This window comes from Dipteris shenzhenensis, chromosome 3 (assembly GCF_047967505.1).
Source record: "Dipteris shenzhenensis isolate YYH24624 ecotype China chromosome 3, Dip_SZ_1.0, whole genome shotgun sequence".
NCBI classification, from domain to species: domain Eukaryota; kingdom Viridiplantae; phylum Streptophyta; class Polypodiopsida; order Gleicheniales; family Dipteridaceae; genus Dipteris; species Dipteris shenzhenensis.
In genome coordinates this window covers 55259425-55397384 of record NC_141598.1, presented here as the reverse complement: position 1 = coordinate 55397384, position 137960 = coordinate 55259425, and the positions used below count along the sequence as shown (strand labels likewise).

Genomic DNA, 137960 nt, shown 5'->3' with positions numbered 1-137960 from the left:
TTCCTTTTGAACCCTGGAACTTCCTTCTAACCCTGGAACTCTTTCTAAACCCTGGAACCTCCTTCTGAACCCTTAAACTCCTCCTAAACCCTACAACCCCCAATGAAGGCAAAAGCCTTCATTAAATCAACAAAGATGGTTTACGTTCCTTTTACACATGCTTGCACTTTGTTTGCTCACCACACTTAAGCCTACGTCTCTCATCGAAACATGGGAGTATGTTGACTCTGTGGGAGACGAGTGACACGAGTGAGACGAGTGAGACCAGATCCATTACCAGATCTACGAGGGAGACGAGTTCTCCACCATGTACTCTACCCTAACCTTGGAAGCTTCTTCTAAACCTTGGAACCTCCTTCTGAACCTTGGAACCTCCTTCTAAATCCTGGAACTATTTCTAAACCTTGGAAGCTTCTTCTAAACCCTGGAACCTCTTTCTGAACCCTGGAACCTTCTTCTAAACCTTGGAACTCTTTTTGAACCCTGGAACCTCCTTCTGAACCCTGCAATTGGTTTAATAGCTCTTGTCCCCACATTCACCCTGACTGCAGTGTCTCGATTCTGGATTGTCAGTCTATCAGTTCCCCAGTCATGGAGGACTGATGCTTCCCGTAACCACGGACATCCCAGTAAGATTTGATAGGATTTTTTGGGGAGATCCAAGATTGTGAATTGAAGGGAAAAGCGGACTCCTGCGATCTTTGTGGACATGCCATTCACTATTCCCAAGGGTTTATATAGCCCGTGAATCATCAGCAAGCTGTATGTTGAAATTAGCCTTTTGCATTGGTGGGAGACCCCATTCTTCGTAGAGCTCCTTTGATAGGACATTTGACACCTGCTCCACCATCCACTATGGCTTGGACTTCATTATATGCCTTGTGGATCAACGGCACAGTAATGTTGCATATGTCATCTCTCTCACCCATCCACACAGGGATATCTTCAATGTCATTCATAGGTGGAGGGGGATTTGCGAGTTCAATCCATCCTTTGAAACTTTCCTAGAGATTGGGACAATTCCGTAAGAGGATTCCGATGGGAATTGACACAGGGCAACTCAGGATGCTAGAGAGTGCAGCTCCTTCAAGTTGATGTGGCAGTACATTCTGTTGTGGAGTCTGTTGTTGGAACAAAGGCTCGAGTACAGTATCAATACTTTGTGGGGCCAAGTCATGGATTGGGTCTTGAGCTTGTTTCTCATCCTCAAATTGAACTTGTTCATTTTGGACCCATTGCTGAAGTACTTGAAAACGAGCCTTCTCCACCTCTGCATTCGGGTATGGAGCTTCTTTTATTTGAGGCTCGGGAGTTGATGTGGATGAGCTCGACTGCTCATTGCTTGGCGGAGGTGGAGGCACTTGTGCTTTCTTTTTTAGAAGTCGCTTTGGTTGGATTGGAATGTTATTTTCCTTAGTGGCCTCTTTCTGTTGGCATGTAATTACATTGATAGGCTGTGACTTTACTGTTGGGATATCTCAAGGTGTATGCCTCAGGCACACCTTATGTTTCTATGTGTGAGTGCTAGAGGCACAATTAGGTGCCCACAAGCACAGTTAGGTGGTGGAGAGCCACATAGGATGATTGAGAGAATCTAGGAGCAGATTGAGGAGATGATTGTGGAGCTCTGAGGTCATCAGTGATGTCAGTGAGCATGTATGAGGTGCCTACTTAAGGACCTCACTCTTCTTCATTCTACAACCAAGTAATGCAAGTATTCTGAGTTTGTGTCCACTCTTTGCTTTCCTTTCAGTTTCCCCAACATGGTATCAGAGCCATTTGATCCCCCTTGAGCCCATTTCTGCCACATCATCATCTTCTTCTTCATCTTCTTCTTCTCCATTTTCCTCTTTCTTCCCAAAATCTTTGAGAGCTTGGTTCTCCACCTACAAAGGACCATTGCCCAAACCCTCTGAGCTGGAAACTCCTCTAGTATGGGCAAACTTCCACCTGCAAGCAATTGAAGAAAAAACGTCTGTGGTGGCTGCCATTCTCCAAAGAGCGAATTTCTTCTGTTGCTCAATACTCCTTGCCTACTCCGCCATTGCCTGAGCCCTCTTAGGAGTAGATGGGTGACCTCAAGACGAAGATTTTGAGCCATTTTTCAGGTCATTTGGTTCAGTAACGAGGGAGAAATCGTCAAAACTCAGTTTCAGCCTGTAGCAACTCTCCCGGGCAAAAGTGCGCACCATTTCGTCCAACCTCTGTGCTGGACCCTCTCTAGTATATGAGCTTTCTTTTGCTTTAGAAAGCCTCTTTTCCTTGCTTTGAAGAGTGAGCTACAAGCCCTCCCAGTTCAGCTTTTCAGTTTTGACAGTTTTGGACAAGTTTTTGAAGATGATGCTACATAAAATGCTACTCTAGCATTTCTGGTTTTTGAAGCTTTCAATAACTTCAGTATAAGTGTGGCTTCAGTTTTGTTTTGAATTACTAAACCTGGTTTTGATTGGAAAGTATTCATTTTAGCCACTTCTATGAAGCATGTAAGTGAAAGCATCATTGTTTGAAATTTGGTCACAAGACTTTGCTACATTAAATGCTTATATTTTGAAGCATTTCAGTTGTTATTCTAAGCCCTGTAAGAGAGAAGACACTACCCAATACCTGGGTTAGAGCCTCTCATGGCTTGCTTATGCAAAATATATGAAAAGCCAAAACATAAAGCAATGTCTTGTTATGCTACAAAGGATGAAAATGCCAACCTGACTTCCTTGTTGAAGATTGCCAAAACAATGGTTGCCAAAAAGGAAGCAACTACAGAGATCTACCCTCTCATGGCACTTTTATTTGACTCCAAGTACAAGAAAAAGATAAAGGTCAGATACCTAAGATATGCTTCTCTACACAACTATGGAGATGACAAGATAATTGTTCTCTTGAAGGATATGACTTTCAGATCCACTTGTTCTATCATAGTACCATCTTATAAGGCACTAGACACTGCCCATGTGGTAAGACCTTGCCTTGACATGGATATTTTGCCTCCACAAGATGAGGCATCCTTTGAAGATTATGCATTTTAAATCATCTCTATGTATGCTCCAGATCTCTCTTTTTATGTCAAGGTACTCAGCCTGGATAGTCCTCCAAAATGAATGAAAATAAACTATTGTGTTTTGTGTGTTTTGTAAACACCTCTGGTCACCTTATGATGTAGGCCATGTGTATGTTTGTTCCATGGTACCTCCTACAGACATTGTGTGCATGTACATGTAGGGGAGATAACCATTGGAAGGTCTGTTTGTATCCCTTTCTGTTTACCTTACACCCAAGGAAACCCTTGCTAGCATGAGAACCTAGCCATAGATTTATCCTTGACCACCATGAGATGGCATGAGAAACTATGAGACTAGATGTATCCTTGACATAGCTTGAGGCATTCCCTTGAGGGGGGGTTTGTTGGGATATCTCAAGGTGTATGCCTCAGGCACACCTTATGTTTCTATGTGTGAGTGCTAGAGGCACAGTTAGGTGCCCACAAGCACAGTTAGGTGGTGGAGAGCCACATAGGATGATTGAGAGAATCTAGGAGCAGATTGAGGAGATGATTGTGGAGCTCTGAGGTCATCAGTGATGTCAGTGAGCATGTATGAGGTGCCTACTTAAGGACCTCACTCTTCTTCATTCTACAACCAAGTAATGCAAGTATTCTGAGTTTGTGTCCACTCTTTGCTTTCCTTTCAGTTTCCCCAACATTTACACTTGCCGGACCCAGACTTTGATGGTCTACCCCAATGATGCCGATGGGGACGTCCGGCTTAACCTCTGTTCATTCTAGGATCTTATTTTTCATGGGACAATCCATACAGGCATGTCCTATGCCACAATCTCTGCAGAGTGGTTGGAAAGTAGCTAGGCTTCCACGATGAGGGCACTCTGCAATCCATGATTTTCTGCACAACCGTAACACTTGATTGGTGCTCGATATGTGTTGGGTCGTACTTGATTTGTATAAACTGGTATGAGACCCTTTGCACCTTCTACATAGTACACTGGGTACTTTGTTTCATACTCAAATAGCGAGTCTACTTCCTCGGCTTGTAATTGTTGTATTGGAACTACCTGAGGAGCTGGATTTGGTGCTCTTGGATATGGTCATGGATTCGGATTCCTGAGTAGTTATGGGACTTGTGTCCGAATGGAACAAGATTTAGCCTCGGAGCTAGGGGCGCTTGTGCAAGTGCCGGTTGCCTGTATACTGGCATGGGTGCCGCTTGGTATTGTGGAGGTCGAGGCAGATTGTTGTGCATGTTGAAGATGCAACTGTTCTCATCATGGCCACCAATGATACAGATATGGCACCACAACCGTGGCGGTGGATTTGCTTGTGCAGTGATCCTTGCTCTTAGGACTCGGCATTCATTTGCTGTATGATTTGCCAAGCAGTGTGGGCACCAGACATTTTCTCGCCATGGATATGTTTGAGTTGGCGGCTGAGACAAGTGGAGTTTTTGATCCATGGCTTGCATCATATCTTCTTTCAGATTCAAGGTCATGGCCTCTAGGAGATCTTCATTGGATGTTTCGGCACTGTTCTTTGATTTACCTTTTTTGGAGTGTTTATCTCATGTATTTGATCTGGCGTCATCATTGCTAGTGTCTGAGTCTATCATGCCATCTTCGATGTCAATGGCTGCCACATGAGCAGCACTGAATGTTTCATAGCTACTTATCTTTTTCATATCCTTGTGGATTTTCTTTCTTAGACCTGCTATGAACCATGCTGTGAGGTACTTGGCATCTGGGCGTGGGTCACATTTGGCCATCAATCTCTTCATCTTTCCCAGGTATGTGCGTACATCTTCTCTCCGGCCTTGTTTGATCTTGCTGAGTTGGAGAGCGGGATCATCTTGTAGCCTCTCCGTTTGAAAGCAACGTTTGAATTCGGTTTGAAGTAGGTCCCATGTGGCTCGTTCTTCCACGAGAAGGTCGAGGTACCATTCTGACGCCTCATCAGTTAATGCCATTGGAAACCAAGCCACCTTGGTTTCATGGGATTGATCACCACCTGCTCGACATGCGGCATCAAAATGCTGGAGAAAGCGAGCTGGGTCTCCCCTACCATTATATTTGGGAAGTTCCAGTTTTCCCAAGGGGTGTCGGTCGTGATTGTTGTTATTTCTTTGATGGAAGAAGTTGTCAGCCTCGGCATCGAGCTCGATATCACCATCATGGTCATGATGGCATCCAGCCATGTTGGGGCGTGGAGGAGTTAAAGGGAGTTGTTGAATTTCAGGGGGGGATTCGGGGTAGAGGATTGGCAGGGGCGGTGGTTGCAGCGGAGTTAGATGCGGATGTGGTGAGCATTGGAGTCGAAGGCGTTGGCCAGAATGTAACTGCATGCAGATTGTGCGTGATTTGTGAAGGGTGTCGCTACCCCAAGTGCGGGTGTGGAGGTGGTGGTGTTGGGAGAGTTAGAGTGGTATTAGTTTGTGTAGGGACCGTCGTGTTAATAATGTGCCTAAAATTGTCCTACGTGTGTAGGGAAATGTGCCGGTGCAGACGAAGCATTAATCGGAGGTCACGGCGTGAAAATACGAGGGAATTAGTGCAAAATGAGGCTCACATGGGGGCACGAATGAACGAGTGCTAGGGGTGCCGAAATGGAGTGCAATGGGTTGGTAAAATACCCCGTAGCGTGATGTTTCCGTGTGTGAAATCTGGGTTTAAACGGGGTTCAGTTTGGGTCCCAGACGGATGAGTTTCGCGGGGTTAAAGTAGGGGTAAATTTTGCGTTGTGGGGGGGTCCTCATGGTGGTGTGAATGGACTTTAAGCCCAACCGAGGCGTTGAAACCAAGTTGATCTAGTTAGATGAACTAACCTATTGGTATAATTAGATGCCTAATTAGTTAGGGTTAAACTGACCATAATTAGTTCAACTAACCAAGTTAGGGTAACTAACTAACAGTTATACTAACTGTGTTAAGGTTAAAACTAACCTAACGTAGTTCAATACTAACCGAGGTGAAAAATAACTGAACCTAGCCTAGTTTAACTAACTTGAACAAACTACAGTTACCACTAACCGTAGGTTAATACTAACCTAACCTAGGTATGCTAACCTAACTAACCTGCAGTTAATACTAACCTAACTAAGATTAATTTAACCCTAGGGTAGCATTAGGTTAGTTTTTTTTTTTTTTTTGGTTTGTGCTGGGGGGGGGCGTCCCGACGGCGGCACCCAAGAGGGGGGGGTTTGCAAGGGGGGGTTGCGCAGGGGGGGTTGTTCGCAGGGGTGGTTGCACAGGGGGGGTTTGTTCACAAGGGGGTTTGTTCGCAGGGGGGGTTGCGCAAGGGGGGTGGCACAAGGGGTGAGGCAGGGCGGGAGGGGGAGGCAGGGGGTGAGGGGGCGGGGGGCGGGGGTGAGGGGCGGGGAGCGGGGGGCGACCGGCGGGGCAGGACGGGGGCAGGGGGTGAGGTGTAGGGGGCGGGGGGTTCTGTGCAGGGCGGGGGAGGTGGGGGGCAGGGCAGGGGAGGTGGGTGGAGAGCGGGCGGTGGCGGGGGTGAGAGGGGAGGGTGAGAGGGTGGTGCGGGGGATGGGGTTCAGGGCGGGTGGTGGCACCGCGCCGCAGGCAGGCGGTCGGTGGTGTCACATCACGGGCGGAGGCGTGCGAGCGTCGAGGCGAAGGGCGCCGCTTAGGCGGGCGTTGGGTGGGCGGTGGCGCCTCTGCGGAGCGCCACCGTGGGGTGGCCAGCGGGGGGGGATGGGTTTAGAGAGGGGGGGTTTACACAGAGAGAGAGAGAGAGAGAGAGAGAGAGAGAGAGAGAGAGAGAGAGAGAGAGAGAGAGAGAGAGAGAGAGAGAGAGAGAGGGTGAAATAGAGAGAGGGGGGGTAAGGAGGAGGGGAGAGAGAGAGGGGGGGAAATAAAGAGAGGGGGGGTAAGGGGGAGAGAGAGAGAGAGAGAGGGGGGCTGGGTGGTAGAGAGAGAGGGGGGATGGGGAAGAGAGAGAAAGAGAGAGGGGAGGGTGGTAGAGAGAGAGGGGGGTATGGGGAAGAGAGAGAGAGAGGGGGAGGGAGAGAAAATGAGAGAGAGAGAGTAAGAGAGAGAGAGAGAAAGAGAGAGAGGGAGAGAGAGTAAGAGAGAGAGAGAAAGTAAGAGAGGGGGAGGGAAAGAGAAGAAAAGAGAGAGAAAGGGGGAGGAATAGAGAGAGAGTGAAAGGGGGAGGTGGTGGGGGTGGTGGAGGGGGGAGGGGGTGGTGGAGAGGGAGGGTTAGGGGGGAGAGGGAGGGGGAGGGGGAGGGGAGAGGGGGGAGGGGGGTGGTGGAGAGGGAGGGGGAAGGGGGGAGGGGGAGGTGGAGATGGAGGGGGAGGGGGAAGGGGGAGGTAGAGATGGAGGGGGAGGGGGAAGGGTGGTGGAAATGGAGGGGGAGGGGGAGGGGGAGGGGGAAATGGAGGGGGAGGGGGGAGGGGAAGGTGGAAATGGAGGGGGGGGGAGGGGTGGTGGAGATGGGAGGGGGGAAAAAAGAGAGCAAAAAAAACTTGACAGACGAAAATCGAAAAGGAGGGAGCAGTGGTCACCTGAACGCGCTCCAAGTCTTTCTCGATGTAACGGGATTGTTGTGGAACAATGGACGGTGGGTGGAAGGCTGGGTTATCGCTGCGAGAAGGGCTCGAAGTCACTTACAATGCAAGGATGGGAGTAAGGTGGTGGTCGATGGACAGGGAGGAGTGTCTTGCGTGGGGCTCGGAATGAAGAAGAGAATGGAGGGGAAAAGTGAAAGATGAAGAATGAGGGGGGTGGAGTAGGTTTTTATAGGATTTGATTTTAGGTTTAGGGTTTAACCCTAAACTCTTCCCGAGCCATAACTCTTTATGGAGAGCTCGGTTTGCCTTTCTGAAAAAAGTTAAAATGATCAAAATTGCAAGCTCTACACATTCATGTCTACTACCTAGCCTGATTGTATATCATGTGGCTTCTATTTAAGAAATAAAGAAAATTTCTTAAGGTAGTAACCCAAGGTTGATGCTTGGGGTTGATATGTTTGGCTAGAAATGGGAAAAAATTTTTACTCTCCTTGCACTTGAGTGTTATGTTCGTGAAAGTTCGAAGTAGTTTGTTGTTTTACACATACCTACGTATGTTTACTCACTACTTGAGATGCTAGTCTCCTTGGCAGCGGTGCCAAATGTTGGCTCTTTCCTATTGCTTTCGTAGGAAGAGCTGGGTATTCTATGTTTGCAGGGTTCCGAGGCTTTTTGTCACCTACAGATATATTGGGATTGTCGGTTGTAGTATATGTGTAGCTTAGGACCTCGAGTCGTGTTCCGATGAGAGACATAGGCTTAAGTGTTGTAAGAAAACAAAGTGCATGCATGTGTAAAAGGAACATAAATCATCTTTGTTGAGGTAATGAAGGCTTTCGCCTTCATTGGGGGTTGTAGGGTTTAGGAGGAGTTTAAGGTTTAGAAGGAGGTTCCAGGGTTCAGAAGGAGGTTCCAGGGTTCAGAAGGAGGTTCCAGGGTTCAGAAAGAGTTCCAGGGTTTAGAAGGAGGTTCCAAGGTTCAGAAGGAGGTTCGAGGGTTTAGAAAGAGTTCCAGGGTTTTAGAAGGGGTTCCAGGGGTTTAGAATGAGGTTCTAGGGTTTAGAAGAAGGTTCCAAGGTTAGGGTAGAGTACATGGTGAAGAACTCGTCTCCCTCGTAGATCATGGAGTTCTAAGGGGTTGAGGAACAAAGGGTTTAGGGGAGCATAGGAGTGGGAGAGGAAGAAGGTGTAAGAGCATGGGGGGAAGAAGAGAGAGGAGGGAGGAGGAGGAGAGAGGAGGAGGAGGAGGAGGAGGAGGGAGGAGGAGGAGGAGGAGGAGGGAGGAGGAGGAGGAGGAGGGAGGAGGAGAAGGAAGGAGGAGGAGGGAGGAGGAGACGGAGAGGAGGGGTTGCAAGGTTGGAGGAGAGGGGAGGAGGAGTTGCAAGGTTAGGACATGCTTTTGGACGTGCAGTGCAAGGAAGCATGGACACTTGAGACAAATGCTTGGAATACCAAAGTAGCATCAACACAATGCCCCAAAGAGTGTGGGCTTCATTCCATTATGGGGTATTTATACCAATCAAGTGTTACGGTTGTGGAGAAAATCATAGGATCGAAGAGTGCCCTCATCGTGGTAGCCCAGCTACTTTCCAACCACTCTGCAGAGATTGTGGCATAGGACATGCCTGCATGGATTGTCCCATGAAAAATAAGGTCCCAGAACAAACAGAGGTTAAGCCTGACATCCCCATCGGCATCATTGGGTGGACCATCAAAGTCTGGGTCCGGCAAGTGTAAGGTCACAACCTATCAATGTAATTACACGCCAACAGAAAGAGGCCACAAAGGACCCTATCATTCCAATCCAACCAAAGCGACTTCTGAAAAAGAAAGCACAAGTTCCTTCACCTCTGCCAAGCAATGGGCAGCCGAGCTCATCCACATCAACTCCCGAGCTCATACCCGAATGTAGAGGTGGAGAAGGCTCGTTTTCAGGTACTTCAGTAATGGGTCCAAAATGAACAAGCTCAATTTGAGGCTCAGAAACAAGCTCAAGACCCAACCCATGACTTGGCCCCACAAAGTATTGATACTGTACTCGAGCCTTTGTTCCAACAATAGACTCCACAACAGAATGTACCGCCACATCAACTTGAAGGAGCCGCACTCTCTAGCATCCTGAGTTGCCCTGTGTCAATTCCTATCGGAATCCTCTTACGGAATTGTCCCAATCTCTGGGAGAGTTTCAAAGGATGGATTGAACTTACAAATCCTCCTCCACCTATGAACGACATTGAAGATATCCCTGTGCGTATGGGTGAGAGAGATGACATACGCAACATTACTATGCCTTTGATCCACAAGGCATATAATGAAGTCAAGCCATAGTGGATGGTGGAGCAGGTGTCAATGTCCTATCAAAGGAGCTCTACAAAGAATGGGGTCTCCCACCAATGCAAAAGGCTAATTTCAACATACACCTTGCCGATGATTTACGGGCTAAACCCTTGGGAATAGTGAATGGCGTGTCCACAAAGATCACAGGAGTCTGCTTTTCCCTTCAATTCACAATCTTGGATCTCCCCAAAAAATCCTATCAAATCTTATTGGGACATTCTTCGTTACAGGAAGCATCAGTCCTCCATAACTGGGGAACTGATAGACTGACAATCCAGAATCGAGACACTGCAATCAGGGTGAATGTGGGGACAGGAGCTATTAAACCAATTGTGCCTAGAGCATTGGATGACACATCTTCCATGACAATCTTGAGCAAATCAGCTCCCTTGCAACAGCATGCCATAGCAGGTGACTCACAAAGCAATGTCAATAACCGCATACAAACATGGCAACCATCGACAACTGCCACTCATTAGACCCCATCTTCTCATAGATAGATGCTAACACACTACAGGTCGATCCTCCACCGACACATGAAGAACCAATCAATCTAGAGATGCCATTCTTTATGGCTGACCTCGTGTGGGATAATGAACCTGAAGAAGGTACCCATACCAATGATGACTCAGATTTTCCTTGGGGCCTTGAAACAGAGGCTACGAATGCTGAAATTGAAGATCAAATCTTTGATAATGACCTAGCCATTTTGCATGCCCTAATGGCAGTCGAGCTCCCAAAAGTTGAACCTCCATAGTTGAATAACAGTAGAAGATCTCGCAAGAAAGCTGCAAGAGGAAATCGCAGAAAAGCCAAGGCCGAGCACTTCAATGAATTCAAACGAGTCCAAACAAGGATTGTCCAATTGTACCTTGCAAAGTCAGCTCCCTCAAAATCAGAACCACCACCTCTTAAATGGCCCCCTGAGGGACTTGAAGGAGTATGTGCAGCACATGAACCCTTACTTGGAAACACCTTACCAGCGGAAAAGTTACCCCACAGTTCCCAACGTAAGAAGTTTTGGAAATATAAGCCACATGTGCGGATGAAGCTCGATCAAGCGACTTCAGAAAAAGAAAGAAAAGAAGAGCCTAACAAATATATAAATGCAACTATGCCACCTAGTACACATGACATATGTCAGGCTAGTTCAACCCCATCAGAGGCTGATCTTCGAGAAGTGCCAGAATACTTCAAGAATTATACAAGTGGCAGTGCGGCAAAAGCAATGCCAAGACCACTCAGAGAATCTAAAGTTCAAGAAACCGATAGCATTGGCGAAACTCCAATCTATGAGGGACCGGCAAAAACATGCACAATAAACCTCGCCCTTGAAGGGAAGGAAGAAAAATTAGTTTTCATTGGGAAACCGCTCCATCAAGAAGATGAAACCAAACTTAAAGACCTCCTAATGGAATACTGTGACTGCCTAGCATGGTCATACAAAGAGATGAAAGGAATTTCACCAGAAGTGGTAGTACACACGATACCTATAAGGGAAGGTGCTCACCCTAAGGTATGTGGACCTTATCGCACAAATCCTAAATATGGCACCATGGTTTATGACGAGCTAGAAAAACTCCTAGATGCCAGATTCATCTACGAGATAGAGCACACTGATTGGGTTTCACCCATTGCCATTGTACCTAAATGCAACAAGAAGCTCAGAATATGCATAAACTTAAAATTACTAGAATGTCAAAATTTACAAAAGTCCTCTCTCAAGCCACCACCTCGCTTGAAAGCAGAACACTTGAATTTTGGTAATCCTCATAAGCTGTGACATAAGAGAGGAGCTCAAGAGATAATAGAGGAGTTCAATAAATTATGTGTGTGCATGCCTTCCAAGTTTGCAAGATGCACATGAGTCTAGTGGTTTCCAATTCCGATCTCTTACCTCAAATTGCTGAGGGCTTATCATCCTTCTCCCAACTCGAGAGATTGCTGAGTTTTCCTCATCCAAATTGGAGGCTAGAAGTTTGTTGCATTTGATCTATTTGATTCCATTAAAAAAATTAGTAGAGAGGGCTTCACAAAGCACACAATATCACGGCCTCCATGAGGTCCTCTCTAGGCTTTTTTTTTCCCCTTAAAAAGCTACCTAAAGAGAGGAAAATCCCATTACCCATCATGAGCATCAATCGTATTGTGGTGCTGCGAGTGCCTATACATTGATTTTCTTCATGCACACTTGCATTCCCTTCGTAGGGAAAAAATAAATGAAGGGCCATACCAATGCCACTTTAGCCCCATTTAAATGATTTTTGAAGGGGCAAAAAAATGAGCAAAGGGGGCTCCTTGGATATTGCAATATTGTGGCATCTAAGAAGTCCCCTTTGTTCATTGCCCCCCCTTTTATAGGGATGTGTAACAGCAGCTTGCACCTAATACTAGGTCTAGTGTGAGGTCATTAGTGATGTAGACCTTTACTATCTACTAAAAGATACACTCTCGGTGTTGGACCATGTATGCCTTGAAGTGTGGGGGAGCTTGCAACTCTGTCTTCCTCATCATCTTCCAAGTCCTCTTTGGATAGGTGCTTATTATGGGTGGGAGCCTCTTTGTTTTTAGCCCTAGTGGTCTTGGCTTTTGGAGGTTGTTCTTTATTTGCATCCTACTGGTACCTTAACTCAATTTATTCTGGAGCCCCAATTCAATGAAAACTCATGATGAGTGGTGGTGGCCTTGACATACCTAAGTCAATGTAGGTTTCACTTTACCTTGACTTCACCTTTCCTTTCCTTTCCTTAGATGCCTTTAGCATACTGATCATATTGAGTGGTGCTATTACTCTTGGCACCTTTGGCTTAGGGGTTGCAATTTGTATTTCCCTTTTCTCAAAAACATCTATGGTTGCAAGTATATGCATCCAATTATGAGAGAACTCGGGTTTTGGTAATGGAGCATACCAATGTTCATCCCCATTCTCACCCATGGCTTTCTCTTTACAAGCTTGGAACAAATTAAGCGTTATGTTGACCTTTGAATGGTATCTAACTCCACTATGAACAAGTTTCTCAACATAAGGTGAGCCTTCCACGTTCGAAGATAAACCCTCATGACATGCTCATCCTTGTACAAGTATATTTTGTTAGAGCTCCAGTCAAGGACTAGTCCTCCAATGCACATGAAAGGTCTACTCAATATGATGTCATATGAATCGGATTGGTTGTGAAAGTCCATTACAATGAACCACACACTATACATAAAGCCAAAGCTCTTTATCTTAATGTCCTTAGTACTCCTATTGGGCTTTCCCCACTTTCTTAGCACTATTCAGTGACAATTCTATCACTTACTCTTGCATCCAAGATTATTGTAGCATTCTTCTCACGATACGAGATGGGTAAAATGGCATTTGTATCATCACTCTTGAAGCACTAGTCCAAGTTATTAGTTGGCACCTTTTGAATATTTAGAGCTTCCACCTGGGATTCGACCATTCATCCAATCGCAGAGGTCCCTCTAAAGAGTAGGCTTACCTCATAATAATATAGTAATGTGCATGTTTACTTCGGTTGACAGAAGTGCAACCAATCAAGCACATTGTGGGATTGTGTGACCAGTTCGAAGCCAATCGATTGTGTCTCTTCAAATCCATAAAAGGACATGCTATCCTCTTCTCCTAATTTGTGCGATGTAGGGTCTTCTCAAACATCTTGTGTCTTAGCAAGGACCTTCCTACTGAAGCACACTTAAGTTTTATCAGGCTCAATTGGATACTTAGTGCATGGAGTGGATAGTATCAACTTTCTTACTTGCCTTGAGCCATTGTTTGAACTTCTCTTGGCACTCACATACCGATTGCTTTTCCTTGATAAGGCATTTTTTTTCCATGAGGGGATTGGAATTCTCACTGTGTCCCTTTAATGTTGTGGCCCGATTTTGACCTATGGTTCTTCTTGTATCTTTGAGTTCCACATGTAGGTGATTTGTCATCCCATGATTTTGAGGACATTGTGCCAAAGGAGGTGGATGTCGACATAGTGGTTGTGTTCTCATATGAATTGCTCTAGATGGTCACTTTGTCATGACCTTTTCCTAGTTTTGTAAGCTATGACATTATTGCCTTGTCTTTTCTCAAGTGCTTATGGAGTTCCCTACTTTACAGCCAAACCACAATGGTACAATTATGGTAGATGAAGTTGCAACAGCCGGTATGGGTTGTTTCTCCTTGTAGAGGCAATCCTTCAAGAAATCAGGTCCTTGGCAGTTGATTAATTTTCCCCTTGTATGGATACTCATTAGCCCTATGAGGGCCCTGACATTTAAAGCACTAAATGGGTGGCCTTCTCGTCAAGGTGTTCATATCTTTAGCCTTTTGAGACATAGGGGCTGTTTGGTATACTAGTTGATGTTCTACATAACATAATGACTTATAAACTAGAATGGTTTGCACTATTATCATATTCGCAATAGTCACAGATTTGTAGCCAACTCTTCCATGTTAGAGGTTGGGATTGCCTCTTGAGCCTCATCTAATCTTATGGCCTTTAGAGTCTATGACACATTGGATGAAGCGGGTGAAGACATTTCCCCTTAAGTTTTCTCCTTCATATTATCACTGAGGCATCTTGCAGTTTTCCTACGCAGCTCAAACAATGTGGGATTCATGGCGAATAAATGGTCATGAATCTTAGAATCCCATAAACCTATGAGGAAGCATGGCAACAACTGTGCATCACTCATTTGCTCATGAGGTTTGCATCGCAAATTTAGATGCTTCACCCTAGTGATGTAGTGATGTAGTCACCTAAAAATGATGATTCTGGGTTGGGTCTCCGTTAACCAACTAAGATTCTTATCCGAAATGTGCCACTAGGTGGACTGTGAGTCCTCAACCTACATAAACACACATATTTGATTCAAGAAAGAAAAAATGAAATAATTAAAAAATAATAATAATTTCTCACTTTAAAAAAATGATATCTTATTGTTTTGATCCATGACAATTCAAAAGATAAGACCTAAGTGAGTATAGGAAGGTGAGCGATGGGATTGGGGTTTGGGTGGGTGAGATCCTTGTATACAACTTCTTATCTTAATGAACATACAATTTTATGATGTTTCAAGGAGTATATTCTTTTAAATGTAAAATATATACTCATTAATGCTTCAATATCGTTAAGTGCCTTTGCCTCATGACAGGGACGACCATTTTTCGAGCAAAATCTTGTGAGCATCCGAGCAAAGGAAAAAAAAAGCTTCCAACTATGTAAAAGTATTTAAAAAATGGATCAGAAGAAAACATAGTTTCACTTAGAAATATGCAAAGTATTATAGAAATGCCTATTTCATACACAAATCTTTATATGAATCTTGGGAATTGTAAATAACATAATGGAATGGCATCTGAAGAAACCCACATGTAAAGTAGATTTCTCTATGAAAACTCCCTTATGATCCTTCTTACTACTTTTACTTACTAGGGGGGTGACATTGAAAACCCTCTCTCAACCTATCTTCACGAAAGGGTTTGTCCAAAGAAACCTCATTGAATCAAGCCATTCAAGATAGTTTTGCCACGAGACCCTCTTTGAAGTAGGTCTCAACACTGTAAAAGTGACATAACTTTCACATTCAATGTCCAAATATAGTCATTCAACCACTTAAATTGATTAGAAAATTCCATTTGAGCACGTATAAGAGGTTATATTTTACAAAATCTTGCATATACCATCTTGAATCTTGCACATATTTTATGAGAGTAGTTACATAAGCTCTTGTCATATTGACATAAATGTGTTTAATAAGTAATTATATACGTATAATATTATTACATTGAGAGTGATTGTGAGGGATGTTTCTTAAATAAATTATTTTTCAACACTCTTTTTATGTAATAAAATGGGTACAAATGATGTCTATGAACAAGAAAATTTATGTTATGTGAAAGTGAATGAGTGACTATTTTGTATATATGTATAATAAAGCAATCTAGTTCTTGTGAAAATAAAAGTGCAAAAACCATGTTTCCTAAAGAAATACGCTTTTTTAAATCTCTTGAAAAACACCCTCCGATAAAGCTGCTCATAGGTTTCTGCTCGTACAAATGACACACCTTGCCTTCACTAGAGAGAGAGAGAGAGAGAGAGAGAGAGCTTTCATTAGTCATTGAAATATATAGAGATCATATAGAAGGTGTGAGTGGAAAGTGGAGTGAATGGGAGTTTTGGTATATTTCTCTATGTGGATTCCATTGACCTAGGGCATGGAAAGAAGATGGATGACAGAGAGGTAGATATTGTTATCAAAACAATAACATCGAATCCTCTATCTTCTAAATACTGGGATGGTTGCAAGTCAGCTTAAGAAACCAACGTATAGTAAAAGTAAGTAATTAAAGAAGAAATTTGAGGTACTTCAGATTCATTACAAATTTGGCTGTGAAAAAGTGCAGCTAGTTCTGCCAGTCTTAAAGAAAACCATGGTATACTAACAAAAACTCCAAATGGAAGATATATGATAACTTCAAAATACATTGGAAATGAGAAAATCATTTATTCAGCTTGTCTTGTCTTTCAACAGTATGAGAGTAACAACAGTGTAATTTGTATAGAAGAGAAAAAAGCATGGAATTCTTGCAAAAGAAAGAGTTCACTGAGACTCAACAAACAGGGGCAGTATGTGGCTTATGAATTTCAACTGCTTGTATGATTTCTGCTTAACCCCATAAATGAAAGGACGAGGAAATGTTGAAGCTACAACACCAGTTATTCACTGCATTCAAGATAAAAAATACAGCTTTAACCTTGGATTGATCTGTCCAATCTTTGAAGATTCTCTAGAGCTGCGAGTTCAATAGCATTGAACAAAGAGGCCATTGAATATCGATTTATATTACTCAATTGGTACCAAGTTGTCAAAAGCTGGCTATACATGTCAGTGCCTGAAAATGTAATTATGATCTGCAAGGGCGACAAGCAATTTATCAGTTCTTCACAAATTATCATATATCTATAAGCATGCGGTATGAAAGGTATCATGTGGCCATACATGGTGTAGGTATGTGTCAAACAGGAATATTTACAGGTGTGGTTATTCAGAAAAATTGATCACATATATATGAGCTTATAGAGATGCAATATTGAAAGCACTTATGCAAACACATACATGCATGCACATGTGCACATCTTTGCATACATGCATGCACATGTGCACATCGTATTGATCTCCCAAGTACTGAAAAATATTCATGTGAGCATATACATGCACATATAGGCACATATTGAAAGCATTCATGCATGCACGTGTGCACATCATATAAATCTCCCCAACTACTGGCCAGATGCGAGGATGCAGTACAAACTACCACACATACCCACACACAATGCTATGGGAAAGAGGCAAATATTTACTCACACATCAAAAGGATAAAATAGGTACATTGATATAGCCCGTAGGCGAGAGAGAAAGTGAAATTTTATAATGTGAATACAATGTCATGAAAGACTACGCATTAGTTTTCAACTAATATAGGCCAGCCAAGTACTGGTTACTAAAAGGTAGATCTCTTCCTCAAGAAGAGTCCACTTGGGGAAGCTTATTTAGTATTTGAAATTTGGTTGTCTAGCTCAAAAGAAATTGATATGATAGGCAAGAGAGGTTTAGTAGTTCACGCCTAGGAAGTCCAACTTAGAACTATTGGTTTCCGTTTCAAAGAATAGGGTCCATTCATGGAGCCTACAGAGGCACACATGGTCTCTTTTGGAGTAGAAAGCCAAGCCTCAGATGGTCTAGTAGGGCATAGTCATACAAAAGATGGAATGTGTGCCCACAATTCTCTTACATATTTTCAAACCAGCAGCTTGATCTGTCCCCAATTTCTTTGGAGCCCACAAACTTGGAATTGTTTTTCCAAGAAAATTGTACTGCTTAAACACGACAATTGGCTCCCTTGGAAGCTGTGCCTGTCCTTTCGTGGAACATGCAATAGAGTGTCCACTTTTTCTGCCCGCTGCATTCATTGACAGCTGCAGCAAGCTCTGTAATGAATGTACTCACTAAAAGTATGACAGTGTTGAGCTCTTGAAGCCACATTTGGACCTGCAACATAGCCAATTGAAATTGAGCTTTTGAAGTGTCTTGCAGCAGACAGCAAATTGAATCCAGTAACAACACTAGCAGCAGAGTCCAGACAAAAGCTGATCTCACTATTCTTGAGCAGTGGGAGGATTGGAGCTGACTGATCGATCAAATTTCGTATTTCTCTTCACTAGGTTCACCTGAGAACTTCGTAAGGCATGGTTTAAAAAAAAGGAGATGAACTCAGTAGTTAGTGAGTTTTTGCAGGTCATTCATGTTGCCATCAATCTTGCTCTTCAAAATCCAAACACCAACAAAGTTTTAAACACTCACCCAAATTGTATTAGTATTTCCCTAAAGGCTCCAATCGGATTTGTCAGGATTTTCTCTTTTACCAAAGGGGGCGCTATATTGACGTCGAAGGCCAGGAAGACATCATTTGTGTATGCATTAGTACATTCATCCATTGGTATACCCGTACATGTCTGAGCTACTCAACCTACTAGCCAACCCCCTGCACATCAGTCCACCTCCCTTACTCCGGCCAGCTCCCTTCCACTTTCTTCCTGCTCCCTTCCACTTTCTTCCTCCTTTGCCCCTCTTCCATGTCAGCCCCCCTTTCCCCATGCTTATTTTCCCTCCTTTACTGATCTCTCTTCAGCCAGCCTCTCCTGCCCCCTGTTTGCCCGCCTATAGGCTGGCTTTGCACCCCCTCTAGCAACCGTGGCTGTCCTCAGGGTGTGGTGCAGTGCCCCGCTGCTGTGAGCCTATTTGGGATGTTTGCATCCCCTTTTACAAGCCTCTGTGCCTTGCCCTGCTTGTAGCCCTTTCTGGGCTTTTTGGCTTCTCTAGTCCACAGACTGGCTGTTAGCCCCTACTTCTTCCTTGAAGCCGCCCTGAAGTATTCATTTTGCTCCCACGGCTCCAAAAGGTCTAGCTAGAGGAGTTATATGGCAACATCCTTGACACCCACCACCATCCGGATCTCCCTTTCGCCCAAGGACAAGCAACAGGTGGAGCATGAAGTACATGATCCCCAAGATCATGCAGTGTGATGGGATGCATGGTTGATCTCGTGCCCATACAATGGCAAGTTCGAGATTGGTTCCAAACGAGCCAGACCACTCAGATGCCATCAGAGGGGAGCCTTGTGTATTGGGCCCACCTCTAGTTCCGTTTCATCCTAGTGTAGAGCCATCCTTCCTTCTATTTGGGCATGTTTCGCACAGCCTTGGAGGCCGCCTCATAACAACAGCTTTGGTACTTTTGGATGATGGGGTATCAAAGGTATGATTGATTGTTAAAGACCCAAATTCCCTTGCAATAGAGGTGACGTTGGAGATCTTGAGTCATAGAATTGACTCTCGTCGCCCTCCCATAGGTTGGAAGGGAGATAGAGCCAACTCACTTGTTTCATGTTGATGTCGTGCTCCTCAGTTGCAATGCTCAACAATGTTACTACTTCATGCACTATCCCCTTTGGGGGTAGACCTCACCTGTCAGGTCATCTATAACCTTAGGCTCAATCACAAAAGCTTTAGAGCAAAGGATCTGGACATTGTTGTTTCTCTTACCTCAGTCATTAAAGCACTCTCTAATACAGTGAAACTCATATATACATAATACATGACAATGCATCAGCTACTTTTTATCCTTCCCTCTTCGGTACCGACAAATATGGAATTCCTTATGGATTCTCTCCACCTAGCCTTGCGGCCACTCAAATCAAATTGTTCACAGAAATATTTCAGAGTACATTGACATCGACATAAAACTCTGCACCATATGAGTAATGTATCAAAGCATGAATCATGGCATGAGTTCATGAGTAGGCCAATTCCTCTAAGAGGGAGAAAGCTTCTTGCTTTCAAAAGCAACTGGCCTTTCCTCTTTACCACATAATCACTTGCACTGGTTTCTAGGAAGAACGGTTTTCGGGGATCAACAAAATTTAACACAGGTCCAACAACAACTGCCTGGTGAGACAATATCAAAACATACTCTGATATGTCTTCCATAAAACTGGACAAGTCCTAAGAATGACTGTAAAGCTGTCACATTCATAGGTACTAGCCACACTAAAATATCAGCCACTCTCTGGATCCATCTCAACCTCCTCAAGAGTTATAATGAACCATAACACATTTCTTAAACATTTACATAAAGACTTGGCTATCTCAGCGTATTGAACACTATTTTTAAATGTTGTAAACCAATATATCATCAATAAAATGCTCTAGGTACTGGCCACACTAAAATATCAGCCACCTGCTTGGGATCCACCTCAACTTCCTCAAGAGTTATAATGAACCATAACACATTTCTTAAAAATTTATATACATACTGGGCTATATCAGCGTATTGAACAATTTTCTTAAATGTTCTCTATGCTCAGCAATACTTTTGTTGTAAACCAATATATCATCAATAAAATGCACTATGAACTTCCCAACATATGGGCGTAGTAGATCGATCATTCGTCATCATGTTAAATGTAGCTAGAGCCTTGGTAATCCCAAATGACATTACCGAAAACTCAAAATGACCAAATTTGCTTATCGAGAGTTTTATGTACATCCTGTTCTGTTTAGCTATGGTTGGCGTTCTCTCCATTTCTATTGAGACCAATTCCCATCTTCTCATCTAGCAACGATGGTTCTTGACCTCCATTTCAACTTGTTTGGCTACTGGTCGACCAGTTGCATACTCAGCAATGACTGGCCTCCCCTTTGATCAATGGATGTACTACCCCCAGCTATTGTTGGCTGTTTTCATCATTATCTTTCTGAGTTTTATTGAGGAGTGCTGCTCATGACGGCTTTCTATTGCATCGTCTCTCCTCATGAATACTTTGGAGAAGTTCTCAGGGAGGGGATTTCCAACTTGGTAGATACAGCTTCCTAATCAAGAAGGACTACAAGAGAGAGTCTTTAGCGATGAGGACGTTCCTTCACTAGAAGCCACAAAAAGTCAAAGCATGGAAGCAGCACAATCAATGGATGATTGCTATTATCGGCTTTGGGCCTGCTGATTCTCTCATGCATCATATTGATTTCAAGTCATTGGCCAACCAAGTATTCCACCAAGCTGGAAGGTATTTTTAGAAACAAAATTACCAATTCGAGGGTGTTTGTAAAGCTTAAATTTCATGATCTCAAAATGTCTGATAGTGATGCGCTTAGTGATCATTTAGCTGCAATGTACTCCATTATCAGTCAGCTCACATGCCTTAAAAGAGAGTCTGATGATGAGGACAAGATGGGTGTCCTAATCAGAAGTATGCAGAACATAGTCTTTCCTGAAAGTACTTTGAATTGCACCACAGCATTCGAAGATATGGCGGCCTTATTGCTAGAGAAAGATCACAGACACAAGAATGGATACTGCCATTTCATCTTCTTCAAAATGGATGGATGGAAAGACGATCAAATGTCAATATTGCAACACTTTGGTCATAAGCAAGCATTTTGCTTCAAAAATAAAAAAAAGGAGCAACAAGAGCATCACACTAATCTGGTTGCACAAGATGGAGAAGAAACCAATATTCAGACGTTCGAAATAAATGCATGTATTGTTCAGGAGCTCAATCTTCAAGATGAAGATTATGTTTTCTCAGTTCTCTATTTATGTAAGTGTCAATAAAGGTTCTCTGCCTTGGGTAGTCCCCCTAAAATACAACTCTATTTTTGGTGTGTTTCCATTTGTCTAGTTTTACATTAGTTAGGAGGGGGTGACTAATTGATGATCTCAGCTATTGGTCGCAAGCTGATTGAGGAAATAATTGTGACATGAAAGGTGCACACGGCCAGGCCGGCTCTTTGCAATATTGTGGTGGAGTTGGATATGGGTTATCTTTATAGAGGTCTCACCACCTTTGCTCCGAGGGTGGCTTGCTGGAATATCAGAGCCTGCAGTGTGAACAAAGTTATGGCTTGGTCTGTGTCAGTGTGAATAGGTTCTAGTGGTTTGAGACATTTAATAGACATAATGTACTTGCCATTGCCATCATCAATGATGTCAAGTTTGTGTTAACTGAGTCATAAGAGGCACGTACCTGTCGTTTCACATGAATTAGAATCCACTGATCTTGCCTAGATTTGCATTCTATCATGTAGCCTTCATGGATTCTAATAGACACCAAGTCAAACAACTCAACAACATTCTGTGTGGCCAATTTCCCTCATCATCAAGTGTATTAGCGTATTCTCTCTTACTTCAAATCCCCAAATTTGTCAATGTATTTAGTTACTGATAAATTTCTTTGCCTGAGACATCGATACTTGTCCCACGCTCTACAAGCCTCATCTAGTGCCATGAAATGTATTTGGAACTCCGTTTAAATTTTCCCATGTGACTAGAGCTAATCTAGCCTTTTGTTGTTTTATACTGTTAAAACATGGTGTCTGTTGGGAGTGGAGAGGGGAAAAAATAATAGAGGATGAAAGTGGAGCAACTAATCTAGCCTCTTGTTGTTTTATCCTGTTAAAACACGGTGTCTGCTGAGAGTGGAGAGGGGAAGAATCACAGAGGTGGAGCAACATCATTAGGAAGAATATAGAACACATTCAACTCAATGTGGAGATGTTATTCATGCTGAATTACCTCCTTAATTAGCACCTTATGCATCACGTATCACCATACACAAACATACACATAAACTATAGCAAGCACATAAACACACTTGGACAAGCACACACCTATTTGCATTTATCCCTTTTGTACTCAAATAAGGCTTGTACTCCAACAGCCCTCTCAAGTGCTATCCTAGTATACATGCTTTAGGACATAGTTTCACTGGAGTGTAGTGATTGGTATAGTCCTTGGAATAGGGTTGGTTTACACATAGAAACACACATACAAACAAGTAAGAACTTGATCCCCCCCGCCCTGCACACATAGTTTCATAAGTGTTGCAGCTACACTTTATGACCACCGTGCCATTACAAGAAACAACATTGGAGATGCCACCATAATTTTAGCCCCTGTCAATGTTGGGACAAATTGATGTAATGGGGTTGTACCAAGGGGTACAAGGTCAGTGTGAGTTTGTGTGTGTCACCACATGGTGGTTAGTGTGACCAAGTTAGGTGGTAGAAGGTTCTAGTAGGTGTGATTGAGAGAATCATGGACCTGATTGAGAGATCAGTGGATTTGGAGATGCTCTCTTGGGCACATGCATTGCATCAGTTGCCCACATAAGGCCACTTCTACTCATGAACAAACAAGTCTTTCTCTCCATTGTTAGTACTCTTCATGCTTCCATTGCTGTTCCATCATGTGATATCACAGCCACCACGCCCTCCTTAAGCCACAACATCACCTTCTTTACCATTTCCTTCATCCTCCATCTTCTTTCCTATTCTCCCCTCTTTTGGCCTAAACTTAGAGCCTCGAATTCTCCTTTTCAAAGCAACCATTGCCCTAGCCCTTTTTGCTGTAGATCCACCTTAGTAGGACGCATGTCCACCTCGGAGATCTTCCCGACATTTTGTTGCTGTAGCTCGTGCCGACACGATCTTTGATCTGCGAACTTTCGACAAATTCTACTGTTGTGATGCACCATTCCGAAACTGCTTCTATTTGTGCTTGGCCAATGACTTGAGCTGCTCACAGTCCAAAGATGAGCTCATTTGGTCCATAATCAAGGGACAAATGGCATTTCTTCGATGGTTTTTCAAGCTTCTACCCCAGACGAATCTGCGCAACATTCCGCCTATGCTTCCTGGTGGATGATCTCTAGTAATAGAGCTTCATTTTTCTGCTAAAAGCCCTCTGAAAGCCGACTCCATCCGTGCGAATTTTGGCCTCCAAGTTCTGTTTGTCTCTGGTTGCAGATTTTGACAGTTTGGTGGTCTTAATGGTTGACCAAGTCAACTAAAAATTGGGGCTTTTGACCTTGACTAAAAGTTTCCAGTATATTTGACTCTTCTTGAGCATTAGAACTCAATTATAGAACTCATGGGTGTCATTGTAATTTGCATTTATGGAGATGACTATGACTAAGTGGTGCTCACTTGATTGTGATCAATGAAATGCTTGTCCAATGGCTACTCCTTGTGAGTCATCTAATCTTCAGTACATCAAAGTAAAGAAACCTCTTAAAAAGAAGCCAAAGTTTGTCAATAAAAAGGTCACAAAGCTTCCAACTAAATCTCAAGTTCCCTACTACTATCAGTGTGCAAAGAACCTTTTAGGTTTTCTTGCTTGCAATATGCATTTGTATGGTGATGGTTCTTTCTAAAGAGCTGTAAAGGAATTAGACATTGCCATTATTGGTAAGAGCTTCCCTATAGCTACTAAAGCAAATATAGAAAAGTTTGAGGGTGAGGGATTTCACACATGGCAGACCAAACTCAAGTGTGTTCTCATGAAAAAAGGAATTTGAAATATTGCTAATGGGAAAGAGAAGAAACCTACTACTAGGGAAGGAGAAGCATTATGGTTACTCAGAAAGATGAAAAGGCATTGGCTATTATTACACTAGGGTTGAGTGATTTCTTTTTTCGTCACATTGATGGTTGTGAAACTGCACATGCTGCATGGAGGCACCTTGAGACTCTGTCTTTGGAGCACAAGGCAAATGTTCCAAGTATAGTCTGCTTATTAATTTTTTTAATCTGAAGCTTGACAAAGGAGAATTAATATTCTCACATCTAAACTTCATAGAAAGATGAGGAACCAAAGGAGATCAATGCTCTCATTGCTTTCACCACCCAAGTCAATCTTGATGAGGGTGATGACCCATTTATCTTCTAAGTTGTTTAGTGTATGATCAATAAGGATTCTCTACCCTGGGATGTCCCCCTTAAATGATTGTTAGTCTATGTGAGAGTTTTTTACGTGTTCATACCTATGGGACCTTCCCATGCATAGTCATTGTCCATTCTTCTAGTTGTAGTCCAAAAGCCATATAACTGAGTCACAGGTTGGGGTCATGAGTGTCGTTACTAGGTGTAAATAAGTCATGAAGCTTTCCATGTACTACTGCTGGGGTGAGGTCATCAATTTGTGGGGGGGTATGCTGTGACAAACTGATGTAACGGGGTTGTACTGTGACGCCAAAAAATGATATTTTTTATTCGGCATTGGTATTGTTTTCTTCTATGTTTGATAAGAGTTTGAGTATCAAGTGATAGCCTACGGCTCTCACTTATTTCTATTTTCTAAGATAATGTATGAGATTGAGAAAATGAGTAGAATGGACCATTGAAAATACCATAGGTATGAATTCTAAATACCTTGGTATGAGGTGAGAGTTATTTGTGTATGAGATATTATAGGGTTTTTAGAATATAGGAAGAGTGAGTCATATAAAGAGGTGGGCTCATGTCCATGTGTTCGATATCATGTCTCTACTGAAAGTTATAGGCCTCTGTGTTCATGTCATGTTGAGCCGCAAGATCTTCTTTCAACAACGTATCGCTCTTCTCTTTGGCGCAGACCGGCTTGCTTCTCCATATGCTTGAGTACAACATCACTTGGGATGTTACCATCTTCATTCTCATCTAAGGGAGTAAAGTATGGTGTGGTATCTTGGCATTAAAGCTTCTTTTTAATGTCCCTTTCTCAATAATAAATATCTTTGTCACTCAGTTTAAAAGCAGTAGAAAGTAAAGAGGTGCGTGAAGTTTATTACCCCCAACTTTATGTCACATCTTTTTGATGGAGACGCCAGGTACGTTTGGTATTAAATTCATCTCAGCTTACTATTTTTAGCGGAGACGCCAGATACGTTTCGTATTGGATTCATCCCAGCTTACTAAATGGTCTCGGGTATACTTGATTGCATGTTATGCCTAGTATAGGCATGTGTTTTCTGATGTGATAAAGAAGATGCCTGGAAGAACTCCGTTAGAAGAGATTGCAGCTCGTTTAAGAGAACTAGAAGATCGTGAAAGTGATGCTCAAGCTATTCGCACGGTCATTATGATTATATCCTTTATGTTTGCACTCTTGAATATGTTAGTGAATCGACAACACCGTCAGCAGGCACAATGATAGATTGGGATTGTTTCATGTACTTACAGCTTGGTGTGAAGAAGACTTGAGTCTTTGGGTAGTTTTTGACTATGACAGTGGAGTGGTGATTCTCAATGCTTTCAACTTCTTTTGCTATGCAAATGATGAAGAGTACAATATCTTGAAGCTATTATGTGCACTTCCAATTGTGAGAATTGTGATTCTTGAATGCATGTATACACAATGTTTTCATGGTGCTGGTTGGTCACTTATTTTTGAAGCTTTTATTGAGGATCACACTATGGAGGGTTTTCAACAAGTGGTTATGCATAATAAGTTGGTCTTGGTATACTAAGGCTCTGCGGGATCTTATTTGGATCTTGCTTGGGATATTATTTGGATCTTGGTGTTTTCTTTTGTGTTTCATCATGGTGAAGATTCCAGTGTTTCGAGGGACCTAAGGAGAAGACTCGGAGTCTTATCTTTGGGATTTTGTTCGAGGATGCCGGTTTCTGTGGTCCATGAAGGATCGGGCAAAGATTTTGCTTGATTTTCTTGACGGTGTAGCCTTGAGTTGGCATGAGGCCTTACCAGACTCTACCAAGGAGGACTAGGACCAAGTGATAGCTGCAATGAAGCAAAGATTTGAGGCAGTGGAGTCGCCAAATGCTTTGATGTTGCAGTTGGACCAGTTCTATCAAGGAGAGGGTGGGATGGTCTCTGCGTTGGTAATCCGATATGAAAGTTTATGGACAAAGTATGAAAGGGCAACTTGTCTGCATCATCGGCCCCTCAAAGTCTCGTAGGGATGAAGCACTTAAAGATGATCAAATTTGTTATGGCTTTGGAGCCTCGTCTTCGCTTAAAAGTAATGAGTAAAGATCCAACAACATACGTGGAGGCACTTCGCATTGCGACCAAGAAAGAAGCTTCTCTAAAGATCGAATCCTCTTTTATGTCTTCAACAGCTTCAACTTCTAAGGTGGAGGTAATGGGTACTCCTCAGGTACCAAAGTCCTCTGAGTTAGATCATAATATCTCCCAATTGATGGCAGAGTTTGCTGATTTGAAATTGCATTCGGTTAATGCACGATAACCTAGAGCACCAAAGAGTGAAGATAGGCCTAGAGATAAGAGTGGGGTCACTTGCTATGAATTTAATGAAAAAGGTCACTATTGCCCCGAGTGTCCTAGATTGAGAAAGAAAAAAGAAAAATAAGTATCCTTGTTAGACCAAGTAGCAGGGCATGAGATGTATTCTGTATGTGATGGGTATTTTGGGTACTTTCAAATTCGTATTCGGGAGGAAGATATCATTTGTCACACCTTGGGAAGTTTTTGCTTACAGAGTGATCCCTTTTGGCTTGACCAATGCACCAGCTACATTTCAAAGATTCATGAGTCAAGTGCTCGAGCCTTACTTGGGAAAGTTTATTAGGGTGTTTTTGGATTTTTTGCATTTATTCTCAGCGCATAGATCACATGGAGAAGTTAAAGATGGCCTTAGCTAGGATTGATGAAGCAAAAAGGTATCTAAATCCTAGCAAGTGTCATTTGGCTCAAACAAAAGTAGTCTTCTTGGGGCATATTATGTCTGAAGAAGGCCTGCAAATGGATCCTGACAAGGTTCAAATAATCATGTCCTGAGAATGTCACTGGTGTTCACAGAATTCTAAGAAAGAGCAAGTATTATCAACGCTTTTGTGATGATTTCACAGAGATAGTGCATCCCATGAACTTGTTGATAAGAAAAGGAGTTTCTTTCCAATGGACTGTGGAGCAACAAGAGTCTTTTCAGCAACTTAAGGAGGCCATGAGTAAGGGCCCAATATTGAAGCCCCCTGATTGGTCTCAAGACTTTTATGTAAATCCAAGTGTATCTTTACATTCAGTTGGTACTGTATTTACAAAAAGGAGAGGCAGGTAGAATGCAACCCATCTATTATGACAGCCGATAGCTTACAGAGGTGGAAACAAGGTATGAAGATATGGAGCAGCAAGCCCTCTCTTTGGTGTTTTCAGTCAGAAAGTTTCGCTCCTATTTATTACCTCAGCCATTTTTCTTCCTTACCTCTCAGTCTGTATTAGCATATCTAGTTCGCAAGCCTAGGGAGAGATTTGCAAAATGGTTGTCAGAGCTTCAAGAATTCTCTCTCTCTTTTATCACTGAAAATACCACTAGGTCCACTATGGCAGATTTGTTCACAGAACGACAGGATCTAAGAGAAGAAAAGAAATATCAGGAGGACATTAATTATAAAAGGGAGACACCACCAATAGCTTTTGTCTTGTATTTTGATGGGGCTTTTAGTCCTTCACACCAACAAGGAGCCGGGGAGATGGTCTTGATGAATTCAGAAGGTCAAGAAGTATGTGTTGGGGTAAAGGCACATTGCCACCCTTTTATTAAAGATATGACACCTATGACTGTCTTAAGACAGTCATAGGGTGAAAAACCTAATCCTAATAAAACCTATGAGTTTGTGGTGTGGCTCAACACTTCACACCCACATCTTTTGTGTCTACCCTTCTCTCTCTCTGCCTCTTCGTTCCACTCCCTCATTCTTTCCCTCTCAACTGGGTATCAGAGCCTTCACCTCTCCCTCTCCACTCCGCTCTACCCCTCCCTCTACCCCTCCCTCTCCCCTCGGGCCTCGTGCCCTCAGCAGCGGCAGCAACGAGCTCGACAGCTGGGCAGCGCGCAGGCAGAGCACGCGGGTGAGCAGGGCAGCGCGCAGGTAGCGCGCGTGGGCAGCAGCAGGGCAGCGCGCAAGCGACGCGCGCAGGGCAGCGCGCAGGCATAGCGGGGCAGCGCGGGGCAGCCTCAGGGCAGCGCGCAGACATAGCGGGGCAGCGCGGGACAGCTGTATAAGTCTTAATTCCAGCTTAATTGCAATCTCTTAAGTTCAAGTATATGTGTTTGGCAACTCGCAATCATTTCATTCAAACGCCTCTGCAAAAATCCGTTGTCTGAATTGATAGAAAGCACCGAGTAGTTTACATCAAACGATGACATCATTGACCTCGACCTCCCACTTATGTTGGCCATCTCCCATCAGATCTATGCTTCTGATCACTATGTGCATCAACATTACATAACTCGAGAGTTCTCTAATCACAATTGACTCACTAAAAATCTACCAGATTAATATTTGACGTGAATACATAGCACGACCTCCCTTTGCACGATAATACAACCCATGTTTCCCCTTGATCTTAAGATTGCATCATAACTCTCTCTGATACCCTCCAATCTGAATTCTCCAATCTGACCTACCAATTACAAAGTTGCAGGTATGCAAGGATTGATCACCTCCTAGCCAACTTCACCGTATGAACTCGTATCTTTTTCATGCATAGCTATGTGGATTGCCCGTAGACGCTATAGCCAATTATTATCCAAGCATGAAGAAACCATAGGAGTCTCTAGTCTCCTTGTGCCACTCACTACCATCTCGATAGACTATGTCCTCAACCATGTAGTCTAATCTCATACCCCGTAAACAACCATAAATCATACCACAATCACATATGCACAAACAAAACATTGTGTACAACCCCACACACATTTGGTTACATGAAAGTACAATATGGTCTCTCTAAAAATTCTATCAACCAATTCATATGAGGTCATGCCGCATCCAATTGGAATGTAACATGGCCTGGCTTTCACGTACTCAAGTTTTTAATGAGAATTAGGACTCCTCTCAGGCTGTCATGGTTCAGCACCTTGATGTACAGTTTTATCAAATTCATGCTATCCCTTTCTCTACTATACACATTTGCACATGCATCAACTAGATGCGCGCAGACTGTAGGAGCTCAGACTACCTCTACTACTCAGACCCTAGCAGATATCTGGAGCACGATCATTCACACGCTCAAGGGTCAGTGGGATCAGATACAAGGAGAGTCCCGAGCAGGGAAGGAAAAGAGACGACGTTTTCTTCGCGACTGGGATCACCGGGAGTTATTCTTCCAGCTACGCCCCTCCACCGTGGCTGTTTGTCCACTCCCCGATGATTATGCCCTAGGAGGCTTGTATTTAGCTTTTTGACTTCTCGGGCTGAATCTGTTTTGTGATTACAGCCCGCTGGCCTTCAGGCCTTCTTGTACTCTCGCTTTCAAGTAATATAACTAGCACTACTTTTTGCGCAAAAAAAAAAAAAATTACTCTTGATGCAAAAAAAAATTTGCACATGCATCAATAGACACGAGCTCGGAGATTGCAATGAGCATCACTGCCTAGCAACATTTGGAGATTTAGATGCCTAGAGGCTATTGATGGGACCCGAGTCCAGCCAGGTCATACCATGGCCGCTGTGCCGACAGCTATTGTACACACTCTGCTGACTATTTGGTCGAGGATGCAGGATCTTGTCAGCCTACTTCGGCTAGGAGGACAATTTTCCTCAAAGAGTGGAGAGGCTGTCCTTTCTTTTCTAAGACCATCATAGGCATGGTGAGACATGGCATTTCCACCCATAGTCGTAGTTCTCAGGTTTTTCATTTGCTCAAACTTTTTGAGCGGTATTTTATCATGGGTTTTTCATGCTCTGCATGATGTATTTTTGCAGCCACAGTACTAGTTTTTATTAGGTTTTCCATTTGCTCAGACTTTTTTGATCATGGATTTTTCATGCGCCACAAGATGTATTTTTACCTTGAGTTTCTTATCTCAAATTTTTCATACTTAATAGAAATATATTTCAAGAATTTAAAAAATAAATACTAATAAAATTTGTACAAACTATGAGAACATAAATAAGAAACACTTAGGATATGACAATTCTCATGCATCCGCGCACATTCCAATGTCTACTTGCATGTGCATGTGCTTGGGCACATTTCAATGTGTATCTGCATGTGCACACATGAGTGCACAAAAATATGTATGTATGTGTTGTTTGTGTGTGAGTGCACATTCACGCATGTGCATGTGTCAGTGTGCACGCGTGCATGTGTGCGTCTCTGAGAGTTTCATCAGCCTATCCTAGATTTTTGTGACGGAAGCTAAAAAGAATATATACCACAAGTGTGCAATTATAGTTTGTTATTGTTGTATTTGCTGAGTTTGCTCCCTGACAATCTGTCTCTTTAGTCACGCAGCTTCCATCTCTACAATATTGATTTCTGGAGAAGCAAAGAGCACAACTGTCTTCCTTCCTAGTTTTGAGTCAGTAACACAAATATGTTATCATTATGAAGTACTTCTAAGACACCATCTTTAAGGCTTTAGCTCTCTCATGGACACACAGTTCTAATTGAGTATGAGATGCCTCAAAACTTAAGATGATGCCCCCTTTTATCATGACGAAAAACTCATCAGAACACATACAAATTGCTGTGGATCTTTTTCCCTGGACAGATATAAACAATGATTCCATGTATTTGTTCTTAAGAATACCTTCAAAGTTTATTTGAATCAATAACTTTACCTGGAAGCCAATAGCTTCTATAGAACATAATGGAATTCCCCAAACTAAGTATTATGTCAGCCGGTCAAGAGTGCCTATGCATATCATATTGACAACTCTGATTTCCTAATCTAGTCCTTTCTGCCATCCAATTATGATTCCACACCACAAAATCACTGAGCTCCTGTACTTAAATCTGCCATCTTTAAAGCCTTGAAATAACCATCAAGTCATTTACAAGATGCTGACCCAGTATTCCTGCATCTAGGATAAGACACAACATGCACCTACAACTTAGAAAGACACTGCTTACTGGTAAAGCTGAAGGTACCAACCCCAACATGCACAAAAAACTTTGAAGTTTACAACCTTGCCAGGTCTATTCCACTAGATGCAAATAGGTCCAGTTCTACCCTATCTTCTCAAAATCTTATGAGAGAAAACAGAATGCCCCTTTATAACATTATGGAGATTTTTTTTTGGGTGTAATAGACTTATAATATGTATGAAGAAATGGCCATGAGCAAAACACTCAAGGCACAAGTGCGTCATGCAGAGTGTAGTGCCTCCACAGATCAAACGGAAACACTACAGTGGTTGCAATAGATATTGCCGTGAGCATAGAGAATAGATAGTGTAATCATAGAAAATGATAAGGAAATAACAGAGAAAAGGTGCAGACAGACATCGAAGAACAGTATGAAGAATCTGTCTCTGTTACATATGATCTCTATTGCATTGTAAAAGACTCCGGGAGAGATGAATACATAGCGACTGTAATAAAACCGTCTCAACCACTCTACTGAAAGGTTACACCCCTTGAAATTGCCGCTGGAGTAAAATAAACAGCATTGTTTATGCGGTAAAACATGGCACTCACAATTGTGAACATCGGAATGAAAAGAAAAATTGATGTGCGCAAACGATTTGGATACACCAAGCCAGAGAACCACAAAAGGTTTTTAAAAAAACTCCAAGAGATTCTTGCATCAAAACCAGACTTGCAATGATCTGCGGGAAAACCATGCCTCATCTATGTCCACACCACTTGAACCAGCACCACCCCTTGAACCTACAGCATCTCTGTGACTAACCTCAAAGCCTGTGTCTACGAGCTTCGACATCTCTCGCATGAGTACCCGCAATCTGGTCCAGGCTAGTTTCTGCTCTAAATCTTGCAACCACTGTATTGGGTGCGGCTTCTAAGTTGCCTGATTGGGACCCAGATTCATTTGAAGGCGCTCTAAGGGAGTTGGTTGCCACTCATAGACTTGAGGGAACGGGCTTGGTGGATCGAGTAACCTCGGAAATGGTGTATGTAGGTAATAGTGCTCTGTCAAAAAATGATTGGCCTCCCTCCACCAAGGTGGGCGAGGCCGTAAATGTAAGGCGTAAGAATGAGCACACATCTCTAAACAGAGCTTACCGATACGGGACTGCAGCCTCCTATTATGTGCTGTTGTATTGATATTATTACAATTGCCATAGCATAATCCTGAGACAATAAACCATATTTATGCAGCCAGTCCTCCACAGGTACCGCGTCTGCATCCACTACTTTCCCCTTGTTTGCAGCCGGAACACTGACTCTAGCTGATCTGGTGGTCTGCTGCGTAGCAGGTCTCACTGTAGTAATCCATGCAGCACTGCCGGAGTCTGCACTGGATCCTCCTCATTCACCCGCATCATCAAGCTCTGGTCGCCATGGAGGCAAGGGCCCTTGGCACACAGAACTATTGTGCATCGCCATCCCTCCACCTAAGTGGTTCACTCGTGCTGCACATCTCCTTGCATGTTGATCGGCGCATCTCCAAGAGCCGTAGTCAGGTATGTGGCTAACACATCAGAAGTTCGGTGCCACAGTAACTCTGCATTGATAGATCACACATACTCTTCATGCATCTGCCTTGCCGCCTCTGCAGAAGCCTCCGCATCCCAAAGCCAATTCTCCAAGAGATTGAGCCGTCCTTCCATCTGTTGCATGTGCACCACCTGCACCCGCATTGCTGCATTCTCCACCTGTAGGGAGTCCACTCGACCTTATTCTTCGAAGGAGCTTGCAGGCAAGAACTCAGCAAACCGTGTCCTGAGTAAGCTGGGCTAGTGTTCCGACTGCACTAAGCAATTGTGCCTTGAACAATGCATCGGCTTCCTCTGCATCATCATCCTCCTTAGACCATTCGGACTGAGAAACATTCACATCAAAAGTATTTGCATCTTGTTGTGCATCTGCATTCTGTTCATCACGAGAAGCTCCCTCATTCATAGATTGTCCATCTTAAGAGGAATGCTCTTTCATATCCCAATCTTCTTCAGAGTGTGCCATACTTGCAGAATTCTCCTTCGAGCAATACTTGCACCAAAGACAACCACATGCTCACCTCCTTCAAGAAGATGGTCAGGTCTCCCAGAGCTAATTCGCACGTGCAAACAACGTCAAGGCATCCCCGGAGACCAGCCCACACTTCATAGTAGACAATTGCGATGCATTTATGACCAGCCACATACCTTTGGCAAAGAGTGTCGTCAAATGGTGCTCAATGAGCATTTAACCTCATCTAATAAGCTCGCAACAGTAGAGGTCCAACCAGCCCCTCACGAAACACTTTGCAGCACTAGCGTAGCTTTTATGGGCAACCTCGCTCCACAACCCATTCGTGACCAACCTGTGAGCTCCACTCCACAAATGGAATTCCAACCAGCCCACGAACAGCCTTGTATGGAAAAAATTCCCACCACCAGCCCACAAACCTTTTCCGAGACGAAAATCCAACCGGACCAAAGCTGTGTGCTCAGCCCGTGCTCTAGAGAGGCAACGACCCCCGACAGCCTATGAGCCTTCTAGACAGCGTACGAACGCGCCGTGGCCTTTAGTCCCTTGCAAAACATCCCATATGGAATCCGTCTTCTCCCCGTTAATGCTCATGCGACGTGATCCCCATCCTTCTAGCAGCCCCTACCATTTCCATATGCATGCACGCAGAACATGCCCAACTATTTTTTTTTTTTTTTTTTTGGCAAAAAGAGACTTCTATTAAGTATTAAAGAAAATTCGTTAGAGCAAGCTCCATACGGGATACATCATGCAATGCACGAAAAGCTCAAGAGCCAAAAAGAAAGGATTGAGGCTAATAGTGCCATCTCAATTCGGTAGAAACCTCCGAGAAAAAAGGAGAACCCCTCCAAACTCGAAGAAATATAGTCCTTCTAGAAGAGGCTGCCCGTGAAGGGCCCTGCATGCTAGCCCATATGGCTATCAAAGTGTGAACCGTGTCAGTCCAAATACCCGTGAGCACCTGTGATGGGTGTATCTGGGTGCCATCCAAGGCCTCAGTACATCTGGCTCTCCAAATGTGCCAAGAGGAAATGCTAGCCAAAATCTCCCAAGAGGTGTCCATAGAAACATGAGAAGCTTTGAAGGGAGTAAAAGGTACATCCTGAAGAGAGCAGGGCTCTATCACCTGCCGGCGGACCGAGAGTGCCCAAGAAGAAGGCTCACCCTCATAAAACACTTGGGGCCCGGTAAGGGATAACCATGCGACCGAGCCCCAAGTCATGAAGAAAGGGGAAGTGTGAAAGATGCTGAGTATCCGAGCAACCCCTTTCCAAACAGTCCTCGACTGACTGCAATCCCAAAGGCAATGTCGCACTGACTCCTCTGCAGAATGACATCGAGGACAAGTGGGATCAGCCCCAAATCGTGATCTCCACAGGTTCACTGCAATCCCTCCATGAATAGAAAGCCAAAAGAAAAGAGTGATCTTTCTATTTCTGAGGGATTTCCAGAGCCTCCTCCAGAAATTTCTACGCAAATCTGCGGTGATGAAGAAGCTTTCCCAATGGGGGGCTCTGGAGGGAATCCAACCCCTATTGTTCAGCTGAAATCTCCTGGCATTACCAACCGTGAAACGAAAGAAGGGAATCCCCCTCTCTCGGTGCCCATAATCTATCCACTCCCACTCTCCTGGGTCCCACTGCAAGCACCTGATAGGTGCACCTCCATATAACCACAACCTCCAGGATCCCAAGGCCAAGAGCAGAGGGTCAGGGTCTAAGTACCACTGCAAGCCTGCTCCATGGTCCACAAAACCAGCAATCCTGACAAGCTGAAAGGCAACCTCAAGAAGAATGCCATCCTTGGATGTAGAGAGAGAACCTCCATCCCCAACGTCAAAGACCAATGCGTCTTCCCCGAGACCTCGGAGAGCGATCACCTATAAAGGAACTGATGTCCTCGAAAAAGCCCCCATCCAAGTGGTGGAAGATATAGGCAACTCAACTGTCCATTCCACCGGGATGGCTGCACCTATCTGTTGAATCCTGCATGCTACCCCTCTGAGGTGACTCACGGACTACAGTCTCTGATCCTCAGGTAGCCTGATAAAAGCTTTCCAAGTGCCTACTGTGTAGGCGGGGCCTCTCTCCCATTTAGACCACTGCATGTAATGGGAAGTGCCCAGTGGTCTTGCATGCTCGTCAAGAATACTATCATTCCAAATGATCGGCTGCCTATCAATCTCTTCGACGGTAGAGGGTGGAATCCTTCAAAGAGTGTTCTTGAAGCTCCCCCAAGCTTTCAGGATGGCAGTCATGAGAGGAGAGGAAGGAGATTTGAGAGGGACGGAAGTGAAAATCCAGCGAGGGCTGTCCACCCAATATCTCCCAAGGTTGGTGTGCAAGCCTGAATGCGTCCAAAAAAGAAATCCTTCCAAGGTTCCTGCCCAGGCATGAGTCCCCTCACCACCACCTTACAAAGCAATGCCCTGCACTACAAGTCCGGGTCAATGACATTAAGGCCCCCTTCACATGTAGGGAGAATAAGTGTCTCCCAGGCCACCCTTGCTGCAACATCTGCTGTGCCATCAAGTCCACTCCATAAAAAATTCCTGACTGGTCTTATGAGCTGAGTGATGCAATCCCTAGACCGGCACCAGCAAGAACACACAAACCAAGAGGTGGCCAAGAGAACCTGGTTCACTACCACAACTGTAGATGCAAGGTCGAGTTTGGCAGAGCTCCAGAAAAGGAGCTTTTTCCTTATACTTTCTAGTACTGGGGCAAACTGCTGTGCTGGAGAGATGTCCAATCCTACCTGGCATCCCAAATACCTGATAGGAACACCCCTCTGAATCCAGGAAAAGCCAATGTCAACTCCCCAGCCTGGAGTGTCCTCATCACTGATCCAAAAGCCAAAGGATTTATGCCAGTTAATGTGTGCCCCTGCAGCTGAGCAAAAAATATCCAAGGCTGTCTGGAAAGAATCAAGTGACTGCGAAGAGGCCTCAATAAAAATAGCAGTGTCATCAGCCAACTCACAGTCAAGAAGCTCATGCTCCTATCTCAAGGGCAATCTCAGCCCAAAAAGCTCAGCCTGAGATCTAAGGAAGATACTCATAGCTTCTGCCACAAAAAGAAAGAGGAAGGGGGCTAAAGGATGTGTACAATGGTCATAGTAGAGTGCTACCTAGCCCTAAGGCAAGGGTACGTTTTAGTGGGATGGTTGCCCATGTAGATGCCACACTACATCATGTCTCACCTTGGAAATAGATCTGAGGATTACTAGAAGAAGTTGCTTTAAGTGCAGCTATTCCATTCTAGATGGCAAATCAATTGACAAACCTTTCTCTTAGAATCCTAGCTATAGACGATATTAGTGCCCCCCAAATCGATGGTAATTTTATCCAAACATCTCCTCAAATTAAAATATATTCCATGCATTGGAATATTTCACAAAGCTTGGTTAATCATTCTAAAATTATGGGCAATTACTAAATATAGGCCATACTACAAAATATGTTGAGGGAATATGTTTGGAGCTATAAAAACCAGGCCGTGAATATGTACTTACCTTGACCTGTGTGATTTAGTAGACATAAACATCTACATAGAAATTCATCAGGTTATGTATTTTGAACTAGGATACTAATGCTAGTTTTGCACACTTTGTTCTATGTGGAATTACCTTGATTGTGAAAATATAAAGCTACATGCTCATAATCACCATCCACACATGTCGGTTTGGATCACAAGCCTTGATTCCTACATCATAGTGGAAACCACACCCCACCTGAGTACCCAAACATGTGACCAATCAAATGCACAGATTGCATACTGACCTAGGAACCATTCAAGAGAATGTTCCCTGAGCTTTGGGTGTGGGCCTGGCAGCATGCCAAGAGTAATGGAGATACAAGATAAGACGACAAACAAATGAGCTCAGTATGGCTCAATTATGACCTTAGAACCCTCTAATCCAAGCATCTGAAAATCCAAACCGTAGAAGAGTGCCCTCAAGAAAACCCCAATCTACTCTGTCATAGGCTTTCTCGAAGTCCAAAAGTATAACTGCTAGCCTCTGCCCACTCTGCATAGCCCACTCTATGGCTTCCCAAAAGGAAAAGATATTATCAAAAATGCTCCTGCCATGCACAAAGTGTTATGCTCTAGCCGAGATAGCATGACCTCGGATAGATCGGTGGGCATTTTCTCTTAGATGACCAACTTTTGTAATAATTAATGTGCGTAATTAAATGGTCAAGAGAAGCAACTGCCAAGGTCCTAGGTGAGGGCGTAATGGCATTGACTAGATAGTTCTAATAGGGCTAGGGCCTAGGTGCATCTAATGTGTAAATTGCCAAGGGGCAATTGTTTTAAAAGGGAACTCCAAGAGAGGGGTGAAAAAGGATACATCTAAGTAAGGGCCTAAAATGTGACATGTGGCCAGGAACTATCTAGGGAGATTGGGGTCTCAAGGATAAGGATGAGAAAAAATCATGAAGAAACATACGTAATGAGACGAATCCTATCCTTAGAGTTTGGCTGGGTGGATAAGCAAGTTGCCATCGCCCGTGACTGCACTAGCGTAGGAATGGATGATCTAAATGTATAACACTTGGTATCAGAGCCAGAAAGGCAGAGCGATTTGGGGAAGTCACATAACGAACAGGCGGTGAATAGTTTTTTTGTTCGTGACAGTGGGCTGATCGAGACGCGTCGATTGAGATATACGGGCTGGGAATTAGTCGCGAAAGGCGATTATCAGTTGAAGAATAATAAATCTGTTTGACGGTCGGTATGGGAAGGAAGTTACAGCCTGTTCAACGAATGAACCAGTTATTCGTTGGAGATTTGTAGATTCATGCGGAACGGTTCGAAGATCATTTGACGTAAACCTTAGCAGCAAGGGTGGTCGACGGGCAGCGGTAGACGAAGTGACGGAGGGGCGCCTTATCGCAGGGCTGCTGACCAGGATTCGTATACGCACCAGCCACTATTCGTCGTCACTCAACCAGTCACCACGAGCTTTGTCTGCGTATCGTCATCTGCGTGGAGATGACGACGAGCAGGGAAACGTAGCGCCCTCACCTAAAACATTCAGAGAACTCCTCTATTATAAGATTAGCCAGCTTGGCCATCTCACCACTTTGCGTAACATCAGTGCTAGCCGAAGAATCATCCACCGGCTCTACCGACACTGTGCAAAGGAATGAAAACTCTACTTGAGCCTTCCTGATTTCCATCACGGAAACCAACGGTCCCTGAGGTATATCTTTTTCACCTCGCAAGACATAAAGCACATCATTCATCTTGAATTGATATACGTGCTTTTTCCAATCTATGGCTGGATTCTTCCTAGAATGCCACGCCATTCCCAGGGCTATATCCGCATGAGCAAGCTTGGTCATTTCAAAATCAAGCTTCTCAGTATAGTCCTGAATCCGAAGCTCCAACTGGGTAACCCTTTGGTCCCATACTTCAGTTGAACTTCCGTCTGCCATCCTGACTGTGTACGCATAGTCAGATGGACTTGTCTTTAATTTCAGCCTCTTCACGAGCTTGGAGTTAATCACATTGTGAGTTGACGCTGAGTCAAACAACACAATGACATCATGACTGGCCACTTGCCCTTTCATTTTGATTAGCTCCGTATCATTGAAGGCTGTATACCCCGTTGCTGCGGGCTTAGATAGGATGTTATCAGGTGCACTCGTCACTAACTTAGCAACAGATACACATAACAAACAAGGTACTAACCTCTGAGAAGGTCCCGCCAGTTGCATCTGCATATGTTCCGCACTGGGACTCTCCTGCATTTCTATGTCGCATTCAGATATTATCATATTAGCCGTGCGACGATCTTTGTTCAGTGGACAATCTTTCCACTGATGTCGCTGAAGCAAAATGGAACCAGAAGGGCAGAGTTCAAGGGTGAATCCTAGTGAGTCTAGAGCTCAATCTACACAACAGATGTCACATCACGCAGCACCTACATTGATTGGTAGGATTTCAATATTAGAGGATGCTTTACAGCAGATTATGAACCAGCAGCTTCAGGTGAATGCTGGTCAAAATGAGATTAGGGAGATGGTGCAAGCCTTGTCGGCTAGACCGTCTAAAATTGACAAGGGCAAAGCTCCAGCAGAGCCAAAGCCCAGTGTACATTCCTTAGAGCGCGCAAGGGTCAAAGTACCTAATATCGCTAATTATAGACCGGAGAAGTACGCTGGTCGGATGACCGAGCGCAACTCTGATGTGATCGAGGTTTGGTTGCACAAGTCAGAAGAAGCCTTCGCCATTTGTGAGATTAGATCTGATCTAAAGAAGATCCGCGAGGCCACACACCTGTTTATTGAGGCAGCGGACAGATGGTGGATAAAGCAACAGAAGGATCAAGTTGCTCCAACCACCTGGGAAGGGTTTAAAGCTGAGTTCAAGAAACACTTTCTCCCACCTGATGAAGAATCCCGAGCTTGGGATGCTTATAGAAATCTTCGTCAGAGGAGCTTGTCAGTAGCAGAGTACACTGACAAATTCAGGGAATGTGTTATGAAAATAACAGACCCTCTCCCTATGTCGGTTCAGTTAAAAGACTATATCTATGGACTGAACGACAAGATCAAGATGGAAGTTCGGGCTAAATATGTGACTACATTAGATGAATCTATAGCAGTAGCCCTGAACTATGAGGATGCCAGAGGCAGATCTGGTGGATTTGTGCAGGCAGGGACTCAGTATGAGCACCCGAGGAAAGGGGGATTTCAGAGGAAATGGGTTTCAAAGACAAGTGTCTCGCAGCCAAGTGGCCAAACCAAGCAGGTGAAGCCGGTTGAGGGACCAACAAAAACAAGTACCACCGTTGGGGTGAAAAGGAAAATAACTCCAATGGCAGCCCGGGCTTGGTCAAAGTCCTCGTTGACCCCTGAACAAAGAGAGAAAGCTAGAAAAGAAGGATTGTGCTTCGGCTGCCTTCAGCGACATCAGTGGAAAGATTGTCCACTGAACAAAGATCGTCGCACGGCTAATATGATAATATCTGAATGCGACATAGAAATGCAGGAGAGTCCCAGTGCGGAACATATGCAGATGCAACTGGCGGGACCTTCTCAGAGGTTAGTACCTTGTTTGTTATGTGTATCTGTTGCTAAGTTAGTGACGAGTGCACCTGATAACATCCTATCTAAGCCCGCAGCAACGGGGTATACAGCCTTCAATGATACGGAGCTAATCAAAATGAAAGGGCAAGTGGCCAGTCATGATGTCATTGTGTTGTTTGACTCAGCGTCAACTCACAATGTGATTAACTCCAAGCTCGTGAAGAGGCTGAAATTAAAGACAAGTCCATCTGACTATGCGTACACAGTCAGGATGGCAGACAGAAGTTCAACTGAAGTATGGGACCAAAGGGTTACCCAGTTGGAGCTTCGGATTCAGGACTATACTGAGAAGCTTGATTTTGAAATGACCAAGCTTGCTCATGCGGATATAGCCCTGGGAATGGCGTGGCATTCTAGGAAGAATCCAGCCATTGATTGGAAAAAGCACGTATATCAATTCAAGATGAATGATGTGCTTTATGTCTTGCGAGGTGAAAAAGATATACCTCAGGGACCGTTGGTTTCCGTGATGGAAATCAGGAAGGCTCAAGTAGAGTTTTTATTCCTTTGCACAGCGTCGGTAGAGCCGGTGGATGATTCTTCGGCTAGCACTGATGTTACGCAAAGTGGTGAGATGGCCAAGCTGGCTAATCTTATAACAGAGGAGTTCTCTGAATGTTTTAGGGATGAACTACCTTATGGGTTACCTCCAGAGCGGAAAGTTCAGCATAAGATTGAACTGATCCCGGGGGCAGAGCCTGTAAATAGACCTCCCTATAGAATGAGTTTTACTGAAGAAGCGGAGGTGCGTAGGCAACTGGAAGAATACCTCAAGTTGGGGCAGATTCAACCAAGTTTCTCACCTTTTGCTTCACCAGTGATATTAAAGAGGAAAAAGGATGATACGTTTCGCCTCTGTATAGATTACAGAGCATTGAATAATATCACTGTTAAGCACAGGTATCCGATGGCTCGGATTGATGATTTGCTAGATGCATTACATGGAGCCGTGATTTTCAGCAAGATAGATCTTAAGTGTGGCTACCATCAGATCCGGATTAGAGCCGAGGATGTGCATAAAACCGCTTTTAGAAGCAGGTTTGGTCATTATGAGTTTTTGGTAATGCCCTTCGGACTTACCAATGCTCCAGCGACCTTCGTCATGCTTATGAACGATTTACTACGTCCGTATATTGGAAAGTTCGTAGTACATTTTATTGACGATATCTTGATATTCAGTAAGAGTGTTACTGAGCATTGTGAACACTTAAGGATAGTGTTCAGTACTTTGAGGAAAGCCAGTCTTTACGTGAATAAAAAGAAAACTATACTGTGTATGGTTAGGCTTGAGTACTTAGGGTTCATAATTACTCCACAGGGGGTAGAAATGGATCCGAAGAAAGTGGCTGCGATACTAACTTGGCCAATCCCTCAGAGTCTGACCGCGTTGCGATCATTCTTGGGATTTGTCCAGTTTTATAGAAGGCATATCAAAGGATATTCCGGAATAGTATCGCCATTGACTGATCTGACCTCAGATAAAGTACCTTTTATTTGGGGACAGAATCAACAAGAAAGTTTTAACACCATAAAACAAGCTGTGGTCTCAGGACCGGTGTTAAAAATAGTTAATCCCCAGAAACCGTTGTTCCTAGAAACCGATGCAAGTGGCATTGCGGTAGGAGCAGTCCTCCTTCAAGAGGGAAGGCCAGTAGCCTTTGAAAGCAAGAAGCTTTCTCCCTCTCAAAGGAATTGGCCAACTCATGAATTGGAGTTGTATGCAGTTATCCATGCTTTGAAAACATGGAGGCATTATCTGTATGGTTCAGAGTTTTATGTGGATGTAGATCATGATACTCTGAAACATTTTTGTAAACAACCTGACTTGAGGGGCCGCCAAGCTAGGTGGGCAGAGCTCATGCAGGAGTTTAATTTAACGATTCGGTACCGAAGAGGAAAAGACAATAAGGTAGCTGATGCGTTGTCTCGCATTATGCACAATCTGAGTTTCACGGTATTAGAGAGTGCTCTAATGACCGAGATCAGAGAAACTCAGAAGGTGGACGAGTTTGTCCAGAGCTTATGGCCTAAGGCTCATGTGTTAAAACCCGGGGAAAATGAAAAGGATGACCTGGCATCCAGAAAAGGCCAAACTTATGCAAGATATACCATAAAGGATGGTATGCTAGTTAGAAATGGCAAGGTTGTAGTACCTGGTCAGAATGATCTCAGGCAGAGAGTCATTCGACAATGCCATGATAGCCCGTGTGCGGGACATCCAGGTGTCGAGAAGACATATGATCTCGTGAAGCGAGATTTCTTTTGGCCAAAGATGAAAAAGCATATTCATGAATATGTGACACGGTGTTTCTCGTGTCAAGTAAGTAAGGCCGAGCGGGTGAAGCCACCCGGACTTTTACAGCCCTTGGAAATACCACTAAGTAAGTGGGAGAGCATTTCCATGGACTTTATTGTAGGACTACCTGCAACGCAAGGAGGGTATAATTCTATCCTTGTGGTGGTTGATCGTCTAACCAAGATGGCTCACTTCATTCCGACTAGAGAGTCTATTAGTGCCCCGCAAGTAGCGGAGTTATTTATTAGACATATATTTCGTCTGCATGGATTGCCTAGATCCATAGTGTCAGACAGAGATGTCAGGTTTACCGGTCATTTTTGGACAGCGGTATTTGAGACACTAAGGACTGAGTTGGGAATGAGTAGTGGGAATCATCCTGAGACGGATGGTCAGACGGAGAGAGTCAACCAAACTTTGGAGGATATGCTGAGAGCATATGTGTCATTGAGGCAACATACATGGGACAAGTGGTTGCCATTGTTGGAGTTTGCCTACAATGATAGGAAACATTCATCTACTGGGTTCAGTCCGTTTGAGCTGAACTATGGTTATAGACCAGCCAATCCGACTATAGTTGGAGTACCTCAGAAAGTGCCTAGTGCCACGAACTTTGTAGTTCAGATGCGGGAGATGCTAGCACTTGCGAGAGCTAATATCCGCCAGGCTATGGATAGAGCCAAGGTGTATGCGGATGAAAATCGGTCTATAAGAGTATTTGAAGAAGGAGAAAAAGTTTTTCTCAAAATTCCTTCGCACTCGAAGTCGTTGACTTCAGGAGAGTGTGCTAAGTTATCACCTCGATACTGTGGGCCGTGGTTAATTCTAAAGAGAATAGGCAGTGTAGCCTATAAATTAGAATTGCCACAGGGGTGTAAGGTGCACCCGGTTTTTCATGTTTCGCGCTTAAAGAAATTTTTGCATACAGGTGACTCACTAATCGAAGGTGTGGTTTTGTTTCAGGAGATAGAGGATATTGCAAGGCGCAAACCAACAAGAATCCTGGACCGAGGAACAATGCAAATACGAAATCGGAAGATACCCACGGTGTTGGTTGCATGGCATGGTCAGCCTCTATCGGAAGCTACCTGGGAATCCGTGTACCAGTTGCGGCATTCCCAGATTTCATCATCGAGGACGCTGATGCTTGAAGAGGGAAGGAATGTTATGCTCTAGCCGAGATAGCATGACCTCGAATAGATCGGTGGGCATTTTCTCTTAGATGACCAACTTTTGTAATAATTAATGTGCGTAATTAAATGGTCAAGAGAAGTAACTGCCAAGGTCCTAGGTGAGGGCGTAATGGCATTGACTAGATAGTTCTAATAGGGCTAGGGCCTAGGTGCATCTAATGTGTAAATTGCCAAGGGGCAATTGTTTTAAAAGGGAACTCCAAGAGAGGGGTGAAAAAGGATGCATCTAAGTAAGGGCCTAAAATGTGACATGTGGCCAGGAACTATCTAGGGAGATTGGGGTCTCAAGGATAAGGATGAGGAAAAATCATGAAGAAACATACGTAATGAGACGAATCCTATCCTTAGAGTTTGGCTGGGTGGATAAGCAAGTTGCCATCGCCCGTGACTGCACTAGCGTAGGAATGGATGATCTAAATGTATAACACAAAGCCTGTCTGAGTATCATGAATGAGATCTGGAAGAAGGGGCTGTAATCGGATGCTGATCACCTTGGCAAGGATTTTGTAAAGAGTGCCCAAAAGAGTGATGGGTCTCCAATGGGATACAAAATTCCTGTTGCCACCTTTCGGGATAAGGTGAATGAGTCCCTCGGTCAGTGAGTCAGGCATCTCACCCGAGTCCCAAATGCCCTGCAGGGCTGAAGTAATATGATCACCTATCATATCCCAAAAGACTATAAAAAAAGGAGTAAGACCATCGGAACCAGGGCATTTGCCCTTATGAAGGGCAGATAGAGCAGTCTTGAATTCTGTTTTGGTAAAGCGTGCATCAAGTGAGCATAACATCTCTGGGGTGACCAACACAGGTAAACTCTGTCAAACTTCATCTCTAGCCACCTCTCTGGCCTGTGAGTTCGGATTTGCAGAAAGTAGGGAGGCAAAGAAAGCTGTCGCTAAGTGCATGACGGTTTCCGGATGGGACTGCAAAACGCCGTCAGAGTCAATAAGCTGCCTGACACTCTCTCTACTATGTCTGGGACCAAGTGTAGAGAAAAAGTGTTTATTGACTCTCCCTCCCATCTGTATCCAAAAAGACTCCCGTGCATGGAAGGCATACTCTGCTCTCTGTTCAAGCAAGGTCTGCAAGTGAGCCCTTGCCGCAACAAGGCGCTCTTGTATCCAAGCATCTGATGGTCGTTTCTCCTCCTCCCTCTGCAGGGCTGCCAATTGCCGGCAGATACCGATCTCTCGCCTGAGTACCTCACCTCGCCGAGCACTAGCAACGGAGTGATAAAAGTCGTTGATACTGGCAAGTGCTGTGGCCACATGTGAAGGACCGGCCACCCCCCCTGCATATGAGAAACCCAGATCTCCAACACTGCCCCTGTGAGTGTCTCATCCGTGTATAAGGCGTCGGGGATGCTGATACTGTGGGACCGTCCTCTCAGATAAGGCTCTGAGATGGACAAAATTACCGGAAAATGGTCTGAAGTGGAAACACCGGATGCAATGCAAACTGTCCCCCCTCTATCAAGAGCCCAGTCACCCACATAGAATCTGTCAATCCGAGCATGAATAGGCATCTGCACCCTATGGTTCGACCAAGAAAACAAAAGTGACTGAGACTGAACAAGAAATGCATCATCTGACCAAACATCTCTGCCACTGAACCTGAACAAGAAGGCATCCCAGGCTGCTCTCTCAAGGGAGTGGATACCACCTTCTCTGCCCCCTTTCTTATCAGAAGGTACCTCAACCATGTTGAAGTCACCTCCAATAATCCACAAATCCGCAATGTCAGCCCACGAGAGCAACTCTTTCCAAAACAAAACACAGTCCCCTCTGTTGTTCGGAGCATAGAGGTTGAGGAAACCAACCTTACGTCCGTCGATCAAGAGTAAAACCCACTAGGCCCTGGAGGGGGTTATGGTACCGTGTCCAATGACCAGAGGGATACTAAAATGCATGTACCTCCTCTAGTTCCCAAGGCAGGAAGCCAAAAAGTCCAGCCTGAGAGCAGCTTACCTGACTTGGAGCAATCTCTGACATCCAGTTTGTGTTCCTGAAGAAAAAGAATGTCTAGGGAACCACCTGAAACACTTGGATGGAGCTGATTCCTGATCAGCTGTCTCCGACGGCGATAAGGGATGCCGCCCAATCCTTGTATATTCCAACTGGCTATCCTCATCGGCAAGAGGAAGTGGGTTGGAATACCTTACCCAACCTGGTGGCGGAATGAGAAACCTCTACCGGAGCAGACCTCCTGCCATACACACGAGGTCCAAGGGGAGGAAAGTCCACAGGTGAGAGAGAGAAGGATCTCTTAAGAGGGATGCCGATAACTAGCTCTCCAAAAGTAGAGGGTACAAAATCATCATCTGGGAGGCTAGAGAGGTCCTCCAAAGCGGAAAATGAGTTCCGCTGAGCCAGTCCTGGGGAGGGGGTACGAAGGATTCCTACCGAAGCAGGAAGAGAATGTAAACCCCCTTCCCTCTGTCCAACGAGGGAGGCACCTATACAGGATCCTGATCGAAAAGTGGTGCGGACGAGGTGCCAATAACCTGGGCTGCTGAGGAAGGTGCAGCCTGATCCAAGGGTGGAGTCGAACAAGGCTCCTGAACACTAGTCTCCTCCCGAGGCTCCAAGGGGGTAGCCTCCGAAGAGATGGAGGTGTGAACTAAAGTAGAGGGCCTAACCTCGACCGGAACCCACCATGGACTAGAGGTGGTGCGAGGTGCCGAAGGGACTCGAGTAGCCCTAGGAGGGAGGGGAGCCCGTGTCTGAGGCCGTGTCTGCGGAGCGGTAGGTCCTGCTCCTGCTCTCTGTCGTAAGCTAGTACGAGCTGGTTGCTTTCTGGGCCTCTTTTTCTTCTTTGGGCAATCTCTGGCGAAGTGCCCCGAGGATCTACAAATCCTGCACTGGTCCTGCCGACCTGCAACCTCAAATCTCTGGCGGAAGAAAGACCCATCGGGTCGCTGTAGCATGATGTGGTCATCTGAAATATTGGGGTCCTGGACAAAGACTCTAACTCTGGGTACCCCGTCCATCTTGACCGCCTCAGCAGCCGAAGAGGGCTCGCTAGGGAGAGGGGGGAACTCTGCTACCACACCAAACCTCTCGCCAATAACTGAAAGAAGCCGATGATAAACTGAGGGAAGACCAGGGAACCTGATGAAAACAGAAACTCCCTGCTTGTCCTCTTCAACTAGGTCAAATCCCAGTTGAAAAGGAAACAAAAAATCCTCCTGTAGCCTAGAAGTAGAAACCCGGCCTGTAGCAGGTCTCTCGTGACGTCCGGGGAATCTAGGCACACCTGAAAGAAACCTCGTCCCAACAAACGAACATCCTTGAGGCGGGCGGCAAGTCTGAAGAAGCACCGCCAGCATCCAATCTCTAGCTTGTGACCTGGAGGGGTGTGAGCCATGAATGCGTGCGAAGAGAGTCGTGGAACACTCATGCTCCAAATCCTTTTGCAACTGCTGCAGCTCGTCTTTTGAAAAAGTGACAGTTCTCGCGGCTGGTGTGAGCAGAGACAGATTGACTGAATGGGAACCCATTCGTCAATCGAGGTGTGTTGGCCAATTCAAACATAAAAAATAAAAAACTGCGTCCGCTTTCCTGAAACCCAGGAGACCCCTATAAGAGAATAGGGGTACTCCAGATGAAGGAGTGGGTGAAGGAAGAAGGGAGAGAGAAGAAGAAGCCAAGGAGGAGTCAGCAAGGGGGCAGCAAGGAGGAGGAGGGGAGAAGAGGGGAGGATAGAGGAGAGGAGGAGTGGAGGAGAGGGGGAGGAGAGGAGTAGAGGAGAGGGGAAGGAGGAGAGGAGGAGAGGAGAGGAGAGGGGAGGAGCGGGGAGGAGCAAGGAAGAACAGGGGGGGAGAGGAGGGGATAGGCTGTAGCGGGGGGGGGGGACGCAGGGGAGAGGGCAGCGCGGGGGAAGGAGGCAGCACAGGGGAGAGGGCAGCGCAGGTAGGAGGGGGCAGCGAGGAGGGAAGGGAGGGGGCAGCGAGGAGGAAACAGGAGGTGCAGCAGGAGGAGCGGGGAGAGAAGCAGCAGGAGGAGCGGGGAGAGGAGCAGCAGCAGGGAGGAGGAGCAGCAGGAGGGAAGGGAGGGGGCAGCGAGGAGGGGAGCAGGAGGAGCAGCAGGAGGAGCGGGGAGAGGAGAGCAGCAGTCGAGCAGGGAGAGGAGGGGAGCAGGAGGAGCGGGGAGCAGCAGCAGTTCAAACTCCTAATTGGATTGATTAACTACCCATCTTGGGTTGGTACAGATGTGCCCAACTATATAGACTATACAAGCCTGATTAAATGATGTTCCATCCAAGGTTATTCTTTGTAAATATACATGTCTCTAATGAACAACGAATGTGATTGAACACAATTTCAGAGCAGCACTGCTATGCACTTGCCAGCTGATACAGCATTTTCTCAAGGAGCTTATCATTCGAGCTGCCTTGAGGAGAGTAGAGTTGATCCTGGGTTGGAGAACAGAGTTGATCCTAGGTTCTGTGGCAAGAAAGGTGGAAGTGAAGTGGAACCTATAAAACTTCTCCCAAGTTTTTTTCTTTCGACCCTTTGTGTGAGATGGGCACTAACTGCTTCCAAGTGTTGCTAGACCATGAGATTCGGAGGCATAATGGAATACCTTATAAGGTCTATGTGACAGATTATGGCCCAACATTTAATATAAGGACCCTTTGCCCCCTCTTTGGAACAAACGATTAATTTACCCCCAAGGCATTAAATCCTAAGGGACCCTTGCACACCTAGCAACCCATGGCCTTACCTACATGCAGGCTAAAGGTATTCACTAGTAGATCTCCCAATTAAAATTCACGCCCTCGTGACATGGAAAGTATCAAAGTATCCCACAACACCTTGGCTCCAGTGTTTACTGAACAATCTAATCCAATCCAAAGAAAAGTCCTTTTTTGCTAATTGCTACAATCCCTAGAATGGCACTGACAATAGCAAACAAACCATGCTGTGGCTAGAACCACCTGATTGACCACCACTACCCTGGAAGCAAGGTAAAGTTTGCAGAGTTCACATCATTCAAAGATATTGGCATTATATTAGTGGATAGATTGCACCTTGTGCATTTTGCACTTCACGTGCTTGCATTGTAAAGCGTTTATGCACACCTTTCGGCCTTGTAAAGCCTTTTAGGATATTCTCGGCATCTATGGCCATATCAAGCCTTGTAACAGACATTGTAGTTTCTATCTCCATCAGCAAAACAGATTGCAGTTAACATAGACAACATTGTCGGAAACACTTTGAGTACTATTTTGCATCATGTTTCTATCTAGCAACCTCAATCTGGAGGCATATGCTAAGCTAGACAATGGTACTTCGAAGTATCGTATGGAGACCATACTTGTTCTACAAGATAAGTAGGAGTATGTAGATGGATCTACACTGAGACAAGTTGGCCACCTCGCAACACCAAACCTTGCCATTGCTTAAGCACAGGTAAATGTAAAAAGAAAGACAATTGTGTATGCCTATTACTTGATCAAGCAGAATGTTCAAGATGTCATGTTTGGACAATTGAACACGATCAAGACATCATAGGCATCATGGCATATGTTCTCAACTCTTTATGAGTCCAATAACAGTTCCAGAATTTTGACACCCAGAAACCAAATCAATCAGAATTTCTATAGCATCAATGAATTTGGTCATGCCTATGTACTTAGAATCAAAGACATCAGCAATCAATTTACAGTCGTAGAAGAGACTATGAAGCTCGCAGAGATGATTCAAGTTATTCTCAATGGACTAGGTGGACAAACAGTGTTACATGGTGAGGAACTCACAACTCAAGCCATTCAATCAAGGAAAGGCCAATCCAATGAACAAGCATTTAGAGCCTCAAATAGAGATAGAGGAGAGATAGAACATCTCAAAGAAGCAGACATCAACATCAAAATCAGCATCAATGACAACAACAATATCCACAACAGCATTAGCATCAGCATCAAAGAGGAAATCATTCCAATAGGAAAAAAATCCAAGAAAGAGAAAATGCATCCACCCAATATGTTAAACATACGGTGCAACTACTATCACAAGTTTGGACATTATGAAACAAATTGCATGCAATTATCAAGTTGACCATGTAGAACAGGATCCGTGGTACATCAATAGTGGTGCATCATCTCACATGACATGACATCAGAAAACATTTACAGAAATCAAACAATCTACACTACAAATTACGCACCGAATCCAATTAAAGGAAAACGCGTAGTCCCTATGAATAATTTTTCTTGTACAAAGGATTGGTGGCAGATGAACGTTACATTTCTAAACTCAACAAGAATCTTTTTCAGTTCGACAAATGAAGGAAAAAGGTCACCTCTTTATGAATATGAATGTATAATCAAAGATAAATCTAGAGGATATCAACTAGGTGCAAAAGTACTGAAAGAAGGACGTTTATTCAGAATGCTAGCTTCAATACCAAACTTGGATGCCTATCAGTTCAACATCAACCAATGCCACTTTCCGCAATATGGCAAAACAAATTTGGTCATGTCAACTTTAGAAGCTTGATGCGATTGAGAAATCAAAATATGGCAATTGGCATTGCTAACTCCAATTTCATGAAGGAGTTTGCAAAGCATGTTGCTTTGGTAAACAACCAAGAGCCAGCTTTGGGAGAAGCAATCTCTAGAGCAAGAGGTATCTTGATTTTATACAGACAGATATGTGGGATTATGCACAAACGCAAGCATTAATGGTTTAGTGTATTACTTGACTTCCATCGACGAACCGCAATACATAATTTTGGGTCTATTTTCGAGAAATTTGAAGTTTTTTCTAGATTTCAAGAATTCAAAGTCATGGTAGAGAACTAGAGAGGCAAAAAGATCAAAGTCCTCACATCAGATAGAGAAGATGAATATGTATCTTCAAGCATTCAATAATTTTTCCAAGACGTCTACAATCCATATGGCAAAATTGAAAGATGCCAAGACAAAAGGTTTCACATGCACTCAAGCGTGCTCCATGTGGAACTGCTGATGCTCCCCGCTCCTCCTGCTCCCCTCCTCACTGCTGCTCTCCTCGCTGCTGCTCCCCCCGCTCTCTGCTGCTCCCCCGCTCTTTGCTGCTCCTCCTGCTCCCCTCCTCGCTGTCCCCTCCCTTCCCTCCTGCTGCTCCTCCTCCCTGCTGCTGCTCCTCTCCCCGCTCCCTGCTGCCTCTCTCCCCGCTCCCTGCTGCTTCTCCTCGCTACCCCCTCCCCTCCTTCCTCGCTGCCCCTTCCTACCTGCCCTCTCCCCTACACTGCCCCTTCCGCGCTGCAGCCTCCCCCCCTGCGCTGCAGCCTTCCCCCCCCCCCCCTTCGCGCCTGCTGCTGCACCCCCTGCGCAGCAGCCTCCCCCTGCGCCTGCTGCTGCTCTCCTTGCGCAGCAGCCTGCTGCTCCTCCCCCCCCGCGCCTGCTGCTGCTACCCCTGCGCAGCAGCCTGCTGCTCCCCCCCCGCGCCTGCTGCTGCTCCCCCTGCGCAGCAGCCTCCTGCTGCTCCCCCCCCGCACCTGCTGCTGCTCCCCCCCCGCTGCAGGCTGCTGCTCCCCCCCCGCTCCTGCTGCTGCTTCCCCCCGGCTGCAGCCTGCTGCTGCTTCTCCTCCCTTCTCCCTCCCTTCTCCTTCATCCTCTCCTTCTTCTGGATTACCCCTATTTTCTTATAGGGGTCTCCTGGGATTCAGGAAAGCGGACGGAGTTTTTATTTTTGTGTTTGAATCGGCCAACACACCTCGATTGACGAATGGGTTCCCATTCAGTCAATCCGTCTCCGCTCACACCGGCCGCGAGAACTGTAATTTTTTCAAAAGACGAGCTACAGCAGTTGCAAAAGGATTTCGAACATGAGTGTTCCACGACTTTCTTCGCACGCATTCATGGCTCACACCCCTCCAGGTCACAAGCTAGAGATTGGATGCTGTCAGCGCTTCCTCAGGACCTCGCCCCCCACCTCAAGGATGTTCGTTTGTTGGGACGGGGTTTCTTTCAGGTGTGCCTAGATTCCCCGGACGTCACGAGAGACCTGCTACAGGGCGGGTTTTTACTTCTAGGCTACAGGAGGATCTTTTTGTTTCCTTTTCAACTGGGATTTGACCCGGTTGAAGAGGACAAGCAGGGAGTTTCTGTTTTCATCAGGTTCCCTGGTCTTCCCTCAGTCTATCACCGGCTTCTTTCAGTTATTGGCGAGAGGTTTGGTGTGGTGGCAGAGATCCCCCCTCTCCCTGGCGAGCCCTCTTCGGCTGCTGAGGCGGTCAGGATGGACGGGGTACCCAGGGTTAGGGTCCTTGTCCAGGACCCCAGTATTTCAGATGATCATATCATGCTACAGCGACCTGATGGGTCTTTTTTCCGCCAGAGATTTGAGGTTGCAGGTCGGCAGGACCAGTGCAGGATTTGCAGATCCTCGGGGCACTTCGCCAAAGATTGCCCAAAGAAGAAAAAGAGGCCCACAAAGCAACCAGCTCGTACTCGCTTACGACAGAGAGCTGGAGCAGGACCGACCGCTCCACAGATACGGCCTCAGACTCGGGCTCCCCCCTCTCCTAGGGCTACTCGAGTCCCTTCAGCACCCCACCCCACCTCTGGCCCACGGTGGGTTCCGGTCGCGGCTAGGCCCTCTACTCTAGTTCACTCCTCCACCTCTTCGGAGGCTACCCCCTTGGAGCCTCAGGAGGAGACTACTGTTCAGGAGCCTTGTTCGACTCCACCCTTGGATCAGGCTGTACCTTCCTCAGCAGCGCAGGTAGTTGGCACCTCGTCTGCACCACTTGTTGATCAGGATCCAGTACAGGTGCCTCCCTCTTTCGACAGAGGGAAGGGGGTTTTACATTCTCTTCCTGCTTCGGTAGGAATCCTTCGTACCCCCTCCCCAGGACTGGCTCAGCGGAACTCTTTTTCCGCTTTGGAGGACCTCTCTTGCCTCCCAGATGATGATTTTGTACCCTCTACTTTTGGAGAGCCAGTTATCGGCATCCCTGTTGAGAGATCCTTCTCTCTCTCACCTGTGGATTTTCCTCCCCTCGGACCTCGTGTGTATGGCAGGAGGTCTGCTCCGGTAGAGGCTTCCGTTTCCGCCACCAGGTCGGGTAAGATATTCCAACCCACTTCCTCCCGCCGATGAGGATAGCCAGTTGGAATATACAGGGATTGGGCGGCATCCCTCATCGCCGTCGCAGACAGCTGATCAGGAATCAGCTCCATCCAGGTGTTTCAGGTGGTTCCCTAGACATTCTTTTTCTTCAGGAACACAAACTGGATTTCAGAGATTGCTCCAAGTCAGGTAAGCTGCTTTCAGGCCGGACTTTTTGGCTTCCTGCCTTGGGAACCAGAGGAGGTACATGCATTTCAGTTTCAGACTCTATTCTCCCTCTGGTCATTGGACACGGTACCATAACCCCCTCCAGGGCACAGTGGGTTTTACTTCTGATTGACGGATGTAAGGTTGGTTTCCTCAACCTTTATGCTCCAAACAACAGAGGGGACCGTGTTTTGTTTTGGAAAGAGTTGCTCTCGTGGGCTGACATTGCGGATTCATGGATTATTGGAGGTGACTTCAACATGGTTGAGGCACCTTCTGATAAGAAAGGGGGCAGAGAAGGTGGTATCCACTCCCTTGAGAGAGCAGCCTGGGATGCCTTCTTGTTCAGGTTTAGTGGCAGAGATGTTTGGTCAGATGATGCATTTCTTGTTCAGTCTCAGTCACTTTTGTTTTCATGGTCGAACCATAGGGTGCAGATGCCTATCCATGCTCGGATTGACAGATTCTATGTGGATGACTGGGCTCTTGATAGAGGGGGGACAGTTTGCATTGCACCCGGTGTTTCCACTTCAGACCATTTTCCGGTAATTTTGTCCATTTCAGAGCCTCATCTGAGAGGACGGTCTCACAGTATCAGGATCCCAGACGCCTTATACATGGATGAGACTCTCACAGAGGTAGTGTTGGAGATCTGGGTTTCTCATATGCAGGGGGGGGTGGCCGGTCCTTCACATGTGGCCACAGCACTTGACAGTATCAGCGACTTCTATCACTCAGTTGCTAGTGCTCGACGAGATGAGGTACTCAGGCGAGAGATCGGTATCCGCCGGCAGTTGGCAGCCCTTCAGAGGGAGGAGCAGAAACGACCATCAGATGCTTGGGTACAGGAGCGCCTTGCTGCCGCAAGGGCTCACTTGCAGACCTTGCTTGATCAGAGAGCAGAGTATGCCTTCCATGCTCGGGAGTCCTTTTGGATACAAATGGGAGGGAGAGTCAATAAACATTTTTTCTCTACACTTGGCCCCAGACATAGTAGAGAGAGTGTCAGGCAGCTTATTGACTCTGACGGAGTTTTGCAGTCCCATCCGGAAACCGTCATGCATTTAGCGACAGATTTTTATACCTCCCTTCTTTCCGCAGATCCGAACTCACAGGCTAGAGAGGCGGCTAGAGGTGAAGTTTGGCAGAGTTTACCTGTGTTGGTCACCCCAGAGATGTTATGCTCACTTGATGCACGCTTTACCAACACAGAATTCAAGGCTGCTCTTTCTGCCCTTCATAAGGGCAAATGCCCTGGTTCTGATGGTCTTACTCCTCCTTTTTTTATAGCCTTTTGGGATATGATAGGTGATCATATTACTTCAGCCCTGCAGGGCATTTGGGACTCGGGTGAGATGCCTGACTCATTGACCGAGGGACTCATTCACCTTATCCCGAAAGGTGGCAACAGGAATTTTGTATCCCATTGGAGACCCATCACTCTTTTGGGCACACTTTACAAAATCCTTGCCAAGGCGATCAGCATCCGACTACAGCCCCTTCTTCCAGACCTGATCCATGATACTCAGACAGGCTTTGTGCATGGCAGGAGCATTTTTGATAATATCTTTTCCTTTTGGGAAGCCACAGAGTGGGCTATGCAGAGTGGGCAGAGGCTAGCAGTTTTACTCTTGGACTTCGAGAAAGCCTATGACAGAGTAGATTGGGGTTTTCTTGAGGGCACTCTTCTACGGTTTGGATTTTCAGATGCTTGGATCAGAGGTGTGGCCTCCCTTTACAGATCAGCCCACAGCCAGGTTTTGATTGGTGGGGTAAGGGGTGACAGGTTTCAGATTTCCAGATCAGTTCGTCAGGGATGCCCTTTAGCCCCCTTCCTCTTTCTTTTTGTGGCAGAAGCTATGAGTATCTTCCTTAGATCTCAGGCTGAGCTTTTTGGGCTGAGACTGCCCTTGAGACAGGAGCAGGAGCTTTTTGACTGTGAGTTGGCTGATGACACTGCTATTTTTATTCAGGCCTCCTTGCAGTCACTTGTTTCTTTCCGGACAGCCTTGGATATTTTTTGCTCAGCTGCAGGGGCACACATTAACTGGCATAAATCCTTTGGCTTTTGGATCAGTGATGAGGACACTCCAGGCTGGGGTGTTGACATTGGTTTTTCCTGGATTCAGAGGGGTGTTCCTATCAGGTATTTGGGATGCCAGGTAGGATTGGACATCTCTCCAGCACAGCAGTTTGCCCCAGTACTAGAAAGTATAAGGAAAAAGCTCCTATTCTGGAGCTCTGCCAAACTCGACCTTGCATCTAGAGTTGTGGTAGTGAATCAGGTTCTCTTGGCCACCTCCTGGTTCGTGTGTTCTTGCTGGTGCCGGTCTAGGGATTGCATCACTCAGCTCATCAGACCAGTCAGGAATTTTTTATGGAGTGGACTTGATGGCACAGCAGATGTTGCAGCAAGGGTGGCCTGGGAGACCATTATTCTCCCTACATGTGAGGGGGGCCTTAATGTCATTGACCCGGACTTGCAGTGCAGGGCATTGCTTTGTAAGGTGGTGGTGAGGGGACTCATGCCTGGGCAGGAACCTTGGAAGGATTTCTTTTTTGGACGCATTCAGGCTTGCACACCAACCTTGGGAGATGATTGGGTAGACAGCCCTCGCTGGATTTTCACATCAGCCCCTCTCAGATCTCCTGCCTCTCCTCTCATGACTGCCATCCTGAAAGCTTGGGGGAGCTTCAGGAACACTCTTCGAAGGATTCCTCCTTCTACCGTCGAAGAGATTGATAGGCAGCCGATCATTTGGAATGATAGTATTCTTGACGAGCATGCCAGACCATTGGGCACTTCCCATTACATGCAGTGGTCTAAATGGGAGAGAGGCCCCGCCTACACAGTAGGCACTTGGAAATCTTTTATCAGGCTACCTGTGGATCAGAGACTGCAGTCCGTGAGTCACCTCAGAGGGGTAGCACGCAGGATTCAGCAGATAGATGCAGCCATCCCGGTGGAATGGACAGTTGAGCTGCCTATTACTTCCACCACTTGGATGGGAGCTTTTTCGCGGACATCAGTTCCTTTACAGGTGATCGCTCTCCGAGGTCTCGGGGAAGACGCTCTGGTATTTGATGTTGGGGATGGAGGTTTACTTTCTACATCCAGGGATGGCATTCTTCTTGAGGTTGCCTTTCAGCCTGTCAGGATTGCTGGTTTTGTGGACCTTGGAGCGGGCCTGCAGTGGTACTTAGACCCCGACCCTCTGCTCTTGGCCTTGGGATCCTGGAGGTTGTGGTTATATGGAGGTGCACCTATCAGGTGCTTGCAGTGGGACCCAGGAGAGTGGGAATGGATAGATCATGGGCACCGAGAGAGGGGGATTCCCTTCTTTCGTTTCACGGTTGGTAATGCCAGGAGGTTTCAGCTGAACAGTAGGGGTTGGATTCCCTCCAGAACCCCCCATTGGGAAAGCTTCTTCATCACCGCAGACTTGCGTAGAAATTTCTGGAGGAGGCTCTGGAAATCCCTCAGAAATAGAAAGATCACTCTTTTCTTTTGGCTTTCTATTCATGGAGGGATTGCAGTGAACCTGTGGAGATCACGTTTTGGGGCTGATCCCACTTGTCCTCGTTGTCACTCTGCAGAGGAGTCAGTGCGACATTGCCTTTGGGACTGCAGTCAGGCGAGGACTGTTTGGAAAGGGGTTGCTCGGATACTCAGCATCTTTCACACATCCCCTTTCTTCATGACTTGGGGCTCGGTCGCATGGTTATCTCTTACCGGGCCCCAGGTGTTTTATGAGGGTGAGCCTTCTTCTTGGGCACTCTCGGTCCGCCGGCAGATGATAGAGCCCTGCTCTCTACAGGATGTACCACTTACTCCTTTCAGAGCTTCTCATGTTTCAGTGGACACCTCTTGGGAGATTTTGGCTAGCATTTCCTCTTGGCACATTTGGAGAGCCAGATGTACTGAGGCCTTGGATGGCACCCAGATACACCCATTACAGGTGTTCACGGGTATTTGGACTGACACGGTTCACACCTTGATAGCCATATGGGCTAGCATGCAGGGTTCTTCACGGGCAGCCTCTTCTAGAAGGACTATTTTTCTTCGAGTTTGGAGGGGTTCTCCCTTTTTCTCGGAGGCTTCTACCGGATTGAGATGGCACTTTCAGCCTCAATCCTTTCTTTTTGGCTCTTGAGCTTTTCGTGCATTGCATGATGTATCCCGTATGGAGCTTGCTCTAACGGTTTTTCTTTAATACTTAATAGAAGTCTCTTTTTGCAAAAAAAAAAAAGGTTTCACATAGCAATATGGTCAAGGTTATGATGAGACTTATGCACCATTAGCAAAGACTGATTCCATAACATTTTTGATATCTCTAGCTACGCTCAACACATGGAAAGTGTACCAACTAGATGTCGAGAATGCTTTTCTTAATGGCTACTTGGATGAGGAAGTCTACATGCAACAACCATCAGGATATGTTGAACAAGGATAAGAGAATCAGGTTGCCCATCTCAAGAAAGCCTCTATGGCTTAAAGCAAGCACGCAAAAGTTGGTACATCAGAATTGACAAGTATTTTACTGATCTGAGATACATCAAGTCAAATGCAAATAATATAGTATACTATGAAGTACATTACAATTGCACTTATGTAGATGACTGATTGTGACCAGAAGCAATAAAAGCTTCATCATCAAGCTGAAACAAGACTTATTTGTAGAGTTTGACTTCAAAGACCTTGAACTTATGCATTATTGTCTTGATCTTGAGTTTTGAAGAGACTTAGATAGCAGCTTTATGATCCAATCGAAATACATGAATAGTCTCCTAAAGAAGTTTCTATGGCAAATTGCAAGATGCATCGACTTCCATGGAGCAGAACTTGAAACATACAAAAGACTCAGAAATTCCTACAATCAATGATAAGTACTATATCAGCCACTCATTAAATCTCTTATGTATTTGACAATCACAAGGCTAACTATTTGTCATGCAATAAGTTCACTAGCATCCTTCATTGCAAATCTAAAACAATCTCATTGGAATGCAGCCAAGAGAGTCTTCAGGTCCATCAAAGGTACGAGACAGTTTGGAATAGAATACAAAGGAAGTCGTCCAAGATTGCGTGGATACCATGACAGTGATTATGCAAGAGATCATGAGACCAAGAGATCCACACAAGGATATGCATTTTTCCTTGGTCAAGGTGTTGTATCATGGTTGTCAAACAAAAACAATCTATTTCTTTGTCTTCAATAGAAGTAGAATATAAGACAGTCACAAAAAGGTGCCTGTTAGGCTATATGGTTCATAAGACTATTGTCGAAAAATCATTACTTTTATGAGTCAAACAACAACAGTATACTGTGATAATCAATGGGCTAAGGCATTAGCCAAGAATCTAAATATCACTCCAGGACAAAGCAACATTGATGTCAAAGACTTGGTGACATCACATTGCAACATTGTGATAGCAAAGAGAACATTGCAGACATCTTTACCAAACCGCTTGGGAAAGAGCTTTCCGAAAAGACATTGGATTTATTCCAATTAATATGTGCACCTGCTATAATGCAGAATAAATCCAAGGCTATCTTAAAGGAAGAGTCTGTAGAGTGGCATCCAAAAAAAAAAAAAACATTGCCAAAAAAGCAACAGTCTCATGCCAATAATATCTACTTGAGATCTAAAGAAGATGCTCATGGCTTCAGCCACAAACGGGGGAGAGGGCATCCCTAACAAACCGATCTGCAAATCTGAAATAACACCTAGTTGTGGCCTGAGAAACCCTCGTGACCCAAGCATATGAGAAACAAACTGCAGCAAAGTACCCTCCAAGAAGTCCCAGTCCGCTCATTCATAACCTTACTCAAAATCCAATAGTAGAATGGCTAAACCCTAGCCGCCGCTAGACATAGCTTACTCTGTTGCTTTCCAAAAAGAAAAAATAGTATAAAAAATTCTATGTCCATGCATAAAGCGAGTCCGTGTGGCATTAGAAAGAGCAGCTAGCCCATTTAGACTAGGACATTTACCCTTATGAAGGGCAAAAAGGTGCAATCCGAAATTCTAGACTAGTGAAAGGTGCATCAAGTAAAGTCCTCCTATCTAGCTTCATCAATCTAGGAATAAACGACCCAACCCTTTGCCTGGCCACTTCCTTGGTAAGAGTACCCAAATCCGAAACAAGAAGGGAGGCATAAAAACATGTAGCAATATCCACGACGATATCCAGATCAGACTATAACACCTTGTCAGATTAAATCAACTAAAAACACTCTCTCTACCCTATCTAGGGCCAAGAGTGGAGAAAAAGTATCTATCGACTCTACCTCAAAACTGGATCCAAAAGGATTCCCACAAATGAAAGTCACACTCAATTCTCTACCCCAAAAGTACCTATAGCTGAGTCCTTGCTGCAACAAGGCGGTCCTGAATCCAATCATCTACAGGACGCTTTTGCTCTTCCCTCTAAAGGGTTGACAACTACTTATGCACACCAATTTTCCATCTCAAAATCTTATGTCTCTTAGTGCCGGTCGTGGTGTAATAAAAGTCATTGATTGTAAATAGGGAAGTCGACATATCTGAGGGTGTAGACATACCACCCTGCATGTGGGACACTCAAATTTGTAAAATTGTTTGTGAAAGGCCCTCCTCTACATACAAAGCATCTAGAATCCTGATATTGGAAGAACGGGCACACTTACAAGGCTCGAAGACTGTCAAGACCACTAAAAATCGATCAAACCCTATGGCAATACAAGTAGTGCCACCTCTATTCATCGCCCAATCATCAACATAGAATCTGTCAATCCACACATGAATGGGTATCTCACATCGCCTATTTGACTAAGTAAACAACAACGAGGAAGGAAAAGCATGAAAAGCTTCAACCTTCCAAGAGTCTCTGCCTAACTGAGTTGCAAGAGAAAAGCATCCTAGCATTTTTCTCAAGGGAGTGTAGACCCCCTTCTCTTTCTCGTCTTTTATTTGAGGAGAGCTCCACCATATTGAAATCATCCCCAATGATCCAAGGTTATGCAATGGAGGCCTAGGATAATAGTTCCTTCCAAAACAAGACACCCTCCCCTTTGTTATTGGGGTCATAAAGTTTGAGAAGGCCAACCTTATGCCCACCAATCAAAAGAAGAGTCCTATGAGCTCTAGAGATAAAAATGACATTGTGTCCAACCCCTAGGGAAAGAGCATAATTTGAAACTGAAATGTGTGTTCCTCCACTGATAATATGTTACTTGATTTTCTACAGCCTCCCTCATCCATCTTATGTTCTTGGATGAAAAGAATGTCGATATGACTCCCAGGAACACCTAGGTGAATTGATTGGTAGAAGCTTACGGCACGGCAATGAGGAATACTACCAAGGCCCTTTTCATATTTTTGGGTTTTACCTAGGTATGCCAAACCCAGTTCTTTTGTATTGCATTTGAGTTGTGGTTCACTTTTGGAATAAAACATTATCTTCTTTCTTGCTCTCTTTCTTTCCAAACACTCCACGCATGCCCCCTCCCCCATACACTCATACACAACGTGACTCCCCTACCTTGGCCTTACCTAGCCGTTACACAACTCGGTTGTTTGGTCACAATCAATGCCCTCAATGTCTTGAAGTCTTGCTATCCTTCACTGATGCCCTGACTCTTTAGTGGCATCACAATTCCCCAATGTGCTCCTCCTCCTCCATGTGCACTGTACCTCCTTGTAACTTCAGATGGGTACTATGAGCCGGTGGTTCTAACTTAATGCTTGGATTGAGCCAAGTGGTTGTAACAATTGGCCTCCAATGCCAAATTGCCTCAAATGTCATCAAACTTGTCCGTCATCATGACTTCTATGGCCATCCTTGTCACCACTGTTATACCATGGTTACTTGGTCAAGTCATAGTTATTGGAAGTTGCTTAGTCAATTCGATGTACAATTCCACAGACGATATCTTGTTGGAGGTACCGTTTCAGCCAGTCAGGATAGTGGGCTTCATGGAGCATGGCTCTCTTTCACAGTGGTACTTGGATCCTGACCCGCTTCTCCTCGCCCTTGGCTCATGGAGGCTGTGGCTCTATGGAGGTGTCCCAATTAAGTTTTTGCAGTGGGACCCTGGGGAATGGGAATGGATAGATGAAGGGCACCGAGAGAAGGGCATCCCCTTCTTTCGTTACACGGTCAGTAATGCCAGGAAATTCCAGCTCAGCTCTAGGGGTTGGAAGCCTACCAGAGCTCCTCATTGGGAGAACTTTCAGATTTCTGCTGACTTGCAGAGAATTTTTTGGCAGAGGCTCTGGAAATCCCACCGAAATAGAAAAATCATTCTCTTCTTTTGGCTTTTTATTCATGGTGGGATAGCAGTGAACCATTGGAGATCCAAGTTCGGAGCTCACCCTTCTTGCCCTCGCTGCCTTTCTGCTTTGGAGACAATACAGCACTGCCTATGGGATTGCAGACAGGTGAGAATCATATGGAAGGGGTTTGCAAGACTTTTCAGCACTTTTGTTCGCCTACCTTTCTATATGACCTGGGGATCAGTGGCTTGGCTTACTCTTTCAAGGCCCCAGGTATTTTTTGAGAGACTTGACTCCTCTTGGGCTCTTCACATCCGACGACACATTGTGGAGTCGTGCTCTTTAGAGGATGTTCCGGCCACTCTTTTCAGGGCTGCTCACTCCTCGGTCGGAGCTCACCCTTCTTGCCCTCGCTGCCTTTCTGCTTTGGAGACAATACAGCACTGCCTATGGGATTGCAGACAGGTGAGAATCATATGGAAGGGGTTTGCAAGACTTTTCAGCACTTTTGTTCGCCTACCTTTCTATATGACCTGGGGATCAGTGGCTTGGCTTACTCTTTCAAGGCCCCAGGTATTTTTTGAGAGACTTGACTCCTCTTGGGCTCTTCACATCCGACGACACATTGTGGAGTCGTGCTCTTTAGAGGATGTTCCGGGCACTCTTTTCAGGGCTGCTCACTCCTCGGTCGACTCTCCATGGGAGATCCTAGCTAGCATTGCAGCATGGCATATTTGGAGAGCCAGGTGCACTGAGGCTTTGGAGGGTTCTCAGGTTCACCCTTCTCAGATCTTGGCCAGTACTTGGACAGATACGATACACACTTTGATGACCATTTGGGCGACCATGCAAGGATCATCTCGAGCAGCCTCCTCCAAGAGAGTTACTTTTCTCAGAGATAGGAGAGACTCTCCCTTCTTTCCTGAGACTTCTACAGGGTTAAATGGCATTTTCAGCCTCAACCTTGGTTTCTTTCTACCTCATTCCTCTTAGGTGTTTTTATTACATGCTTAGCATGGTGTATTTCCGCACAGAGCTTGCTCTAGCGGGTTTCTTTCTTACTTAATAGAAGTCTCTTTTTTGAAAAAAAAAAAAAAATTTTCGATGTACAAGATGCCACCCAATCACTTTCCATTTTTCCTGGTCACTAGACATGTACCAGAAGCTCTTTGGCCACTCCATATACAACAGGCCATCTCGTCACCCTGTTCAAGAGGCCATCTCATCACCCTTATACAAGAAGCCATCTTGTCACCCCTTATACAATAGGCCATCCGGTCACACAACATGTACTATGGTTTTATGGCCTTCAAGATTCCCTATAACATAGTAGGAGAGGCATTATGGGGATTGAGGAGGAGAATGCATGTAGGATAGGAGAAGTTAACCTGCATATGATGATGGGTTTGCAGGAGCCTTGGAGGAGTGGCCTTTCAGATTGATGGGTTGTGGAGGAGCCTTGGAGGACTGGCCTTGTATTATATTCAAGGGGATGTTTCATTTTGGAGTAGACATGTTCAATTAAATCTTCTCTTCCATCGAGTCTTCTTTCATTTGAAGTCAGGGGGGGGATTTTGGTAGCAAATGAGAGAGCAGAATTATTGCAAGCAAATGAAGGTGGAGATGGATGAAAACAAGCAAAGGAGATGAGGGAAGGATCATTCGTAAAGAAGAAAGAGAAAGGGAGAGTGGCAGAGGAGGAAAAACTAGAGTCACAGCTCATCTAAGAGTAAAGAAGCAGGAGGAGAGGAGAAAAAACTAGAGCATAGCTCACCTAAGAGAACTTTTTAAGGGATTTGGGGGAAATATCTCTACATGAGACTTGTGAGGGCTGATGCCAAACAAACAGTAACATGATGGATGGCCATTTGCAATTCATGTCTCTCATCTATTTTGCTTGTGTTCAAAAAGATGTGTGTCAACTTCCATTTGCATTCCATATCTCTGTTTTCCATTCCGCTCGTGCTTGAGATGATGAGCACCAACCTTTCATAAACAATATCATACATTTTCTCTTCCTTTCACATGATCACACTGATCTGCACACCGTACTTAAACGAAGCAGGGAGCTCCTCATCAGTGGCCTTTTCCTTGTGTAATACTCCCGGAAGGTAATGAATACCCCTCCTTAGACAGTGCTTAATCTATAGATGAGTTGATGATCTCATTCACCTATAGATGGAAAATGACAGTTTTGTCAATGTAAATTATGAAAATTTACAGTACAACTGCCTCTTTTGTCAGATTTCATGTCAAGTTTGTTCATTTTGCATGCAGTCTTGTACATTGGTGCCTGTATGTGGTTTTTGCAGGATGCTCAATGTTGAACATTTTGTCATTTAGGCTTGCTTTCGCAGGCTTTGAGTTCTAAGTTTTGATGGGATTTTTGAAAGGTTGGTCCACTGGGCACGTTTTTTATGCAACCAGGTGGCACACAAGTGGTTCAATAATTTGTATTTTTTGACAGTATTTAAAAAGAGGTGCCTGCCTGCACTCTTACCTAGTTTGCAAAAGGGTTTGGAAGCATGTTCTGCATTAGTCATCACAGATTGCTCTCTGTCCATGATGGACTTTCAGCACAGGGTTTCTTCACTGGCCTTGTGGGGAGCTGTTCCACTCAATATAGTTGTTATTTTTTTATAAATTGTAGCAAGTTGGTCTGTTTCAGACCTTTCTTCTTCACAGAAGTTTCTAATTCAAAAAAAGAAACGCGTCGATTTCACAGCAATCAGTGGGGATTTCTCAAAGGCAAGATGCCCCATATCTTTGGAGCACTTGTAGGAGATTCTATGCCCAAGGTTGGGGGAAGGGGTGTTGCTGGAGAAAAGGTTTTCGTTTGTGTAGGGGGAGGGAGTGGAGGGATCTCAAGATGTTCCAAGGTTCCATGGGGATGGAAGGGCTGATGGGAGACTTCTGGGTGCACCGAGGGTTGGAGAGCCCCATGTGACAGGCAGCAGGGCCACCTTATAGAAGCTCTTTGCTTCCTGGTCTGACTAAGGGCTAAAGGATGATATGAGCAGCCTTGGCGATGGCAGGGCAGGGGAAACGGACCAAGAAAGGCCCATGACCAAGCGGTAGGGTAAAGATAGGCCCGCAGCATACTAGCAACCAGGCAGGGCAGGGCAGGAAGCCTTCTGGCAGGCTGAATGGGGAAAGGTCCTGAGGGCATAGGAAGGAGGGTATAGAAGGAAGAGAGAGAGAGAGAGAGAGAGAGAGAGAGAGAGAGAGAGAGAGAGAGAGAGGTTGCAGTCTTTTGGGATATATTTAAGGAAGGAGAGTTGTTGACACATATGCCCAGAATGTTTATGACATTTAAAAACCTTGTTTCTGCTGGCTGTAAATATCAAAGACCATACCAGAGCAGACCAGTTAGAGTGCCGCTCTCAAAATAAATATCTAGTGTAAGTGCCGGAACTCTTCCCTGTAAAGGAAAATTCAGGAATAAAATAAGTATGAGTCTAATAGGAGTCTTCCAAATTTAAGGATGCTAGCTTAGATAGTTAACCTACATCAGCATATAGGAAGTAGCGTGGTTCTGAAATTACAGTTGGATTTTTTCCAGCATACACAATGAGGCTTGCATTTCCTGGAAACTACACTCCAAAATCCCTCCGTTAGACACTTTGCTCCATGCAAGCTTGAAGGTTGAAAAGCCTCACATACCTAAAGCTCTGATGTTTGAAGAAGCTGTCTTACATTTCCTCTTAGGTTGACATAGCTTGTATTGTCCAACTCAAATTGGCCAATTTGCTCAATGACAGGTCGAAAAACTGTCACAACAGAATTTTGGGGAAGTTGCTGATCAGAGAAACCAAATAAATATTAGATCTCTCTATCTCTCTCTCTCTCTCTCTCTCTCTCTCTCTCTCTCTCTCTCTCTTCCTTCTATACCCTCAGGAATGGTTTCCCTCAGGAATGGCAAGAAAATTGGGTCCAGTCACAAATTACAGAACTATAATGGTCAGCTCTACATTGGCCAAGCTCTTCAGTACAGTGCTTGAAATGAAAATCAGCTCATGGGCAGAAGAGGCACAGAAAAGAGCCACCGGACAGGCAGGCTTTCGCAAGGAGCACAGGACAGCCAACCACCTTATTACCTTAAGGGTCCTCATGGATGAATGCAGACTGAGAGGACGCACTCTGTTTTGTTGTTTTGTGGATTTCAAGAAAGCATTTGACACAGTTCCAAGAGGAGGATTATGGAAGAGAATGCAAGAAATAGGAGTCCTTCTGGCCTTAAGGGTAGGTATCTCTCGCATCTATGAAAAGGTATTATGCTGACTCAAACTAACACAAGGTATGTCTGATGTATTTGAGAGCAATATGGGAGTGAAGCAAGGCTGCCCTCTATCGCCTACCTTGTTCGGAATATGCATTGACCAACTGGAGGAACTCATCAATGAATTTGCAGTAGAGAAAGGGTTGCAAGGACCGCAATTGGGGCTTTGGACAGTCTATTGTTGTTATACGCAGATGATGTCGTTCTTTTTGCATACGATCCGGAATCTATGCACAAACTTTTACAAGTGCTTAAAACTTTTTGTAGGGAAAGCGGGCTGCAAGTAAATGTCGTAAAAACAAAGATGATGGAAGTCTATACCAATCAGCCAGAACATCCCCCTGAGATCACCTTTGATGGACAGATCATTGAGTATGTCAGCACCTTCAAATACTTAGGGGTTGATATCCCGGCAGATCACAGATGGTGGCAATGTATACATAGAAGGATGGACACTGGTTGGGGGAAGTACTACCAGCTTGAGAATGATTGCAGGCACACCGACACTAGGAACTGGAAAATTCGAAATGTATTGTTTGATGCATATGTAGTGCAGACAGTATTATATGGAGTGGAAGCATGGGGAGGCAGCATTTCAGCCTCTACATGGAATGATATTGAGGAAATGCAAAAAGCTTTCTTAAGGAGACACCTTGGTGTCAAACCCACTACTCCATACTCAATACTTCTATTGGAAACGGGAAGGAGACCGATTGAATTTCATGCATTGATCAGAGTTATGCAATACCTAATAGAGGTGCAGCAAATGCAACCTGATAGGCTGCCTCATAAAGTATGGAGTGCCAGCACAAAGCTTCAAAAGAACTACAAAAGTAAGGTCATCTGCACAGGATGGGCAACCAACATAAGAAAATGGTTCAGCAGATGGAAAGTGGAAGCATATTTGACCATGCCGCCTGAAAAGGTCAACATGCAAGAGTTTCAACTGTCTTTACTGAGCACTTTGCGGAATCACTGGTTGACAAGTGAAAAGAGGGTAAAGCAGGAATATTACCAAGACAACATAAATCCCACATGTTGGTCTACACACATGTCCATAGAGACTCATGCTCATTCTTATATTAGCACACCTATCCCCCTTCTATATCGCAGAAACATCGCCAGGTTCCGTACCAGATCTCATACATTTGCCATTGAGTAGGGAGCTTGGATACACCAGCCTAGACATGCTAGAGTCTGTACCCTTTGTGACATGCAGACAATTGAGACGGAGGCACATGTAGCTCTACAGTGCCCCCGATATGCACATATCAGGGAGGACTACCAGCAAATACTGGGGGACTCCGCTCAGTTGACATCAGCTCTCTTCACTGCCTCTCCGGCAGCATTGGGATCTTTTGTCACTCGTCTTCTTACATGTCGTCAAGAACTCAGACTCTCCTGACCCCTCTCCTTGAGGAGACTCTGGTCCCATGGGTCATTTTTGGCCCCCCGAGGACGCTAATGTATGGCCGATACTTTTTTCAGATTATTACGTAGGTACTCTAAAACAACTTGAGTTCCTTTGGGAGCTGCCATGTGCCCTCCTTAAGCAGATGTACCAGATGTTCTTTTGCTATCCCATAGACCTGTTGGTCTCCCGTGGACACTAATAGACTTCTTTCTTTCTTTCTTTCAGCCCGTCTAGCTCAGTCTGTCTAGCCTCTCCCGCTCATCTCGTCCATCTCTCCCCCGCTCAGCCCATCTAGCCCATTGCCCCAATTGCCTTGTAGTCACGCCTTCCACCTCAGTACCCCAGCACCTTAGCGCCTCACCAAGGAGCAGGTCACACCGCCCAGCAGTCGCCTCAGCTGCCCCCTTCAACTTTGTTCAGTTTGTCACACAGCATCTCAACTCGGGGGAGCGTCACGTGTTCTTTGGAAATAAAGGTAAAAAGGGGCAACATGAAAAAATACAGGAACTATTGTAGATACACAATGAAGCAGCTCCTACACTACAGTTGGTGACCAAAGTCCAGGCGACATGTTGACCACATGTTGACCATGTGTAAACACAAGTCAGCCACACGACAGGAGGAGTTGATCACATGGGTTCATCCAGGAGTACTATCCAAGGCAACCAGGTATCGACACATGTCAACCGCAGGTCGACACATGTCAACCACAGGTCCACCTGGAGTATCATGTCCAAGGCGATCTCATCGAGAGTTGCGCACATGGAGAGTGAGCTTAGCACATGGAGCAGTCAGGAGCATTTACATTTACACAGTGGTTCAGTGATTCAGTGGTGCGGTGATCCAGCTCACCTGCACATGGAGACTTCACACCATCCTCACTAGAAGAGGCTGGTGAGTCAGGGAGTCAGGAAGTCGCCGTAGCCATCAAGAGAGCGAGCGGTGCAACAGCTATCCTCAACAGCTAAAAAGATAAGAGGATGAGCAATGGGAAGAAAGGGGGAGATTCTCAGCGAAGAAGGGACCCTCCAAGGCGGGGGATGAGGATGAAGGTGAAGGTGGAGAAGGGGGGGGGAGATGGAGTATTGGGCATTCAGCAAGCATACGGCACTGGAGCAGGAGAAAGGAGAGTGTGAGGAGAGATAGAGGCTGGAGCTACGAGCTCGCCAAGGAGAGAGTGTGGAGAGACTTGTGTGTACCCTCTGTCTACTATGGGGATAGACTTGTGTGTTCTTGTGACTTGCGACTTGGGACCTGGAGACACTGGTCTAGTGATATGTACTTTGGCCATCTTGGTCACTTTCTCATTTTTCTTGTCTCTTCCCGATATGGGGATCGTTCACTAGTGTATGACGAGATTTTCTTATTCTGCTTATGTTGTGGAGTTCTCAGGTGATTGTAGTGCACTCGTGTACATCGTTGTTCACTGCAGTTGGACATAAAAACAGCATTTTTAAATGGAGACTTGTTGGAAGAGGTGTATGTGAAACCACCTCTAGGCTTTGCGGTATCAGATGATGCACGTAAGGTATGTAAGCTGAATAAAGCTTTATATGGGCTGAAACGGGCTCCCCATGCTTGGTATGCAAAGATAGATGCCTTTCTGTCTAGCATAGCAAGGGTTTCAGCAATAGTCCAACTGAAAGCACCCTCTACATCAAGAAGGATGGGGGGGAAATCTTGGTCATCATTCTTTATGTAGATGACCTACTACTCACAGGGCCAAATGGTGATATAATTGCAAATTTCAAGGCTGAATGGAGAGCCACTTTTGACATCCAGATTCATCAACCCATCCTTTGAGCCTATCTCACACTACGATACCTTCCTTGTATAAAGTTTTGCTGCCCCCACCTTGGGGTTCTGATAAGGCAAATCGCCTTTGGCGTATGAATCGCTTGGCAAAGTGATGGAGGAAGAGATTGAGGCAGTTTTGGAGATTCAAAGTTCCTCTTCGCTAGTAGGTTTTTTTGTGGTAGGTGATGTTGGGAGTTTTCAAGTTTGGGCAGCTCTTGGCACATAGACATATTGCTCCGGTTGTTTGTCACAGATGTTTGGCTCCACAGGAATCTGTGCCTCTCCTTTGGCGTTGCCCACACACCCGTGACTTCTTGGGTCTTCTTCGGCAGCGTTTGAGAGCTAGATTTCCTACTACTCCATTTGGGAAGCATTTCTAGTGTTTTGGGATTCACAAGGGTTTGAGTTGTTTTTCATTTGGGTTCGTTACTGGGCACTTTGGACTCTATGGAAATCAAGATAGAAATCAGTCTTTGGTGATCCTACTTTTTCCAGTTTCCCTTTCTTCTGACGCTCTCTGCAGCAATCTTTTTTTGATTGTTTGTAGACTCGTTACATAGATTACAATGTATACTTGTCATATAGTGCAATCTTCTGCTGATATACTTTTAAGCTTTCCATTCAGGGGAAGCTACTGTGTAATATAAAGCATCAAAATTTTCACTCCAAAAAAAAAAAGTGTGTGTAAAGCAATTTATAGTGACGTGCTAAGGTCTTGTATTCACGAGATTTTCATTACGTAGGCTAACTCGATACAAGGGTTTTAAGGAAGGGCACAAGAGAATTCTCGTTGCTACGGACCTTGTTGGCAGAGGCATCAACATAGAGCGAGTCAATATTGTGATAAATTATGACATGCCAGAGTCAGCTGACACATATTTACACAGGGTAGGATAAGCATCTAAAAATATTTTTAGTAGCCACAAATGCCGTAAAATTCTATCTGAGAAAGCATGTTTTTAAACAAGCATATTGAGATGAAAATTGAGTCTTTGGTGTAGGTTGGCAGAGCTGGGCGTTTTGGCACCAAGGGTCTTGCAATAACTTTTGTTTCCTCCTCATCAGATTCCAATGTTTTAAATTAGGTATAATTGTATGCATGCTAGCTCTCCATTTTCCTATTTTTGCATTAAAACAAGTAATGAAACTCACTTTTTACTGCTTTTAGGTTCAGGAGCGTTTTGAAGTTGACATAAAGGAGTTGCCTGAACAGATTGATACTTCTTTGCAATAGTACTGTGACCCATACGTGGAAGGTGGATAATTCCATTCAAGGTGTTCCTGGAAACTCTCTAGGTGTGTGGAAGGTTGCATGTGGGACATCAATGCGTGAGAAGCATGAGTGTTGCAATGCTCTAATGCAGTGGATCGCACAGAATGCATCGTGCAGTGGTGTGCGAGTGTCCTATGGTAAAGCAAAAAGCCCCAAATTTTTGCAAGAAATTGCAACTCTAAAGGGGCAAATTGACTGAAAGCCCCAATTTGCAATTTATCTGCAAAAGAACCAATTCTACTGCCAATGTGTGCAAATAAGCACACCCACAATCCCAAAATGCACCTGCTTGAATCCACAGCCAATCAATGGCTCCCTGCCAAATGTACCTACAAATAAAATAACCTGCACATAGAGTCTTCTACACCACAACACCTGCAAACGAAGCAGTCACATACTAGTTGTATGGACTGTTGCAGGGAGATGTGTACGTACACCGTATGGTTGTACGGTCACACGTGTGCATGTAAGATGTAAGTACATCGTACGTTGTATGGACGCATAAGGTGAGCTGCACAGATGGCAATTGTACGGTCACCATACAACAAAGTTATACAGTCGCCGTACGTTGTACGATGTACAAGCACTGCTTGTAGGTACGGAAGTCTGTGCTATACAGACTGTCTGCAGGTACGACAGATATGCAACTGACATAGATACAACAGATATGCACAATATGATTAGCAACGTGTACGGATAGGTGACGTAGCTGTATAGCAAATAGCTGTTGTACGACAGATACAGACGTCAGCTCTGGTACGGATGGCGCTGGTACGAAAGCTGTACGGAACAGCCAACTAAGGCTGTATGGAAAGATGCGCTAGTAGGGAGCTTCACCCTTGGGCTAAAGCTTGTGGGCGAGAGCAGGTCCAGGAGCTCTAGCTACTCTGATACCAAATGATGAAAATGGAGAGAGAGAGCAGGAAGCAAGAGAGTGTGAGAGTTGAACATCAAATATGCAATCGAAGAGTGAACCAAAATACAAAGGGGGGATAAGGTTTTGTCTAAGTGACAAACCTTATCCTTCACTAATCATAGTTAGTGAACTAACTGTGGTTAGGGAAAAAAACCTCTAAATTAGGGAAAAGTGCCCCTAACCCACTTATTGTCATTACATTGGTCACTGCCTAGAATATATCAATAATTCTAACACAGCTGCCTCCAACTGAAGATACCATCCTATACGTGTCGTGTAGAAGAAAAAGGCTACCCTCTCCACCCGCTTTGAGTGACCTACTATGAATGGCCAAAACTACTTTCTCGGAACCCACTAGACCTACCTCGCGAAGGGGAAGGGGACTACCCTCCAAAAGCCAAAGACGCCAAGGAGGTGCCTCTTGGTCCGAAAGGCATGATGGTCAACACACCACTCCTTGCCTAACCGACCTACTACTCTGATCATCTGGCCACTGAAGCAAATCCAAGGTCCTATCCATCTCTAGGTGTCTTATCCATCTCTAGGTCTCCCGCATACACCAGCTATAGAAGCCCTCCGGACCCCACTCTAAAGAAACGGACTCGGTCACTGCGCCTAAACATCAAGGGTACCCTTGTCCTGGAGAACTGAACCGCCCAATGATTGATTGCCAGCATATGGAGTCCTGCTTGCCACGACTCGGGAATGGCTGCGTCAATCTCGCTCATCCATGGGCCTACCCCTCCAAGATGAGAAATGGTACCGAGCCGCGCTTCTGAAAGCCTACTCCAAGTCCCAAAAGAGCTGGCAGGGTCATTGACCCACTGTGCCCATCCGATGTTTGTTGTCCGAGCATGAGACCATCTGATCTCCAATCTCCGAGTGCTAAATAAGAGGCTGTCGCTCAAACTCCTCCCTATAGCAAGGGCGAGTCCGAATGGGTCATCCTGCAAGATGTCCGAGTGGGGCCATGGGCTGCTATGGTGGGTAAGCGTACAACATGGATGTGGTGGGCGTAGTATGAGCTGGAGAGAAACCTTTCGAGGGGGGGTGCGTAGGAGGAGAGTAGGAGAGGAGACAGGTCTGGAGACTACGGTGAGTAAGAGGGGCTATCTGTGTGGCCTTAGGGCTTGAGGAGTTGCAAGTATGTGGGTGGGCACAGCTGGAGCCATCACAGTATGTGGTGGTGCTATCTGCGTTGTTCCAGCTGCAAGTGTGCCTTGTATTGATTTGGTCCTTTGTGTTGTCGAGAACCACACCTTTTCCCTTTTCCTTTTCTTTCTTGTCTTTGTCTTTGGGCTTCTCCACTTTAATGTTGTCCTTATACATATCCCGAGCCATGAGAGAGTTTCAGGAGTCCTAATCGAGAATAAAGTGGGGTGGGAGAAGTCCCCTTATCTGGACTGCTAGGCTCTCAAGTCACCATCAAGAACATTTGGAAGGATGTGGGAGACCGTGGCGCGTAGGAGGAGAGTAGGAGAGGAGACAGGTCTGGAGACTACGGTGAGTAAGAGGGGCTATCTGTGTGGCCTTAGGGCTTGAGGAGTTGCCAGTATGTGGGTGGGCACAACTGGAGCCATCACAATATGTGGTGGTGCTACCTGCGTTGTTCCAGCTGCAAGTGTGCCTTGTATTGATTTGGTCCTTTGTGTTGTCGAGAACCACACCTTTTCCCTTTTCCTTTTCTTTCTTGTCTTTGTCTTTGGGCTTCTCCACTTTAACGTTGTCCTTATACATATCCCGAGCCATGAGAGAGTTTCAAGAGTCCTAATCGAGAATAAAGTGGGGTGGGAGAAGTCCCCTTATCTGGACTGCTAGGCTCTCAAGTCACCATCAAGAACATTTGGAAGAATGTGGGAGACCGTGGCTGGACGGAGCAGGACTGTGGGGCAATGGCAGAGGTATGAAGAAGCTGTAGTTGAGGCAGGTTTTGTTGAAACGCAGAATCACAACAAAGTGGCTCGATGGAGAGCCTGGAGCAGAGGCAGGGAGCCATAGGAGATGCGAGGGTCTGGTGACAGCGATGGGAGGTCGGCAGCTACGTCGGAGGCGAAGAGGGGGGGGGTGTTGTAGCAGTGCGGGGGCTGGGAGAGATGTGATGCAGGAAGAAGCAGAGCAGGAGGCCAGTGAGAGCTGTTAGAGGAGGCACCGGGATGCGCAGGGTGGGCTTTGGGAGTGTGAGGCGAGGAGCTACAGGAAGAATTCACAGGGGAGGGCAGAGTGGTAGGAGGGGAGTGCAGCAGAGAGGCTGGGAGTGCAGAGGGGAGGTGGGGCGTGCAGCAGGAGGTGGGCGGAGCAGAAGGGGAGGCACAGCGGGAGTAGAGGGGGAGGCGCTGCGATGGAGGAGCAGAGGGTGAGGTACAATGATGCAGGGAGAGTGCAGCAGCAGGGGAGCGGCAGGAGCAGAGATGGACGAGCAGATTGCAGGCGACGGAAATAGATACCCAGATTGCTATAGTTGTTGTAATAAGATATCACTATCACTTGAATTCCCCAAAGAATGACTTCATGTTCTCACTCACTTATACAATGTTCATGTATGTGCCCTTCATTTAATAAGGAAAATATTAGTTTTCTCATTTGAGAATTTAATACAAGAGACAATATTCAGCACGAATCACTAATTAAAACAAGAAAATAGACATTTGGCATTTTTCTGTTGGGCTTCACAATTGAGTCTAAATAAAAGGCACTTACAGCTGCTAATTGGCTGCTACAAGGTGACAAGATGTTAAGATTCATGTTTGAATTGTTGTACCATGAAGAGATTCCACCTGCCATCCCTACACCTAGGCTGATTCCATCCTTTTCTTTTAACTTTATAGTATTGGTACAAGGATCAAAAACCATGTTTTCATCTGTCGCTTCACTCTCACTCCCACCATATACTAAAATCATAACAGCAACATAAAGTAGCATCTTGTAAAGAGAAATATAGGCTGTTATAGCTCAATTGACATTTCCTGTAAAAGTTTGGAGTGAGCCATGAAAATTGTATGAGAAAGAAGAAAGCATGATACTCTCTCTCTCTCTCTCTCTCTGAATGTGCATCTGGATGCACATGAAGGGTGGGCGAGAAACCAAATCACTGATTACACATGTATATTATAACTATATGAAAATGATGTGGCCCTCTTTGTGACAATGAAAAAAGATTGTAAACACACAGGAATCCATTCAGCATTTTGTCAGTCTATAAGCACGCAAGTAAACATCACAAAAACAAAAGTCATTCGGCGTGACACATACAACACAGATTTGCTTTAAATTTGAAGGAAAGGAGTTGGAAGTACTCACAAATACAGATGTCTAAACTTGGATTTTGGAATGCATGTGCAAAGCAATGAATTTTGGATAGAATAAAGGCATTCTTCAGCCTCCTAATAAAATGCAATAAGGAATTGTAGAGACATTTACAATGGTATGGTAATGTAGGCTAGTCAATTATAGGTTTGACTTTTTATAGAACACCAGGTGGTGCAAGTTCATTTTATGAGGAAGAGCAGTTTATCCCATGGGAAGTCACCAACAACCCCCCAACTATTAGAGTAGAGCTCTTTTTTGGGTCGTGAGTTACTAGGTATTGTACAAATTGTGCAAGTGTCAAACATCAATTTTACACACTTTTAGGCACATTTGCAATCTGTTTTTACTTTATCATGACTAATTTCTACAACAAAAATGATATTCCAGGGTTTCATCTGTTTTACCCAATTCAGTAAATCACTCTAATAACCAAAAGCTTTCTCATGAACAAAGCTCTCTTAGCCACGGTAGCAACCTAGATCCCTGAATCCTGCCCTCTGGCAGATTACCGAGTGACTAAGAGGCATAAGTTTGAGTCACCCCTAGAGCCTCTGCTTCATATGGATATCCAAACTGCTATGCAGTGAGATTGGCAATGAGCTCCTAGTCCGAGTCTACAGTCCTTGGAGTGAGGAACATAGGTAAGCATGAATGGGGGCTGACCCAATAGAGTGCTATAAAGGAAAGGGTTAGATGCCCTAACCCTAACCCTAAAAGGGTTTGTATATATTTAGCTGATTGATGGGGGAGTAGACACAGTGGCATGAGTTGAGAGTAGTGAGGAGACATTTGGAAAGTGGATGAGGCAAGTCCGGTGGCAAAGGGGAAAGGGCTGACTGAGAAGGGGGAAAGGGGAGGGCAGAGAGAGAGAGAGAGAGAGAAAGAAAGAAAGAAAGAAAGTGTATTATTGTCCACTAGAGGCCAAAATGGGCCCATGGGACATCAAGAACTCTGCATACAAGATAGCACAAAATCAACGTGCCCCAAATAAGAGGCATCGTCGAATATCATCTAAGTGCTACGCAATAAAATGCAAGTGGAAGTACATAATGTCAAATCTGAGCCTAAATACAGAGTAGACTAGATGCAAGGAAACCGCCCCCGGGTGCAAAATGGGGGGATGAGCACAATATGCCAATGCAAAGATACAAGTCCAGGTGTCAAGAACCAAAATAATACTGGAAATCCTGTCCATCGACTCTGCCTCCTGCTATGAGAGTACAAATCTGGGCAAAGGTGAGGTGAGCGGCTGGTGGGGCGAGATCTCCATGAGTAAGTCTCCTCCGAAATGCTGCCATCATCCTGGATCGTCTGGAGATGAAGCGGCGAGTACGTCCCCTATGTAACAAGATCCTGCGGCGTCTACAAACCATCTCATATGTACATCCACATGGTGGAGGCATGTGTCCTGTGTGAGCTCTGCCGTCCTCGTGCTCCTCCTGGTCTCTGTCCTCTGGTATGGCGTGTGCCTGAGCTCTATGAGGCTGGGCTCTATCACGCTCCGGTCTGTGCTCTCTGAGGTAGTCTCGCCGAAGCATAGTGGCCTCCCTGACATAAAGGGCTAGGCAATGCTGATCCTCGTAGTCCATCACTCGTGAGAGAGGTCCAAAGCCATCCGTGAAGAGACAGTGGAATCTACCTCTGATCTCATAGTATAGCGGGCATCTGCAAATGAAGTGCTCCTCTGACTCCACCTCTCCCATGGTGCAACAAGGGCAGATCCTGGTCTCTCGTCCTGGTCGCCGTCCATCCTCCATGCGTCGCATCCTACCAGCCTCTATCTCGAGCTGATGCGAAGAGACTCTAAGCTGGCCGAGGGCAATCCTCAGTGAGTGGGACATGTGGATACCTGTATAGCCTGGTGGGATGACAAATCCATCCTCTGAGGTCCGAAGGAAGTGGTCACGATATGTGGCCATCTTCACCGGAAGCTGCGTGGGATAAATCCAAGTGCGATACGTATGAAGCTGCAGCAAGTCTGCTCTCGTGACCTGGCTAAGCTCGTGGCGAGTCAACTCGAGATGAGGGGCATCTATGCTGTATCGGAACGGAGGTAGTCTATCCATGTCTAGTCCAAGGGATGTGAGCCACCTAGTGAGTCTGAAGTACCAGCAGTATCGGGTCCCTGATCGTGCCAACTCCATAGAAGATGCAAGTGCTAACCATGGCAACCGAGCTCTGCCTGCTGCTGAGTCTCCAAACTCCCTGACCCTGTGCAGATACATGACCGACTGAAATGCTGCATCCAATGCAAGGGGAGTAGCTCCAAACTCTGCTAGCATGATCTCGTGCGGAACTGTAGCCTTGGCCCTAATGAGCCGAGAGAACATGATGATCTGTAACCTCTCTACTCGTCTCCAATCTGCAGCGCCGAGGTCTCCTGCCCAGAAAGGAGCTGCATACATCGCAGCTGGTCTCACCAGTGTATCAAAAAGCAAGGATTTCGTATCGGGATGCTGAAAGTGGGACTGAAAACACTGACGCTCAAGATGAGCCAACGAAGCATACCCTTTACTAATCCTATCTCGTGCTGCATATGTCATGGTGAAGACCGGTCCCCTGAAAACTGCCCCCAAATAAGTGTACTCTCTAACAAGCTCAATGGGCTGTCCGTCATAAGTGAAGCAAAACTCATCCGTGCTGTAAATACGATCAGAGGTGTTGAAAACCATAACCTTGGTCTTGCCAAGGTTTACGGTCAACCCCCTGTCCTGGCAAAACCTGTGGAGTGCCTCAATATGTGCCTGGAGGCCCTGAGCAGTAGAGGAAATGAGAACCACATCGTCCGCATACAGGAGGATAGGAATGGAGGATCCTGAGAGAGTAGAGCCCACACCGCCTGTCATCTGTACAAACATCTCTAGCTCATCAATATATAATCCAAAGAGAGTAGGAGAGAGCGGGCAGCCCTGCTTCACCCCAATCGTGCTGCATACCTCCTCTGAGAGCCCCTCACGTGTCCGAGCCCGACCAGTGACCCTCTCATACAGAGCCATGATAGCCCACTGTATCTCTCCACTAAAGCCCATCTGGCGAATCCTCTGAAACAATCTGAATCGCGGAACTGTGTCAAATGCCTTCTTGAAGTCCACGAAGCAACAATAAAGCCGTTGCCTTCGTGACTTCGCCTCCTCCACCAGTGCCCTAAGTGTGAGGATGTGGTCAAGTGTCGAATGATCCCTACGGAATCCAGCCTGCCCTCTGGCTCTGAGTCCTGTCGTCTCGGCATGGTCATTTATACGGCTTTCCAAAACTGATGCAAAGATCTTGGCCATAACGTGGCCGATCATGATGGTCCTGTAATTCGACGGCTCCATAGGGTCCCCCGACTTGTGGATAGGTACTATGGTATTGCCTAACCAGGACTGTGGTAGGCCTGTACAAACAGACTCATTGAAGAGACGGGAAAGAACAGAATCTAAGGCATCAATCCCATGGATTACATACTCCGCTTGCAATCCATCATGATCCTTAGCTCTCCCGTTCTTCAATCGGTGGACTGCTGCACGGACACTCTCTGGTGTGAAAAGAATAGATGAAGCTGGCCTAGGGGAATGGGATAAATCGATGGCTGGCTGATCTGGAACATCGTATAGAGCTGAAGTATATGCCGACCAGACACGTGGATCTGTAAGGGGGCTCTGAGACTTCGAGCGGAGGAATTTTCTCCAGAATTCCTTGGAGTCACAGCTGAAAAGCAAGCTTCTCAGCTTCTCCTCATTCTGGGCTAGAAATTGGAATTTCTTGCGCCTAACCAACCACTTGTAGTCTCTCTTGGTTTCGGTAAGGAGGGGAGACTTCTCCTTGGTCTCAAGGTGAAGTTTCCTGCGGAGTTCCTTACACTCCTCGTCGTACCAACCGTTGCAAGGAACAAGACCAACCGGTGGGGGACTAGACGAATGACACGTGGCAGGGAAGGACATGTGGGCGGCAGAAACGAGTGAAGAATGTACAAGTTCCCACCGGTCCTGCGTGGATGGTAGAGCATCTAATAGATGAGGACGGAGTAGGGCTGAGGTTCTGGCTATATACATCATCGAACTGGTGGTCGAAATGAACCTCATAATAGGATTGGCGGTCGTGATGACGAAGGGGGGGTGGATCATGGGAGACATGAGTCAAAGTAAAGTGGATGAGTGCATGGTCGGCAGAGGGCATGAAGGGGCTAACAGTAAGGCTATGGATGGACGGGACTAGAGTCGGGGGACCTATGATGTAGTCGATCACGCTAGTGCCACGCCCAGAAGCAGAAGAGAATGTAGGCATGGAAGACTGTGGCCACCTGGACAAGCCGTTATAAATGACCATACTGTGCGAGGTGAGGAGCTCCAGTAACTGACGTCCCTGATCTGTGGGCTGTACTGTGCAGTCTGATGAAGTCCGACAGAGGCTATCATTGTGAGATGCCGGAAGTATGACCGGATCCTCCATGAAGTCATAAGTGAGGGCCTGTCTGTTTGAGGTCCTCGCGTTGAAGTCTCCTAAGAGGATGACTTCTCCGCGATGTGAAAAATCTGCAATGTCCGCTGAGAGATCCTCAAATATGGACTGGCCTGGTCCAGTGGAAGAATAAAACGACTGCGCCGGGGGGAAGTAGCAAACTGCAATAAAGAGATCTCGCTGAGGGGCTCTGCGGTGTATGCGTACCCACAAGAATCGGGCATGTGAATCCGCTCTCTCCACTGTGATGATCCGGTCGAGATGCTCTCTGTACAAAATGGCCACTCCTCCAGATCCTCTCACTCCAAATGCTCGAGTGTGCTGTCTGAAGGCAGATCTCCATGTATATCCTGTCACTCGTGGCAAAGGTCTCTCTGGACTCTCGTGTGTCTCTGTGAAAAAGATGATATCTCTCCTAAAGAAAGCCCCCCGTAGATTGCCTGGCTGTGCTGTAAAAGAACCATTGCAGTTCCATACAGCGATGCGTAGACTATCTGACAGGTGGTGTGTCCCATGAGCCCTGTCCCGTCAGGCGGTCGGAGCAGGAGGTGGAGGTGGAGGTGGGGCCATATCTGCTGGTCTGTCATCCCTAGGCACTGTGGGAGCACGCCTCAAGGTGCCTGTGATGAGTCTGCCATCCCTGATCACTGCCCACTTGCCCTGAGCTCGGGCCGCGTCTCTCTGAGGCATGAGCGCCTTGCGCTCCTCAACCTGTATCTGAGTCAGATCCTCGTCCATGGAAATCTGTGGGTGGTCTCTGAGTGTCCCTCTCCTCCTGAGGGCAGCTAGACGTGCCTGGGCATCTCTGAATCTGATAATGAGGGGCTGCTCTCTAGTACGATCTCTCCCGACTCTATACGCTCCTACTATGCCATGATCCTGTACTCCCAATGTCTGAGAGACAAAGGTCACAGCCTGTGTCATCATGGACTCTGTCTCCGAGGGCAAGATACCACGAATGCGAATGTTGAGGGCCTTTGTGGCCCTCTGCTGTGACTCGGCCAATGTAGCTGATACAGTCGATCTCTGAGGCTGTGATGGCTGACGGCGGACGACATCTACCCACTCTGTGGCTCTCTGGACCTCTGTCTGAAGGGAGGTCAAACGCTCCTCAACCGCTGCTACTGCTGTAGTGGGAGATGTGTCTAAGTGCTGAACGCGAGTCTCAATCTGTTGCACTCGCTCTGTGTGTCCATGAATCTCTCCAGCAAGAGTCCTATGAGTCGCCTGTAAGACCTGAAGATCTGTTCTAATAGACAAGATCTCCCGGTCCTGCTGTGTCACTCGATCAGTAAGAGATGCAACCTGAGCTGTAAGTAGAGCAATGGTCTCGTCCTTCCTGTGAAGCATCTGAAGGGCATCTCGGAGGTGGGTCCGAAAGTGCTGGAGCTCTGGCAGGATGTGCTGGCAAGGACAAACAGTGCAAGGCATGGAAGGAGAAAGAGAGGGAGAAAGGGGGGAAACCGGTAGGGTGGGTAGCGGGGATGAGGGAGAAGGCTGGAGAGGGGGAGAGAAAGCGGGTACCGAGGATGGAGAGGAGGGGAAGGCTAAAGTTGGAGAAGGGGTAGAAGAAGAAGGGATCTGAGAGGGGAGGGGTGAAAAAAACTGCGGGTACAAGGTGGCTATGGGTGGAAGATGAGATAATGGGGCTGAAATCGGTGTACCTGTGACTGGGAGTGCGGCAAGTGCGGGCACTGCGCTGGGCGGAAGATGAGATAGTGGAGCTGAAACCGGTGTACCTGCGACTGGGAGTGCGGCAAGTGCGGGTACTGCTCTGTCCTTTGAAGAGGATGCAAGTCCTCTTCTACTATAGTGCAGCATGTCGGTCGTGGAGGCCATTGATGTTGCTGCTGTTGCTCCTTCTGTAACATGCTCGACGATGTCAGCCATGTTTAATTACGGGAAACGGGAAAGCGGCGGCATGCGGGAGATGGCGAGCGCTGCCAATGCGCGATGAGCGGGTGAGCGGAGTGGGGGGCCTGAGCGGCTGAGCTGCGAGGGGGAGGGTCTGAGCGGGGTGAGCCGCTGCGAGGGGGAGGAACTGCGAAGGGCGAGGGGCTGGGAGAGGGGTAGGGGGGAGCTGCGGGGGGGGAAGGGGGGGGGGGGGGGGGGGAGGGAGCTGCGAGGGGGGGCTGCGAGGGTGCGAGGGGCAGCGAGGGGGGAGGGGTGAGCTGCGAGGGGGGGGAGGAGCTGCGAGGGAAGGGGTGAGCTGCGAAGGGGGGGTAAGGGGCTGCGAGGGGGTAAGGGGCTGCGAGGGGGGGAGGGGTGAGCTGCGAGGGGGAGAGGGGAGCTGCGAGGGGGGGGTGTGAGGGGCTGCGAGGGGGGGAGAGGTGAGCTGCGAGGGGCTGCGAGGGGGGGAGAGGGGGCTGCGAGGGGGAGAGGGAGCTGCGAGGGGGGGCTGCGAGGGGGGGAGAGGGGGCTGCGAGGGGAGCTGCGAGGGGGAGAGGGAGCTGCGAGGGGGGGCTGCGAGGGGCTGCGAGGGGGGGAGAGGGGGCTGAAGGAGGCTGAGGGGAAAGAGAGGGAGGAACGGGCTGAGAGAGAGAGAGAGAGAGAGAGAGAGAGAGAGAGCTTATTAACATCTATGAAAAACCAAAGGGTCTACGAGATTGAACAAAAAACCAGATACAATGAAAGTATCGAAAACAAACTTGACTATGGACCCTCAGCTGAGAAGACAATCTTCATGACAAGATGCTGGCCAGCCGACGGACGACGTCATACAGATGACTCTCATGCGACACTTGCACTCACACACACAGACCAAGGCATGCCTAGCCAAGAAGAATAAACTTTCCACAATAGTAGCACATACGATTCCCATCCTTGAATATCTCTCTCTTCCCAGTTACTGCATAAGCAATCTCTCAGCTGGTTGTAGAGATTCTCATCTCTTCGCTCAACAACAATGCTACATAATCCAGAAAATCTGCATCTTCATCTAGACGTAGGATTCGAACTATCTCGGCATACACGAGGAAAAATTTCTTCAAAATAATAGCACTTTTATCTTCGTTTTCGACTTTGGACCCGAGCTCATGGAGCTGTCTCAGCAGAGCTTGCATCCGCTTGAGGAAGATGCCCAAACCTTCAGTTTGACCCATCTGTAAGTGACAAGTGCAGAAGAAAGCATGATGTGTGGTATGTTGACTCAGGTGCGTCAAACCACATGGCAGGTCATGCAGAATGGATGCAGGATGCAAGGAAAATGGAAAGACCAGGATTTGTGGAGACTGTTGATGATATTGCATATCCTATTGTACAGATTGGTAAAATTCCTTTGTCTATGCAGGATGGAAAAAAGAAATACCTGTCTGATGTATTTCATGTCCTGAATATCACCTAGAACCTGGTTTCTGTTGGTCAAATGGTTGAGCAGGGCTTGCAAGTTAGATTTAATCCTCATGGATGCTTTGTTGAGGATATGAAAAATAAAGGTCGCTTGATAGCAAAAGGGAAAAAGAAGGAAAAGCAACGTATGTTTAATTCGGGATTAAGAAAATAGTCTGCATGCTCTAAAATCCAACAAGTGGTATCAGAGCGGAGACATCTTCTGCTCTGTGAAGGTTTCGAGTTATTGTCTAAGGTTTTGATTGAATCATCGTGAGGTTTTGAGAGGATCTATGAAGTAATCGGAGGTCTTGAGCTGCTGGTCAGTATACGTACAAAAGGTTCGACTTGGTTGAGAAGTCTTTAAATATCGGTTCGGATTTGAAGAGGTGTCTGTGAGAAACACTTATTACACGGATCGATAGAGATTTCAGATGGATCCTATGAAGAAGGAGAAAGCTATTGCAAGTTCAATCATTCAATTTAATGGACGAAATTTCTCCAGTTGGCAGCTATTGAGCAGTGGCCACAACCAGATAAAATTCCGGCTTGGGAGCAAAAAAAGAATGAGATATCGGGATGTTCCATTGATTGAAAGTGGCTCATGAAATAAAGGAACTGGCAAACCTGATTTGAGAGATAGAAATGTGACTGAGAGAAAACAAAGGAAAACAAGGGCTGTAGAGGCTCTTGCAAGACCACTGTGGACTGAACTGCTGAATGGACTGAACTGATGTTGGAATGAAGGCACCTACTACTATAATGCTGGACTAAAGCCACTTGCTCTACTGCAAACTGAGCTGACCTTCAAGGAGAAGACTAGAGTCTAGGACTTTTTTGCTAGAGGCAGGGGCAGGATATGGTGAGGCAGGGAGCTGCCTTTCCTGCGAGGTGAGAGCGGGACTGAATGCATGCAAAGGGTCCAAGGAACCCTTTATATAGGACTGGGTCAAGCTGGCCCAATCAATCAATTGGCCAGTACACCAATCGACCTGATCTGGTTGGTTTGACCAATCAACCTTTGACTGGCCAGCCTTAGACCCATCAAACTTTGACCAAGTTAGACCCATCAAACTTTGACCAAGCAGCCTATTTGTTGGCTATTAGATAATCTACCTCCTCTTCCATCAATGTACTTATCTTGAAGTGCTCTTGCCATTTGCTTATGCCAACTTAAGGTTCTTTTATTAGAATAGTTTTTCTTGTCACTAATACTAGGTTTCCTTATGGTGTAGCTTCTTCACATTGTTCAACATCACTCTCTAATTGATGACTGTCTGTTGACACATGCACTAGATGTGTGAGTTGGCATAGCTAGAATCCAAATTAGAAATCTCACTGTGCAATTGACGATACTCCCAAGTATATAGGGAAGCTTTGTCTTTCATTGGCTTACCCCTTTACTTTGTGACTTAGGTGAACACACCCATGAATGAATAGTAGATTGGCGGATTTTGGTAGCATAGCTACAGACATTTCAGTACAAGTATTGCTAAACAGGATGGCAAAAACAATGGATTTAATGGTCATATGAAATACAGTCGCCATTGGTTTATAGGCCTTGGGCATAAGAAACTGTTGTCTAGCTGTTGGGTCCTATGATCTTTTCATAGTGATATTCATGAGTGTCTGCAAAGAGCATGCAAGTACAACAAACTTTTGCCAATAAATTCAGGCCTAGCATGACTTCATCTGTTAGGACTGGATGGTGATGCTTGACAGTATACTCAGGAATGATAGCAAGTGGATTTGAATGACTGCTTTTGTAATGTTGTGGGCTCTTTCATAGCTGAAGCAGGATAGCCCATGCGTGTCTAAATTCTTGCTTGATCTCTTAGCTAGTCCAATTGTGATTTTTTATTCTGCTTTCTGAGTATAGGCTGTATGGATAGAATGGTTCAAGTTATTTTTAGACGCTCTTGGATAAACACCCTTCAAAGTATTCACTTGGATGTTGTTTTGGGTTTACCAGCATTCTTTAGCAAGGGTGTGGAGGAATTTCAATGATAGATTAAGACTAATACTTTTATATTCCCAGCTTATGTATTATACTGAATCTTCTATATTTGGCTAAAAAATCTTATGATGTCTTGCTAATACAAGTTGATGGCTGGAAACTCTATGGAAATTGGTAAGCTTGACCTCATCCTGGTGACTATAGTGGATATGCTCTCTCTCTCTCTCTCTCTCTCTCTCTCTCTCTCTCCATTGAGCTCTATAGAGCTATCAGTTTTTCAGTTTTTCAGTTTAGCAGTCTTAGCACTCAGCAAGGGCCTTAGTGCGCCCTTTGCTCCAGCCCACTGAGGCTTGTATGAGATCATCATTTGGTGCCTTGTCCCATAGGCACGTGAGGTCTTCCACAGATGTTAATACTTCTTTCTCTCTCTCTCTCTCTCTCTCTCTCTCTCTCTCTCTCACACACACACACACACACACACAAACACACACACTCTATAGTTGAGGGTGGTATGAAGGTCATGTTGAATGTGCTGAGAGATCAATCCAATGACCAACTATGAAGAAAAAAATCATTTACAGGAGAAATTTTCAACCTTGAAGAGGCACTATATATGTAAAGTCAGCTCTTTATTTTCCTCCAAAATATCATATATATATTAGATGAATCCAGGAACAAGCCCAAACTCATCCTCTGAAAACACAGAAATAGTGCAATTTCAATCTCATACAATCACGAGGTTGAAAACCATAAAATTCATCACACATAGCAGGGACTAGATACTATGACATCCCCACTGATGTTATCAGCGCCAACGGTGGGTATAGTGCATAGTATAAACAAATATGCTCACACATACATATCACCACACCCATGCACACTTCAGCATCCATTTTTTACAAAAGCCTTCATACTGAGTTTCTGTTAGCATTCTGGAGCTGAAGGGCAAACTCAGCCATGGCAAAGGCTAGCACTAAAGGAGAAGGCTAATCGAAAAGTAGTCCACATTCTCTTCGTTCTCAAACTACAACGGCTTGTGAAGACTATAGTATTTCATTTTAGTATCCTCCAAATGAGAATGTCTAAGCAAAAGATGTTAAAAAAGAAAGCTGATATGGCAATGCAATGCTTAAGATAGGAAGAATTTATCCCAATATCGACAGGCCACAACATGGGCGGAAACTACACAAGGTGAAATTTGCATGTGTACTAATACAGCAGGAAATTTACATCTAGATGAATCCAAGAATATGCCCAAACTCGTCCTTTGAAAACACAACAACCATCATCATCGCCCAACTATAAGTGTAGACAATAGTATAAATATAAACAAATGCTCTCACAGATACATATCCACATACCATACTTGAGCATCCATTGATAATCTTTGTATTAAGTTTCTATCAACACTACAAAGGTGAAGGGTAGACTCAAATATGAGAACGGCTAGCACTATTAAAGGAGAAGACTAATAAAAATTAGTCCAGATTCTCTTAATTCAAGCTACAACTGTGAAGGTTATAGTGTCTCATGTTGGTCTCTCCAAATGAGCAATTCTAAGCACAAGTGCCTAGAAAAGTAAGCTATTAGGGCAACAAAACACACAAAATGTGTGGATGGTGCTGGTCTAGATGCAATTGAGCCTCTCGGATGTCTGTGGTGTAGCTTACAACCACCCTCACTGAATCGATATGTATGGCGCTCCAAAGCATATAAACATCAGACCAACATACTCAAGGGATTGTTCAACGAATCCCCCGACCCAAATCTTGAAAGGCCAAGAGGCAGCTCATACAGCTCCCCGTCGTGATCGCGCTCTTGTTCCCCTATTCATCCCTCTCAACCCTCAGCTGCCTCACCTCCTTCTCAGCCCCCAGATCCCTCAGCTTCCCTGCTCCCTATCCCCTGGCAAGTCGGAATTTCTGGTAACAATTTGTGGCTGCAAATCCAGAGCCTGCATCTTGTTCCATTGCCCAGCTCCAGCCCCCGAATTTGCGCCTGCTACAGATCCATTTCCAGGGCCAGGCTGACAGCTCCAGCCCCAACATCTGTGCCTGCTATAGATCCTTATCCAGGGCCAGAAACAGTTCATACTGTTTCTAGAAGCTGCCGCCTTTAAATCCATACTGGCTTAGCCCTTGAATTCGTTTGGTGAAGGCTCAGTAGAAAGAGTTAGTTGCAGCTTAAGCTTGCAACGATTTTCAGACAAAAAAGTGCCTCAAGAGCTCAGCCCACTGAGGCTTGTATGAGTTCACTTTTCTGTGCACTTTGTCCCATAGGTCTGCGAGGTCTCCCGTGGACATTAATATTTCTTTCTTTCTTTCTTTCTTTTTCAGCCCCTTCCTTTCACTTAGCTCCCCCTCAGGATTCCCCTCTAATCTTCACCCAACAATGGAAGGATTCTTCAACGGTTTGAATCGGCGTTTCACCCTTGATTGACGAATGGCAACCCATTTAGTCAATCCTCATCCGCTTCCACTGGCAGCCGCGAGAACAATTATTTTCTCAAAAGACCAGCTTCAGTAGTTGCAAAAGGATGTCAAGCTTGAGAGATCGACTACCCTCTTCGCTCATATCCATGGGTCCCACCCTTCCAGGTTACACACTAGGGAATGGATGATGGCCGCTCGTTGCCACGAGAATGATTATTGACTACCCTCTTCGCTCATATCCATGGGTCCCACCCTTCCAGGTTACACACTAGGGAATGGATGATGGCCGCTCGTTGCCTTGGCAGCCTCCCTCCTCAAGGATACAGCTTTCCTATGGTGGCAAAGACGCTTAAAGGACAGCAAAAGTATGTTAACCTGGGAACGTTTTGAACACGTGCTCCATAAGCAGTTCATACCTGCCAATGCAGACTTCCAAGCACGTTCAAAACTCCGACAGTTGGAGCAAACAGGCTCCCTATCTTCCTACATCTCTCAGTTCACCACATTGGTGCTGGAGATTGATGGGTTAACTGAGGATGATCGCCTTCATGCTTTCATCTCAGGCCTAAATCCCTCGTTACGCATTGATGTCGTTAAAGCAAACATCACTACCACAGCTGGCGCTCTTGCTTACGCAGAGCGCATTACAGATTTTCAAAACACAGGGAAGCATAGTGCTAATCGAACACATAACTCTACTATGGCCAAAGGTGCTCGCCCTCAAGATAACCCCAGGTTTAGAAAAAACTCGGGTAATCAAGGTCAGCGATAGTCTCAAGATCCCCCCAAGTCTCAGAAATCATATGCTGGATTCCAACAGAAGCACCCCTCCAAGGATCACGCCTCTTCTTCTTCACAAAGTCATTACCGTCATCCCCAAAATAAAGGTGCGGCCACTGACAAGAAGAACAACTCCAGCACAAAAGGACTTTGTACCATCTGTACAGGCGACCATAGATGGTTCGATTGTCCCAAGCGACCAAAGCAAAATTCCAATATAGAACCTAGCACTTCCCAAAGAGAAGATGCTACCCCAGCACAAGACAAGAAAGGCAAAGCTGTTCGAATGGCAAATATGATCCACCTGAGCCTTGCCAGCAATCCCGAACCTTCCCTGGCCACTCAAGTACTTTGTGTTCAAGGATCGATTCGTGGAACAATGGTCACTATCCTCATCGACAGTGGCTGCTCTCATAACTTCCTAGCTAGTTCTATGGTCGACAAACTTCGGTTGACCACCAGCCCTAGTCTCATGGAATATCAGATTGAACTCGCAAATGGAACTACCTTCTTGTGCAACACCAGGATCAAAAACTTATCTTTTAACATCCAACATTATACGGACAAGTTGAATTTCGATATCATGCCTCTTTCTCGGTACGATGTCATACTTGGACAAGAGTGGCTCTACGACTATGATCCATCAATCAGTTTTCGCAGCCATACTATCCAGTTTATCCACCAGGGAAAACTTATTGAGCTAACTGGTTCTAGGGACTCTCCTTTAATCCCAGTTGCCTCTGCCCTACAAGTAAAGAAGTCGGTTCGTAAACTTCAAGTAAAGACTTCACTTCTGTTGGTTACGGCAGTAGAGGAGACACCAACAAAGGATCCTCCTGAATACCTCAACCAACCTTTTTTCCAGCCCTACCTGGATATTTTTCCACAGGAATTGCCAAAGCAGTTACCACCTCGATGACCAGTGGATCACCCAATCGAACTTATTCCCGGCAGTAATCCACCGTCGAAACCTCCTTATCGGGTTTCTTACACTCAAAATGAAGAAATCCAAAGACAGGTGACCGAACTCCTCGACAAAGGTCACATTCGGCCCAATGGATGAAATATCCAAAAAAAGTGGTCACTGGAAGCGTCAAGTGAGAGCTTGTCTGTCTACTTGTGGAAAAAAAGAATAAGTCAATGCGCCTCTACATCGACTACCAACCCTCAACAAGCTCACTATCAAAAACAAGTATCCATTGCCTCGCATCGATGACCTCTTCGATCAACTTCTACACGCAACACAATTCTCAAAGATTGATCTTCGTTCAGGTTATCATCAAATTCGCATACGAGAAGGCGATGAGTACAAGACAGCTTTTCGAACAAAGTATGGACACTAAGAATGTTTGGTCATGCCTTTTGGGTTAAACAATGCCCCGGCCACATTCATGACACTAATGAACGACATCTTCAGGCCTTTCCTCGATAAGTTCGTCATCGTTTACCTCGATGACATCCTCGTTTTCAGCAGATCCCTACATGAGCACAAACAACATCTTCACCAAGTTTTTGAAGTTCTCCACGCAAATTCTCTCTACATCAACATTGAGAAGAGTGAGTTCTTCAAGACCCAACTCGAATATTTGGGACATGTTATTTCAGCTCAAGGCATCTCTATGGATCCCAAGAAGATCAAGGTAATCCGAAACTGGCCTACTCCTAAGAATGTTCATGATGTCCGCTCTTTTCTCAGATTGGCAAACTTCTACCATACAAAGGTCTATCAGTTTTTCGAAATCGCAGCTCCTATGTCTGAATTATTGAAAAGCACAGCAGTTTTTCAATGGCTTCTCGAAACAGAGTATAGTTTCCAACAACTCAAGCAAGCACTCACTACCACACCAGTTATGGCTATTGCTGACCCAAACCTTCCATTTGAGGTCATGACCGACGCTTCCGACATCACTACAGGAGCAGTCTTGATGCAAGAAGGCAGAGTTATTGCTTTTGACAACCATAAACATTCTGATATCCAAACCCAATACCCGGTTTATGATAAGGAGTTTCTTGCCGTTGTACATGCTTATCGCTCTTGGAAACATTATCTCATGGGAGCCGACTCTGTGGTCAAGACAGACCATCTTTACTCAGCCAGTCATGAACGCTCCGACAAGCACGCTGGGTTGAGTTTCTGGCCAACTTTCACATGACCATTGAGTACATTCCAGGACTACGCAATGTAGTTGCAAATGCTCTCAGCAGGTTAACTCTAGCATCAGCTATGGTAATCTCTACATTATCTGTGGATGTTCCGAATTCATTCAAAGGGAAGTATTTCAATGATAAAGACTTCGGCACAGCAGTAGAAGTTCTTTCAAAAGATCAACCTTCGACTTCCGAACAAAAGATTTTCTCATCCTATTCTTATACGGACGATCTTCTGTATTATCAAGATCGCGTCTGTGTACCACATGACAAGGATGTTCGACGTCTTTTGTTAAAAGAGCATCATGTAGTTCCTTATGCTGCCCATCTAGGCATCAACAAGACTTATCGGTTACTCAGTGCAACATACTACTGGCCTCAGATGAAAAGCGACGTCATCAAAATGGTTACATCTTGCTTATCTTGTCAACAAATAAAAGCAAGCCGATGACTTCCAGCACGACTTCTTCAGCCTCTTCCAGTTCCAACTGAAAGGTGGGAAAGTATTTCCATGGATTTCATTACAACACTACCACGATCCTCCAGAGGTAATACTCAGATTATGGTAATTGTTGATCGATTGTCCAAAATGGCACTTGTTGCTTGCAAAAGCAGTGCACAGGCTCCGGACATCGCCAAACTCTTCATACAACACATCTTCCGACACCATGGATTGCCCAAGAATATCATATCCGACAGAGATCCTAAGTTCACCAGTCACTTTTGGATTTCACTATTCGAATCTTTGGGAACAACTCTACTGTTCAGTTCAGCCTACCACCCAGAATCAGATGGCCAGACTAAAAGAGTCAACCAAGTTCTGGAAGAAATGTTTCGACATTATATTCAGTCACGCCTAGCAGCTTGGGAAGAGTATCTACCACTCCTTGAGTTTGCTTATAATAACTCTTTCCATAGTGCCATCAGCATGACTCCATTTCAAGCAGCTTATGGACACACTCCGATAGTACCAACAAATTTTATACTTCAACATCGAGTGGCCCTAGCTGATCAACTGGTTCAAGAAATGCAAGACATTCTACTCCAAGTCAGGGATCATATGCGAAAAGCGCAAGAGCGGTATCAACGGTCTGCCAACAAACATAGACGTCACCTAGAATTTGACACTGGTGACATGGTGCTATTATTTGTAGCCTTCACCTTTAAGTTACAAATTGGAATTACCACCATCATGGGGTAAAATCCATCCGACATTTCATATTTCTTGGCTAAAGACGTACATTCCAAGCGATGAAGCAGTTCCTCCTGCAAGTGATTATGTCCCAGAAATCGAAGACGATTATGTTCTCCTTATTCCTGAGCGTATTTTGGACCATCGACAGAAAGAGACTCGACATCGACTTATCACGGAATTCCTTGTTCTTTGGCAAGATCTGGACGACTCCGATGCTACTTGGCAATCTGATGAAGACTTACAACAGTACCCTGACATTTTACAGCAGTATTTTTAGAATTTACCATGATATTTTCTACATCAGTTCATTATCTCCACCAAGGTCTTATTTTGAGTGGGAGGGGATGTCACGATCTGTGACGTATTCCTTTCTCTATATCTAGACTTATGGATGGTTTGATGAATGGACACTTGTGGAAGGGTATGCCCTTTCGACGGGACACTTCCTATGAGGCACAACCCTTCACAAGAGACATTCTATTGAAGAGACACTCCTATTGTAATGTACCCTCTCATCAAGGGTCACACCCTTCACAAGGGGTACACACCTCTTCATGCACATACACTTTGGAGTACACACCTTTTCATGTGTGACTCTACACTCTCTATATAAGAGAGGCCCAATTGTATGGATGACACACGACAGCTACACTACAGACACCCAAGCAATACAATTATTCCTTGTTCTCTGCTATTTCAATCTCCTTTCTGTTCCTTAGCACATTTCTAAATATAGTAAATCTAGGATTTCTTACAGATACTCCTAACTTACCTCAGGCGGCGACTTCAGGTACTCCTGACATAGTTGCGGTTGAGGCTACGGATGATGCTCTGTCACTTTCTGTTCGAGACCTTGGCCTTCCATCTCAACCACTCCCTTCCACATCAGCTATACCTTCTCCATTTCTTGATTGTGGGAAGAGTGTGGCTCAAGCCTCACAGTCGAGGACTCTCGATCCAGAGAAACTCCTTCTGTCCTCTGGCTGATATTGGTGAGGAGCATTTTGTGCTTTCTTTGATTGGCAATGCGGTTCTGGGTGTTCCTATCGATAGGGTGTCACCTTCCATAAGTGTGGGAGTGCTCGCCCTTGTGGACTTCCTTTCTCTGTAGCATTATGGTAGGAGACATCATGTGCAGGAGGGAAGTGTTTTTACTACCAGGTCGGGTAGGGTCTTCCACCCGTCTTCATCAAGCAAATGAGGATTGTCACCTGGAACGTTAAGGGCATTGGTGGTATGCCTCATCACCACCGAAGGCAACTTATTCGTAATCAGCTAAAGCCAACTGTTACTGGTGGTCAAATGATATATTTTTTATTCAAGAACATAAGCTGGATGCTAACTTCAGTTTCACATTCTCTCTCTTTCTGGTGAAGACACGATATTATTTTACCATCTAGGTCACAGTGGAGCTTACTACCAATTGGAGGGCATAAGGTTGGTCTTCTCAACCTGTATACCCCAACAGTAGAGGGGATCGTGTCCTCTTAGAAGGAACTTCTATCCTGGACCCCTATAATAGAGTCATGGATTATTGGGGCTGACTTTAACATGGTGAAGTTGCCCTCAGACAAGCAAGAGGGTAGTCACTTGAGAGAGTAGTGTGTTGCCTTCCTCTTTTGGTTCAATGGCAGAGATGCTTGGTTTGATGATGCCTTACACACTCAGCCATAATCACTCCTACTTTCATGGTCGAACAAGAGACCTCACATGCCTATCCATGCACATATTGATAGAATCTATGCATGATTGAGCTTTGGATAGAGATGGCTCTGTATGCATTTCACTAGGAGTTTCCACCTCGGATCACGTTCCCGTGGTTTTTATGGTTCTTGAGCCTCACCCAAAGGATGCTCTAATAGTATCAGAATTCAAGATGCCTTTTATGCAGAAGAGGACCTCACAAAGAAAGCTTTGCAAATCTGGGTTTCTCATATGCAAGATGGGATGCCATCTCCTTCACGCAGCAGCCCTTTCTAAGATTAGTGATTTTATCATTCGATTGCTAGCTCCAAGAGGCGAGAGATTCTCGCACATGAATTCCAACAGTTTACTTAGAATTTACTTAGAAATCCTACAAAGGGAAGAGCAAAAATGGCCTACAAATGCTTGGATTCAAGAATGCCTTCTGCAGCAAGGGCTCATCAGCATATACTATTAGATCAGAGAGCAAAGTATGCCTTTCACGCACACGAGTCATTTTGGAATCGGGTGGGAGGTAGAGTCGATAACATTTCTTCTCTTTTCTAGGCTCGAAACATACTAGAGAGAGTGTTTCAAAACATATTGACACAGACGGGGTATTGCAGTCAGATCTTGATGCCATCTTGCATACAGCCACAGAGTTTTATGCCTCCCTCCTATTAGCAAATCCAAACACACATGCTAGACATAATGCCAGGCATGCTATATGGCAGTGTATTCCTATATTGGTGAAACCAGATATGCGAGTCACCAATATAGAATTTATAAATGCACTTTTTGCCCTTCATAAGGGCAAGGCAAGTGCCCAAGCTCGGATGGGCTTACTCCCTCCTTTTTTATTGCTATAGGATGTGATTGGGGACCATGTTACCTTAGCCCTGCAGGGCATTTGGGACTATAGTGTCTTTCACAGCAGTTTGCACTTGTGTTAGAGAGCATCAAGAGAAACTCCTCTTTTCGAGTTCAGCCAAATTTGACCTTGCTTCTAGGGTGGTGGTTGTTAACCAGGTTCTGTTGGCCACGGCATGGTTTGTTTGCTATTGTTAATGCCGTTCTAGGAATTGTATCACTCATCTCAATAGGCCTATAACGAATTTTCTATGAAGTGGACTAGATGGTACAGCGAACGCTATAGCCAGGGTGTCTTGGGAGACTTTGATTCTCCCCACGTGGAAAGTGGGTCTTGATATCATTCATCCAAACTTATAGTGCAAGGCTTTGCTTTGCAAGGTTGTGGTCAGGGACTTATGCCTGCGCAAGAGCCATGCAAAGTTTTCCTTAATTCGTTATACAGTCTTGTACTTCTTCGGGTGGAAACTTGATGGAAAGTGTCATCAATTGGTATTTCTCCCAAGAAATAAAGAAAAGTCTTTATCAGATTGACTATGGTCAAAGAAAACTGACTTTGGTTCACTAGAATAAGTTTTACTACTTCGGCTTTGCATTGGTAAAAGCAAACTGTGGGGACGCCCACAAGGGACTAGGATTAGTCCAAGAACTAGGAATGCATGCATTGCACTAACCTTTAATGCGTAAAAGTATTGGAATTTGTTTGTGCCATATGTGTAGGACCTAAGAGAGTGCAAAATGAACCCAAGAGTGGGGAGAAAAGTGTAAAAAGCAGGCCCCACAAGGCTCAAAAAAGTAAAGACAAGGGAGCGCCTCATTAAAAGGAGGGCCCACAAGAACTAAAAGCTCCAGAGCACCAGATTTAGAAGGAAAAAGACTAAAGCTTGGCTTTTTGTAAAAGTAGCTTTTAGAAAGCAGGCCCTAGCTTTTTGCTAGGCTTAGTCTGTAAAAGAAAGGCCCCTGGCCTCCCAGATTCATTCAAGATTGTACTCAGACTTATGCTCTTTCATGAGCCACTTGTGCAAAGATTATTCTATTGCAATAAAGACCTTCGGGGAAGGGTCCAGCCCTTATTTCTAGGCCCTAGTGTGGTGTCTTGTATTATTTCTCTCTCCTAGACTCCTCTTTCTATTGGTATGCACAAGGATTTCAGAAATCTCAGTTTCACAAATATGTCAAATGATAAGTCTAGATTACCTGATCGCGATTCGCAAGGTAGGCTTTGTTTTCATTGCAATAGGTACGGACACATTAGGAAATATTGTAGAATGCTTCATCCCACGCAAAATTCTCAAGTTCAGGATACAACAGATTCCTTAGTATCACGTTAAGAGCACCTGGAATCCTAAGCGAGGATCCGATTCCAGAAGCTGACTATCCTCCACAACTTCGTAGTAGAAGCAATGTGTAAGTCCTTATAGATTCAGGAAGCTCTCTTACATCTTCTTTGCAATTCACTTCTACTCCTCCCAAGCTGAGTTGCGATTCATTCCAGCATAATATCTTTGACTCTTTGACGCGTACAAGTGCCCGGAAAGAGTGCGGCTGCAGCAATGCAGTTCCCAGCCCTTCTGGAAGATCATCTACTTGCTGTGATTAGGGTTTCCAGCCCTACTTGGTGCCTAGAGATGCTGCAAATTGACTCCAAAGCACCTAGACCTGCTGCGAATTGATTCCAAGGAGCCTAGCACTGCTGCAATTTGGTCTAAGGGTGCCCAGGATCCTCTACAAGCTATTCCTGAGAGTAGAGGCATATTGCGATTTGTTCTAGAGGCTGTTTTGTGTGTTGCAAACTGCTCAAAAGTATCATAATAGCAGTGATTTTATTGCTTACGTATTTTCAAGTATCTTAAGGTTTGGTTACAGTGGTATCAAAGAATAGGATTTCCACTTTCCTTGGTGGAAACAGTACAAGGCTAGCACACAGGTGTGAATCAAGGTGAGGCACACCTGTTTTTGTATCAATTCAAGTGCTGGAGGGCTAGGCGCACCAATTATGACATGATTCCCCTCGAGAAGGTGGGGCGCTCCCGTTTGTGAACTATTACACATCCAGAAGGTGGGGCACTCCTGTTTGGAGGCTCGGCACTAGGAGCTGCGGCACATCTTTCAGAAGGCACAAATTCGTCTTGGCCAGACGTCTATTCTCTCTCTATCGCCCTATCTGTTGGGGCTATTCTTCTCTGTGATCTATCAAGTGGGAAAGACGGTCATCCTGTCGTCATCCTTGGTGATGTGCTTCCAATCTCTTGCTCAGAATTCTTGTAGCAAAAAGCACTTGCTTCTCTTAAAAAAAGCGCCCACTTTTCACAAAAAGCAACCGCTTTTTGTGCATACGCGGCCATCTTTTCTCCAAAGCGGCATAAAAGAAGCAATAAAAGCAGCAAAAAGCAACGAAAAGCAGCAATTGCTATTTTGTTTTTCTCATCATGGACGCGGCCTCTCAGCCCTCACAAGTACAAGCGCCTAAGCAAGATTGCGAGATGAAGGGGAGAAGGTCTTAGGATGAGGATTCTTATAGAGAACTATCGGCTGAATTGGCAAAAGCAAGAGATAACCACTTCTTAGTTGAAGCTTGTCCTTGGACAAAGTGGCTTCAGAGATGTTATGGGACATCTAAAGATAAGTATTTCTTTCATGTTTATTAAGCTTGCCTTATTCTAATTTTATCACGAGGAAAGAAGTGTGTTGTTTCCTTGATTGTTTCAGGAATCAAAAGCCAAGCACACAAGATTGCTTATACATACATATGTGGTCCTAAAGTATTCCTTGATGGGACCAGCTAGTTATTCTGAGTTATATTTCAATTTTGGAGGATCCCAAGTTATTGTACACGAGTGATATAATCTCTATTATAGAACCAGTTTTCTGTGACTTATGTGGTCAAGGCTATGGACTATTTGTTTGGTCTCATCAAACTTTTGTATACATGGTACCACGACAAAAGAATCTCAAAGTTATTACATCCAGTTTATGGTTTTGAGCAGCTTATGCCAAAGAGGAGAAGTGTCAGAGACTACTTGTATATCTTTTATGAATTGAAGAGTTAGATTCATGACAGATTCAAGATCAGACCCTATTTGAGGTTAGTATGTACAAAGTTGGCAGGCTGATAGTCATGCACCTGATTTTATGATCTTCAATTAGGGAATTGAGTTATGATAACTAGTCATGATCATCAGTTATGTTCTTATGGATGATGAGATGATCAAGTATACGATCCTTTATGGTGGAATTTCATGTGGTCATTATTAACCAAGTACTTCAGTTTCCTGTTATATTATCTCAGTTCCAGAGGAGTTTCAGTTATGATATTCAGTTTTGTTGTTTTCTTGTTATGGAGCATGACATGCTCAAGTACCAGCCCTCAATATGGCAGTATTTTATGGTCATTATTGACCCAATATTTTCTTCGGGATTCTATTATTCAATAGTTTCCATTAAAATTTGTTTTATGCAAGAACTCTTATAGTTTCTTTATGGATTATTATGGCCAAAGCAAAGAATTTTACAGTTCATATGTCACTTATATGTCCTTTTGGAAAGTTTGAGAGCCCTCCAAGTTTATGTCTGACCAGCATGAGTATCAGTATGGAGATTATCACTTCATTCAAAAAGATTTGAGAGGATTCTCAAATAAAGAGGATATGGAAAGAGTCCAAGAAACAGTTTTATTAAGGCTAAGTATCTCCTTTATGTTGATAAAGTTTGCCTTATGAAGATCTAACCCTTGTATGGCAATACAAGAAGAAAAGTGGACTGTTTTCTTGAATTTGTTTCAGGAAGACACCTCTCATGAATGAGAAGTCAATGAGTGTGATATGCCTAGATATTGGCCATGAGATTTATTGCTTCCTATTTAGGATTTAAAGATGGAGTTGCAGCCAAAGAAGCAAAAGGGAATACAGAGCCCTTGGAAGAAGCAATCATTTCAGAAATATTGGCCATGTGATTTATTGCTTCCTATTTAGGATTTAAAGATGGAGTTGCAGCCAAAGAAGCTGAGGGGAATACAGAGCCCTTGGAAGAAGCAATCATTTCAGAACTATCTCTAGTCCAGCTTGTGAAAGTCAAAGAAGAAGCAGTCAACTCCAAGTGAAAGGGGCATGGATTTGCCAAGAATGAAGGACATTATAAGTACTGGATGGGAAACTTCTCTGAGTGTATCTACATAACATTATGTTGATTCTTAGAAACAGAGATGTCAAGAGCTTTCTCATTCCAGGGAATTTGGACCAAGAATATTGATATGATCGAGAATGGCAGATTGAAAGGACTCAGGTGGGTTGATCATAGCAAGAGTGGCATGGAAAATGCCTGGATAAAATAATCAATCCAGAATCAGAAAGAAGGGCCTATGGCTGCCCAGTGCTCTTAAAGAGCAGGAAACGCCAAGAAAAAAAAAGGGCCTACGGCTGCCCAGTGCTCTTATAGAGCAAGAAACGCCAAGAAAAAGAAGGGCCTATGGCTGCCCAGTGTTCTTAAAGAGCAGGAAATGCCAAAGAAAAGCAAGAATCTCCATGCGGAAAGCAAGTGTTTTAGATGCAGAAAGAGGGGTGTGTGGCTGCCTAGTGCCCTGGAAGGCTAGTTGGCCAAAAGGAGCTGAGAGTGCCACAAGAGTGATCTAAGTCAATGATCGGAAGTTACCAGATTCGAAGATCCACTTTAGGTGGAAGAGATGAAGGAGACCCTCCAACAAGAACAGACCGTGTACTGCACAAAGAAGAAAAGCACCCAGAGGCAAGTTTATATGCAGGTATCTTGCCAAGTACTAAAACTATTAGGCAATTGATGCCAAGAGAGAAGGTATCCCCAAGTTTTACAGCTATATCAAGAAGCTTTTTAGTTGAGGACAACTGATTAGAAGCCGAGGGGATGTCACCAATTGGTATTTCTCCCAAGAAATAAAGAAGAGTCTTTATCAGATTGACTATGGTCAAAGAAAACTTGACTTTGGTTCACTAGAATAAGTTTTACTACTACTACTTTGCATTGGTAAAAGAGAACTGTGGGGATGCCCACAAGGGACTAGGATTAGTCCAAGAACTAGGAATGCATGCATTTCGCTAACCTTTAATGGGTTAAAGTGTTGGAATTTGTTTGTGCCATGTGTAGGACCTAAGAGAGTGCAAAAAGAGCCCAAGAGTGGGGTGAGAAGTGTAAAAAGCAGGCCCCACAAGGCTCAAAAAAAAAGACAAGGAAGTGCCTCATTAAAAGGAGGGCCCACAAGATTAAAAGGCGCCTAAAGCTCTAGAGCACCAGATTTAGAAAGAAAAAGACTAAAAGCTTGGCTTTTTGTAAAAGTAGCTTTTAGAAAGCAGGCCCTAGCTTTTTGCTAGGCTTAGTCTATAAAAGAAAGGCCCTTGGCCTCCCAGATTCATTCAAGATTGTACTAAGACTTATGTTCTTTCATGATCCAGTTGTACAAAGATTATTTTATTGCAATAAAGACCTTCGGCGGGGGGGGGGGGGTCCAGCCCTTATTTCTGGGCCCTAGTGTGGTGTCTTGTATTCTTTCTCTCTCCTAGACTCCTCTTTCTATTGCTCAATTCACTTCTACTCCTCCCACGCTGAGTTGCAATTCATTCCATCATCATATATTTGACTCTCTGATGCGTACAAGTGCCCAGAAAGAGTGCAGCTGCAGCGATGCAGTTCCCAGCCCTTCTGGAAGATCATCTACTTGCTGTGATTAGGGTTTCCAGCCCTACTTGGTGCCCAAAGATGCTGCAATTGACTACCAAGCACCAAGACCTGCTGCGAATTGATTCCAGGGAGCCTAGCACTGCTGCAATTTGGTCTAAGGGTGCCCAGGATCCTCTACAAGCTATTTCAGGGAGTAGAGCCATATTGCGATTTGTTCCAGAAGCTGTTTTGTGTGTTGCAAACTGCTCAAAAGTGTCATAATAGCAGCGATTTTATTGCTAAAGTATTTTCAAGTATCTTAAGGTTTGGTTACAGAAAGCACCAAGTGGATCTTTACTTCAGCCCATTTCAGGTCTCCCTCCTCCTCTCTTGTGGCTGCTATCCTAAAAGCTTGGGCCAGCTTCAGGAGTACTCTTAGGAGAATTCCCCCCTCCTCTCTTGAAGAGATTGATAGACAGCATAACATGCAGAACAATAGCATGCATGATGAGCATGGCAAGCCACTTGGCACTTCTCATTATATGCAATGGTCTAGATTGGAGATCCTAGAAAGCTTCAGAAAACTCCAAAAGGATCGTAAATTACAATAAAAAAATCACCTCAAAGGAATTGCAGGGAGAATTAGCAGAATGATGCAGCCATACCTATGGATTGGGTTGATACAAATGACATGCCCCTTTCTTGCTCTACTTGGTTGAAAGCTTTCATGGGGACAGGTATTCCACTTCAGGTCATAGTAACTATGACGATCCAACAAGGATGCCTTGGTCTTCAATATTCAGTCAAGGCGCACGCTGTCTTGATCTGCATATGGTATTATGTTGCAAGGTAATTTTCAGCTTGTCAAGATCACAGGTTATGTAGAGCATGACTCAGATTCACAATGGTACCTAGACCCAAACCCGCTTCCTCTCTCTGGGCTCATGGAGGATTTGTCTGTATGGAGAAGTACCCATAAAGTTTTTGCAGTGGGGCTTCGGAGAGTGGTAATGAATTGATGCAAGACATCAACAAAAGAACCTCTCCTTCTTTTGTTACACAATCAGTAATTCTAGGAGATTTCCGCTGAATTATAGAGGTTAGAGGCCCTCCAAAGCCCCTCAGTGGGAGAGTTTTCAAATTTCTGCTGATTTGCATACAACTTTTTGGAAGAGGCTCAGAAAATCGCTTTAAGGATACAAAAATCGCTCTTTTCTTTTGGCTTTCTATTTGCAGGGGTTTGCAGTGAGCCTGTGGAGGTCCAGGATTGAGTTGACTCAACTTGTTCTCGATGCCTTTCTACTGTGGAGTCTATTCAACATTACCTATGGGATTGTAGACAAGCGAGGATCATCTCGAAGGGTATTGCTATGATTTTGAGCATCTTTGTTCCCTTCCCCTTCTTTATGACCTGCTTTAGTCGCTTGGCTCTCTCTTTTGGGGCCTTAGGTCTTTTATGACAAACACGACTCTTCTTGGGCTCTTTCAATACGTCGACACTTCTAGAGTCTTGCTCTTTGAATAATTTTTCCTTCTCCCCCTTCAGGCCCTTGCATGCCTCTGTGTTGGCAAGTATTTTAGTGTGGCACATTTGGAGAGCCGATGTACACAAAGGCCTTGGATGGACCTCACGTCCACCCTTCTCACACTTGGCAAGTATTTGGTAAAATACAGTACACTTGGTGGTGGCTATTTGGGTGAGCATGCAGAGGTCCTCCCAAGAAGCTTCTGCTATTTTCCTTCGAGAATGGAGTAGCTCCCTCTTTTTCTCAAAGAGCACAACAAGATTGAGATGGCACTTTTAGCCTTGACCTTGGATTTTTTCTGATTTTCTCTGAGGAGCTTTGTGTGGACCTCTTTACAGTATTCTATTCTCATGATGTATTTCCACCTTGAGCTTGCTCTTGCAGGTTTCATTCATATACTTGATAGAAGTCTTTTTCATGGGAAAAAAAAAGCATATACACATCTTCGCACAAAGGGATCTTCTTCGCGAGCTCAAAAACTTGATGCCTCATCTAGAAGTGGTATCTTACTCAATTAATCTGGATTCCGATCATCCAAGACAAAGCAATGCTGGATCTATTGGTAGGCCTACCCCTACTCTTGTTGTTTCTTTCAAAAGGTGAATCAACACCCTATGAGCAGCTTCACCAACAGCCTACAATCAAGTTCATTTTCTAGCTCTTTGAAAACTTCCCAAACATTGGATTTGCCTCTGCAATATGTTCAACATGTTTCGACTTGACTGTGAGTCCCTAAACAAAGAACGAGTCTATTAAAATGATTTGTTTGGAGAACAACACTAAATTCTCTAGATGCTTCCATGGGTACTAGATGCTTCCATGCGTATTGCACAATTCTTGAAGCTCTATCGTCACGTTATCTAGCCACCAAAATCAGCCATCACCATGATTCTCCCAAAATGCAGAGGGATGCGAGGCCCAGCTGGAAAAGATCAATGTATCGCATAAACCAACCCACTGTTACAGGCATGCATTGAGTATGTATCGCACGAACCAAACCTTCCACATCCCAAAAAAAAAACAGAGTGATTGGCCTGTAAGGAGGAGAAAGGCTCCATAGTGAACCAAAAACAGTCCCATAGATTCACTTGATGTTGACAGGAAGACGATTGCCTTGTCTTTTATGTCCAATGATCATACTCTGATCATCTACAAGAAGTAAGCGAATCTTATTTTTCTTTCCGTTTCTTACCGGCGGATAGGAGCCTCCGTGTATAGGTTCCCGGGCATTAATGGTGCGCGGGTGGCTGAAACTCCTGAAGACCAAAAGGACGCACGTCACAATTGTGTTGGGAACTTTGAAATGAAAATGTTGTCAGGTGGCGAACTGTGCTTCTGCCGCGCTCCAAGCATTTGGAATACCCAGCTACTGCGAGGGAAGTCCACTGAAATGCTGAGGAACAATCGCCCTCACCTCCCTTCGTAGATATGCCCTGCCAACGTTTCTAATCGCTGGCAACGTTGCAATATACCTCATCGAACGGGGATGGAAAGGTGGGGGCTTGGAGGGAGGAAAATTGTGCGCAACAGAATTGAATGATAACAGTATCTGAAGGATTGGCGGACAAATTGCATGGCTGTTACGTAGAGATGCCAACAATGGAACGTTGCTTTCTTTGTACTTTGACTTAAGGTTTAGTTCACACCATCCACCTCTAGGGTGAAGATTGTCCTCGATCAAAGGGTGACGATTGCCCTCAAACACACACACAAAAGATTTGTGTGCGACCCGTGAAAGCGTCTACTTCCTCCTTCATGGGTGGGCGGGTAGTGTGAACCCAACCTAAGTACCAGAAGCTCGGACCCCAATGCAAGATCTTTATATTAATCTACCAAGTTTCTACCAATTTAAAGTTTAATTTTCTACACACAAACCTATGTCTCAACAAGAATGCACAAGTGCGCGTCGGCACTGCCTCCTAGTATAGAGGTAAAAGCAAGCTCTTTTGTATGCAAAAGAGAAACCACACGATTTTTTTAGGGCATTGGGCTATTAAAAGACAAATTTTGTAGGATAATCTTCATAAATGGTCAAATTTTTCTCCCCGAAATGACAATTCCAAATACACAAGTCAAAAAATTACACATGGAAATTCACAAAAGGAGTTCCAATTCTCCACTATAGTGCTAATAAAGAGTCACATATATTAGAAAGGTTAGATTTCAATTCTAATATTACAAGAAAGCAAGTTTGAAATTGAATAAAGTAAGGCTCATATAAATATATTTTTGCTTGGGTATTGAAGTACATGAATGCATATATAGAGAGAGTTATAAATATATAAGATTGATTATCATCATGTGATTGTATGGGGGGAGAAGTGGTATGCTCCAAAAACTATAAGTCCAAGCATTGGTTTAGCAATCCATGTTTTTCCATGTAAGCAAAGCCTATTCCCAAACTCTAAGCGATATTTTTTTAGCGAAGAAAAAACTGAGCGAAACTTGCTAACAGGCATGCATATGCATCATCACCATCATTGAATTTGAGGCATCTTAGATGTCTTATAAATTTAGGGTGTGTGCTTGAAGATGTGTCCCTGAATAATTTCTCACACATGCTCTTGTTCTTACTAGTTTTTAAAATATGATGAAAATCACTAAAACAAGAGCTCCCATACAACGAGAAACCAGCGAGTAACCAGAACGAAAAATGGACGGACTACATTCACACGAAATAGTTATGTCGACGCATGCATCATCACCATCATTGAGTTTGAAGACTCTTTGTTGTCTCATAAATTATTAAATGTTTATAGTATTTGCTTGAAGATGTGCATTGCCCTCTGTTGTTGAGGCTTGCCTCCTCATTTTGAGTGCAAACAAACGCAAAATTTATTGGCTTGAACAGAGGGCTAAGTATGAGACAAGGGTTTAATGCATGAGAGAGGGCCAAAGCATGAGAACTAGCCATTTGAATGAGGATTAGTTTGTGCATTTCTCCTATTGTGCTGATAGAGGCACTTACGATAGAGGTGAAGGTCACTTCAACATAGAGCTAATGGTGAGGGTTAGTTGTTCATGGAGATTGTGCATGGTATCTTTAAGTCTTTTAGTCTCTACTTACATACTCAATAATTGAACCTTGGCAAATTGTGCTTTAGTATTGGAATGGCCAATGCGTTTACAATAGCAAAAGTAAGCCTTGAAGACCATCTCCTATGTATTGAATCAAACTTGTCACATTTTCAAACGTAGGAGGAGGATCCACTAGAAAGAGTCCACCAACATTCCATAGCTCAATATGCCTTGCTCCTTGCTACTATCAGAGTTAATATAGTGTTTCTTTGTCAACAATATTGTGGCCACAACATTGACGAGTTGTAGTGTACTCTGGTGCAACTTCGATGTGCAAGGTGCTTTTTCATGGCTTTTTTGTGTGCTCTTCCAATGGATCCATGAAAGGAATTTAGAAATAAGGTCTTGGATCAAATGTCAGAGGAGGAAAGATTTTAGATTATTTAAGGGTAAAATAGGATTAACAAAAGTAAGTTTGGGGTTACAACAAAACCAAATGGTGAGAAGAAGTTGGATTTAGGGGTTGAAAAGTGATTACGGTGGAAAGGAGTATGATTGAGGGATTGGAAGGTGATTACGATCAGAAGGAGTAGGATTTTGTTGTTAGAAAGTGACTTGGGTGTATAGGCATGATTTGGGGGAAGGTTTGGAAGAGTTTTTGGCCATTTTTGGAAATTTTGGAAAAAAATAAATTTTTTAGGGGGGTTGTACCCGCAATATACTTTTTGTGAATGGGTGGTCACCCCAAAGGCTATAAAAAGGAAACGTTTTGGGTGTGGCCTCCAAGTGGGAGTGGGAGGCTCACTTTTGGGGACCACCACGGGCCTAGGGAGATGTACTTTTTTGTCCCCATATGGGGGTGATGGGGCCCTCTATAGGCCTTGTTAGTTCTTAATCCATTTTGCTATACCACTCCTTATGAGGCTCTTTTTGAGTCCAAAATTCCCCTAATGGTATGCACAACACTATGTAGCCTTGAGCTACTATGATTGGGCCTCAAGCCTTGATATTCTATAATGCAAGAATATTTGGTTGTGAGGCATATACACATGTGCCAAAAGAGCTTCAGAAGAAGCTAGATCCTAAGTCTAGGAAATGCATCTTTCTAGGTTATGGTGAAAGTGGAGAGATGGTCTATCATCGCTGGGATCCAAAAGCAAAGAAGATCATACGAAGCCATGATGTTGTCTATAATGAGAAGAAGATGCATAAGACACTCAAGAGGGATGTGAAAATGAGGAGAAGCACTTTGCATGATGTGAATCCACCTGCATATGTTGATAGACAGCAAGCTACCCATGCACTAAATGTGCAAGAAATGGTGCCACTAGGTACTCCCACAAGTGATCATCTATTGGACATGATGAGCTAAATCCGGTTGATATACAAAGGCGAGACATCAAGCTAAAATTCCCTTGAGAAGATTGGCTAGAGGGTCTAGATTGCCTGAGAGATTTGTTCCAGGGGTAGATTATGTGATTGCGAGGAGCCTTCTATAGGGAGGCTATGATGCACGAGGATTAGCGCAAGTGGAAGTATGCTATGCAATCAGAGATGAATTCACTCATGGAGAATAAGACTTGGGACTTGGTTTCTTTGCCACATGGAAAGAAAGCATTACCATGTAAATGGGTCTACAAGATGAAGGTTTCTTTACCATGTAAATGGTAAAGAATTACCATGTAAATGGTTTCTTTGCCACATGGAAAGAAAGCATTACCATGTAAATGGGTCTACAAGATGAAGGTCACAAGTGATGATGTGCCTAAGTACAAGGCCCGCTTGGTTGATAAAGGGTTCAAGCAAGAGAAGGGTGTAGAATTTGATGAGATATTCTCTCCAGTTGTGAAGATGACCACACTTAGATGTGTACTTGGACTTGTGGCAATAGAGGATATGGAGCTTATGCAGATGGATGCCAAGACAACTTTCTTGCATATAGGGATCTGCATGAGGAAATTTACATTGTACATCCAGAAGGCTTTGAAGAAAAGGACAAAGAGCATTTGGTTTGCAAGCTAAAAAAGAGTCTCTATGGCCTTAAGAAAGTGCCTACAGAATGTTATCATAAGTTTGATTCTTTCTTTCAGTCCCATGGTTTCATAAGAAGTGAGATTGATCACTGCCTCTATACTAAAAGGGCTAAGGATACTAGCCTGATACTCCTAGCACTTTATGTGGATGATATGTTATTGGCTAGCAAGAGCACTTATAAGCTAGATGCATGAAGGCCAAGTTACATGAGGCCTTTGACATGAAGTATTTGGGACCCGTAGGTCATATTCTTGGTATGCACATCACGCGTGACTGAAGTAGGAAACTCCTTTGGCTTTCAGAGAAGGAGTATGCTACAAAAGTATTGCAGCATTTCAATATGGAGGGGGGGAAGGTAGTAAGTATTCCATTGCATCCATATGTGAAACTGAGTCATGCAGAAAGTCCCAAATCAGATGATGGCCAAGGTTCCTTATGCATTAGTGGTTGGGAGTCTTATGTATTCTATGATAGCTACTGTACCATACATTGGTTTTACAGTGGGAGTTGTAGCTGGTATATGGCTAATCTAGGAAAGAGGCATTGGGAGGCAGTTAAGTGCATCATGAGGTACATGAAGGGTAACAAGGAGATGTGTATCTACTTTGGTAGAGGAGAGATGTGTGTACTTGGGTACACAAATTCAGAATATGCAAGACATGGGGATAGGAGGAGATCCACTTGTGGTTATGTGCTCACCTTTGCAGGTGGTGCAATGTCATGGATGTCTCATGCATAGAAGTGTGTTGCTTTGTCTACCACTGAGGCCGAGTATGTTGCATCCAGAGAGGGTTGCAAGGAGGCTATATGGCTTATCGATTAGTGGGAGATTTGGGGATTCTTATAGGTGTAGCAATATTGCATTCACTCTAATGGCTCCTATTCACATTCATGCCTTATTCTATTAATTAATTTGTTCATTCCTAAACTCTATGCCAAATTAACCTAAGCTAACCACCCAAAAAATTAACCTAAGAGCTTCTTCCCCTCCTGCACTATGCCCCTCTCTGCGATGCCTCTTCTCCTATTGTGTCCTCTCTTTGCCTCCCCTCTCTCCCCTCCCTCCACTCAGGCTGTCTCCTCCCCTCCCACCCCCGTGCCATCTCTCCATCTCTCACTCCCCTTGCATGAACCTCCATCCCTCTCTTCAGCAGATAGCCAACCCTCCCCTTCCCTCTCCCCTGCGCTCAGCTCTCCTTCTCCCTCCCCTCCCTCTCCTTGCACTCAGCCCTCCTATTCCTCCTTCTCGATAGGTAGTGGTTGGAGCCTTTCACAGCGCCCTTTCTCCTCTACCCTTCTCCCTTTACATTGGCCTACACTTTATAGTAGTCTCTGGGGAGTAGAAGCTTTTGGAGAGCAGAAGCTTCTCTAAGAAGCTCCATTCCTTCTCTCAAATCTTCCTATTGTTGCCATCTATAATATAAAAAGCCTACCCCCCTTCCTCAATCAAGTGCACATACCTTATGTTAATTGAGCATCACGGCACCCCCAAAAAACACAAAAAAATAATTAATGTAGTGTTTCTTCTGGTTTTCATCCTTGGCTCGCCACTCCACCATGTGCTACGATTGTGTTTGGACATTGTACTTTGTCATGGTGCCAATCCTATTATGCAGCATGCAAAGATGGGGACTAAGCTTGTGGTGGATTGTCCCCTTGCTAATCACCTTCAATAGGGACTTGAATGCCTTCTAAAAATTTGTGAATTGGTTTAGTGCAAGGTTGTCCTCTAGGGTTGCCATCGACCGAGCCACATATTGCTGTGGCACACAACCCATGCTTTTCTTTAGGATAATGAACTCTAATAAAAATCGGCATACGTCTTGAAGTCCCTCATCAAAAGCCTTGCTAATCAAGTAGCCATGTGATCTTGAATAGCTATCCTCATAAAAGTAAGCATCACACCGCTGAGTAGAGGCTAATTGACTCGGGTTGGTGGCTAGAGTCTTCCAACCAAAAAACTTCCTCCAGCAATGCCATGCTTAGATGAATATGGGCATCATCAATAATGACGTTGTGGTCCTTAGCATCATAGGAATCCAATATCTCCTCTGCCAATGTTTCATTCCACACTTCCATGGTGAATGGGCAAACTTTAGGAGCTTGTTGCTCTTTATAATTCCCTTGACTATCATTGTTGAAATCTTCAATAGGATGCGGAGGTGACACACAAGAAGGCACCCTATGTCTCTTCTTGTGATCTTTATGGTCCGTGTGATCCTCCATAACAATGAACACTACATAGAGGGTGATGAAATGTGAGGATGATGGAAAAGGCAAGAAAGTGAAGGGAGCTATCGGGCATGATGGAAGAAAAAGGTTTGTTGCAGTTGATGGAGACATGAGGGCTATGAAAAATTACAATAGCAAATGATGAAGACGATGGAAACCCAAAACTATATGTATCCAAATAGGATCTAAAATTGGACTTCCTGTCAATTGAATGGCTACATCATGCATGATTAAGTGGAGTACCCCTTTCTTAGATATGATCATCCTAAATTAATGCCCTCATAACGTTCAAACTACCACATGTTAACATGCAGTGTATCTCTTCCACTGTCACTAAACAACTAAGTAGCACTCGTGTTAGCATAAAATTCACCAAGGCATTATCAACCGAGTGACCTACATCTGAGTTATGCATGACCAAGGAACCCACTACTTAGTAGGGCTTCACTTTACTCCCATAATACACTCCCTTGAAGATCTTTGCAATGTATTGTCCCATTGGAAAAAAATTCAGTTAGTTGGTAGGGACCATTCCAACCAAGTTTGACATTTGTTTTAAGGGTCCCAAATTTGCATCATACAATAGTACAAGCATACACTTTTTCAAATGCTTAGGCACAATATGCCTATCATGCCATGCCTTTCTCATGCCTGTTGTGACTAGCTGCTCGGAGGCATAATTCTTCTAGGTGGCTTAGTTCATGCAATCGCCCCTTGATTGCTTTTGATTCATCTAACCACCATTGTAGGTGTTCCAAGATTGAGTTCTTGTGTTGATTCGGGTACCACTGTTGTTCAGTACCAAGTCGCATAATGATTACTAGTGTTTCAGCTAGCTCTCATTTCCCTTCAATGTGTTACTCATGAATAGATCTTTTTTTTTGGAAATTTGCTTGGCCTTTAATCTCTTCTTGATGTTTCAACCACTTGGAAAATATCAATTTCACCCACAGGTAGTCTTTTTAATTCCATCAATCATGCTCGTGACTCAACATCCTGAGAAAATGGATTGATGACTTCTAAGTCCTTAGGCTGACAACTCCTCAGAATCTTCTAAAGATTTGTAGGAATGCATACATCTTGGTTGTCTATATTAATAATCATTTCTTCCTATCCCCAATCATGAAGTACCTTTTCACTTTTAACACAAGATTATCTCAATAATATTGGATAGGCATGTTGCTCCATGGAAATTACAATAAAACTAACTATATAGTAAATACCACCTACAGAGATAATAACGTCCTGTAGCATATCTTTTGGGTCAACTGGCGGTTGATCAACCATACGTACTCAGAAGGGAGATGGTTTGAAGGACTTGAACTTCAACCTCTTAGTTATTTCTTTAGACATAATGTTTACTCTAGAACCACCATCTACTATCACACCTGGTATAGTCTATTTCTTGAATTTGATAGTGATCAGTGGTACTCCTTCATCGACTACTAGAGTGTCAATATATGGAGCTCTCCACATCAACTTAACAAATGTTAGACTAATTTTCATATTCTTGAATATTTCCCATGCTTGGGCTAGCTCTGCACTAGAGTCTAATGAGGTGCTCAATTTTGATGCACTAGCCTTTGATTTTGAGGATTCTCCTTGCTCGGTAATGGACGACTGAGACTATTCTTCATGCATCTCCACTACCGGTGCTTTTCTTTTTAAATCCCTTACAATTTTAGTGGCAAAATGATTTTGATCTTTCCAATTAATATCTTTACCTAAGGAATATGTGATTGTATATGTTGCAACTAAACCTTTTGACCTTGTAACCACTTGGGCATCAACAGTATTTGGTAGCTCAGCTATAATTTCTTGGCATTCTAGATCCAATTCTTCCTTTCCATGTTAGTTTTGAGAAATTTCAAATGTTCAACCCAAATCGGCACAATTAGAATGTAGATGATTTTCTCCACAATAAAAACATTTGATCCTGGATGGATCTATTTTCTCTTTACCATTCTTACCTTTTTCCTTTTGTTGAGGATGTGGTGGCTTACCATTCTATGGATGAGCATCAGTAGTCACTTGGTTTGCTAACACTTGGTGATTTTTATCATTGAACCAACATTTTGAGTCATCATGCCCAAACTTGGTACATCTATTACAATACTTGGTTTTGCATTCTTCTTCCAAGTGTCCACTCCTAGAACACTTATTACACCCTTTCTTTGTAGCTATCGGAATAATTTGTGTATCCCACATAGAGATCTTCAAGCACAGCACTAGACTACACCACTCGTCCAGGGTTTACTTGGAGAAAGTTCTTGTAATAGCCCACACTTCCTAGAAAACTATCTCATTTTGTCACTGGTCAACATGAACCTTTCAACGAACTCTCATTTGCTACCTCAATTCTCTAGATCTTTTGGACTAACAACTTGTCGACTTGCAACTCATAAGATCGCCAAAATGTTGTTTCTTTGGTTCACTCACCCATGACCAACTAACATCAAAGTGCTTGGTATCCCAACTTTGTACAGTACTCGAAGTGATGGAATAGATGCCAACATTAAACGCTCAGAGTTTAGGTGCATTACTCAGGAATTAACAACATTGAGTGGACAACAATATATGAATCGGCCAGAAAATCAACTTGTATTGATATAGCCTTTGTACAACTTATCTTGCAGTGAACACTCACTATCAGATTCCTAATCTAGCAAGCTCATGTGAAGGGGAGAGTGCTCGTAACAATACCGCTCTACCCTTCTCCCTATTACGCAAACTACCTTCTAAAAGGTAGTGTGCCTGATGCATCACACTGATGCTCGCCCCGTTGGTTAGACCCCCCATAGTCCCCAAACAAGAGTCACTAGGAGAGTTGTTAGGAGAGTTGCTAGGAGAGTCGCTAGGAGCATCACTAGCAGTGAGTCTTAAAACAACCCTTCAAATGACTTAAACCACTTAAATTCTAGGGTTTTTGATGCTATTTGATCTGCTTTTGTCTGTCACTCCTACCCTTGATCCCACCACTTCTTCCTACAACTCTTGCACTCTCTTGCCTTCAAGATTTTGTACTCTCTTGTTTTCACACTCTTGCACTCCTTGACTTCAAGCTCTTGCATTGCATTGCTTCATGTTTTTTCCAAAGCTCTTGCACATTCCTCTTTCATTGCTCTTGCATTGCTTTCTTGCTCTTGCCTTCAAGCTCTTGCTCTTTCCTTCAAGCCCTTGCATTTCTCTCTTGCTCAGTTACATGGCTCTCTTGCTTCCTTTTGTGCATTGACCTCTTGCATTTCTCTCTTACTCTCTTTCCCTCCCTTGATCCTTTGCATTGTGCCACCTCTTGATCCTTTTCCATATAGTTGCCTTTTCATGGATCCAAGCAATTCCAATTTGGCTCTATGTCTTGAGAGAATGACTATGTACCACAAAGGTACCCCTACTTATTTTGGTATGGGATAAATGTTTCCCTAATTCAATTTTATATTGTACTATTGCTATTTAATGCGAATCCCAAAGGTCATGTAAATGGGGTAATTTCATGCAAAATAGGGTTTGGGAAAAAATAGAAGAATAGTTTAGAGCACGGTGGCCCATTGTGGCTTTGAAGGAATCCATGCTCTAATTGGATTTAGTAGTTGGGTACAAAATGGATCCATTGTGGAGAAATATTTAGGGACTCAGGATAACCTATGGTGCTAATGTATCCCCTAAGGCTAGGTTCCAATGGATGATGGATAAGCTATCATTAATAGTTGGGTATGGAACTAATTCACCATGTAAGTCTTTAGGAACTTGATATACCATATGGGGATTCATTATTCATTATAGCTAGGTTCTAATGGATCATGGATAAGCTCTCATTGAAACACTTGGAAGATAAATTCATCTCATCTAAAGAAAAATATAAATTCTTAAAATTTTGATAGCTACTTCCATGGGTTATGTCAAATATTGACGTCCCATAAGTGACAACAGATGAGGGTAACTTATCCCAAGCACATCCCTTATGATATTGCTTGCTCAATCCCAATCCTTTATCCATCTCCAAACTCATGGGCAAGTACAAACTTGGCTAACCAAGCCTTGGGACTATGAATTTTCCACCTTTGCTAGATATGGGTAGAAGCTCTTAATTGCATCACAATGCTTTTGGGCTCCAATCACCTTGCTTCTAAGCACCATACCATGGCAATCAAAGAATGAGGATTTGATGGATATGCCTGCAATAAAGAAACCCTAGGAGAAGAGATAGTGGCTAACACCCAGCCATAGGTCCTAGACATGATAACCATCCTCAAACCTTCCATGATCCTAATGTCTAGATCACAAGTAAGACGAGTCTAATGAGGGTCAGGTCAAATGTCTCACACCACATACTTGAGCCTCTATCCTATGACACCTAAGGGAATAACTCATACATCTTTGGGGAACTGATCCCTTAACTTGTACTTGTAGCCCTAGCTCCCTATATCTTTGGAATTTAGACCCAAAATATCTTGCTTTTTCTCAAACCCAAGATTTTCTTAGAATTGGGCTACCTTTCATGGATTAGCATTTCATTTCTTGGAATAACTCTTGCTAGCTCTAGCCTATACCTTTGGTTATTCCTAACCCTTGGTCAGACCATGCTCATATCTTTAAAACAAGATGGATTTTGGGTACATCTGGTCTTAACATAGAGCCTAGGTCTTAAGGGTTAACCCACTTGCTCCTTATGTAGGTGCTATCAAATTGGAACTTTTCTTGGACTTTTACTTGCTAGAGATCAAAATATCCTTATCTTCTAGAAGAAGTAAGGAGAGAGCATTGGGCACAAGAGAGTTCTTGACTACATTCTCTCATTTGCAATAACTTCTTCACAAATTATGCTTGTGACCTTGAGAGAGACTCTTTCTCTCCAAGGGATAAGTTGTTTTCCTCACAGTTTCAAAGGGTCCTTCACAAGGACATCACTTACAATCATACTATAAAGATAAAGGAGGTCTAACTGCCAAACACGTCTTGGATCACCTACTCAATCCATGATGCCATAATAGCACAATGAGGCATATGAGGATCATAGCTCTACCATGAAATTAATAGCTTTAGCAAAATAAAATTCTCAAGGGACATAGTAGATCCATTAGCCCAAGTGTTAAATCCCAAAAGATAGAGCAGAAGAAAGGATACAATAGGAATGGAATCCTACCTTGGCATGGCCAACTATTTGTAACATGAGAAATAGGGAGAGTGGTGAGGAGTAGTAGGGTTGGCCCTCCCTTCAAAAGTATATGTAAAAGCTAGAAAGTTTGACTTTTGGTCTTCAATTGTACGTATGCAAGTTTGAGAAATAGGAGATTTCCTTCTCTCCAAGAGGTGTTGTCTATGTTTCTCATGTTCTTTCCTTTGTGAATGCCCCTCACCCCTTCCCCCTTCTTGCTTCATACATTCCCTCCCCTTCTCTCTCTCTTTTCCCCTCTTCCCTTTTATCTCCATTCCCTTCTTGAGGATTCACATTGTTGCAACTCTGAAAGCCATTGAAGCGACACCTTAGACCACATGAGCTTGCATTGCTCCCACAAAGAGTAGTAGGAGCTGTGGAGTTCCCTCAGTATTCCTCCAAGTTCCCCTCTTCTCATGGAGTCAACGTCAGAGACCACATTTTACGGAGGAGATAGAGGTATGCTTTGCTTGCACATGCCTCTTCCTTTATTTCTCATTGCCATGAAGCTTGGTTGTGGAGTTTACTGCAAAGAGTGAGTTGAAAAAGTGAAGGAAAGTGAGTGAAATGGAAGAGGAAGAAGATTCAAACTATTTTTTGGTAGTTTTGTGTGCATTGGAGGTCTCAAAATCTAGGAGGGAGTTCTTTGAATCATTGCTAAGCTTTGGATGAATTCCCCATCCCATTGGAAAAGATGAAAGGTGATGATTGGGTTGAAGTCCCATCCCATTGGAAAAGCTAAAAGGTGATGATTGGGTTCAAGTTTCAAGGTCTTGGGAATGACAAATAGTCCATCTTGGGAAGAAAGTCCTCCATTTTGGTCCAAACTTGGATGTTTTTTGCTATTTTTAATTCCTTGTTGTTGCTTCTTATTCTTTAATAGGTAGGTTAGCTAGAAAACTAGTCCTCACACACTCCAAACACTGTACAAAGGCCTAGGAAACTCAAAAAATCCCAAAAATTCTGTTGACTAGAGAGTTCCTAGAGAGAAGCACCGGGTTAGCCTAACACTTAATAACGTAGCACATGGCGAGTTAATTTTTGCCGAGATAGAGTTGACTCTGTTGGGTTAGCATTTACCATGTGGGAATACTGTTTCCTTCATGGGGTTAGCCTTTTGACACTCTGACATCATCTAATACTGAAGTGATAGCTTGACATCTAACAAAATCTCTAACAACTGGCATAGTTATGATCAAATCTTAGCCAGAATAGGGGTCAAGCTTCACCCCATGAACACCACATTACTAAGTCAACAAACACGCAACCTTACTAACCCCTGCACATCAGTTTAATAATCCAACACACAGTAGGCTAACATCCCAATGCATGCTGGGTTAACATCCCAACACACACTAGGATACTAAGCTGATGCATAGGCCAGGTTAAAAAGTTGACTAGCACAGAGAGAGTAAGAACTACATAGGCAAAACCACCTGGAGAGCACTACCCTGAGCTACCTATATGCTATTGAGATCTAGAAAAATCCTAAAAGCTGAGCTAGAACTGGAAGATAATGCCTCCAACAACTTGATATTGAGTTAGGGGGACCATTCTAGTGTCAATCTCATCCAAAATATGAATCCTAAGCTCATACTCTATACACGGCCCTTTACAAGTTGATAGTTCAAGTTTGGAATACTTAATGAGCTTTAATGTTGAAATGGGGGAGAAGCCAAATCTGGGAGTCACTACGACTCCTAACTCTAGCTCTATTAGGCCCCAAACCCCCACACCCTCGACCACAACCTCGTGAGACTGAGGGAGTCATTCTCTAATTTTATGGGATGATTTTGGCTTGTCTGTTTAGTCAACCCCTTCGCCAGGCAAAATAGAATATCGAAAGAGTAGCAAGATCCTCTACCAACTTTTGCATTAGATAATGGTCAAAGTAACCCCGTGCCTACCTTGATTGTGGATTCTACAGGGCCTCATGTTCAATTCTGAGTCAACCATCCTTTACCAAAATATCTGAACCCTGGGTACCTAGGTTTTGACCACCAAGTCTTGAAGGGTCGAGAAATGAGGAGATGGGATTTGGGAAAAATACTCTTCCACACACGATGGCCCCTCATCCCAATCTGTACTTAACTTGGGTAGGAGCCCCAAATGGCACTCCTTTCCCTACATGGTGACTAGTGCCTAATGTAATAGTGCCTATGCCTAAGCCCATACCAGTGCAGTCAATACACCCAAGCCCACCACGTGCACTGGCTCCAAGTCCTATTAGGCCAAGACTCATGAACATGTTAAGGCATTAACAGTCTATGGGGTTATCATAGAGGTAGCGTGGATTCCTAGAGGTGCAAGTACCCACAACCCTTCAGTTAGCAGTTGTTGCAACCACATGTTGTATATCCATGAGACCAAGTGTCTCATGGTGGATATCCCCATATTTTGTTGATTCTATGCATATCCCCATATTTGGATTACACAGAGTTATCTCTTATTCCATAGTATCATGTGTACATAAGTATGTACACAGTGTATTTCATAGTGCCTTCCTCTTAGTGAGAGATCTCAACAACGGAAGAGGAACGGAAGAAGGTGAGAGAGAGTGAGAGCTAGGAGAGAGAGCCACGCAAGCTTTGGTGGGTGCAAAACACTCTAATCTTCTATGTCATCCATATATATATGTATTTGAGTATTGTACATAACCAGGGTTAAGGTACAGTGGTGCTCTAGGCACAATTGGTTTTATTGCTCCTGTCCCCACATTCACCCTAACTGTGTCACAATTTTTGATTGTCAGTCTATCAATTCCCCAATCATGGAGTACTGATGCTTTGTGCAACCAAGGACGTTCCAACAGGATTTGATAGGATTTCTTGGGGAGATCCAAGATTGTGAATTGAAAGGAAAAGTGGACTCCTGCGACTTTTGTTGACACGCCATTCACTATTCCCAAGGGTTTTGCTCATGAATCATCGGCAAGGCGTATGTTGAAATTAGCCTTTTGCATTGGTGGGAGACCCTATTCTCATAGAGCTCCTTGGATAGGACATTTACACCTGCTCCACCATTCACTATGGCTTGGACTTCATTATATGTCATGTGGATCAAAGGCACAGTGATGTTGCGTACGATTTGTCTTCCATGTTGACCACTCCGCACTGCTATATCTAGTGAAGCAACAGAATTTGACAGGTCGATGGCGACTGGTGCATTGGATGTTGTTCCTTCAAGAGTATGATTTTTAGGTGATTCATTGACCATGGTCCTAGCATGTGACCCGTCTCACCTAGAATCGGGGGAGCCCACAACCAGTATCGAGGATGAATTCTTGGATGTGGAGCTCAATGCAGTATTTATGATGGTAGCAGTAGAGGCTACTTCGGAGAGGTGAGTCAAGGAACCCCATGGTCTTGGTACAACAAAATGCTCTATTTCATGACATTTAGGCAGATGGATGCTGAAGTACTAAACAGAGACCAATGGAAGCGGCTGGTGTTGAGAAGCCACATGTTTAAAGTGGTGGTTGGGCAACTTTACTACAGGCATTTGATGGATGTCCTAATTTGATGTGTGCTACCACACAAATAGGAAGCCGTGCTCATGGAGGCACACTACGGAGTGGTTGGCGGCCACTTTGTGGGAGCTATTATGGCTAAAAAGGTGTTGTAGGCTGGGTTGTGGTAGCCCACACTATAGAAAGATGCCCACTAGTTTGCAATGCAATGTGACTTATGTCAATGGCTTGGTCATTCGGGACCGCATACCAATGCAGCCAATGCTCTTGTTGGGACCATTTTAGAAGTGGGGACTGGATTTCATGGGTCCTTTCAAGCTAGCAACCACACGGACCCGAAATTGTTATGTGCTTATAGCCATGGATTAATGTACCAAGTGGGTGGAAGCATGGCATTGCGGGATAACATCGCATGCAAGTGCATATACAAGGATGTCTTCTGTTAGTTTGGCTATCCAATCGAGTTGGTCAGTGATCAAGTAAGCCATTATGTAGCTTAGGAGGTGAAGGAGATGATGACATTCTATATGGTAATACATAAAAACTCTTCTTATTACCCACAAGTGAATGTCTAGGAATATTCCTCCAATAAGCAGTTCAAGTGGATCACCACGTTGCTAGTGAACATTCATCACATAGATTGGGACAAGAAACTACTATATGTAGTATGGGCATACTGCACACCTTTCAAAATCGCCACGAGCCTGACACCATTCAAGTTGGCATTTGGTATGGAAGCTATTACGCATGTGGAGTATGTGGTGCCAAGCCTTCACATTGCAGTCGAAGATAGGTTACTTCTGTAGGAGTCAATGGAGTTTTGGCTAGATGTGCTAGAGTAGCTAGAGGGGGATCAATGGAGAGTTATTACTTGACACAGTTCGTTTAGGCACGAGAAGAATTTTTTTAAGAAGGACCAATTGGTATCACTCTTCAACAGCTACATGGGATAGATGCCAGGGAAGCTAAAGATGCAATGGTCTAGCCCATTCTAGATCTTTGAATATTGTGGCTTGATGTCCTTTTCTCTAGTGGATCAACAAGGTTGGGTGCTACCCCTCCCGATGGTGAATAGGTTCTAGTTGTGGAGATATCATCATGAAGGTTGCTTTAAATGCCCATTCCCTAATGATACATGAGGTACTTATTCCCTGGATTGGAGTGGGAGCAGAGAAACCCATGGTAGGATCTTGTAGTCATTATTATGATGGCCACAACTTCTAGTGAGATCTTGAGTTCAGCGTTAGCCACCATGCAGACCATGACCATTACTCCCTAGTAGTAGCTATGTCTAGTTCTACCCATTGTTCACTCCCCAGTGCCTCACTCTTGCCCTTTTTCATCTACTCCCTCATGCCCTCGGCTTTCTATTCACTTTTCCATCAGTGTTTCCCTCCCATCTTTTGCCTACCACTTCCTTCTATCTCAACCCAATGGGTATCTCAACATAGTGATGCCACTTTGCTCCATCACTGATGAAGTGATTGATTGACCCTTGATTGATGGTTGAGCTAGTTGTGTGTCCAAAGCTTTTCTAGTATCAAGTGGTTGCACCTCAAAGAGAAGATGCGGAGGCTATGTTTCTAATTGGAGTCCACCGCCCGTTCTTTAACACTTTGCCGCCTCGACCCCCTTGGTGGAAGGTTGTCGATCAATTCCTAGAGGTGCACTATGTTGATCGCCACACTCCCTTCCCCGGATTTCTAGATTCCCCCTCTCTTTGGCCATAAAATTTGAGCACTTGCTGTCATTGCAAGAGTGACATGATCTGAACCTACCCCACCAGGGGTGACAATTCATGAGTAGTTATGAATAGGCACGGGTGGATCCCATGCAAATGAACCAGATGCAATGCCTAGTAGTAGTGGAGGAGATGCACAGATAAGAGCAATGACAGTAGTGGAGGTAGGATCGACGAGCGGGTGAACATGGTGCAGATGATATAGGACCCTAAGCGATACTAGTGGCGCTTCTTCAGGTCAAAGGCAAACGCGTTGCTGATATGAAGAAGAAGTCCAAAGTTCGTGCCGACAAGCAGGCACAATAAAACCAGGTTGTTGAGATCTGAGGGTGCCGATCCTGATGCAATCATTAAGCGGATGCAATTTCTTATTTGGTTGCGGATAGAGTGTATTTGGTGGTGGATCACGCTTATGATTATTTCATGGATATTTTGGAATTCTACTTGCCTCTACCTTGGCATAGCCCAAGAAAGATTGTAATGTACTTTGCATCGCACTAATCTGACTTCTCATCAGGCTGCAGTTGTCACTGTGGATCCACATAGTCCACCATGCGTGCCATGTGTTAAGGCATTAACAGTCTACAGGGTTATTGCAGAGTTAGTGTGAATTACTAGAGGTGCATCAGCATATTTACAGGGTTATCATCTCTATGAAACTTGACAAGCTCTATGCGCTTGTCCTCAAGTACCTCCCTGATGAAATGGTACGAACAACGCTCAGGAAAATAGGGCTGGGAGGAGCAAAATGACCATGCCCGCCAAGGGAAGGAGAATGATTAGACTCCAGAGGGGAATAGCAGTGAGGGCACATCCAGGGAGCAATTGGCAACAGAGGATTCTACTAAGGGGGCAGATGAGGTTGAGATTGAGTAGCCACAGGAAACACTAGCTGAGTAGCAGTGACACCTGAGCAAAAAACTAGTGAAACAGTGGACACTCCGGCTAGTGCAATCCTACTCCCCTCACCTCCCTCTTCTTTACAAATCTTACCTACCGTTGAGCCATTCTCCCTTGACCCCATGTTGACATAGGATGAACACCAGAATCAAAATGCCACCCAGTCATAGTTGCGTAGATCCTAAGGGTTCTAATATGGTCAATGTAACCCAAGCCCTCGAGTACTTAGTGAACCATTGGCTCCCTCTGCTAGTTTTGGACCATAATTTGTTCCTTTCAGATGCAATATAGGGAGTAGTTGGCTCTTTTTTTAAGGAGAAAACAGAAAAACTAAGGCTGGTCCAAGCAGATCTCACAGCCAAGTACAAAAGTTTGCAAAAGTAGCTTGACAACAAGAAGGCGGTGCATGATAAATTGGTCCATAACTATTCCGTACTAAGTCCAAATCATATCGAGCTACAGACGGACGATGAAAACATCAAGTAGGTGGACAGATTGTGAGCAATAATTGCATCCCAAAATGAGTTAGTAAATGTTACAGAGTGGGACAACATATAACTCCAAGATAGTTGGAAAAAATGCAGCAGACAAGGATTGACTCAAAGGCACTCTAGACGGCCCAGACTTGAGTGGAAGCATTGCAACAAAGAGCCCTTGGCTCCTTAGGTGGTTGCAAATGTTGATGACCTAAGGGAGGAGAATGTTCAAATTCAATCTCTTATGTGGCTCCTCCAAGCACTGGCAAGAACCCATGCAAGTTACCTCAAAGACAACCACTAGACAATTACGAGTTGGTAGCAAACCAAGCTGGGGTGCCTCAAAGACAAATCCTACAGAAAGTGGAGGTACCTCAGGCACCAAAGCAATAGAGGAAGCAACGTCCCAGGAACTATTGTTACTTGATCCAGTGGGCTGAGTTGAGTCAAGGAACGTGGACACTCAAACTTGCAGTGATTTTGCTGAGGCAACAGTGCAAGTCTCATTTTTTGCAAACAATAGTTGTGAGTGGGGATTCAAACATTCGAGTATATTTTTGATGCTGAGCCAATTTTACCAAGGCAAGATATTCTCAATGTCATGTAGTATTTGAAATCCTGCACAAGACACCATGCGAGAAGTTTTTCCTGTTCATTTATTGAGCATAGCGGCATATTGAGGAGTTAGAGTTTAGTCTTGTTCCCTTGCAGTCTTTACATTAGAGCATCTTAGGGTTGGTAAAACTTGTCATATCTATCTATGATCAAGCCATATAGGACTTCAACATTTTGTGAAAGAGTGAACAATCCATCACCACAACATTTTCAAGGCTGAGCGATGTCTAATTGTTGCCCACATCTGACAACTTCCCAAGCCTACTATGCCCAAGTTATCCTACTACGTGTAGATTTTGAGGGAGTTGGAGAAATTATTAAGTAGCCATGTTACAGAGGCAGCGGCAATGTGCAACAACATTTGAGATCTATGCAAGGACCCTTTGACTAAATGGCAAGAGCTAGTCACACCTATCTGCAGCACGTACGTGGCCCATTTTGAATCGGCACTTGGCAATGTCTCCAATCCGATTGAAGACCCTATTTTGCAGAGCTTTGGCCAGTGATCTAGCTCACCAACTTGGATATGTGGGGGTTAAAGGTCACTGTGCCTTTACCCCGATTATGTACAATACTCAAACACATATATAAATGAATGAAAAAGAAGATTAGGGTGTTCTGCACCCACCAAAACTTGTGTGGCTCTTTGTTTCTCTCTCTCCCTCTTCCGTTCTTGCTTCCGTTGAGAGCACTCTCAATTGGTATCAGAGCCCGGGTGATCTAGCTGAGCGTGCGTGAATGCTTGAAGCTCAGCAGCTCTGTGGGAGGAAGGAGAAGCTTTGTGGGAAACGTTGTGGGTGACTTTACTTGCATCCGAGTGTGTAGAGACCTTGGAGGAACCTTTGGAAAAGTCACTTTGGTTTTGCGAAGTGGTTTTGAGAGCCTGTTAAGTGTTTTCAAAGAAAAAGTCGTTTTTTGAGCTTTTTCCTGTTCTGTTCGATTACAGAGACTCCGTATTGACTTGTAGAGGCAACTATTGCTTGCTTTTGGTGTCCACTTCACTTCAGGAGCTTGGAAACACCTTCATTCTTGAATCTGGGATCATTTCATTGGATTTCTAACTCACTGTGTCAGTTTCTGCATTTTTTTGCCCGGGAGTTGGAACTCAAGTTTGGAGCAACCATTTGCAGATCTGTCAGTTTCGGTGGACTCAGGAGGTCCTAAAACTTCTATGTTGCTCATCATTCGCACTCCGGTGGAGTTTACAAATAGCTCTGTTTCCAAAAACGTTTTTTAATCCGTGTGTTGGACCCAGTGATTGAGACCACGGTTTCCAAAACCGCCTATCCCATTACATTCCGGACGCCCAAAAACCCCTACCTATCAGTTCTTACGTGATTCGGTGGAGGATTTTCAGAGTTATAGATCTCTGTGTATTCGATTCCGTCTCTCTGTTATGCATTTTTCATTCTAAGGTTTTGAAACCTTAGATTTATGCCACATGGCAGTGGATAAGTGTTGACTCCCATTTCTCACTCATAGGTTGGGATTTTGGAGTTCCGGCAGAAGAGAGATATTTGCAGATTTTCTTGCTGAGTCCGATTATGCAATGGCACCCATGTTTTGAGGCATCTCAGGTTCTATTTTCAGTAGCAGTCATTACCGTGGGACTATGATTTCTTGAGCATACCTTATGCAAATCAGTTTGGTTGCAGTTTGAGCGGTGTGCACTCATTCATGGTGTGCATTGGGTTGTAGTGGATGATTTATAGGCCATTTGGATGCATTGCGGTCCTTATTAGATGCGTTGATAGGCCCAAATTGCCTTGTGGGATGCTATTTTTATGGACGCTTTGCACATGGATGCTATTTTATGTTGAGGGATAGCTTTGACACATTGCAGGTGATGCACTGATAGTGCTATGCTCTCTTGGATGAGATATTATTAATGCATATGCCAGTGGACGGTGTTTATGCTTGAGTCATTTGGCACTTATTGGCATTTTGCATTGCCATTGCAGTTGGCATTTTCTTTTGGGCCAGATTTGCTCATATGGATGCATAGTATATGCACATGAGTCAGATGCTTTGAGACATGAGTTTTGGTAATATTTCACTCTATTGTGGCATATACATTTGGGTGCACCTAGTATTTGGTGTGATTTTCTCTTGTAGGCACTAGCATTTGGGATTTTTGCTTCATTTGCATCATGGCATCCTCTTCCATGTCTAAAAAGGAGTTTTTTTATGGGACAAACTTTTCTTTGTGGAAAGAACAAATAAGGGATGTGCTTATTCAAAAGAAGCAGATTAAACCCTTGGTAGGGATTGAAGCTAAGCCTGCAACTATGTATGAGGATGATTGGAATGAGTTGGATGCATTAGCAAAATCTACTATTAGACTTCATCTTGCAGAGTCAATTTATTTCACAGTAGTAAATGAGCAGACTACGGAAGATTTGTGAAAGAAATTGTGTGCCACTTATGAAAAGGAAACTGCCTCTAATAAAGTTTACCTCATGAAGAGGTTGTTTGAGCTGTAGATGAAGGAAGGGGTCTCCATTGCTTCTCACTTGAATGAATTCAATATTATTTTCAGCTAGCTTCAGGCTCAGAAGATGAATTTTGATGCGGAGACTAAGGCAATATTTCTCTTATGTTCATTGCCATCCTCATGGGATACCTTCCGTACAGCTGTCAGTAACTCTGCACCTGGTGGAGTACTGAAATTTGATGATGTTGTGGGTAGCTTGTTGGCTAAGGAGATTAGACGGAAGTCTATGGATGGCAACAAGCAGGATGCAGCCCTAAATGTGCAAAGGGGCAGATCACAGTTCAGGGGGAAGTCCCAAGAAAGAGGGAAGTCTCGTAGCAAATCCAGGGCACGGAACATTGAGTGTTACCACTGTGGCAAGAAGGGCCATATGAAAAAGGATTGCTACAAGCTGAAAAGAGAGCAAAAGGATAAGAAAAAGAATGCAAATTGGGGTGCAAATCAAAAGGAAGAGAGTCCAAGGGAGGACAAAGGAAAAGTGAAGATCGAGGAGATCAATGCAGTCACACATGATAGTGACAATGACGTTCTCTTCATGTCTAGTTTATTTGTAGAGTTGCTTACCACTTCAGATGATGCATATTCCCAGGATTGGATTTTGGATTCTGATGCTTCATTCCATGTTACTCCCCATAGGGAATGGTTCTCCACTTATGACAGTGGAAAGACAGGTTGTGTGCATCTTGGAAATGACTGCATGTGACAGTGTGGGAGTAGGTGACATAAAGTTTTCTTTTGCAAATGGGTCTGCATTTGTTTTGAAACATGTGAGACATGTGCCTAAGTTGACCAAGAGTCTTATTTCAGTGGGTCAGCTAGATGATGTTGGTTTTCACACCACTTTTGGCTTTCAGACTTGGAAAATTCAGAAGGGCTCTATGCTTTTGGCCAGGGGTGCCAAGTGTGGGACTTTGTATCCCTTACATGTATCAGGGGTATTTGATCATGTTGTTGCAATAATCGAGCAGCCAAGCACTTCTTTGTGGCATTGCAAGTTGGGGCACATGAGCTAGAACGGAATGAAACTCTTATGCCGTTTGGGTTATGTACCGCATTTGAGTTTCTCTGATTTTGAATTTTGTGAGCACTATCTCTATGAGAAGCATACTAAATCAACCCATAAAAGAAGGGAAAAGAAAGAGTTTGAAAAGCTTGATTTGGTGCATTCAGATGTATGTGGTCCCATGCCTACACGGTCATTAGGCGGGGCTGAATACTATGTGACATTCATTGATGATGCAACTAGGAAAGTGTGGGCTTATGCTATAGCTCGGAAGAATGATGTGTTCCAGGTATTTTAGAAATGGCTGGCCTTGGTTGAGAATCAGTTGGGTAGAACGCTTAAATGCCTACGGAGTGACAATGGTAGAGAGTATCTCTCTCATGACTTTCAGCATTTCTGTGATACACGTGGGATTAAGAGGAAGCTCACATTCCCTCGTACTCAGAGCAAAATCCAGTTGCAGAAAAGATGAATCGTACCATTCAAGAAAGGTTGCAATGCATGCTTTCCAATGCAAGTCTTTCTTGTGGTTTTTGGGCTGAGGCAATGAAGACTACAGTGCATGTGATCAATAGATCACCTAGTAAGAGTTTGGATGGTGGTATTCCTGAAGAGGCATAGAGTGGCAAGAAGCCCTCTTACTCTCATTTGTGTATATTTGGGTGTGAGGCATATGCACATGTGCCGAAAGAGCTTCAAAAGAAGCTAGATCCTAAGTCTAGGAAATGCATCTTTCTGGGTTATGGTGAAAGTGGAGAGATGGGCTATCGTCTCTTGGATCCAGAAGCAAAGAAGATCATACGTAGCCATGATGTAGTCTTTAATGAAAAGAAGATGCATAAGACACCCATGAGGGATGTGGAAATGAGGAGAATCACTTTCCAGGATGTGAATCCACCTGCATATGTCGATAGACAGCAAGCTGTCCATGCACCAAATGTGCAAGAAATGGTACCACCAAGTACTCCCACAGGTATACAATCAAGGGTAGATGATGGATCATCTATTGGTGGAAATGATGAGCCAAATGTGGCTGTTATGCAGGTGGGACAGCAAGCTGAAATGCTCTTGAGAAAATCATCTAGAGTGTCTAGACCGCCTGATAGGTTTGTTCCAAGAGTAGACTATGTGATGCTTACTGATTGCGGGGAGCCTTCTTGCTACAGAGAGGCTATGATGCATGAGGATCAATGAAAGTGGGAGTATGCTATGCAATCAGAGATGAGTTCACTTATGAAGAATAAGACTTGGAACTTGGTTTCTTTGCCACATGGAAAGAAAGCATTGCCATGTAAATGGGTCTACAAAATGAAGGTCACAGGTGATGATGTGCCTAGGTACAAGGCCCGTTTGGTCGCTAAAGGGTTCAAGCAAGAGAAGGGCGTGGACTTTGATGAGATATTCTCTCCGGTTGTGAAGATGACCACACTTAGATGCATGCTTGGACTAGTGGCATTAGAGGATATGGAGCTTATGTAGATGGATGTCAAGACAGCTTTCTTGCATGGGGATTTGCATGAGGAAATTTACATGGTGCAGCTTGAAGGCTTTGAAGAATAGGGCAAAGAGCATTTAGTTTGCAAGCTAAAGAAGAGTCTCTATGGTCTTAAGCAAGCACCTAGAGAATGGTATCAGAAGTTTGATGCTTTCGTTCGGTCCCAGGGTTTTTAAAGGAGTGAAATTGATCACTGCCTCTACACTAAAAGGGCTAAGGATAATAGCCTGATAATCTTGGCACTATATGCGGATGATATGCTATTGGCTAGCAAGAATACTTATGAGCTAGATGCATTAAAGGCCAAATTGCATGAGGCCTTTGATATGAAGGATTTGGGACTTGCAGGTCATATTCTTGGTATGCGCATCACGCGTGATCAGAGTAGGAAACTCCTTTGGCTTTCACAAAAAGAGTATGTTACAAAAGTATTGCAGTGTTTCAATATGGAAGGGGGGAAGGCAGAGTACTCCATTGCCTCCATATGTGAAACTGAGTCATACAGATAGTCCCAAATCAGATGAGGAAAGGGCCATGATGGCCAAGGTTCCTTATGCATCAGCAGTTGGGAGTCTTATGTATGCTATGATAGCTACTAGACCAGACATTGCATTTGCAGTGGGAGTTGTTAGCCGGTATATGGCTAATCCAAGAAAGAGGCATTGGGAGGCAGCTAAGTGCATCATGAGGTACATGAAGGGTACCAAGGAGATGTGCATCTGCTTTGGTAGAGGAGACATGCGTGTACTTGGGTACACAGATTCAGACTATGTAGGGCATGTGGATATAGGAGATCCACTTCTGGTTATGTGTTCACCTTTGCAGGTGGTGCAGTGTCGTGGATGTCTTGCACACAGAAGTGCGTTGCTTTGTCTACCACAGAGGCTGAGTATGTTGCAGCCATAGAGGGTTGCAAGGAGGCTATATGGCTTGATTGGCTAGTGGGAAATTTGTAGATCAAAAGATACAGGATGTCAAAATTCTCATGTTTTGGGCTAAAACAAGGAGCACGTCTATGCACTCCCTATTTTGCCCCAAAGCATGAGGATTTAGAAAGCATGAGGGATTAGGCATCCTAAATCCTCATGCTTTGGGGCAAAATAGGGAGTGCGTTGATGCGCTCCCTGTTTTAGCCCAAAACATGTCAATTTTGACATCCTATATCTTTTGATTTACAAATCCAAATGGGACCATGTTACACATCAAATTGAATGGAAAAGCATGGTTTAGATGATTATCATGACCTTTACACCATGTAGTAAAATTGCATGCATCAAAATGTGAATTTAATGGAATGTTTTTCTAGTTTCTTTGCACCAGATTTAGAGCAAGGCTGTCCGTAATAGGAAGCATGTTAGAACTCTATCTATATTGGAAAAAAACAATCAAATATTTTCTATGCAAGTTCATCTGATGAAAATATATAGAACACTTTCACCAAGGTAGACTTTCAATATTATGTTATGATCATCTTCAACGTTGAAGTTTTTATTGAATGATGCACTTCAACTATATACTACTTGTTGGTAGCCAAACCATTTCTATGCAAGTTTATCTCATGCGAATAAATAATACTATCACTAATGTGGACTTGCAAGCTTATTTTATAATCATCTTCAAAATTGTCATGATACTATAAATCTTTATAAACAATGAGTACATACATATAGTGGGGCTATGTTTTTATTAAATGATGCACTTCAACTATATAGTAGCTGTTGATATCCAAACCATTTTGATTCAAGTTAATCTTATGAGAATATAGAATACTATCACCAAATGTACACTTACAATATTATGTTATAATCATGTTCCGATGTTGAGGAATCACCATAAATCTTTATTTATGATGAGTACATACACACTCAAAGCAGTGACAAGAGCATAGTGAGGCTCAAATTGTGGGATAGTTTTCATTTAATAAAATTTTGGCTTTTTAACAATTTCTTGTGTTATCTATGATGACATGGATAACAATATGAGGTCCCAAAAGTCCTCAATTGCTTTACCCAACTCTTCAGCAATATACCCTCTTGTCTTACTATCACCACTTGTATCAATAGACTGATGAAAAACCTCACCTTTGAACATGACAACCATGACATTAATTAAAGGTATCTTGGAATGATTCCATCACTCACAATGGTGCAACATGTCTTGTCAATGTCATCATAAATAGCTTAATGCATCTTGAATTTTATACCTGCCCATGATATCAAGCTGCAAGATGACACAATTTGCGGAGGGGTTAGTACAAAGAAACAATCTCCTAATAAACCATATAAACAATATAATTTGAGATTGATACTTACAAATTGGGCCTCCCATGATTCAACACCCCCTGCTCCAAAATGCACGCTTCCATTTTGCTCCATTTCGATCCTTCGTGCCTCCACGTGCTGCAGACTGGGGTCTGGTCCACCTTCGCTGCCTTCATTGCTTTCTTCCACTCACGCTTGTGAGCAGTGTGGGGCTGGCCCCTTGGTGGTTGACCTCCCTCTCTCTTGGCAATCTCGGCTAGTGCCTGCCTCTGAAGCGAAGATCTTTTATTGCCAAGTATCCTAACAATCTTTGACTTGGCCCATTTATCTATGAACTGAACATTTGGGGGATTGGGATACCTAGAGCGAACAATAGCGAGGGTCTCATCAGCCAACTTTTTTGGATGGTCTTTGTAGTGTATAAAGCAATCTTTGTAGTTGTTAGCAATTACAGAGCGCATGAAGGCCATGATGTCCTTCCCTCGTGCATCCATCAAGATGCCTCCTGTCTGAGTGATGTCATAGAAGATTGTACCGTCACCCTCTGGCACATCTGCATCATTTGAATATCCCCTCCCCCACCATTACCCCCCCAAAGCACTGTGCCATGCATCCCCCATCGCTCTCCCTGCTACTACACCTACTGCCCTATCATGTCGAGCTAGTACACTAGCCACTCATAGCTGGAGAAGCAACTCTCGACTGCACAGGAGTACGCTGGCCACTCGTAGCTGGAGAAGCGTAAATCTAGCATGCCATTTCAAATGGCATTTTACACAATGCTCAAAGGATAGCCGGTATGACAATATAGCCCCTCAAAACATCTTGTTGTGCTCCTGGTCTATGTGTTGTGATCTGAAAGATTCTTCCAAGGTTTGTTTCTAGATAGTGCATGTGAATGGGACACATTGCTACATTCGTCCACGTTCCATAGTTGGATTCATGCAACTTGGTGCAACATTAGTGGTTGAACAAAAATAGTGTGATCAAGTACATCTTGTGAAGAACGACCAAAACTCGCTTTGGCCTCACTCTAGGATTCTTGACATTCTGTTATATCATCCACCATACTCTCTACATCTTTTCTCATGACTAATAGATCTTGTATGAGTTTGTCAACCCTTGGCCCATGATGCTTTTTGATTTGTTTAGCAAAGATCTCTTAAGAACTACAAAAAAATTCTTGTGCCTAATCCCCTTAGTGGCTTACGGCAAATTTTTCTGCCTAATCCCCTCATTGGCTTATGACAAATTTTACAAGTCCACACATTGTACCAAATCATAGTAATATACTTATGTGCCTCATCTAGTTTTTGACCTTGTCTATTGGTAACATGATTGCTATCAAGGTAGAAAGAGAAGCATAAACACTTATTATAAAGTTTGAAATCATTGAAGTTAGCCAATAGTTTTACAATAAGCACTTGATATATGAGAAACTAAATAATTTTCTATTTAACACAAGTATGATACAAAATTTCGGGTTTAGGCCTCTATCATTTTAACTAATGGTACTTTAGTGGTACTTGAATAAGGCCATCTCAATTTTTCTCAAGACATTCTACATCTTATATATCTAAAACATTTCTCTTATAACATTCCATGTAAGCTCCAGATAGGGAAACCATCCAATTGTCTTGTCCTCTCCCCATATAATTGGATGATTATAGACATGGTAATCTACCTATTAAAATAGGTGTGAGATGTTGGGTATCTTTTTCCCTTGTCCCACTCTTTCTGAAGTAAGCATCTATCTGCACGATAATCTAAGGCATTATTCTCTATCAACGAATGTCAGAACATCATACATGCTAGTGTAGTAGCTAGTAATGCTTGTAACAGCCTTGCATGGCAGTTTACAATATTTTATGATTATGCCTAAAAAAATTTACACTCTATTTACAAAATTTCAATGCTAACTTATAGCATTCTTTGGAATCCAACTAGACGTCGAGACAGAGAAACCATACAGTTATCTTGTCCCCTCCTAACATAATTGAATGATTATGAAACTCTTAATATACCTATTAAAATAGGTGTGGGATGGCTCATCACCTTTTTACATGTCCCAATCTTTCTAGAGGAAGCATCTATCTGCAGTATAATCATCCAAAGCATTATGCTCTATTGATAAATGTTGATATATCACACACACAAGTGTAGTAGCTAACAAAGCTTGCATGGTAGTCTAGAATATCTTGTGATGACAATAATTTTACAAGTTTTTAGTGTTTAGTTATAACATTATGTGTTAGTGAGAGAGAGAGAGAGAGAGAGAGAGAGCATCCATTGGTCTTGTCCCCTCCCAACATAATTGGATGATACATTGTGGTAATTTACCTATTAAAATAGGCATGGCATGGCCGGTCTTCTTTTTCCATGCCCCACTCTTTCTTGAGTAAGTATCTATCTATACTTTGATCATTTGCAACATCAAGCTCTGTTGATGAATGTTGGTACTCACACACACTTAGTGCAGTCTCGCCATCAATACTTACATCTAAAACCTATATTCAATTCTTTATCTTTTCCTCATTTTCAAAATGCTATACCATGGTTTCCATCAATTTATTTTGACTTTCATATCATGTGTGAACTACCCAAAGAAACCTAAACATTCCTAGTCTTTTCATATCCATAGTACATACATGAGATCTATATTGCATATATACTACAATCTATCAAACAAATATTTCTTTTTGAATAAGTGTACGTAAATGCCACATGTCTATTTTCTAATGTATCATCATATATGATATAGTAATAAATGATCATACAATGAATATCAAACACGCATATTGAGATTTATAGCATGTATAATTGGTAGGTTGATATAGGTTAGCATAGACTAGCCACACAACCGTTTGGACTACAAACAAGTGAACCCGCGCCAACATAACCAAAGCCTCACAATTGACACATGAATATTTTCTTCAAAAAACTACTAAATAATTATTAAATATAAAAATTTAATATTATTTTTAACACTATGAGTTGAGCCCAAGTAGATGCGCCACAGTCATCGTAAGACTTTGAACTCCCCAATAAACAACAAAACATAGGACGAACTACAAAGATTGCCAACATCAACACAACTCCACATGATTCTACTCTATCTGATATGCAAAGAAAAGGAATTTTGGAAGGAGACATGGGTTGTACAGCTTTGCCATGTTCGGTGTGGCATGTCCAACGACTTCAACAAGACTCCTAAACAAGGTGTCGATTTGTAATCCAAAGTGGCAATGGAACTTGCATCAATCTTCTCTAAATGTGACAAGGTTGTCAGAAGAGATGGGGATGGATTTATGCAGAGTATAAGAGGGACAAAGCATATCTCGCAATCTCTAAGAATGATCGCAAGGTTACAAGTGTCATTACTTTGACATTATTGATGAGTACATGCATAATTGGGTCATTATTGTTGGCCTTACACATGCATAGCAATAGAAGGGAATACTGAGGGGACAACCATTGAGTCTGCTGCAAAGTCAACCATTAGAAGACCAAACAAGGAGAACAAGCCACAAAGAGATCCTGCAAAGTCTAATCTTACTACCCAACAGGTTAAGAAGGATAGAAAGATAGAAGACTCACTCATAGACTTAGTTAGTACTGCTAAGGATATGGCCACAATTGCAAAGGCATCTAACAATGATCAGAAAGAAGAGGAAGATAAAAAGCTTCCAATCCTTGGACAGCTTATCACATTTGGAAATCTCTCTTCTTGGCTCTTTGATTCATAATAAGATTGAATCAAGGTTGATGATTATAACAATTCTGCAATCTTCTCAGGATTTTTGTAAAGGGGTGCCCAACTACAGGCGCTTGGAATTTTTTAATGTTATAATGGCGGGTGGTGTGTGTAAAGGCTATGGACATCCTTACCGCCCGTCCCATCTTTTAAGGTGCCCCAATAATGGGTACCCTATGGGTGGCTTCTAGAGGTTTGTAAAGACCCTTAGGCCTCAAATATTTCATTGAGAGACCTAAATACAAAGCATCATATTTCCATCACAATGCAAGATCATTACCTACATATCATAATACATATAGAAATGAAGTGCTTATTAAATTGCATAAACTTTGATATTATTTGTCTTCAAGAAAATTATACTAAATATTGTGAAGAGCCTCTCCCCAAAATATCACAATCATTGATAATTGAAAGTGAAGCGGTGGAAGCAACTTTAAAAAGTCTATTGTGTAAACATCATTATAAATGTGTATAGATCACCACCATCAAAAGACAAATTAATTAAACAGTTTTGATAACTCTCTTTATATAATTTTATAGGTGACTTAACACATAGAACAACACAATCTATAGCATTTATCTAAATAAGGATTAACCTAAAATGTTGTTCTATTCAACAACATGTAGTTAACACAACTCGATTAAGGTATCTCGTCAAATCAAATGCCTCTTAAATCTTTAGAAATTCGTAAGTGATTGCTATACTAGGCTACTAAGAGTTGGACATGTGTAGGATGGAACCATTCACAATCTATGCTGGGTGAGTGTGGCACGTGTATAAACAAAGAGTTGACAAATGGATTCTATTGACAGAGAGCATGCCTGCATGAGCTCCATGTTATCCGAGCCTTCCTTCTTATATACACTGTGGTCTCATCAACTGCATTCCACTGACTTCTTGCTAGTTACCGATCTTCTATTTCATAGCTATCTTTCACTTCAGCTCACTACCATGCAGACCGCTAAGAATGCCACTACATCTGCCAAGGAGAAGGTTAGCAACATAACTGCCAAGGCGGAGGAGTCCAAAAGAATAAAGAAAGGGCAACTTATAAATAATATCTTCATTATTGCAACTCAATTCCATTGAATAAGATTGACGTCACATTAGACCTACACCTCCATAGAAGCACTTATACTTTGCAAGGGCAATATGGGCTCAAAACAATATAATTTCTTTAAATTTTATTATCCTATGGACATCTGTTTGAATTTTTGAAATGGTTGGATTACCTAACATTCAATGTGAATTTGAGTCAAATGTATTTAATGCAAGTTAGGGGCTCTTTCTTGGATTTATACTATTTTGAAGAGGAAGAATTAATTTACCTCTCCATCCATGTTCTTGAAGATAGGCTAATGAAACTTTTTCATTTGAGGTATTGATTAATTTGAGTTAAGTCTAAATTATGTAAACGCACTTCCTCTTGAGTTTTATGGTTTATAGTAGATAAAGCATGTCACACCTCAGCTTGTATTGGAAGGCACTTTATAATACACATTCATGCATTTTTAAATTTGAATTAATAGGTGACCCAAGTTACCTGAGTTTAAATATAATAATATATTATACCAATTGAATGCAAGGGAACATGATCTTGCCTATATGGTTTTGTAGAGGGGCATCTTGTTTGCCTTTTGCCACTAATCACATCTAATTATGAATAAGTCTTGGTACAAGTTTTCAATCTAAGTACCACCCAATTCAATTTTATCTAAATATGAGACAAACTTGACCAATTTTTTTCTCAAAGTACAATAGAATTATGAATAATATTCCAAATTATTAACTCAATCATGAGTGTGAGGCCCAACTAGTGTAAACTCAACCTTCTTAATAAGGGACTAAACCTTAACTTAAGGACAATACTTTGAATTTGAACACAGTCTTCTATTAAAACAGTCAAAAGGATGATAATTCCACCATATTGTGGTTATTTGGTGAGACCCACAATCACATGTACTTTGTCTTTTTTTATTGAGGGGTTAATCTAAGATCGTGGTCCTTAAAGCTAAAGAGGAGACACTTGCTATTTACAACTATATTTCTATAGTTATAGGAACAATGAGGGCATTAAATATTTTATGAACAATGGAATAGGCGCCTCACATGATAGCAATTAAGGAGTTGCAACTTCGAAAGAAAAACCCCCAACATATCCAAACTTTATGTGGACACTTAGTTCATCATAGGCCAACTTTTGTACGGTCTCTTTTTTGGAGGACTGAACACCTTGATTAATATATTCGGCATGTTTCTTTGAATTTGTTATTTAAAAAAAAAGGAGTTGCAACTTCATTCCTAGAGATTTACATCCTCATGCATGGGAGATATGCATATACGTGTGGGTATGAAGGGAGATATAAAAACACCAACTAATTTGACTCACTTAAGTAAAAGCGAAAACATGACTAAACATTTCCTCAAAGTACAATAGAAGCATGAATAACATTTCAAAGTATCAATTCAATCACGAATGTGTGGGCCATCTAGTGAAAGCCCAACCTTTTCAACAAGGGAGTAAACTTAGCTTTAACATTGTACGTTGAATTTTAACATGGTCTTCCATCAAGGCAGTCAAAAGGATGATGGCTCCACCATAATGTGGGTATTTGAATATGAAGTTGATTGAAGCGGACCCTATTGTCACAATCACATGTACGTCTGTCTTTTATTATTGAGGGAATAATCAAACATTATAGTTCTCGATTCCGATTCCCTAGGAGGAGACATCCCTCATTAAAGGAAAGAGAACCACCCTGCGAACTAGACCTCTCCAAACACAGTTCATAGTCCAATGCAATCAATGATAAGGATGAGTGAGCAAAATACTACTATCAAATATGATGCCTTGTATGGAAACTTTCGATGAGCCATGTTTGCTATCTTACAACTTTATTTCTATAACTGTAGTAACCAATGAGAGCATTTAATTATTTATTAATGATGGAACAATACCCCACATGATACCACTCAAGGAATTGCAGCTTGCATCCTCACGCATGGGAGAATTTGGAGATGCCATTTGGGACCTGGGCAATGAAGAAAGACATAAGATGAAAAAGATGAGCATAGGTTTAGTGGGCGGTGACGGAGAGAGAGAGAGAGAGAGAGAGAGAGCATGGAAGGGTGGTGGGGTTCCCTATATTGTGAAGATATGAGTGAAGATTGAGGCTCTTTTTATCAAGAATGGGTGCACATAGTCGGTAGTGCCCTAACCATGGCAAATAGGTTATCATGTTTGGAGAATGGTACCATTTTGGATATTGGCTTTGTTGAGGCCGTTGATCAAGTTTGCTATGGAATTTCCATGGAGGGGTGATTATAGCTTTCAATCCTATGTAGATCAGTTGTTGGCCTATCATATATCCTTAAAGAAGTAAAAACTTGCTATGCTAGAAGAGAAGGCCCGCGTGCAACAATGATAATGGCCTTGTTTGGATGCAATTTGCACATCTCAGCGAAGATATGATTGTAGAGGTAGGTTAGAGGACTCGTTGTAAAGGAATGCGTGCTACAACTAATGAAAATAAGGACCACCCTCCAATTCAATTGGTCTTTGCACCTCAAAACGTGATAGTTGGTGCTATAACTAAATTGCCTAAAATCTAGCCGATTTTATGAGCAAAAATATTTGCTAGTTTTCAAGATTTCTATTGGTGCAATTACAGTAAAGGGTGAATACAAGAAAAGGCGAGGGGACACTTGTTTTGGGGAGAAGAGTGATTGAAACGAGGCATATTGATGGTGATAGCTCAAATATGATGGAAGCTTTCAAGCCATGGGGATTGGGAATTTCATAATGCTTCTAGCTAGGCTAAAGATGTTGGTATCGCTAGATATCCTCTTTGGAGAAAGGGGATAGTCCTATAGAAAAAGTTGGGGGTAAGCGTCAAGCACAAGATTCCCACGGGGTTGTGTTTGGACTCTCGAGAAGAAGAGAGATAGGGACTCGAGGGATTAGGCATAGAGGGGAGGCGACCCCCACGGGGGTGATCACTAAAAGGCTAGATGGAGATTGATGCAATGGTGATGTGGGTGGAGTCGGTTTGTTCTTTCTGTAGAAAGAAGGACAAAAGGTTAGAGCCAATGCACACAGAGTGTGATTAGTAATGCTTAGTAGAGGTCACATGCAAGTATTGTCCTGTAGATACTTGTAATTGTCAACTACTTGTGAATTTGGCACGTCCTGCTTCAATGTGCAATTGAAATTGTGTGGCAACTTAGCCTTTTCCCGGATGTTATTTACGTAGCTTGGTACAGACAACTTTGGGCTAAATCTACATGTACAGAGCTTGGTATAGACTACGTTGGGCTAAATATAACGTTATGGCACTGATCAAAGTGCAACTAATGTGTTGCCTAGTGGATCCATTGCCATGCTTCGAGAATCCCAGGACCTAAAGTATACAGAAATGAGATCATAAGAAAAGCAAGTGCACACGGCACGGAGCACAATAAACGATAAAGAGTTTTCTTTGGGTACGGCAGTGCCGAGATTCCCTCAATCAAAGAGGCCACATTGGATGGTAAAAATCTTTTGATGGTTACTCTTCTTCTTCTTGACCTTGGGAATAATAAAACCACCATTGACTTGCCCCCACTCCTGAGTCCTCGAAGTCCTCACATCTACTTTTTGAGCCATGAGTGAAGTACTCTCCTCCTCATGCTCTTCCGCCATGCCCATTGCCTCCCACAGTCCCTCTCCTCGCCCCTTCCACCATCACTGCTGCTTCGTCATCTTTGGCAGCGTCTACAATCCCCCTGCCTCCCGTTTTGTTTATCGCACTGGGTCTCCTCAGCCTTTCCGCGGTCCTTCGCCACAGCCTTGCGCACATGCATCATGTACGAGCTTCAATGATCGCACAAATGTGGCCATCCTTCTGTCCGATTCGCATCTTGAACACAGATCTATAGATTGCATGTCTCAGCCTGCACCAACATACAGGTGGATTGGTTTGCCCATTCAAATTTGCTTCTAAGTGATGCCACCACTCCAATCGGACATCCTAGTGGGGATCCAATTTGCCCTTATGCCCTGTGTCCATTCTGGTTTTGTCCCCAGATCCAGCCATAAAGCTTCCGTTTTGTCTTCGTTGACTTTTGACCCTGACAATGCAGTGAATTCGTTGAAAATTTCCAAGAATTTGTTAACGTTCGCTTCTGTTCCTTCCAGTATGCTTGTATTGTCATCTGCGAAGAACTGTGTGCAGAGAAATGCATCATCCCCGAGTCTGAGGCCTTTAATGTGACCTCTGTTCACCTCGTAATCGATTTGGCAAAGGAGGGGTTCTGTTACAATTGCAAATAGGAGGGGGGCTAGGGGCAACCCTGCCTCACTGACCGTAGCAGCGTGAAACTCTGATAGTGGTACCTGTTGATGGATACTGTTGCTCTTGCATTTGTCATTAGCATTCTAGTCATGTCACAGAATATGCTGCCGAACCCCAGGCTCTCCATAGTTCGGAGGATAAAATCCCAGCTTATCCTGTCGTATGCTTTCTCTAGATCCATATTCAGCATGATTAATTTCTCTTTTTGTGTCACGGCATAGTCGATGGCCAGTAGCGCATTTAACACTGCATCTTTTATGTTTCTCCCCGTGATGAATCCATACTGCCGGTGGTGTAGTAATCTGCTTAGTAGAAATTTTATCCTGTTGGCAGCAATTATCTTATAGATTATGTTGAGCATTGTCAATGGTCTCCATTGGTCTAATCTGCTTCTCTTATGGCTCTTTGGGATGAGTTTGACAATCCCTGTATTCAGGTCCTCCGGCATCTCTTTCTTTTCACAGACCCAATGAATTAGGCTGACCATCTCTCTTTTGCAGAGTTCCCAATACCGTTGGAAGAATTCTACTGGCATGCCGTCAGTGCCTGGTGATTTATCTTTGGGCATTTGCATCACCGCGAATTTAATCTCTTCCTCCAATGGCATAATAGATAGGACATCTGAAAGCAAAGTGCTCCTCCGACTCGATCTCCTGCAAGTCGCAAAGTGGGCAAAGGCGGTCCTTTCATGGGATACCCTCTGCGTGTCCGCTCTCGATCCGTAGTCGGTGTGACGAGACCCTAAACTGACCGAGGGAGATCCGGAGCGCATGTGGTAGATGAAGTTGTGTGTAACCCGGAGGTGTGATGAAGCCCTCCTGTGAGATCTGGAGGCAGTGTCGGCGGTAGAAGTCGAGCTTCACAGGAAGCTCGGAGTGAAGAAACCATGTCCGCCAGGTGTGGAGCTGGAGCAGATCCGCTCGAATGAGCCGGTTGACCTCCTGGTCAGTAGGGGAGAGGGGAGATGGTGGAGCGTCGAGGCTATACTGAAAAGGAGGCAACCGGTCTAAGTCGAGGCCCAGTCGGGTGAACCAACTGAAAAGACGACTATACCAGCATCGCTCGTCCCCATCAACAGATAAGGCCATAGAGGAGGATAGGGCTAGCCAAGGTAGGCGGAGGCAACCGTCGGCAGAGGAGCTGAAATCCCTGACTCTGTGGAGATAGGTGATAGCCTGAAAAGTCGCATCAAGCTGTAGGGGTGAGGCGCAACTCTGCTAGAACGATCTGGTGTGGTACCGATGGTTTGTTGCGGATCATCCGAGCAAACATCAGTATCTGTAGGCGCTCGACTCAAGCCC

At 44.1% G+C, this 137960-nt stretch overlaps 1 protein-coding gene and 1 pseudogene across 1 annotated transcript; one reads left to right on the top strand and one right to left on the bottom strand.

The window, feature by feature from the left end:
- Positions 1 to 16483: 16483 nt before the first annotated feature.
- Positions 16484 to 102207, bottom strand: LOC147904026 (uncharacterized). The gene is made up of 7 exons (XM_087373042.1): positions 101871 to 102207; positions 74087 to 74352; positions 65407 to 65508; positions 65220 to 65303; positions 65067 to 65131; positions 30877 to 31012; positions 16484 to 16770 (listed from the first exon to the last, which is right to left on the bottom strand). Exons 2-7 carry the CDS (start codon positions 74306 to 74308, stop codon positions 16609 to 16611), a joined length of 771 nt encoding a protein of 256 aa, XP_087229168.1. The 5' UTR covers positions 74309 to 74352; positions 101871 to 102207; the 3' UTR covers positions 16484 to 16608.
- LOC147904027 (DEAD-box ATP-dependent RNA helicase 15-like) lies at positions 67993 to 70434 on the top strand (annotated as a pseudogene).
- Positions 102208 to 137960: the final 35753 nt, after the last annotated feature.

What these genes read in the sequence shown, in the direction of transcription:
- LOC147904026 (XM_087373042.1), bottom strand. Translation starts at nt 74,308, where the DNA reads ATGCTACTTTATGTTGCTGTTATGATTTTAGTATATGGTGGGAGTGAG. An exon ending in GTAGCAGCCAATTAGCAGCT is followed by an intron (nt 65,509 to 74,086) that starts GTAAGTGCCTTT and finishes TTCTCTGATCAG; the next exon opens with CAACTTCCCCAAAATTCTGT. An exon ending in ACTCTAACTGGTCTGCTCTG is followed by an intron (nt 31,013 to 65,066) that starts GTATGGTCTTTG and finishes ACTCAAAACTAG; the next exon opens with GAAGGAAGACAGTTGTGCTC.